The 113,724-nt window shown below is 46.2% G+C and overlaps 1 protein-coding gene across 1 annotated transcript; it reads left to right on the top strand.

Moving 5' to 3' along the window:
* The first annotated feature begins 9,507 nt into the window (after positions 1–9,507).
* MAPK4 (mitogen-activated protein kinase 4) lies at positions 9,508–84,349 on the top strand. The gene is made up of 5 exons (XM_027118858.1): positions 9,508–10,053; positions 74,034–74,178; positions 75,902–76,063; positions 80,631–80,832; positions 83,653–84,349. The coding sequence occupies exons 1-5, from the start codon at positions 9,508–9,510 to the stop codon at positions 84,347–84,349; spliced, it is 1,752 nt and encodes a 583-aa protein (XP_026974659.1).
* The last annotated feature ends 29,375 nt before the right edge of the window (positions 84,350–113,724 follow it).

The following is a 113,724-nucleotide window of genomic DNA, read 5'->3' on the forward strand; positions in this document are numbered from 1 at the left end:
CCGGGAGCCAGGGCGGGGGAGCGGGCGCGCGCCGGGAGCCTGGCCCCCAAAAGGGGAGAGGCCAAAAAAGGGAGGGGCCCGGGGACAAAAAAAAAAAAAAAAAAAAAAACAACGTGTGGGAGAAATGAAAGATGCAGGCTCTGCTTTTGAGAAGCCTAGACCCTGGCTGGGATCTCTGCCCTTTAGAATACAGTCCGGACAAAGCAAGCCCCAAAGAGGCTCACCTTATTTAGCCACTTAAGTCATAACTGTCCTGATTTAGATATTGAAAGAGGCCCACATCTTCTGTGATGCCAGGTTTCCTTCCTTTAAAAAAACAGAAAAGAAAGAAAAATGAGAAGTTCCCCTTTGCGTCTACAAAGGTCAAATGTAGGATTGTCTCAAATCAGAAGGATTTAAACGCTGGCACGCACTCACACCCTCACACACTGGTGATCCGAAAGTCGGACTCCCAGCCTCAAGCCTAGGCAGGTACAGCCCCTGCCCCCGTGCTGTTCCCGTGCGACCAGCACCCGCACCCCACACTCAGGGACCCAGACTGACTGCCCGCCCCCAGCTCTGCGCTGATGTGGGCATCAGAGCTCCAAATGAGGCCTCCGGAATCTCTCTCCGTGCTATTTCAGTATTGTTGGGAGGCTTGGGAAGCCTTTGTTCTCCCTGGCTGGTTACGTAATTTTCAAGAGAAAAAGGCAGAGGAAAAACTGAACTGAATACGCCCAGAGTTTGCTTTTGGGGGAGGCAGTAATCCCAGAGTCTGATGTTCTAGCCGCTCGTTTTTTCCTTCCAGCCCTCTGTAGCTCTCCTCCCATCCCCCCTCAGGGAGATGAGGATAAAACAGGTTCCCCTCCTGTTTCTTACTCGGTGGCACCCCCACCGGCATGTTCTGGAGGAAACCGTATAAGGGAAACAAACCAGGGCCAGTGGCCTCGCTGCCTCAAAGGGACGTTAAGGGAGTTTGCACATCTCAGAGGCGGATGCTCACTGGGGCGCCTGTCACTGGCTCCCTGCTTGAGACATACATATTTTAGGCCAAGAAGTGCTTTGGGCCTGGGTTGGTTACTGTCCTGCCGGCTGCTGTATGAAGGGGATCCCGGGACCTCAGTTGGAGTGGTCCTGGGGGCAAGAGAGGCTCGGGACACTGCAGCCTGAGCTGGCCTCATGGGTGATAACACTGGAAAGAACCATCTGCCCGTGCATGTGGGTTTCCACAAACAGAAGGGGCTTCCAGACTCTGGTACCTTACTGCCCATGAACACCTCCAGCCTGTTTCCCTCCTGGGTCGGGGGAGTGGTACTTCACTTCAAGAGCTGGAAGACCAGGAAGAGTTGTTTCTCCTGATTCCTGGGGGCCCCGATGCTAAAAATCAGAGGTAACACAGTGATCACTGCCTTGGGACTAGCAGTCCTCTCCTTGGTGGGGAAACGCCTCCTGGTCACCTCTCTTCTGGGGCTTGTGTGGCATCGTTGCTTGAGCCCCCCGCTTTATCTCCCACTCACCATGGAGGGGTTCAAAAACTTTCTGATCTGCGCCTCAGGGGGCACATTTTTTAAATTTGTCTTTCCATTTGGGTTATACTTTGTCATAATCCTAATCTTACCGCACAACGTAGCCATTCCTGTGTCCACTGCTATTTATTTCTGGAATCCTCACTGTGTGCCAGACACAGAACTCACCCCCGGGGTTAAGTCAGTGAAAAAAGGGAGGTAAGATTCCCCCACCGCCACCCCCTGCAACAACACTGCTGACTTCCCAAGGTTCTGTCTGGCTCTGGAATCTGATGGGCTCTAAGCCCATCCAGTAAGACCCAGGACCCCATGCCCAAAGCCTCAAGATTTCAGGCCAAGTTTGCATCTTTTCCATCTTGGACGTGTCAAGAGCCGAGGTCTCTGCGTCCCTCCTCTCCGTTAGTTACCTATTGTCTATAATAAATACCTCCGTATTTACTGGCTTAAACAGCATTTGCTGTCACACAGTTTCTGTGAGTCAGGAATCCGGCCACAGCTTTTAGCTGGGTGCCTGTGGTGTAAGGTCTCTCGTGAGCCTTCAGTGGGGCCGTGGCCACCGGAGAGGGCTGAAGTCCTCTCAAGCTCACTTTGGGGAAGATCCGCTTCCTGGCTCACTCATTTAGTGGCCAGCGGGCCTCAGAAGATCCCGTTGCAAGAACTCACCCGGGTCTCCCCTCAGGGCTGCCTCATGACATGGCCACTGGCTTCCCCCAGAGCTATCACCTGGGATGGAAGCCACAGTCTTCTCATAACCTGATCTCAGAAGTGACATCCCATTATTTCCGCCATATTCTGTTCCTTAGAAGTGAGTCAGTAAGTCCACACAGGCTTAGGGGAGGGGATTCCACAGAGCTGAAGCCAGGAGGCGGGGACCATTGGTGGCGGTCTTGGAAGCTGCCTTCCCCCTCCTCCAGGAGGCTTCTCTGACTGATCTTCCTGGGCCTCTTACTGCACTTGCAGTGGAACTATGAAGTTGGTCCCCAAATATTCTTGCACTGTTGCTGTCATTGTTATGTGGTCCTTCTCTCCCTATAGGAATATAAGCTCCTTGAGGTCAGGAGCCATATGTTCTACATCTCTTTATTTCCCACTTAGACCAACCATATACCTAGCAGGTTACTATCAGGTGGACAGTGACAGCTTCAGGTTAAAAGGAAAAAGACAGTAAAAATGTCTTACACAAAAATAGAGCTTGACCATCTCACTTGGCAAGAAAGCTGGAGGCAGGCATTTCCAGGCTTGGCTCCGCGATGTCTACAAGGCCCCATGCTCTTCTGCCAGCTCTGGTGTGCTGGCTTGGTCTCCAAGCTTGTCCCCACATGGTGTGGCACCAACACCACTTCTTCCTACAAGTGCATCTAAGGACAGGGAGTAGGGGAAGAAAACTTTTTCAGTGAGGCCCCTCTAGTGCCTTTAAGGCTTATTGTCCAGAACTGGCTGATATGATCATCTCTAAACCACCCATTGTCAAAGGGGAGTTGGGTTAGCACGATCAACTTAGATTCATGGCCCTCAGCAGGGATGCGTGTGGGAGATGTCATTGCCCTCTAGGATTGTGGCTGTGTGTGAGGCTGTCACAGGAACCAGGGGGCGCTGTTGGCATTTAGTGGCGCAAGGCTGGGGTTGCTAAATTTTTGGCGATACCATACCCTGTACCGTATAGCTCCATGAAACAAATAACTCTTCTGTGCAATTGCCAATACTGCTGGAGACGGCTGCTTTGGACCAGTGGTTCTCAACCAAGGGTAATTTTGTGCCTTCTCCACTGGTGATAGTTTTCACTGTTTAGGGACATTTTGGTTGTCACAGCTGGGGGGGTGCTACAGTGCATCTGGTGGGTAGAAGCCAGGGGTGCTGCTAAACATCCTACAGGGCACAGGACAGCCCTGCAGCTGAGAAGGACCTGGCACAAAATTTCAGTCATTCTGAGGTGAAGCCCTGGTTTAGACCCATCATCTAACCATGAGTCAACCCTGAGTTGGGCTCAGCTGCTCAATGGCTGACCCAGACTTGGTTTCCGTTCCTTTGGAGGAAGTGGGAATGGTTCCTGGGCAGGTGACCAGTGGCAGCTACAGGACCAGCTGGGAGGATGCTCAGCTCAGCTACCCTCTAGGATGGCCAGTCCCTGCAGCCAGGGCCTCTGGCATCTGAGGTTTACAGTTAAAGAAGAGGTCAAGTACTGCTTGGAAAGCAGGGTTATGGCTGTTTGAACTTGGCGGAGGTTTTTTGTTGCTGTTGTTGTTTGGGTTTTTTTGTGTGTTGTGTTTTCTTTTTGGTTTGGTTTAGTTTTCCTTAACTGTTAGTCTCATTTTAACGTTTTATTTCTCAATTTTTCTTTTTATCAAATGGGCTAATTAACTGTGATCTCCACACTGAAGCTAAACACAGGCTGAAAAGGCAGCTGGCTGGCTTGTGCTTTAGTTTGAGAAGAACCACACGGTGTGCATCCCCCAAATTTGTCCTTCACTAGTCCTGGGAAGTCACATTGGGTCTAGATGGTTCTTGGTGGGAATCACCTACTTGGGCTCAGCTAATGGGCTACAGTGATGAGAAGTGTGGGCTTTGGAGTCAGACAGACCCGCGTTTATACCCCAGATTCATCACTGGCTACTTGTGCGACTTTGGGAAAGTCATTTCCCTGTGGGTGCTTCATGGGAGAATGATATCAACCTCATGGGGTTCTTGTGAGACCCAAATAATCAGTCCCTTGGCCCAGAGTGAACCCTCCACGTGTGTAGTTACCCCATCTTCATAGTGTCATCTTCACCAGTTCCCCAGAAAGGCTCTGTTAAGATGCACACGGGGTTTGGGAGCGAGGCCCGTCGACAGCACCATAGAATCGCAGAGCTGGAAGGTAGCTTGTGGAAAGCAGAGAGCTGGGTCCTGAGGCCACAAAACCTACAGATGAGCTGAACTAAGCCTGGGTGGGATCCCAAGCCCAGGGTTCCTCCCGGGGAGGGCAGGCGTGGGATAGTGCCACTGTGAGGGGCAACCGGGGCTGGTGGTAGGGGATTGAGTCCTGGAGAGAGGAGATGGTGCAGAAAGAGCCGGAAAGGGGCCCGGTTACCACACACTTCGGTGCCTCCTTGGGAACAAGCTAGAGGGCATTCCTACACAATCTAGAGTAGGGGTCTAGAGCAACTTACCCCCTGGCCCAATCCAGCCCCCCACCTATTTTTGTAAATAAAGTTTTATTGAAACAGAGCCATGCCATTCATTTGGGTATTGTCTGTGGCTGCTTTTGTGATACAAAGGCAGGGTTGAATAATTGTAACAGAGACTGTCCTACAAAGCCTAAGATTTTTATTCTCTAGCCCTTTATAGAAAAAAAATGGCCAATCTCAGGTCTAGGGACTTCATTCACACAGACTGCAGCAATTAGGATCATGGAACTTCGAGTCAGACAGACTTGACTGATATGAATGGTACTACCTGGAATTGTGCAGTGTACAGCCTGTGCAACTGTAAACATCAGCCCTGCCAGGGAAGGTTTTCCTGCAAGTTTTGGGGTGCTCAGGAGAGGGAAGAAAGCAGTATCTGGGAAATGTCCTCCAGACAAGGCCTCCAATGCTGGAGGCCTTAGTTCCTGCTGAAAGCCACCAGCCTGAGGTTTGGGAGGATCAGAGCAGGCAGAGGAAGTGAGTCTAAATTTACACTCTCCAAAGCCGCTTTGTAAACTAGAGCCCCAGGAATCCCAGAAAGGGACAGTTGGCACACACCACCAATCTCTGCTTTGCCTCCACATGTTAAAAGGCTGGATGCATGAGAGGATAATTAACTGGCCTCAAATAAGAGACTGATGGAAAGTTGGTGAGAAATCAGTGGAGAAAAGAAGCACCATTGCTAGGAGTCCTGGGGTAGAGATTTCTACTCCTGTGTTTTTTACGATGTTCACCATGGAACTGTGGGAGCCTTGCTGCCCTTGGAAGAGTTACATGTGTTCTTCTCGCTGACTGTCATTTGAGCACAGCTGAACCCATGACCTTTCCGCCTCTCAAGGTGAATGCCAGCTCCCTGGTTCCAAATCACACCTGTGATTCAGAGCAGCTGTGAGTCACCACCCCTAAATGGAGAATGACTGTGCTTTGCCCTGAGATGCTGCATCACACCAAGTGCTGCCATACTCACTCCTCTGCCCAGATGGGCACATCCAGATGCCGGATGCGCCCCTCTCCAGGGCCGATGGGCCCACACCTCTTGGTACACCATGCAAGAAAATAGCCCTAATCCGAGACTTCTTAGGTAATTGGCATTTCATAATCAGTCCACCTGTAGGGAAAGGCAAAGCGTTTACGGTAGAAATTATAGAGGAATGTTAGGGGAAAACTTAGAAAATAAGCAGGTTTGAGAAGAGATGAATAACAGTAAACTCAAATGGGAACAGAGAAATGGTCAGATGAAGGCTGCCTTTTCGTGTTGAAATGCTAAGAGAGGCAGCATCTAAGCAGATGATACTGAAGTTCAGAGATATTGGTTTGTCTGAGCAGTTGGGGCTTGCTGTGTGAAGATCCCTGTTGCAATGAACACGTTGCATTGGGGCAGCGATGGAAAGGGGAGGAGGCTGACCATCTAGGGAAGGTAGGCATCACGGTTTCGTAGACATAACAAATGCACCTCAGGTAACTCCAATTCACAGTTATGTTCTAAGCACTACTTTGTGTCCTGGGCTTGAGAAACTCAAAGCCTAGTTGAGAGATGGACATGTATAAAAAGTTAAGGAACAGCCCAGATTAGTATATGGTAAATCAGAGAGGAAGTGAGACTTCATCTGGATTTGGAATGATGGACAGGATTTTAACAAGTGGGGAGGAAGCAGGATATTTCAGGAACCAGAAAGGTGCAAGCAAAGAAGCAGGATGGGAATGAAAAGAGTGTATTTAGAGACCATGAATGAGGATGGTGGATTGGCTGGAATCGAGCCTTCCCAAGGTGACAGGGTTCCTGCTGATAGCATGTTGGGCAGACCACTGAGACACACACACACACACACACACACACACACACACACACACACAGATATTTCCTCCCCCTGTGAGAGGAAGAAGAAAGAGTTTTAAAAATAAAGCCCCTCTTAATTATCCACAGATTATCTGCACTGCAGCTGATGTGGAACAAATCCTGCCTTCAGCTTGCTGGTGATGTCATCTCCCTGCTTAGGTGCTCATTCCTGTCTCTGTTTACAGCCCATGGGGAGCCGGAAAGGGAAGAAGGCTTCAGCATCTCCCCTTATAAAGCAATATATAATTTCCTCTGTTTGCTCTGCCCTTGGGAATCAGGCCAAGTATATGGGTAGAAAGTGAAAGGTGTTCCAGTTTAGTTTCTGTTACCAGACTTGGGTAGCAGGAGTTGGAGGAGGGATGGAACGGGGTCCCAGGTGGCTCTTTTGTTCCCCTAAATTAGGTGTCCAGGTGGACTTCACAGCACAGGCCATAGACAGGCTCAGTGGGTGGTCCCAGCACTGTCTCTAACTGGCTAGGAATCCTCAGAGTGAATGGTGTTCCTTTATCAATTCATCAAATGTTTACTGACCCTGTCTATGCTAGAAGCACTGAGCTGGTGTTCCCTGAGCTTCAGTGCCCTTATCTGTAAAGTGAGAACTCAGACTAGAATCGTAGTCTCTCAGTGGAGTTGCTGGCATTTGGGGGTGGGTGTCAGTTATTCACTGATAGTGATGCTTGGCAGGATGATTGGCAAATCTGGCCCTGCTCATTAAAGGCCTGTAGTGACTCCTCGTCAGAGCAGCTAAGGAAGGCAGGACCACCGCCGGTTGAGGGCCACAGGACTTGTTTGTTACAATTATTTCCCAGCCTTAAGTTCTGATTATTTTGCTGCTGGGCCCGATAAAAACGTGCAGAGTAGAATTGCTGAAGATTGATGAAACATCAGAATATTAGGTACATCTTATTCAAGCATAAGGGAATTTTTAACAATAGCAACAACAGGTAACAACTGTTGAGCAATTACTATGTTCCAGACTCTTGGTAAATTTCTTTCATTAGTAGTCTTTAGAGGGCGTCTGATTATTTACTATTTCAGGTCATCTCTGTCCCCTAATTTGCCCCCTTGGTTTTAGAACATTGAGTTGACTGTTGTTTTGCTTCATTTATCATTTGCAGAGTTCAGATGTGAAAGTAGCCCTACAGGGGACCCTACAGGATTATGGGAATTAAGAAGCAGCCCTGGCTAGATTCAGTCCTTTGCGCAGGATATAGTGTTTGTTCTCTCTGTGTGTGTGGACTTTATAAACTTATAAAACCTGTCACTTCCTTAGAAGCTATGATATTGCCTTTACTTCAGAGGTCTGAATTTACATTGCTAGTTTTGCCATTTTTTTCTCCCCACTTAGGTCCTATGCCTGTAATTTGAGTCAGCAGCCACCAGGGAGCAGTCAGGATATGATTTGACTCATTGCTTTGAAGAGCTAGGTTCCCATTATCAAAAAGAATACAATTCACCATGCCAGCCCTGGTGTCATGCTAAGAAGTCTGTGCCCTGCTTTGCTGTGCAGAAAATCCCTATTCCAGGGGGGCAATAAAATTTCCTTATAATCTGGTATGTATGCTTATGCTGCCTACATGGGCAGCAAGAGATACAAAGTAATTAAATCTCAGTGCATGGCAAATTCTCTCAAAATAGTCAAAGACATTTGCAAAAGAAGGAAGAAAAGGGGTCCAAGTAGAAAAACAAAATTATTGATCCTTTATTTTCTGTCTGCAACTAGTTACTTTTTACTCTCACCCTTCTCAGCTAGTGCTGCTGTGTATGTCTGGAGAGCATAACAAATGATTTTCACAAAGGTCAGAGCTGATCATTGCCACCCACAGTTTGTGCATATTAACCTTCGGGGAGCAGGCATTTACATAAAAGTCATACCAGTTGATGATCTTATCAAATCAATCCATCTTCTCTCCCTTCCAGGGGAGCGCCGCACACAGCAGGCGGTGTGGCTGGGCAGTGCAAAGCCTGGAATCCCCTGAGCAAGCAGTGTTTCAGCTGGCTGGACAGATCAAATAACACTTGGGCTGGTTAACAAAAGACACACAAGTGGGAAGGTGCTGGAAGCTGAAGTGTGGAAATTTACCCAACATTGTTTCTTTGACAGGAAAGGAGACTTGGTCTGAAAGATGCTGCATTCCTGCCAGCCCCTCTGGATCCAGCAGAACACTGTCTCATTCAAGGTAGTATGGATGAGGGGGTGACAGAGGATGCTGCCCACATCTGAAGCCTCCAGAGGATCCTGGCTGGACAGCTGAGCTGCCCTCAGGTCTGGGACTTCAGGTGTAACTTGGTGTAGAGCTCATGAAAGGCGCTTGGATTTCTCCAGCTTTCTTCACCAATGCTCAACAGACTGGTTTGGGTTTCAGAATCTAAGAGGAGCTGGTAGAAAGGAGAGCTGGCAGAGGTATAAAGAAGTCCCTACAAGCCTCTAGAATCCATTGTTGGGATATCTTCATACTGCTCGGGACACAGAGGGCAGCTCCCAAGCTGCTGAAGGCTGTGATACGACTGAGCTTTGGACCATTGAAAGTAAAAGAACACAGCTCAGCAACAGCACCACATTTCAGCAAGAAGGAGCCTCTTTTAACAAAGGATTTAAAGGGGAGAGTTTCTGCATCTCTACTTTGTGGTCCATCATGATGGAGAACTTTACGTTCACATAGATAAAGAGACTGGTTTTTCTTTCCAATATGCTATATTTGAAAGAATCATGAGCCATTCTAAGCTTCCAGGGAGGCTCAGGATACATAGGAGTTGGTGGACAGCCTTCCCAGTACAGGTTAAGGAAACAGTCTGAGCCTCCAACTTCTGCAGCTCAGCGAGTATGGACATATGCCACTCTTGTCTCCAGGGAGCTGGTGGCAGTGACATCACCCGGAGAAGAACCATCCCTCAGCCTTGGGACTTGACAGAATGAGGTGTGCTGGGGAAGCCACGAGCTGGGACTTGGCCTTTCCTGACTGCCCCTTCATCCCATGGTCAGCCCCTGACCACTGAGCCAACGATGGCTGAGAAGGGCGACTGCATCGCCAGCGTCTACGGGTATGACCTTGGCGGGCGCTTCGTTGACTTCCAACCCCTGGGTTTCGGCGTCAACGGGCTGGTGCTGTCGGCCGTGGACAGCAGGGCCCGCCGGAAGGTGGCCGTGAAGAAGATCACCCTAAGCGACACCCGCAGCATGAAGCATGCACTCCGGGAGATCAAGATCATCCGCCGCCTGGACCACGACAACATCGTGAAGGTGTATGAGGTGCTGGGGTCCAAGGGTGCCGACCTGCAGGGCGAGCTGTTCAAGTTCAGCGTGGCCTACATCGTCCAGGAGTACATGGAAACCGACCTGGCGCGCCTGCTGGAGCAGGGCACGCTGACGGAGGAGCATGCCAAGCTCTTCATGTACCAGCTGCTCCGAGGACTCAAGTACATCCACTCCGCCAACGTGCTGCACAGGGACCTGAAGCCCGCCAACATCTTCATCAGCACGGAGGACCTCGTGCTCAAGATTGGGGATTTCGGGTTGGCGAGGATTGTCGATCAGCAGTATTCACACAAGGTATGTCTGTCCAGAATGGCTGATACGGGTGGTGCATGTAATCCTCAAGAACGCTCAGTGTTCAAGAGGGCATTCCTCGCTCCCGTGGAATCAGAGGACTGGGGTCAGTATTTGGGGGAGGCTGGAGGGTGCTAGAAGGATCACGGGGCTGAAGTTGTTGCTGGGGGAGCAGGGAAGTTCTGGTTCTTAGTCTGGTCTGATGGTTCTGGCCACTAGTCATGGCTGTGACCGATGACTCAAGGCCGTACAAGAAGGGTTGGATTCGGTGATACGGCTCTAAACTCTATGGCTTTAAAATTGTGCTGCTGGGGAGTTCCTTGGTGGTTCAGTGGTTAGGATTCCGGGCTTTCACTGCTGTGGCTCGGGTTCAGTCCCTGGTTGGGGAACTGGGATCCCACAAGGCATGCGGCGCAGCCCAAAAAAAAAAACAAAAACGTTGTGCAGCTGGTGAATTGCCTCTAGCACCCTCTTCTTCCTGCCATCCACCTAACCACCTACCCTGCCTCCTTTCTGCTCAGGACTCCCTGGGAGGCTTCCCACCACTGGAATCTTTTGCTCTGGCTCATCTCACCCCCTCCTCCCATCAAAGCTGCCCCACTCTGTGTTCCATTCTCTCTGTCCGTGGACGGAGGCATAAACGGTGAATCTGATCAACTAACTCTCGGTGTACATTATCCAGCTCATGGCTCGGCTCTCCCAGGCCCCTGATGTACTAGCCCCCTAGTGTGACGCTAAAGCCACAGGTGCTGACCCCCCACGGGGTGGGCGGCTAAATGCTGCAGCAGCAGCAGAGATCAGAGCGGACCCAGCCACACCGACCCTTGTTCTCAAGGCCCCAGACCTCTTCTTACCTAATCCACTGTGCCCTTCAGGAACTGGGAGTCCTCTGAAATTCTATTCCCCTTACCTCGGTTCCTGCCACTTTAGGGGAGTCTCTGAGCACCTCAGCCAGGCACCCCTCAACAGAGCTGTGGAGTGGCTGTGCTTTCCAGCCTCCCGCCCAAACTTTTGTATCGTGAATTTTTACTAGAATGAATACATCCCTCAGGAAGTAGGTGCACCGTGAACTGTTACCAGCCAAGGGGCTGGGGTAGGTGACGAGAGGGGAGGGGAGCTCTGCCCTTGAACATGCCTCAGCTTTCTCCCTGAGGCCCCATTCCTCTGCTCTCCCTCGCCACCCTATTTGCCTGCAGCCAGGAGGTCACGGACACCAAGAAACGTGCTGACCTGCCTGGTACGGCTGCAGCGGGGTGGGGGTGGGCGGAGCAGGGCTCCCTGTCCCACCCTGACTGGCTGGAACTTGGGGTCCAGCCCAGATTTCAGGCCTCGAATCAGCCCAGCTGGCTCTAGTTCCCTGGTGCTGCCTTAACCGTGAGCTTGCCCTCTGTCCCCCCTCCTGCAGCCAGGCCATCTGTCAAAACTGACAGCCGACTCTGTAGGAAGGAATGTCCATGGTAAAAAAAAAAAAAAAAAAAAAAATCATGCCCTTCTGTCTTCCTAACTCCCTGTGCTTTGTCTCTTTCTTCTGAGGAACAATGACCCCAAACAACTGAACCAACGGTTTTAATCCAAATCAGTTCTTATTTGGTAAAAGGACCAGAGAATCCATGACACTCTTATTTCTGGGATGCACAAAACCACCTTCTGAATTGGAATAAACCAGTACATTTGGGAGTCATAATAGGACCTTCCTCGACGAAAGGGTCTGATTAAGTGAAGTATTACAGGGAACGTGCGCAGAACAGCACGTGGTAAGCGTTTGGGAAAATCAGGGAAGGTGGTCACTGGGCCGAAGACTGGCTGTGGCAGCAATTCTTAGGACGTGTGTGGTTGTCTGAGAAGGTGATACTGTCTGAGGAGGCAGAGTCGCGGGCTCCCTTCTGACGGCGCTGACTGCGACGTGGACAGTCACCCTCTGCGAGCCTGCGTCTCCCCATCTTTGACAAGGATGATAATATGCTCCCTGCCTGCCCTGCTGGCCTGTGGTTGTGAATCAAAATGGAACATGAAAGCAAAGCCCCTTGTAAAGTAGTAAGGACCCCATCCGTTCATCTAATGAGCGTTTACTGAGTACACAGGGCCCGGGCCCTATGCTGAGAGCCCGGGAGGAGCCCCAGGTTCACGGACCACCGCAGGTGGCTGTGCTCCTGTCACTCAGGGGTGGGGAGCCACCTCTCCATTTGGAACTTTCATTTTCCTGTTGCAGAGGAATTCAGATGCTCTGACTTCCTCTTCGTGTGCTCTCTTCAGTAAAATTAGCCGTGGGAGGTTAAAAAAGAAATCACCGGAGCCAGCTACGATCCCAGTAGGTGTTCACATCAGCGCTGCGTTTGGCAGGTGTCCCGTGCCCCCACCTGCTTCCTCCCCCATATACTTTCTGCTTTTACCTTCCTCCCTGCTCTGCCCCGAGTGATGACGAAAGCTTTATATGTGGTGCCTTTATTTATCTGATGTACATTTAAATCAGTTCTCATTTAATTCTCAAAATGCCGTGAGGCACTTCGGGCAAATGGTCCATTTTAAAACGGAGAGAATTGGCATTCTCAAGATTACTTGGCTGACTGTGGCAGAAGGGACGTGAGAACCTGGCCTTCTTGTTTCCTGATGGATGACCTTTCTGTGTGCTGTCTCCTTCACGAAGGCTTTCTGGGTCTCCAGTTGGAATGAGTCCTTCTTTCCTTTGAATTCCCCACCCCCTAACCTGGATCTTCCAGCGCCCACCATTCTCTGCTCTGTTGTACTGTGTGTGTATCTGCGTCTTCCATGCTCTCCTAGGCCGAGAGCTCCTTAGTTCCTGATGGCCGTGTCATGTTCATCTTGGTTTCCTCCAGGGAGTCTAATCCCGTGCCTGAGACATGGCCCAGTTGATGGTGTTGACTGTCTTGAACTAATGGAAGAACTGTCATTGGCCAGCACATTACAGATAGGAAGCTAGTTGGGCTCATTGATTCCATGTGCTTGGGAGGTTGGACTCTCAGAGAGAGAGCACGGCATTCTTCCAGCCAATGAATTGGTGGGGGTCAGACGTATGCATCTGCTTTTCCTGGTGTGTTTGGAGGACAGTGCCTATATGTGAATGGCTCTAAACTGACCCCTCCTAAAGTTTCATGGATACTGTGCTTGCCTTGAAGAGGATCGTGCTCACCTGGGCTGCAGCTAGTGCCTTTGCGTGGGCCACAGCCCCTTGCCAGGGACGGGCTTTGTGATCCGGCCGGGGGGCTGGACTCGGATGCAGCAGCCGGTGTTCACTCTCCTCATTGTGACCTTCTCACGGGTGGACAGCAAGCCTCCTTCCCTTCCACATCCCCTCATCTGGCACAGGGCCTGGCACAGGGTAGGCGTCCACTGTGTTTGTCTGGTAAACGAGGTGCCGGAGGAAATGGCCTTCTCTAATGAACAGCTGGCAGCACTGGGGCTTTAAGTCACAGTCAGGGAGCATTCTGAGCACGTATTCCCCTACCACACCATCCCAGGGGTGTTGGTCTTTGCAAGGCAGAGGGCAACTGGAGGCCCCGGTTGGCCCACACTGTCAGGAAGATGGCAGTGGGTGGCGACGGGGGTGCTCTGATGGCTCTCACTCAACAGACACGGTATAGAGGCCCCTGGTTTCTCTGTGTGATTAACTGCATGACCTCAGGCAAGTCCTTTTCCTTGGATAGCTTACTCCCAGAATAAGGGATCTATAAGGAGACCTCCCAATCACCTTGTCCATTCCTTCCATTTCACAGATGGTAAAACTGAAGCCTAGGAAGGAGGAGAGACTTGCTCAAGACCACACGAGGAGTGGCTGAGCCAGGAGTACAATGTCCAGTTTTCTCTGAGCTCCTTCTCAATTGTCTTATCTGCCGAGTGGGGTCATCAGTTCCATTCTCCTTATTTCGCAGGATTCTTGTTAGAGTCACATGAAAGCGGGGATGTCAAGGGCTTTCAGATGTACAGGGAGCTAAATCATGAACAGAACCTACTTGCCCAGTAGATGCCATGGTAACACCAGGCAGACACCCACATGTCAGTTTCCCCTCCACTGACTTATGGACCCAGCTCCTGACGTGATGGCCAAAGGGTGAGTCGTGAGGTCCTACCTGATGGCGGCTGCCCTGCCTGTGGTCCTGTCATGAACCCCTTTCTGCCTGCCTCCTGGGCAGGCCTGCTAATTAGTTCCTTGTGTTTGTGTCAAGAAGAGGCAGCTGAAGGATCAGAGCATGTTTTCCATTGAATTTATCCTATTAGGAAGTAGATGATCTCAAAAGAGAAAAAAAATGTAGTTTAAGACTTCACTAAGTCCTGTGTAAATTCTAAGACGTGTCAGGAGCCCCCAGAAGAGGGTGCAGAGGGCTGAGCAGCATGTTGACAGTCTGATTAGCTGTGTGAACGCATCCGTTCAGGAAGGGGCCTGGGAGAGGGAACAACATTTTGGCCTTGCTGGGGCTGCCAGCAGACTTGCCTTTCCTGGGGGCAGTAAGCAGAAAAGCAAGCAAAGGAAAGAAAGCAGGAGTAAGAGGTCCATAAGTATGTTTTGGTGGATCATCTGAGCAAGTCTAAGTTTTCTGCTAGGCTGGCCTGCCTTTGAGCCCTGACCCCTTTCTACTTCAGAACCCTGTCTTCTTACCTCATGGTTCATGATCAGAATGTTCTCACACGCTGCCTCCGTATCATGAAGATTCCTTAGAAATCAACTAGTACGGTGGTCCTCAAAGTGTGGTCCTGGACCAGCAGCACCAGCTTTACCTGGGAACTTGTTAGAGATGCAAATTCTGAGGTCCCACCTCAGACCTACTGAATCGGAAACCCAGGGTGGGGCCCAGCAAGCTGTGGTTTAGCCTCCAGGTGATTCTGAGGCCTGTGAACGTCTAAGCATCACTGACCTGAAGATGTGGAGTAGCTTGTCTGTGGACAGAAAGCGGACGCCCCTGGTGTGTCTGCTGCTGCTTGCGGCCAAGGTTCTCAAACTTGAACACAATGAAACAGGCTAGGAACTCCTCCCAGGTAACACAAGTGTGTGTGAAGTAGGTACCTTAACCAGAAGGGATAGTTAATGGTGGGGATATAAGGCACTGTGACGATGAATCGTGAAGATTGTCTTAGGCAGCATGGCTCTTAGGGCCTCGGTCACATCACTTGGAAACTGCCTGGTCCACCATCCCTTGAGCTTGGCAGAAAGCTGTACAGACCAGGGAACTCCATCAATAGGAGTGTTGGTTCTGTTTAGGTTTTACTTTAACAGGAGTTAGGCAATACGAACGATGATTTTAGAAAACATGCTTTTCATCCTGGTGTAAACTACTTCACTAGATGTTATTTAAAGACAAGACCTTGCTTTCACAGTTCAGTGAGATCGAGTGTTTGATTGAGGGCTCAGCAAATTACTGCAGTTTGGTAAGACTTGTGGTTCAAGGTCCCAAAGGAGGCAAAGAGGTACATGATGGAGTATATATCAGCCAGCTTCCGAGGGCTTTGCACAGAGCTTTGATCAGCTGTGTTTATGCTGGTTCAGTTGTGTTGATCAGCCCCACCTCCTGGCCACTCTGCCTTCCTTTGATGGCTTCTTGTCTATCTCCCTCTGCCTAGGCAGACACACAGAAAGCTCCCCTAGAGCACGGATTCCCTTGAAACTGAACCTAGGAAGAGGAATGCTCATTTCTGTGGCTGAAATAGAGTCTTGGCAGGTGATCAAGAGAATGTTCCTTTGTTATTCTGTGTGCCTGTTTTTTGCATGGTCTCCACCTTGAAGATGCAGGTCCCTAGGTGCTGGAAGGGAGGAAGGGCTTGCCTGAGATCCCAGAACAGGACTGGGGTCCACAGTGCTGGCATTGGGAGAGGCCTAGCCACTCTCGAGAGGCAGGGTTCATGACAAAATGGGCTCATTGAAGGACAACTTGCTGAGGGCCCAGCTAGAAGTTCTTAAGCCACTAAGCATGTTATTCCAAATCAGTGGAGCTGAAAAGATTTATTTAAAAGGCTATGAAATATCCCTTTTTAAAAGGGAAAACTATGACCTAGGGGATTAGAACAGAGGTTGTGCTAGAGAGTCAAGTGTCCCTGAACACTTAAGCCGACTTGGAAAAGCCAATTTTGTTGGCTTTCAGTGCATCCCCCTAGTTCCCACTGCAGCCCTGCCCCCAGGAGCAGGGTCTTCATTCTGTCCCTGGGCCTCCTGGGGTCCTCTTCTACCCACTCCCAGAACGCTACACCCAGGCCTCCCTTCCTGGGAAGCAACCCCACTTAGCTCCAGGGGTGATATTATAAATCATTAATAACTGGCATGGTTCAGGCACCAACCAATTAGAAAGGAAGCTGGCAGAGTCCTAAGGCAGGGTTCTGGAGGTGCCCTGCTTGCCAGAAATTGACCCTTTATTGCTGGATCATAGGGAGGTCTGGGAGTATCTGGGAATGAGACAAAGGTGATGAGCAAGGGAACCAGGGGCTTCAGCAGTAGCTATTTCCCAACCAGTTTGCAGGTATTTCATTATTCTAACAGTTGGCCTAGCTGTACCAGTGCATACCAGTGCCTTCCTCTTCATGTCAAAGCTCACCCTTCCCACGTGCGTGTGGGTCTGGTTCTCCACTGGGGGTGAATGGTGGATTAAATAGTGCAAAGAGATCACTAGCTCCCTCCTTACTGTCAACACAAGCCTACTCACTCACCTACTCACAATTAAAGCTGCCACCTCCTGTGGCAAGCTCCAAAGCTCCCGCAGAATTCAAGAAGCAGAAAGTCAGCCTTCCTGCTAGGATTGCTAAAGGAGGAGCTAGTATTTCACGCAGTACAGGCTTGCTGGGGACAAATTCTTTGTTTATCTAGAAAGTGTCTTTATTTTACTCTCATTTTAAAAGTTTGTTTTCCCGGGATACAAAACTCTGAACCTATGGTATTTTTCTCTTTCAGTACTTAAAAAATGTCATTGCTTCATTTCCTATCCTTATTGTTTCTCAGAAGGTCCCTATTCGTATCATTGTTCCTCTGTATGTAACGTCTTTCTTTCTCTGACTGCTTTCAACATTTTTTCTTGATCTTTAACTTTCAACAGCTTGACTGTGATGTGCACAAGTGTGGTTTTCTTTGTACTCATCCTATTTAGTTAATTCATTGAGCTTCTTGAATCTGCAAATTGATTTTTTCCCCACCATATTGGAGACATTTTCAAAAATTATTTTTTCTGCCCCACTTTCTCTTCTCCTTCTGGGCTCTGATTACTATGTTACTCAGCTTGGTATCATCCCAAAAGATTGTCCAATCTTTTTTCTCTCTTTTTTTCAGAATGGGTAATTTCTATGGTCTGTCTTCAGCTTCATTGACCCTTTCTTCTGCCATCTTTAATTTGCTGTTAAGCTCATTTGGTGAATTTTTCATTTTGGATACTCTACTTTTCCAGAATTTCTATTTGGTTCTTTTTTATAAGTTTCCACTTGTGTGCTGAGATTCCCCATCTTTTCACTCATTGAGACCATATTTTTCTTTAAGTCCTTGAACATATTTATAATAACTGCTTTAAATTCTTGCTAATTTGAACCTCTGGGACATCTCAGGATCTGTTTCCTATTTACTTTTTTTCTCTTGAATTTGGGTCACTTTTTCCTCCACATTTCTAGTAATTTTGGGGTGTTTGTGGACATTACAGTTGATACTCTGAAAGAAACTTGAATGATATTGTCTTCCTTTAATGAGTGTTGAATTTTGTTCTGACAGGGAGTTAATTTACTGATGGTAAATTATGGAATCCTTGATCCTGTTAAGGCTTGGTTTTATGCAGGCCTAGAGGAGATTTTACTCCAGAGCATGATACTTACTCCTATGGTATGACCTTTCTGTTGTCTCACTTGAATGCCTAGAATGTTAACAAGGCATTTTCCCTCTGGCTGGACTGAAACTCCTATGTATCTAATGTTTCTGCAACCTCTACTATCCCTGTTCTGCTATTAGTACCAAAGTAACTACTCTCTGTTAGGCCTCACCCTGTGTATATGCAGACCAGCCCTCATCATATGCAGACCAGCCCTCAGCCAGAGATCTATGGGGGAACCCCCTACAAACTTCTGGGCCCCTACCCTATGAAGCTTCTTCTTCTCCAGTATCCTGCCCCACCGGCTCCAGTGCTTCTGAAGCCCTGGACTCTACCTCCTCAACTCAGTAGGACAAACATGTTCTGCTTTGTTCCACCTCCCTGTGCTATGGTTGGGAAATCTACCCAGGCAGAGTGCCAGGGTGAAGATGAAGCTCACCTTTTGTGTTTGCTTCCCTTCTCTCAGGGATCCTGCACAGCCTATTGCCCAATGACTGAAAACTGCTGTGTATGTTTGTTTAGTTTTATAGTTGCTTTCAACAGGAGGGAAAATCCAGTACTTGTTACTCCATCATGATCAGAAATGGCCAGTGCTAACATTTAATGATGTAATCGTCTGTGTGGCTGAACATCTAATGCTAGCTTGTAAGCACCTTGGAGGAAGTGTTGATGACTTACTTATCTCTGCCTCCCTGTAGCATGCTTAATGAATATTATTAAATGGAATTAAGTGGAGAGTCTGGGAGATAAGTGTTGAATTATGTGCTCCTCCTTCCTTTATACCTAGGAGATGTGCTGGGAAGGAAACTCCTTTCAGATAGCATCTTCAGTCTTGGTGGGAAAGATCCCAATTGCCCTATTCCTGGCTCCAGTCTCTCTACTTGGGAACTCCAAGGTTGTGAATGTCTCAGGAACATGACACTGTCTTATTCTATAGGCAGATATTCCTGTGTTTATACTGAAGACGAAAGGTTAGAAAATTCGATCAAACCCTTTTAAATTTTCTCCTGAAATGTGTTTTTTTTCTTCATCTTTTACTTTGGTAGCCTGTTAAGAAGACAGTACTATAGAAATAGAAGGCTTGAGGGGAGTATCATATTGCTATGTTTATCCTTACTTTCATGGGTAGCTTATAATTCAGTACCACACTTCTGGGAGCTGGGAGAGACCAATCCTTATCTCTAGCCTCATTTGCTGCCACCCCACTCATCTTGTGCTGTGATATCACTGACTTGTCACCATTTGCTGGAAAATGCCATACTTGGTGACAGCTCTAGTCCCACACACTGTTCCTTTGCTCCCACATAAACTCCTACTTATCCCTGCAGACTCCACTTAAAAGCCCCACCTCTGTAAAGCTTCACCAGCTTCCCAGGGGAGAGTTTAATCACACCTTCCTCTGGTTTTCCACAGCAGTCATCTCCACACTATTGTGATTATTTGTTTGAGATCTAATATGTTTATGATTATGCCTCTTCCCCCAATAGATAGTAGGGCCCTTAGGAAAGAGTATGAATCTCATTCAGCTCTGTACTCCTAGCAACAAGCACAGTATCTGACATATACGTGCTCGTTAAATGCTTACTGACTAAATGCCTTTCCACTGAATCAAGCGTGATCCTCAAGAACCTCCCAGGATAAATTATAATTTCTCTTCTTCAGGGCAGTTTTCAAATATCTGAAGTCATCTACCACGTCCCTCTAAATCTCTGGAGCCTAGAACTCCTTTGTCTTTACACAATAATATTTAGGTACTGTTCTAAGTGCTTGAAAGGTGTAGACCTATTTAGTCCTCATAACAACAATGTAATATTAATAATAATAATAAGTGCTGCTGTTCCCATTTTACAGATGAATACACTGAGGCACAGAGAGTAACTTGTCCAAGGTCCCCCAGCTAGTAAATGGCAGAGTTTGATTTCAAAGCCCAATAGAATAGCCACCTAATAGTGGCTTCAGGTCATGCTTTATCCACTGAGCATACTGCCTTGTTGACTATTTAGATGACAGTGTTTCCAGAGGTCACACTATCCTGACTGTCCTTTCACTGACCTCCTCCTACTTATTAGACCCCAGAGGGAGGGTGACATCCCTGCTCCATAAATGACTCACTGCTCATGCTGCTGGTATTTTGAGGGGCAATCATGTCACTCTGTTGGCTCATATTGAGATTGTACCCAACTTACTTCCGTTCAGTTTTGTATTCCCTATTTTACATTCGTATCATTGATTTTTAGTCCTAGTACAAGACTTTACCCTTCTCCCCGACAAGTTTCATCTGCTTGGCTTCAGGCAAATATTCCAACCTGACAAGATCTTTTTGGATCTTTGTTCTATCACATAATCTTATCCCATACAGCTTCACAATTCACAAGCCTATCTTCTATGACTTCACCCATATCACCAGTTTTAAAATGTGTGAAGAGATTCGGTGAAAGGCTTCATCTTATGGCCACCAGACTCCTCCCTCCAGGGTGACACTGACCCTAACCCAGAATTCTTTGGGTTTAGTTGTCCAACCAGTTGTGAATTTACATAATTATACAGTGGTCTGACCCATGTCTCTTCATTGTCCGCAAAGATGTCCTATGAGATTTAGCTAAATGCCTTATTTAGATTCGGGAACATTGTCCATAGAATCCACTCATTCTACCTCAGTACAATTTTAAACTCATCCCAAAGTAAAAAATCCCAGTTCAAGCTGCATGACCAGCTGTGATTCCTAGATACACAGAACTCAGATATTGGCAAACAGTACCTCTTTACTTAGAGAAAACATGATACATCAAAATTTAAACTTAACAAATTTGTGTTGGAGGTGAGGGCGTGGCTAAATAAACTATGTTCACCCACTAAATGGAAAGTTATACAACCATTTTCAATGGTGATTTTGAAGAGTTTACAATAACATAGAAACTCTTTATGTAATACTGATTAGGTTTAAAAAGCAAGATACAGAATTGGATAGCTGGTATGATCATAAGTTTAAAACAAGGAGAAAAGAATGACATATAAAAAATAGACTAGAAGTAAAAACTCCAAAATGCTAATGATTTGACTACACATGGCTTTTCCTTCTTTTTACTTTTCTGTAATTCCAGAAAAAGTACAGCATGGGCATGCATAATTTTATCACAGTAACCTTTTCAGGTAGGAAGTTGGGGAAGTTTGCTGGGTGGGAAGAGTAAGTTTACAAGATGTTTATTGCAGAAAGTGGTAAACTGAGATTATTTGGTCCCTGAGAGAGCAGGGTCCAACACAGTGGCATCTGGCCCAGGAGCCTGTGCATGCTGACCCTCGACTGTATTGTGCCTTGAGGTGCCCATGGTGTTGCATGTGTAGATCTTACCTCCTCACCCAGAGTGGCAGCCCTGCCTTGGCCGCTGTCTCCATGGGACAGGCTCTTCTGGGTGCGCCATGCCCCTGGGAAGCAGGACCACCCTCCTCATAGGTGGGGTGGGCATACACTGACTGCTACCATGGGACCCTGAGCAAGCTATGTAACCTGCCTCTGGCTGGCTCCATCCTCTCATGATACTAGATTCTACTTCAAGGGCTGTGTGAGGAGTAGAGGAGATGATGTGTGTGATGTGTGTGTCAGCCATCTGGGGAGCACTTGGTAAATATTAGCTCTTTTTTTTAACTATGATTATGAATCACCATTGGAGGGAGTTCTGATACCTGAAATTCAACCACTAATGATGCCGAAACCCAGCTTCTGTGCACTGGTGCCGAATCAAATCTCAGAGGCAGAGTTTTGGGTGAAGTAGAAAAGAATAGCTTTATTGCTTTGCCAGGCAAAGGGGGACACAGCAGGCTCATGTCCTCAAAACTGTGTGTCCCAACCTGGGGGGATTTGGTGAGTTTTATAGCAATTGTTCAAGGGTGAGGTTGCTGATAAGGATCAGGTTATGTGCAGGGCCTGCATTCCTTTAATCTGGGATGAACTTGATGAGCTTCTGTGGTTCTCGAGGTTATCAGACTATAACCTTCTCTCTGGAATGAAGAATGCTTCATCAAGTGATTAACATCTTCCATTTGTTGGAAGTTTTAGTTCTGCAGAAGAGCTCAAAGATATTGTTATGTGTATCCCTTGAGGCAGAACCAGGACCCTGCCCCAAGGCTGCACTATTGCTTCTTGACTGCTCCTCCCTTGTCTCTGCATCCCCTCCCTTCCCTGATTAGCAACTGTTTGAACCTGCCCTTTGGAACTCAGGGAAAGTCACAGAGGCTGAAGCCTATTCCTATTCCCTACAAACAAGAAATGGGGTACACAGCCTTCTGTGCCCGGGAGCCCCTCAGGGTCCTGCTCAATTTCACTAACAGTACATTTTATTGAGGCAGTTGACCATGTTTTAGTTTCTCTTCTAAGATACAAACTGAAGGAATGAAGAAGAGGGGGAACAAGTCAGCAAGCCTTTATTTGAATGAACTTATCAAAATGGATGGATTAGGAAGCAGTGTGCTGGGGGAAGTGTGTTTAACCCAAAAGGGGACCAGAATAGGGAGCCTCCTGTCTTAATTTTGACACTTTGGCAATTTAGCCAAAGACTGATTCTACTACTGAGGTTATACGCTAAGAGTGATATTCAAAATACTTAATAATTTCTAAGGTTTGGGACCAACCAATCAGAACTGCCATCGGTGATGACCCATCAGGATGGGTCCTGGCTACCGCTGCACACATCACCCTACAAAGCCTGGAGAGCAGGGCCTGGCCTCTCCAGAGGTGCTCATTTAGGTGTCCGCCAGTGACTCCACATCCATACAGGCAGAGCAGCAACTGAGAGCCAGGCCCTTGTCCCAGAGCTGCCCCACACTTATTCCTGCTTCCTTCTCTCTCGTGCATGATACCATGTTTGCCCTCTGCTCTCCAACACACACCTGGCAGCAGGAAAAGTGAAGCCATTCCTTAGTCTCCCTTCTGGGCCATGCTGGCCCCTCCTGTGTCCCCAGATGACCTGGACAGCAGGTTTCCAGGATGTTGGGGCCTCTAGAGTACGGCCATGAAGATTTTATTGTTGCACCTTCTACACGGAACTACTACCATCTGCAGAAACCATGCATCCTCCTGATGGTAAGCTCAGTTAAGCAGTTGTGATATGCAGGACTTTTCCCATTTTAAACCCCTACCCCAATTATTTTGGAGTTGGAGTCACAGTTCCCTGTGTGGGAGAGCAAACCCAGGAGCCCAGAATGACCGGCCTGGTCTGGCTTCACAGGCGTGAGGAATCACCATGGTGGAAAGAGGTTGTCCATAGATCACATGATGAATGCAGAGGAGTCTGCAGCTGGGAAGACTGAGTTTGTAAGTCTGGTTGTCTTTGGCTTTTTGTGTGAGCTCTGTTCTGTGCTCACCAGCTGCCCTCAACCCTGACCCCAACCAATTCGCATATGCTGGGTGGGTCAGATGCTAATGAGAGTGCGTGAAGAGCCAATGGCTACTCTAGCTGGGGAACCAATATCATGATATCTACCCTGAAAAATTACCTGCAATTCACAATAGTACACCTTGGGGGTACTTTCCCATCAATGATAACTCTGGATCCTCACACCAACCCTCTGAAGGAGGCAGGTCACATTAATTATTGTTCTCACTTGACAGCTGAGGACTAGGGAGCCCCTGGGGTTGAGAGGCTCATCTAAGACCCACTGCTAATAAGCAGCAGGGCTGGACCAGACCTGCCTCCAGGGACCAGGAGCAGCTGATGCCACTGGGCTCAGCTTCAGAACTTGAGAACTCCCCTGCTACCTTCCATGATGAGATGAGGGAAGAGTCACGAAACAGGGGGCACTTGCTTCTGCTTTCTCATGAGGACATGTGGAGAACAGAGCAGTTCTGTGACCTTCCCTGTGCCCCACAGTGGGCAGAGATGGAGCCAGGACAGGAAATGATGATCCCTGTGTCCTTGGCCCTCCTTTCTTCTCTCTATGGGTCCCCACCTTCCCACGTCCCTGCTGCTGTCCCCCAGCACTCCCACACACCCTGTCCCTCCATCTCTCCCCACTGGAAACTTACTGAATCCCAGGACCTGCTTCTTTGGAACACAGGCTCCCACCGAGGGACCCAGAGCTCACTGCCCCAGCATTCAGCCAGCTGGAAAAGGGCTACCAGCTAGCGTATCCCTTTCAGTAGAACACTGGTTTATATTTGCCTTTAAACTCTTTTTTTAAACGATTTTATTGAGATATTCTCAACACACCATACAAGTGTACAAGTGTACAATCCAATGGCTTTTAGTATATTCAGAGTCACGCATCTATCCCCAGAATCAATTTTAAAGCATCCTCATTACCCCAAAAAGAAACCTCACCCACCTGAGTCACCATCCCCCAAAGTCTCCATCCCCCCAATCCTAGGCAACCAAGAAATCTACTTTCTTTCTTTATAGATTTGCCTGTTCTGGACATTTTATATAAATAGAATTGTGCAATATGTGATCCTTTGTGACTGGCTTCTTTTACTTAGTGTTTTCAAGGTCCATCCACGTAGTGGAAGGTTTTAGTACTTCGTTTCTTTTTACTGCCAAATAACATTCCATTGTATGGACATACAACATTTTGCTTACCTATTCCTCAGCTGATGGATATTTGGGTTTCCACTTTGGGGCTATCAGGAATAATGCTGCTATGAACATTCATGCACAAGTTTTTGTGTTTACAGAGGTTTTCATTTCTCTTGGATGTAGACATAGGAGTGGAATTACTGGGTCATATGATATTGTTTGAGGAAATACCAGGATGTTTTCCAAAATGGCAGTACTATTTTGCATTCTCAACAGCAATGTATGAGGGCTCAATTTCTCCAAATTTTCACTCACCCTTGAGATCTTCTATTTGTTTTTATCCTAGCTATCCTAATGGGTGTGAAGTGGCATGTCACTGTGGTTTTGATTTCCATTTCCCTGATGGCTAATGATGGTGAACATCTTTTCATGTGTTTATTGGCCATCTGTACAACTTCTTTGGGGGACTGTCTATTCATATCCTTTGCCCATTTTTAATTGGTTTTTTACAACAGAATTGTATAAGTTCTTTATATATTCTAGATACAAGTCCCTTATCAGATAAATGATTTGCAAAAATTTTTCTTCCATTCTTTGGGCTATCTTTTTACTTTCTTGGTGTTACCCTTTGAAGCACAAATGTGTTTCTTTTTGATATCCAGTTTATATATTTTTTCTTTTCTTGCTATTGCCTTTGGTGTCAAAACTAAGAAACCATTCCCTAATCCAAGGTCATGAAGATTTAACCCACGATTCCTTAAAGTTTTATAGTTTTAGCTCTTACATTTGGGTCTTTGATGCATTTTGAGTTAATTTTTGTATAAGGTATGAGATAGATAGAGGTCCAACTTCTTTCATATGTCTCTCCTTATGTCAGTACTACACTATCTTGATTACTGAAGTTTTGTATAAGTTTTGAAATCAGGAGTGTGAGTCTGACAACATTGTTCTTTTTCAAGGTTGTGTTGGCTATTCAGGTCACAAAAAGGATATAGTCTATAATATGGATGAATCTTGAAAGCATTATGCTAAGTGAAAAGCAGCCAGTCACAAAAGGCCACATATTAATTCCTTTTATATGAAATGTACAGAATAAGCAAATTCATAGAGACAGAAAATAAATTTGGTGCCAGGGGCTAGATGTTGGGAAAAATAGAGTGCGACTTCCAATAAGTATGAGGTTTTATGTTTGGGTGATAAAAATGTTCTTGCATTAGATAGTAATGATGATTGGCAAGGTTGTACAATGTACTAAAAACCACTGGATTCTTAAATAGTGAATCTTATGATATGTCAATTATATCTCAAAAAATTAATAAATAGATAATTTGAACATCACTATATTTCTTAAAGAAATTAAATTTTTAGTTAAAAACCTTCCCACAAAGAAAACTCCAGGCCCAAATAGCTTCATAGGTGAATTCTACCAAATATTTAAGTACCAATTCTACAAACTTCTCTCAAAAAACTGAAGAGAAGGGACTACTTCCCAATTTATTCTAAGCATTACTGTGAAGCAAAACCTGACAAAAAACATGACAAGAAATGAAATATCTCCCATTAACTTAGATGCAAAATTTCTACACAAATCTTTAGCAAATTGAATTTAGCAATATATAAAAAGGAAAATGCACATCAGTCAAGTATGTCTTCTCTCAGGAAGGCAAGTTTGGCTCAATATTTGAAAGTCAATGTTATAACCATTTGGGGAAATGATTTGGCAGCGTCTTTAAAAGTTACACTTACATCTACCATATGATTCAGACGTTCCACTTCTATATATTTACCCAAGAGCAATGAAAACATATGTCCATACAAAGCCTTGTGTGTAAATGTTCATAGCAGCTTTCTTTTCATAGAGAAAAACTAGAAGCTACCCAGATGTTCATCAACATCCATGTGAACAAACTGTGGTATATCCATACAATGTAATTACTACTCAGCAACAACAGGCAATGAACCATTCACAACAGTTTGGATGGATCTCAAAATAATTATGCTGAGCAGAAGAAGCCAGACCAAAATGAATGAATGAAGCAAATACTATAAGACTCCATTTATACAGAATTCTAGAAAAGGTAAGCTAATCTGTAGTGACAGAAAACAGATTAATCGTTGCCTAGGGAATGGAGAGAGATTATAAAGGGACATCAGGAAACTTTTGTGGGTGATGCATATGTTCATTATTTTTCTTGGTGATGGTTTCACAGATATAAGTATATAAACTTATCAAAACTGTACACTTTAAATATGTACAGCTTGTTGTATTTCATTTATACCTCAAAGATGTTTTAAAGTGAAAAATCTTGGGACATCGGCCTAGATGGTGGAATAAAGAACCTGAGCTCACCTCCTCTCACAGACACACCAAAATCGCAACTATCTGCAGAACAACCATTGAAAAAGACCAGAAGCTACCAGAAAAGATCTTCTACAACTAAAGACATAAAGAAGAATCACAACAAGAAGGGTAGGAGGGGCAGACTCCCAATAAAGTGTCATACCCTGGGGTGGGCAACACACAAAATGGAGAATAATTACAATTGCAGAGGTTCTCCCAGAGTAGTGAGAGGTCTGAGCCCCATATTGGGCTTCCCAGCCCAGGGGTCCTGCACCAGGAAGATGAGCCCCCAGAACAATTGGCTCTGAAGGGCCCCAAGGCTTAATTTTGGGAGTCCTAGAGGGCTGGGGGAAATAGAGTCTTCACTCTTAAAAGGGTGCACACAAAATCTCACACTCCGGGACCCAGAGCAGAAGCAGTAATTTTGACAGGTGTCTGGGTCAGACCAACCTGCTGATCTTGGAGAGTCTCCTGGAGCAGCAGGAGGCAACTACAGCTCACCCTGGGGACATAGAAACTGGTGGCATCCATTTGGGGGAGCTCCTTCTACCACGTGGATACTGGTGCTGGCAAGAGCCATTGTGGAATCCTCCTTCTAGCTTGTTAGCTCCAGGACCCAGCCTGCTCTGGGCCAACAGCCCACAGGCTCCAGTGCTGGGATGCCTCAGGCCAAACAACTAACTGGGCAGGGACACAACCCCACCCATCAGCAGACAGCCTGCCTTAGACCCCACCCCCCCCACCCCCCAAGCCCACAGCTGCCTCTGGACACAACCCTGCCTACCAGAGGGCCCAGGACTCAGCTCCACCCACCAGTGGGCAGGCACCAGCCCCAGAATCCCCTGGACCCTGGCCCTGCCTTCCAGAGAGCCTGCTCTAGACTCTGGACCAGCCTCACGCACCAGGGGGCAAACACAAGACACAAGAAAACTACAATCCCACAGCTTAAGGACCCAACCCACGCACAAGCAAGCCAAATCCTGACCTGGGACTGGCTGGACCCTGGCCCTGCACACTTGAAACAGGTCAATACAAGCTTCAGGATACCTCAGACCCTGTACCCAACTGTGTCTGGAACCAGCTCCACCCACCTGTGATCTGACACAAGCTCTGGGACCCCTGGGCCCTGCAATCAGACTGCAGGACCCAGCTCTGCCTGCCAGTAGGCTGGCACTAAGCCCAGGACCTGGCTTCACCTGCCAGTAGATGGACAACAGCCCCAGAGTATTCTGGACCCTGACTCTGCCCACCAGTGAGCCAGCACTAGCGCCAACCCCCCCACACAGGGTTCCACAATCTGCCACCTCATGACTGGGTCCTGCCAACCAGCAGCTGGCAGCCTCTGCACAAGGCAGGGCCTGGCAACCAACTGGACCAGGGACAACCAAGCCTACCACACCACTCACATAGTCAGCCTGCCATAACAGAAGGACCCACGCAGCCTTCATAGGGTAACCAGAGGGGACCGCACTGCTGGGATGCACAGGATATCTCCTATAAAGGCCACTTCTCCAAGGTCAGGAAAGGTAACCACCTGCTGGATACATAAAAATAAACAAACAAAGAAAAATACCCAGCAACCTAGGCAAAATGAGGCAACAGAAGAACATGTTCCAGATTAAGGAACAAGATAAAAAAGCCCAGAAGAATAAGTGAAGTAGAGATACGCAGTCTTCCCAAGGAGGAGTTCAGGGTAGTGATCATAAAGATGATCAAAGAACTTGGGAGAAGAATGGATGCACAGAGCAAGAACTTAGAAGGTTTTTGTTTGTTTATTTGTTTTTACAAAGAATTAGAAAATATAAAGAACAGATAAAGAATATAATAACTGAAATGAAAAATGCACTAGAAGGAATCAATAGTAGACTAAATGATACAGAAGAATGGATGAGTGAGCTGGAAGACAGACTAGTGGAAATCACTGATGCTGAACAGCAAAAAAGAATGAAAAGAAATGAGGACGGTTTGAGAGACCTCTGGGACAACATCAAGTGCACTAATATTCATGTAATAGGTGTCCCAGAAGGAGTAGAGAGAGAAAGAAGCTGAGAACATATTTGAAGACATAATAGCTGAAAACTCCCCTAACCTGGGAAAGAAACAGACATCCAAGTCCAGAAAGGGCAGAGAGTCCCAAACAGAATTAACCCAAAGAGAAACACAAGACCCATTGTAATTAAAATGGCAAAAATTAAAGATAAAGAGAATATTAAAAGCAATGAGGGAAAAGCAACAAATAACATACAAGAGAACTCCCATAAGGCTATCAGCTGACTTTTCTGTAGAAATTCTGCAGGCCAGAAGGGAGTGTCATGATATATTTAAAGTAATGAAAGGGGAAATCCTACAACCAAGAATACTCTACCCAGCAAGGCTCTCATTCAGATTTGGTGAAGGGATCAAAAGCTTTACAGGAAAGCAAATGCTAAAAGAGTTCAACATCAAACCAGCTTTACAAGAAATGTTAAAAGACCTTCTCTAAGAGGGAAAAGAAAAGGCCACAACTAGAAACATGAAAAAATATGAAAGGAAAAATCTCATTGATAAAGGCAAACATACTTTAATGATAGAAGATCAACCACTTATAAAGCTAGTAGGCAGGTGAAAAGACAAAAGTAGTAAAATCATCTATATCCACAATAAGCAGTTAAGGGATACACAAAACAATTAGATGTAAAATATGATATCAAAAACAGTAATCATGAGGGAAGGACAGTACAAATGCAGGGTTGTTAAAATGCATTTGAAATTAAGAGATCAGCAACTTAAAACTATTACATATGTATAGAGATTGCTATATATAAACCTCATGATAACCACAAACCAAAATCTATAGTAGCTTTACACACAAAAAAAGACAAAGGAATCCAAACATAACACTTAAGACAGTCATCAAATCACAAGAGAACAAAAGGAACAAAAAAGACATACAAAAACAATCCCAAAACAATTAACAAAATGGCAATAAGTGCAAACATATCAATCATTACCTTAAATGTAAATGGACTAAATGCTCCATTCAAAAGACATAGAGTGGCTGAATGGATACAAAAACACGACCTGTATATATGCTGCCTATAAGAGATTCACTTCAGATCTAAAGACACAGACTGAAAGTGAGGGGATGGAAAAAGGTATTCCATGCAAATGGAAATAAAAGAAAACTGGGTAGCAATACTTATATCAGATAAAATACAGTAAGTCCCCTACATACAGACCTTCAAGTTGTGAACTTTCAAAGATACAAACATGCCCCTGTATGCCAGCTGTTGCACAGTACTACTGTACATTTCAAGGTACTGTACTGTAGATTAAAAATGTTTTCTTTTTTATGTGTGTTTGTTGTTTATGTATTATTTGTGTAAAAAATATTCTAAACCTATTACAGTACAGTACTATATAGCCTATTTCACAATAGTTGGCTATCTAGGCTAACTTTGCTGGACTTACAAATAAATTGGACTTATGAACATGCACTCAGAATGGAACTCATTCATATGTAGGGGACTTGATGTAGACTTTAAAATAAAGACTGTTACAGGAGACAAAGAAGGACATTACATAATGATCAAGGGATCAATCCAAGAGGATATAACAATTGTAAATATATATGAATCCAACGTAAGAGCACCTAAACACATGAAGAGAATATTAACAGACATAAAGGGAAAATAGACAGTAACACAATAAAAGTAGGGAAATTTAACACCCCACTTACATCAATGGATAGATCATCCAGACAGAGAATCAATACAGAAACACTGGACTTAAATGACACATTAGACCAGATAGACTTAATTGATATTTTTAGAACACTCCATCCAAAAGCAGCAGAATTCACATTCTTTTCAAGTGTACATGGAACATTCTCCAGGATAGATCACATGCTAGGCCACAAAATAAGCCTCGGTAAATTTAAGAAAATTGAAATTATATCTAGCATCTTCTCTGACCACAATACTATGAGACTAGAAATAAACTACGAGGAAGAAAACTGCAAAAAAAACCCCACAAACACATGGAGGCTAAACAATATGCTACTAACCAACCAATGAATCACTGAAGAAATCAAGGAGGATCAAAAAATACCTGGAGACAAATGAAAACAAAAACATAATGATCCAAAATCTGTGGGACACAGCAAAAGCAGTTCTAAACAGGAAGTTTATAGCAACACAAGCTTACCTCAGGAAATGAGAAAAATCTTAACCTAACCCTACACCTAAAGGAACTAGGAAAAGAAGAATAAACTAAACCCAAAGTTAGTAGAAGGAAAGAAATCATAAAGATCAGAGCAGAAATAAATGAAACGAAGTCTACAAAATAATAGGAAAGATCAATGGAACTAAGGGCTGGTTCTTTGAAAAGATAAACAAAATTGATAAAGCTTTAGCTAGACTTATCAAGAAAAAAAAGAGAGGACCCAAATCAATAAAATCAGAAATGAAAAAGGAGAAGTTATAATCAACACCACAGAAATACAAAAGATCATAAGAGACTACTACAAACAACTGTGTGCCAAAAAAATGGATGACCTATAAGAAATGGACAAATTCTTAGAAATGTACAATCTCCCAAGACTGAACCAGGAAGAAATAGAAAATATGAACAGACCAATTACCAGTAATGAAACTGAATCAGTGGGGGGAAAAAAAAAAAAAAAACTCCCAGGAAACAAAAGTCTAGGACCAGATGGCTTCACAGGTGAATTCTACCACACATTTAGAGAAGAATTAACACCTATCCTTCTCAAACTATTCCAGAAATTTGCAGTGGGAGGAATGCCTCCAAACTCATTCTAGAAGACCTGCATCATCCTGATACCAAAATCAGACAAAGATACCACACACAAAAAGGAACATTATAGGGGCTTCCCTGGTGGCGCAGTGCTTGAGAATCTGCCTGCCAATGCAGGGGACACGGGTTCGAGACCTGGTCTGGGAAGATCCCACATGCCACGGAGCAACTAGGCCCATGAGCCACAACTACTGAGACTGCGCATCTGGAGCCTGTGCTCTGCAACAAGAGAGGCTGCAATAGTGAAAGGCCCACGCACCGTGATGAAGAGTGGCTCCCCGCTCGCCGCAACTAGAGAAAGCCCTTGCACAGAAATGAAGACCCAGCACAGCCAAAAATAAAATAAAAATTTAAATAAAAAGGAACATTATAGGCCAATATTACTGATAAGCATAGATGCAAAAATCCTCAACAAAATATTAGCAAACCAAATCCAACAATACATAGAAAGGATCATACACCATGATCAAGTGGGATTTATCTCAGGGGTGCAAGGATTTTTAAATATCAGCAAATCAATCAATGTGATATACCACATTAACAAATTGAACAGTAAAAGCCATATGATCATCTCAATAGATGTAGAAAAAGTTTTGATAAAATTCAACATCCATTTATGATAAAAACTGTCCAGAAAGTGGGTATAGAGGGAACCTACCTCAACATAATAAAGGCCATATATGAAAAACCCACAGCTAACATCATACTTAATAGTGAAAAGCCTAAGTTCAGGAACAAGACAAGGATTACCACTTTCACCACTTTTATTCAACATAGCATTGGAAGCCCTAGCCACAGCAATCAAACAAGAAAAAGAAATAAAAGGAATCCAAGTTGAAAAGGAAGAAGTAAAACTGTCCCTGTTTGCAAATGACATGATACTATACATAGAAAATCCTAAAGATGCCACCAGAAAACTACTAGAGCTCATCAATGAATTCAATCAAGTTGCAGAATACAAAATTAATATACAGAAATCTGTTGCATTTCTATATACTAACAACAAACTATCAGAAGGAGAACTTAAGCAAACAATCCCATTTACCATCACATCAATAAGAATAAAATACCTAGGAGTAAACCTACCTAAGGAGGTAAAAGAACTGTACTCAGAAAGCTGTAAGACACTGATGGAAGAAATTGAAGATAACTCAAACAGATGGAAAGATATACCGCATTCTTGGACTGGAAGAATCAATATTGTTAAAATGACCATACTACCCAAAGCAATCTACAGATTCAGTACAATCCCTATCAAAATACCAATGGCATTTTCCACAGAAATATGACAAATAATTTTAAAATTTGTATGGAAATGCAAAAGCCCATGAATAGCCAAAACAATCTTGAGAAAGAAGAACATAGCTGGAGGTATCATTTGCCCTAGATTCAGACTATACTACAAAGCTACAGTGGTCAAAACATTATGGTATTGGCACAAAAACAGACACATAGATCAATGGAACAGAATAGAGAGCCCAGAAATAGACCCACACGCTTATGGTCAATTAATCTATGACAAAGAAGGCAAGAATATGCAATGGAGAAGAGACAGTCTCTCCAAGAAGCAGTACCAGGAAAACTGGACAGCTACATGCAAAAGAACGAAATTAGAACATTTTCTAACACCATATACAGAAATAAACTCAAAATTATTAAAAACCTGGATGTAAGACCAGAAACTATAAAACTCCTAGAAGAAAACATAGCAAAACACACTTTGACATAAATGTAGCCATATTTTTTTGGATCTGTCTCCTAAGGCAAAGGAAACAGAAGCAAAACTAAACAAATGGGACCTAATTAAACCTAAAAGCTTTTGCACAGCAAAGGAAACCACTGTGAAAAGACAAAATGAAAAGACAACCTACTGAATGGGAGAAAATATTTGCAAATGATATGACCAATAAGGGGTTAAATCCAAAATATATAAACAGCTCATGCAACTCAACATAAAAAAAAAATTTTTTTTTAAATGGGCAGAAGACCTGAATAGAGATTTTTCCAGAGAAGACATACAAATGGCTGACAGACACATGAAAAGATGCTCAACATCATTAATCATCAGAGAAATGCAAATTAAAACCACAGTGAGCTATCACCTCACACCTGTCAGAATGGCTATTATCAAAAAGAACAAAAATGAAAAATGTTGGCGAAGATGTGGAGAAAAGGGAATCCAATACACTGTTGGTGGGAATGTAAATTGGTGCAGTCACTGTGGAAAATGGTATGGAAGCTTCTCAAATAACTAAAGATAGAACTACTGTACGACCCAGCAATCCCACTCCTAACTATATATCTGGAAAAAATGAAAACACTAATTCAAAAAGATACATGCACCCTACTGTTCATAGCAGCATTATTTACAATAGCCAAGATATGGAAGCAACCCAAGTGTCCATCAACAGATGAATGGATAATGCAGATGTGGTATAACTCTGGAATACTACTCAGCCATAAAAAAGAATGAAATTTCACCATTTGCAACAATATGAATAGATTTGGAGAGTATTATGCTAAGTGATATAGGTCAGACAGAGAAAGACAAAAACTGTATGATATCACTTACATGTGGAATCTAAAAAATAAAACAAACTAGTGAATGTAACAAAAAAGAAACAGATTCACCGATATAGAGAACAAACTAGGGGTTACCAGTAGGGGAAAGGGCAAGATGGAGGTAGGGTATTAAGGAGGTACAAATTACTATGTATAAAGTAAACTACAAGGATATAGTATACAGCATAGGGAATATAGCCAATATTTTATAATAACTATAAATGGAGTACGATCTTTAAAAATTGTTAATCACTATGTTGCACACCTGTAACTTATATAATATTGTATATCAACTGTACCTCAATAAAAAGACCCCAAAATTAAAAATATTCAATCAACAAATATTTGAATGATAACCATGGTCAAGGTGCTGGGGATACAAAACCAAAACACAAGACTGTCGACAAGGTTCCTGCCTTCATAGAGTTTATATTTAAGTGGGAAGCTTATGCAAACTAGATGTTTTAGCAGTCCCAGAGTTCACCCACACAACCCTTTCAGCCCCAGATGGAGAAGTTCCCTCCCTTCCAGAAGTGCAGGAGAGTGGGCAGCACAGCTGGATGCAGGGCTGCATGGAGCTGGGGCTCAGCCCCAGAAGAACCATAGTTGGATTTTCTCCTTTCTCTCTGGGGGTCCCCCTTTAGGCATCTGACTCACCATCCACTCTCCCACCCTGACCAGCAGGAAGGGGGTCAGGCATAGTGGTCGCTCTCGTCTGAGAGCAGAGCAGACAGCAGCCCACATGTGCAGATGGAAGGTGCCACGTGAAGAGGGAAGTCAGGTCCGGAGAGCTGGAGAGAGAGACCTCTCTGGTTAATGTTTTCAGTCCTTTGCGGACGTTACCCTCCCCCTAACCTCCATCAAATACCCTTGGAGGAGCCTCACTTTCTGCTTAAACTCCTTTGAGTGGCTTCTGTTATTGTGGCTAAGAAGAGCTCTGACTCCCTTCATTCCTCGGGGTGGCCTCTGTCTTCAGGAGAGCAGGAGACGAGGCGTGGTGGGCAGGACCCTCTGCCCTCAGCAGCACACGGGTGTGGGTTGGATCAGCTCTTTAGAGCAGCTCCCACTGTCCTCAGAGCAGCCACGCGGGAGGGAGGAAGGTCTGTCCTGAGGCGTACAGATGAAGGTAGGCCTGGGTGAGCACCCCACCGGGGCTCTAGAGAGCATCCTCAGGAATGTCCTGGGATGAAGCTGAATAGGATGGAGGCTGCTGCAGGGATAAAGAAGTAGGTTCTTGGCAGGCCTGTCAGGATTGGGGCCAAAGGACCAGGAGTGGGGTGTGGGGTGACCAGCAGGCAGCGCCACATTTGTAGGCTTGGCTCCCAGGAGGCGGTCCCAGCCCGGCTCTTCTCACCTGCCATTCCTCCTTCCCCCTCCCCCCATGCCTTCGGGGTTCCTCTGCCTAGCCTCCTTGCTCAGGACACTCGCAGCGGGCATCCCACACACCATCAGGAATGCACGGGACTAAAGAAGTTGCTCGTTTGGGAACAAAACCCTGGCCTGAGATTCAGTCTGATTTCTAGGCTCCATTCCACTCCCAACTCACCAAGTGACCAGGAGCAAATATCCCTGCCCTGTGCCTTGGTTTCTCCAACTGGGAAAGGGAACAGTGGCTGCACTTCTTCCCTCCTGAGGGCGCAGAAGATCAGAATTTAAAGCAATGTGGAATCTTTTCCAAGACCGGAAGAAAGACCAAGGGGCTGGCGTCAGAGACCTGGGTTCCAGCCCTACCTCCCACGCATTACCTGTGTGACCTTGAGCAAGTCACCCCACCCTGCGGGGCTCAGCCTCCTCTCTGTAAATGAAAGAGAGAGTACACCCGCATCCCGCACGCTGCTGTGGGCAAGACCGGAGATGTGGGCGTGGCACGCATGCGTGCGAGGCACGGTGACCACAGCCCCCCCCCCCCAGGCTAATTATCAAGCCAGTCAAGGACTCACGTCCCAGGGCCTTCCCCTCAGTCCATCGCAAGACAGAGACCCCAGGATTTTAGATGCAAGGCTGTGCGAGATCAAAGCAGCCTTCATCTTTGATCGTCGGGTCTCTGCCCTGCACCTCCGCCTCCGCCAGGAAGGCCATTTCTGTTCACATCACCCTCAGACTGTGCTTGGGAGAAACAGCCAGGTTTAAAGACTCTCATCTTCTCGAGTGGTGCCAGATTATGACCCTCGGCGTGTCCAGCTCCCCTGGAGGGCTCTGTTGTCACAGTGATGTAAGTCTGCTGCCTTCACAGCGCGTCCTGCCGCGGGAGCCAGCATGTCAGCGCTCGATGAGTTTCCTGATGAGCTTGGGGCAGGCGGCTGTTAGCAAAATAGCAATCAACGGGAACGCTCAAGTAACCAGAGCGGCCTGGTTCTCAGGGACACAGAATGTGAGGGCCACGTTAGAGCCTAGATATCAACTCATCTCACTACCCAGAAAGGACCCCCCAGAAAGTGACTTGCCTGATAGTAAAGTCTAGATTTGGCCCTAAGGAGCAAACAAATGACATCAAAATAAATACAAGTCGCATCAAGAATTCCGTTGTTCTTTGGATTTTCACTTCAATTCGGTTCTGAAGTCTGTGGACCAAATGCCAAATGTCTTCCACGTTCTCTATGCTTCTCTCTGGTGCCTGGCACCATAATGAACTAAAATTCAGAAAGTCCCGGAAGCGAAGGAAGTCATTCAGTCACTTCAAAAATTGAATTCTGTTCCCTGGGTGCTATGCACCAAGGCAGGAAATCGAATGGGGACATTTCAGAGATATTTCCAGCCGCAGGGGTTGAAACAAAAAGCCTTTTCTGCTTAACCCTCATTTAGCCAGAACACCAAACCGCCCCCTCAGGAGCACCAGAACTTTGTCTACACCATATTCTTTGCAACATTCTGCTTCCTTCTTGAACAATGGATTTTCTTCTCAGAAGTGGCTCCTGGTTTAAGCAAACCAAACTGCCCAACTCTGTGCTTGTTGGAGAGCTAAATAAGGTGTGTTTGTTCACGTTACAAACCCAAAGTCCATTTTGCAAATGTACTTCCCTTTAAGCTTGTACATATGAAGCAGATGGCGATCTTCCTCCATCCAGCATGGGCCCAAGTTTTCAGGGACACGTCTGCTCTATGCAATGAGACTTTCCTGAAATCTGTCTCTCTTGTTTAGGGGCATAGGTGCCCAGGGCCATCCAAGAAAGGGACACTGCTTTTTTCAGCCCCCCTCTGGCTGATTGGAGGAGAGAGGAACAGAGTCAGGACTGAGGTCACAGATTCAGAGCAGTGAGATCAAGGAAGCAAGCAGGATGGATGTGAAGTCCCTGGCAAATCCACCTTAGACCCTGCCCCCCTAGCCTTCTTCACAAAGCCTGGACAGGGACAGCCCAAAAAGGAGGGGTGCGAGGCCTGAATTAGCCCAGAAGGCTCATGTCTCCCAAGCTATCTCTTCTGCTTCACCTGCCTTGGCTGTTTTAGGTCATTACGTTGGCCTCTGCGGCCAGCCCCTCTGACCTTGCTTCTCTCCAGGGCCTCTTCGTAATAGACGGTAGGAAAGGAAAGTGGTAGCTGTCCCCCTATTTTAAAGTGATAACTGTTCAGGTTGGGCTCTCACATTCCTAACCCATCCCCACTCCTACTTATTCAGATCCAGGTGAGAGTTGATAGGTAAGTTATACTCATTTCCTTTTGGAAGAGCATCTTGCTGCCAACAACAGCGTGACACAGTGAGTTAACCTAGGCTGACATATTTCAGAGCACCCAAATCCCCACAGAGAACAAGGCATTTGGAACAAAAATGTAAGGGCTTTGAACAGAGATTATAAACGACAAAGGGATTCTGCACTCACTGTATAATCATTTAAAAAGCTCTTTTCATCCTAATGAGAAGTCGTCTGTAACTGAGGTGAAGAAAGCAGGTTAAGGTAAAGTATAATAGAATTATTTCATTTTTGGAAAGAAAGTCTATGTGTGTGTGGATGGAGAGAGGAAAGGAAAAAACAGGACTTATGCTAAATTGCGATTCCCTTTAGGGTGTGGGGTACCCTGAGAATCAAGGAATAACTTTAAGGATTATTTCTTTGATGGCTGAAATTTTTTTAAGTGAACCTGTACCACTTTGCAATTAAAAAATAAAATAAAAATCTGTCCTGCAAGACAGCAAAATGAAAACTCCAGAAGAGAGTCTGCCGGGAAGGCAAAGCATCTCCAGGAAGGGCAGAGCACCAGAGAGATACGGAAGGAGCAAGAATTGGACTTAACTCTATAAAGAAAGGATTCATGGTCAGTTGAAATTTAACATTTTCTGCTTTCTGATGGAGGTCTGTGCTACTGAACTGAAATGCTGGGGCACAGTCTGTGTAAGAGCCTACTCTATGTATATATGGCAGGTGTCCCCAATCCCCAGACCGCGGGCCGCAGACCGATAGCGGTCCGGGGCCTGTTAGGAACTGGGCCGCACAGCAGGAGGTGAGTAGCCGGTTAGCGAGGGAAGCTTCATCTGCTGCTTCCCGTCACTCGCATTACTGCCTGAACCAACACCCCCCTCTCCCCGCCTCCGCCCCCCGGTCCGTGGAAAAATTGTCTTCCACGAAACTGGTCCCTGGTGCCAGAAAGGCTGGGGACCGCTGATATCGGGGACTTCCTACATACCCACACGTTGTCATTTAAATGCCCATGTGGCGTTCAAGTAGAAGCACTTTTCCAAAACCAATCATCCTAAAGACAGAGCATTAAAAAAAAAAAAAAAAGCGCCTGGATAATTTCGTTGCAAAATAGGTTTTTATCACTCTCAGGTTTTACTTCAAGGTTTTCAATAGGCTCTTGTCCCATGTACCTTTGCACAGAGAGCACCTCCGACCGTTTAAGAGAGTGAGAGTGTCTAGAGCCAGGACTAGTTTTAGCCAAAACTGCCGAGCTGGTAGAATCTGTATCTCTTAGTCTCCTCTCTCTGCCTCCCTTTGCTCACATTAGAGCTTCCCTCCTCAGTTTCCCATCCCCCATCTCCTTTCCCATCCTTCCTTACATCCACAGGAGCACCACTGGGTGCTTCCTCCTTTTCACAAAACCCCCCATGGGGCTTCCCTGGTGGCACAGTGGTTGAGAGTCCGCCTGCCGATGCAGGGGACACGGGTTCGTGCCCCGGTCCAGGAGGATCCCACATGCCGCCTAGCGGCTGGACCCGTGAGCCACAGCTACTGAGCCTGCGCATCCGGAGCCTCTGCTCCGCAGCGGGAGAGGTCACAACAGTGAGAGGCCCGCATACCGCAAAAAAAAAAAAAAAACCCTCCATGGATCTTAAAAAGGGAAGATGGTATCAATCATTTACACTTTAGTATGAATGTTAAAATATGGCCACAGAGCCAGGAGATGTTTATATTTTAAGTTTTACTCTTTTTCTTTAACATCTTTTTTTTTTTTTTTTTTTTTTTTTGTGTTGCGTGGGCCTTTTTCTTTTTTGTCCTCTCCCGTTGCGGAGCACAGGCTCCGGACGCGCAGGCTCAGCGGCCATGGCTCACGGGCCCAGCCGCTCCGCGGCATGTGGGATCTTCCCAGACCGGGGCACGAACCCGTGTTCCCTGTATCGGCAGGCGGACTCTCAACCACTGCGCCACCAGGGAAGCCCTTTAACATCTTTATTGGAGTATAATTGCTTTACAATGTTTTGTTAGTTTCTGCTGTATAACAAAGTGAATCAGCCATACATACACATATATCCCCATATCTCCTCCCTCTGGCATCTCCCTCTCACCCTCCCCGTCTTACCCTACTGGGTGGACACAAAGCACTGAGCTGATCTCCCTGTGCTATGTGGCTGCTTCCCACTAGCTATCTATTTTACATTTGGTAGTGTATATATGTCGATGCCACTTCGTCCCAAAGAAGATGTGACACATATGTACAATGGAATATTACTCAGCCATAAAAAGAAACGAAATTGAGTTATTTGTAGTGAGGTGGATGGACCTAGAGACTGTCATACAGAGTGAAGTGGGTCAGAGACAGAAGGACAAATACCATATGCTAACACATATATATGGAATCTTAAAAAAAAAAAGGTTCTGAAGAACCTAGGGGCAGGACAGGAATAAAGACACAGACGTAGAGAATGGACTTGAGGACACGGAGAGGGGGAAGGGTAAGCTGGGACAAAGTAAGTTTTACTCTTGACTGTGAAAGGAAAGGTTGAATCCCAGGGAAAGGAATTTTCAGCCATCAGCCAGCAGGCGGAGGCAGCATTTTTCAAGCAACTTCCCTGATGCTCCAGAAATCACACCCCCTGACTGTTGCCTAGGTCTTGGGTCTTCCCACCCAGAGCCTCAGTACAGGGCCTCCCCCAGTCCTGGGGGGCCCCCTCTGCCCTCCAGAGGACATCTTTCGTTGTTCTCCACAGACTGAATGGAGGTTTCTGGCGCAGACCACTCACCTTTTGTAGGAGAGAATCCGGACACCCAGGATGCAGCAGGGCCTGGGATTCACTGTTGAGAGCCCAGGAGAAGGAACTCTGGAGCATAGCAGTCAGGGTTCCAGCCCTGATTCTATTTCTGAAAAATTGTGCGACCTTGAGCAAGCTATCCATCCTCTCTAAGCTCAGTTTTCTTACCTGTAAGAAAGAAATAACAGCATCTGTTTTTCTCAGGTTGTGTTAAGGATGGATAGAGCTAAAGAAGGCAAAGTGCTCGGCACCAGGCCTGGCAGGGAGGGAACCCTCAGGAAATGTGAGTTCTCCTTACTTGGTGGAACAGAGCAGGGCATGTGGGAGGAAAGAAAACCAAAGGCCCAAAGGCAGCCAGAACCTGGGGTCAGAGAACTTGGCACAAAGACACCTGTTTCTGTCAGCGCGGCTTTGACCCGGCAGCCTCCTGTGGGTCCTGCAGTGGGCGAGCGCGCATGAGGGTTGGCTGGTGGCTCCCAAGCCCAGCACAAGTTTTGAGATGATGACTGAGGGCGGCAGTCCCTCCGTCTTGCAGCCTCATTCATCTGAGGCATAGGCAAGACGGAAGCTAAAAGATCTTTAACTGCCGAACAGATGGGGTATAGCCCGTGCACGAGGTTTATTATACATTTTACCTGAGCCTGTTGGCTTTATGCGCAGTTCTCATAAACTTCCTTATCCGGTTGTCAAGTCCACAATGGATAAGAGGCAGCAAGCTAGGGACGAGACAGGCACCCGAAGAGCAGAGAGAAGTGACGGTCGGTAGTCTGACAAGGAAGGAGACAGAAAAAAATAGAAAGACAGACATTAGGATTAACTAAGAGTCACAGCCGTCAGGCTCACGAAAGGAGTTTCTGCCTCTGATTTCTGAGAGCTGCTGTGTGTGACGGCTCAGAATCACGACGTTCAAATTCTTGACCCTGCCGAAGGATGTTCAATCACATTCAGTGTATTTTAAGCAGCCAGTGGTGTGTTTAACTTGAAGGACAATAGAACCTTGGGGGGGGAGGCACTTTCAAGTGTGCAAATTCTTTCCACATATTTGATTATCATTTAATTCCTATGATAATCCTGGGGTAAAGGCAGGGCTCATGCTATCGTCTCCCATTTGACAGATGAGGAAATGAAGGCTTAGCTTGACCAAGAGACTGGTCTAGGCTCACGTGACTTGTGCGTGGTAGAGCTGGGCTTCCCTCCAGGACTTCTGACTTGTGGTCCAATGCTGTTTCCACCACAGATGCTTTCACAGATTGTGTTCCTTGGAGCCCCCAGGGTTCTGCCCAGGGGCTGCTGCAGGGATGCACGGGGTGGCCCCCTTTCAGGGCTGTGACTTCCCACCTCTGATTCAATGAGGAATGCTCAGTATTTGTCTGCAAGAGACTTCAGATGGGGAATATCAAAAGGTCCTGCTGCCTAGAAAAAAAATTGAAGAAAGAGAAAAAACTGTGAAGCTACTGAAAATGTTGCCCTAAATATTTTGGGAACATTTCTATCCAAAACTATTAAAATCGAAAGAACATCATGGGGCTTTGTGCACACAGGGCAAACTTTCTGCTCTCTGGAAATCTCAGCTGGCCAGAATGACTTCCCCCAGGGATGTCCCAGTCCTCTGGGATGCAGGTTCCCTGAGGGCTGCCCCAGGTGGGCTCAGCCACCGACCTTAGATGGAAAGTTCTCAGCTTCCACTCTCTACTTACTCTCCCTCCACCCACCACGCATGTACGCAGGGTCCTCAGGCCACCCAGGGCCATCGATGCCCTCTGCAATCGCTGTCTCATGGGCCAAACAGGTCCCTCCTCTGCAACTCTGGTGTCCTGTTCCCTCAGAGTCCCGCTGGGAGACACCTGGCAAACTCTTCAACGATACTCCACTAACAAAGCTTACCTCACGTGGTGTCCTCTCTCCCCAGCAAAGCACGTAGTAAAGTCCTTAACACCAGCTCATGTCTGTATGTGTCTCCCCAGCTGTGAACATGTAATACTTGTCGAATGAATGACAGGTATCTTTCTGCATTTTAACAAGTGGCCTCTTACGCACCAGAATATCACCCCATGTCATTTATCTGAAGGTGGGAATATCAGGCCCCACGACAGGCCCCCGGGAGAGTTATCTGCTTAGACTGGGCTTCCACGACACCATATTGGTGGCCACTGATTCACCCAGGAAGATCTGGCCCTGCTCGCTTTGTCACTCTGCCCCCACACCACCCTGAGAGGAAGAAAGAGTGTGAGAGTGACAGCCAGAGGTTAGTCATTAACACGTCTCTGCTGCTGCCACCAGCAGACACTTGCTGAATGTCGAAAATCTGCGCTGGGTATCTTAAGAAGGAAATTATACTACTTCTCCTTCACCTGGCCACTCTAAGAAATCAGCCTGAATGGTAAGTGCTTGATAAATAGCAGTGTTGACGATGACTGCTGCTCCCTGCCTGTTGGGAGCCAATGATCCAATGGCAAAGACAGGAGATAGACTAAAATCTTAGCAAATCAGACAAGGTGGCATCTAGTCAGTGTGGAATGAGTGACACAGATGAGATCCTTTGTCGAAAACTTTCCTTTCCCTGCTTCCCTTTCTGGCCCATGTTTCCTCTAAGTTAGAGGTCATTTGGAGCTGAAGGGGTCAAAGAGGACGTCCTGAGGAGGTGGGGCGTGGGGTGAGCCTTGGGGGTTGTCAGGATCTAAATAGGAATGAGGGAAGAGCCATTCCAGGCGAGGGCTACTGCAAGAGCAGAGGCGGTGGGCATCTCATCCACAGCAGAGCGTGACCCCGGCGGGAGAAGCGGGAGAAGCCTGGGAGAGCAGGCAGGGCAGGAAGAACCAGAGCACGCAGGCTGGTGGGTTTAGCGATAACACAACAAGCGAAAGAACTCTTGAAGTCTCTATCAACACAGAGATTGAGAAAGGGAGGGCAGAGGAGCATCTGTTCAGAAGTCGGTGCTTCTCGTATGTTCCCATTGGGCCCTGACAGCAACCTTGGAAAGTATTACCTCTGTTTTGCAGATGAGGAATCTGAGGCTCAGAGGGGTTAAGAAAGCTACTGCGAGTCACCAGCAAGTAAGTTTGCTGGCCCAGGATTTGCACCCAAGCTCACGTTCTCCACACAGATACCCAGCATCTGAGAAATCTTTGTCTGGCGGGGCAGTGCAGGTTGCACTGGATGAGGCCAGAGCCAGGTCCTCCTGCTAAGAAAACCCAAAGATATTTCAGTGCACTGTACCCAAGAGTCAGGGCCCCAGCAGAACAGAAACACCCAAAAGGATTTGTAAGGAATTTGATTTTTGCTATTAACAACAACAAAAAAAAAATCAAAGTAATCATTGTGGGAAGAAAATTAGACCCTTGTCGGACATTGTACTAGTTTGCTAGACCTGCTGTAACAAAGCACCACAAACGGACTGACTTGGACAACAGAAATCTAATGTCTCCCAGTTCTGGAGGCTGGAAGTCCAAGACCAAGGAGACGCCAGGTCTGGTTTCTTCTGAGGGCTGTGAGGGAGAATCTGTCCCGTGCCTCTCCTCTAGCTGCTGGGGGTTTGCCGGCAATCTTTGGCGTTCCTTGGCTTGTGGAAGCGTCACCCTGATGTCTGCCTTCCTCTTCTCCTAGCATGCGTGTCTGTGTCCAAACTTCTCCTTTTTCGAAAGACACCAGCCATACTGGATTAAGACCCACCCCAATGACCTCATCTTAAGTAGTTACATCTGCAATGACCCTATTTCCAAATAAGGTCACATTCTGAGGTACTGGGGGTTAGGACCTCCAGATACGAATTGTGGAGGACACAATTCAGCCTCAAACAGGCTTCCTTACACTTATTCTATAGTTTGTGTGGATTTTATTTGAATGACATACAGGAAAGGAGCACCGAGATAGATCAGTCCTAAGGGCCTCTAAAACTTCTCCTGGCCTTGGGGACCCACCGAGCAGAGGAGTGTGGAGAGAACAGACCATGAGGTCCTGACCACGAGTCGGGATGAGGCTTGGACACTTGAGAGCCAGGAGAACAGCATGAGATAGTGCTCCCTGGCATTGAACCCCAACGTCCAACCACAGGGGCTGCTTGAGGACAGTGTGGGCTTCCCTGGAGAGACACAAGAATCATTCTGCAGAAACTGCAGATTTGAGAAAACAGGACTCGGCCGTACTCACTCAGTGTTGGGCTGCACCCTGCAGGGCTGCAAGCTTTGTATAATAGTTGCCCAGCTTCGAGACCAAAGAAAGAGCCCAGAGACAGCAACAGAGACATCGATCTTACGATGTCTTACGCAAGAGACGGGAATCTTAAAAGTCAGAGACAAAGGGTCCTGGAGCTACATACCATCCTGTGCGGCAGGCAGGACGTGACAGCAACATCGACTGCTTGCGGGAGAAGGAGGCTACTGTTTATAGGGAGAATTGATGTCAGGGCTTATTGGTTACCAGGGGCTAATTAAGCCCTATAATTAAGAGCATTGGATAGTCATGTGAGTGAAGCAGGGCTTAGTCGAGCAGGGGATGTACAGAGAACAAGAGGACAGGCATCTCAAGTGGCCTAACCATATACCCTGAAAGATTATGAGGTTCCAATCCGGGGTCTTTTCTGGATCCAGAGACCTTCCTTCTCAACCGACTTAGGGCCAAAGCAGCCAGCATTAGCAGGTGTGAGTTGTGTGTGTTGCCCATAACACAGCCTGAGAAATCAGGTGCAGGAACAGCCCTTTTTCCCAGCATAACTTGTTTACTTGGAGTGTGAGAACATGTTTAATTAGGGTAATTATCCACATAGACACAGATGATGATGGCGGCGCACACCAGCGCTGGCTGGCAGCAGTGGGGTTGAGGTCCTGGGAACGTGCGGGGAGTCGGCCTGGTATGGGGCCCCTTGCGAGGAGAAACACGATGAGGAGAAGAGGAAGTGGGGTGTGCAAGAAGCAGCGAGGAACTCAGAGTCCTGGTTCTGTATACAGAGCAGTGGTTTCTCAAAGTGCGGCCCCTAGACCCATAGCATCAGCATCACCTGGGAACTTTTTAGCGCAGCCTCTGGCCCTGCTCCAGACTCACTGAATCAGAAACTCCCTGGAGGTGGAGCCAGGGATCTGAGTTTAACAAGCCCTCCAGGTGATTCTCATGCCTGCTTCAGTTTGAGAATTGCTAATGGAGAGCAAAGCTGTTCAAAACAAGACCTGGCTTATCCACAGCTTCGCCACTTAACTAGCTGGGTCGCCTTATCTTTTTCTAAGCCTTACTTTACTTATCTGTAAAATAGGAAGAAAAAAACCTCCTCTACAGGAGTAGCATGTGGACAGCAGAGGTGGGAACTTACCTGCTTTGTTCACTGCTCTGTCCCAGCGCTCAGAAAAAGTAGCTGGAACATAGCAGCTCAGTAGATAGTTGCTGTATTAATGATTTAACAAGACTCTGGTGAAGTATTCATTGAAGTTCTTTATGTAAAGTACTTGGCAGGCATCTAGTAAGGGCTTAGTAATCATGGCTGTTGTTGATAATGGTGATGGGCAGGAGTTCCTCTTCTGCAAAATGAGAGGCTTGATTGAAATGACCTATAACATCTCTTTCAGAGGAAGAGTCAGAAGATCAGATCCACAGCCTCTGAGGGTTCTAACTGTGCACCAAAATATCTAAATGGGGAGGAGAAACGAGGTAGGCTGTCCCTTCATCCACAGAGGGGAATAGAAGGAAGCAGGATGATATTGGTCACCTCTGGCCCTTGGGCCCAACAAGTACAGAGCATTCTCAGCCATCTAGAGAGTTTTCAAGGTCTCCTGAGCAGCTTGGAAGTTTCACTGGCCCAAGTCATTCCTATCAGCTGAGTCTGAGTCCTAAATGCTCAACATGAGGCCCCAGACAACCTGCAGGTACAGGGGTTCACGGGCCCTGCCCAGTGAGCAGTTTCTCAGAGCTGCCTTAAGGGATGGACTTGTGAAGCCTTCTTAACTCAGTTAGAGGAGATCACCCATATTCCTCTGTCACTCTAAAAAGTACTCAACCATAGTAAGACCACACAAATGAGCTCTTAAAAGACAATAATACTCTTTCCCTCCAGGAATCAAAATGACAGCTGATCATGGTTTTCATTCTCCTGAAGGAAGGAAGGAAGAAACCCAGTCAGGGCCTAGGTTATATTATTGGGTCATGCCCCCAAACACTGCTATATGTGGTACATCTTTGATCAACATGAAATAAAATCAAATCGGGCAGGAAGTCGCAGGCTTCAGTGTCAGCCTTCCACAGAGAGGCGAGTGGCCTCTAGGATCAGACTATCCCAACAGCCCTAAAATAGCAAAGAACGTAACCACAGATGCAACAGATTCAAAACTAAGAGAATATTATGAACCCTATGCTCATAAATGTTCATTTATTAAATAAATATATACTTATATTTTTCTAAGGATTTATTCATTTCATATAATTATTTAATAAATAAACATATAATTTTATCAAATTTGACTCAAAAAGAAGTAGAACACCTCAATAATGCAATAATCATTGAAGAAACTTAATCAGTAGTTAAAAATCTCACAACGAAAACCTCAGGCCCTGTAGTTTACAGGCAAGTTCAACCAAACTTAAATAACATATAAGTCTTATCAGCTCTTATAGAGAATAGAAAAAGAGGAAATATTCTGCTACATTAAAAGCTTGCTAACAAAACCAGAAACAAATTAAAGGAGGAAAAAAAAACAAGAGACCACATGATCATCTCAATAGATGCAGAAAAACATTCTGGAAAATTCAATATCTATTCAATATCTGTGAATAATAAAAACTCATACCAGGGCTTCCCTGGTGGCGCAGTGGTTGAGAGTCCGCCTGCCGATGCAGGGGACACAGGTTCGTGCCCCGGTCCGGGAAGATCCCACATGCCGCGGAGCGGCTGGGCCCATGAGCCGTGGCCGCTGAGCCTGCGCGTCCGGAGCCTGTGCTCTGCAACAGGAGAGGCCACAACAGTGAGAGGCCCGCGTACCGTGAAAAAAAAAAAAAAAAATTTCAGTAAAACTCATACCAACTAGGGATAAAAGCATTTCCTAAATGCTTAGATGGTTTTTCCCTAAACCATCTAAAAACTGGTTTCTACCAAAAATCTTCAAAAATGTTATACTTAACAGTGAAATGTTAAAAGCCTTATTTATTTATTTAAGCCTATCAATAATTTTTTTCTCATTTTTTTAACATCTTTATCGGAGTATAATTGCTTTACAATGTTTTGTTAGTTTCTGCTGTATAACAAAGTGAATCAGCTATACATATACATATATCCCCATATCCCCTCCCTCCCTCCCTATCCCACCCCTCTAGGTGGTCACAAAGCACTGAGCTGATTTCCCTGTGCTATGCGGCTGCTTCCCACTAGCTATTTTACATTTGGTAGTGTACATATGTCCATGCCACACTCTCACTTCGTCCCAGCTTACCCTTCCCACTCCTCGTGTCCTCAAGTCCATTCTCTATGTCTGCGTCTTTATTCCTGTCCTGCCCCTAGCTTCTTCAGAACCTTTTTTTTTTTTTTTTAGATTCCACATATATGTGTTAGCATACGGTATTTGTTTTTCTCTTTCTGACTTACTTCACTCTTTATGACAAACTCTGGGTCCATCCACCTCACTACAAATAACTCAATTTTGTTTCTTTTTATAAAAGCCTTTTTTAAAAACAAGGAACATGCTGGGGAATTCCCTGGCGGTCCAGGGGTTAGGACTCGGCACTTTCACTGCCAAGGGCCCAGGTTCAATCCCTGGTCGGGAACTATGATCCCATAAGCCAAACAGTGTGGCCAAAACAAAACAATAAAAAACAAAAATCTAGGAACATGCTAAGATTGCACTAGTCCTGGCAAACAAAATAAGGCAAAACTGTTATTATTCACAGATGATTTGACTGTCTAAATAAAACCTCAATCTACAGCCAAATCAATAGATCTAATAAAAAGACTTTAGTCTTTTTGTTGCTGAATATAAGATCAATATACAAAAGTCAACTTCATTTCTACACACCAGCTGAAAGCAGAAAACATAATTTTAAATAATATACCATTTATAATAGCGATCCAAAAATATTTGGTAATTTGGCAATTCAGTTCTTACCCTTAGTTAGGACAAACTTCACAGGTTAAGGGCACTCCCCGCCACAGGACTGCCCTTACTACAGTCATCAACCACAAACTCAGGGTTTCCCAGGCCACTTGCATATCTGATCAACTGGCTACAAATTTGGGGATTCCCACACCCCCTCACTTGAACAATTCACAAAACTCAAGGAAAACCCTATACTTAAAACTACAGTGTTATTATAAAGGACACAGATCACAACCAACCACAGGATGAGACCCATAGGGCGAGGTCTAGGAGGGGTCCAAACGTGAAGCTCCTTGGTCAGCCTCTTGGCAAACTGACGTGTATCAGCAACCAGGGACACTCACTCAAGCTTCAGTGTCCAGAGTTTTAATTGTGGTTTCATTACTGGGGTGTGGTTGATTGGATCATTGACCACCTGAATGAACTCAATCTCCAGCCCCATAATCCTCTAATCATCTGGTTGGTCTTTTGGTCTAGACCCATCCTGAATATGTCTAGGGGTCCACCATGAATCACAAAGACATTCCTATTACTCAGGAAATTCCAAAGGGTTTCGAGTCTCCCTCCCAGGAACTGGGAATAAAGACCAGCCAAATTCTTTATTATAACCCTTTTATTAGAAGTAAATCTAATAAAAGAATACCTAGTGCCTCTTCACAAACTCCCTCTATAAAGGTGTTGGAATACTATACAGCTATGAAAATGAATGAACTACAGGTTCACACATTAACTGCTGTATGAATTACAGTTTTGAAAACCAAATTCACTGGCAGTGCTTTGTAATAAACAGTGAAAGAAAGATCACCACTCTTTTGCAGAACCAAATTCCAAAAGTGGGCAGGGCCCACCAAGAGGGGTGGTGGAAAATTGGGAAGAAGGCAGACTTTCTCTTTGGGACCCATTCCTACCTCCTCCTGTGCCCCTTACCTTCCACAGCCCCCTACCCCCTCCCTCGACTTGTCCAGGGCTCTTGTATTCTCTTACCTCCCTTAGCTCTCCAAAACTTTCCAGAGGCATTCCTAAGAGTGGAGAATAAAATCCTTGCATATTCTCTTCCAGGCAGCAAGGAATTTACTTTGCTAGCTGTTCCTCTAAAAGTGAAACCAAGGGGTTTGGGCCTTTGGTAAATGGATTTAAGGGAGTGAGGTGGCGAGGGAACATTTTTAGATGGCCAAAAAGTCAGACAGACCTTTTCTGATGGCTAAAAATCATACCAGCTTGTTTGTCTGAGGAGGGAAGGAAACATCCTTCAACCCCCTGTAATCATTCCCTACACCCACATTCCTCCTAGGGCCTCTTCTCAAACTCTCTGGGTGACCAGCTCTCTAGACAGTTTGCCTCGGCCGATAAGATGGGCCCTGCCGTGGTTTACTTCTGAGAAGGTTCCTAGAATGGGTACCTGGTTTCCTATCTTGAAAATCCTGGCAAGATGCCTCCCTGTCCTCCTTGGCCACTGACCCCTTCTTTGGCCTGTTTTACTCCTGGTGGGGGTCAGATTTACCATGGAGCTTGTGACTCAACTCAGGGCTTCTCAGTTGCATGACCACCCCCGCAGCCAAGGCCCTGGGAGGAACCCTAACGATGTATCACGTATCTTTGTAATATTTGCAAATGTAAGATATTTGGGCAGCAATTTGTTAGGAAGTGGTCTATTCCCGTTCTGACTTGCCCTCCCTGACACTTCCCCTTGTGTTGGATGGTGCTGGTGTGACTGGGCATTCAGAGAATCTGATTTAGGGTAGGTTGGGCTAGAGATGCATTTAGTTTGGGTTTAATGGGATATGTTGATATGGTTTGCAGCTACTTCTATATAGAGTTTAGTTAGTGCCAGCATCTCGGTGTAGGAATAACTTCTAGGAATCCCTCTGTGGCCCACCAAATCAACTCATGGAGTGTCATGACAAAGCAGCAGGACCCACCCTACAGCTCATAGTACATGACAGCAACTAGGACATCACGAACAGCCTGGTTGATGAGTATCATTGATTCAAACAGATGTTTAGTCACCACGTAAGAAAACTGGAAATACCCCCAAATCTTACAGCTCATCAACAAAAGAATACCTAATTAGGTTTTTCCCAAATCTGACAATAATCCTGAAAATTTATATGATATACTGGTAACTAGTTTTGAAGGTGAAAGAAACTTCTAGAATATCAACCATACTGAAGAATTGACTGTATTAAAGGAAAGACTGAGTTATCTTTTCAATTATCTTTCAAATACTGAATTAGCTTTAAATTCTGTCTGTAAAAAATTATGATCAGAGGTTATGCAATCCATTCACGTGTTTGCTACCCACAGTCTGCCAAGCAGCTAATTAGTAAAAATGTTATTTTTATGAATGTTGTGATGTTTGTGGTATTTGCCAGCCTTTTATAATTTTTAATTTGCTGCAATTTTCTGATTCAAAAATAAATATTCATTTTCATACTTAATTTTGTGTTCATAATTTCCTATTTTTAAGCAGCCCCCCGAGCCTGGATCCACCGTGGCCCCCTTGCTGTTTCATGGTTCACTTGGTGACTACCCCATCCTCCCTCCCTCACCCAGTGTTGACTTGTCGCTGATTAAATGATTGCAGTTGAACCAGCAAACTCACTGCCCAGAATTGGGTTGTAGGCTCCTTGACGACAGTTCCCTGACTCAGAGCACCACACACAGGGCCAGAAACACCAGAAACACTTAAGAAATGCCTATCAAAATACCTGTCTGAAATGGGACTGGCATTCCCTGGATCAGGTGACCTGGGCAGCCTCTCAGTGCTGGGGCACTTCACCTGGGCCAGGGACCTGCAGTTTTTCTATGAAGAGAAGTGTTTCCACAGAGGGAGGCTGTGGCCCATGTTGGTAATGTGATCCGGGCTGGCTGCCTGGTCACCAAGGAGAGAAGACCCTTCTCAAGGTGAGTGCTGGGCAGGGTTGCTGAGCCTGGACTCACACCCTGACAGAAGCAACATGGCAGAAGGGCTGGAGTTGGTCTCAGGGCCTTTCTGCTGCCTCCTCTCCACCCATGCAGCCTGTGCCCCAGAGAGACGGGTGGAGTGGCCTCGATGCTATTCACCCAGTAACCTGCAATCCCCACATTTCTAGTGGCTTTTGTAACATGCAGCCACCCTGCCTTCAGCCTCATCTTCCTGCAGGCCCTGGAAGGTGCAGCAAGTCCAGTGGTCCCTGACCTCGGATGCTCAGAGATAAGATAAGCGGAGGAGGTGGTGAGTTTCCATCCACACAGAGCACACTCTGCAGGAGCCAGGATGTCAGTAGTCTTTGCCGATGTAATAGAAGACAGTGGACAAACGGGTCAGTATGTTTCCTCTCCCAGGTAAATGCGCTAACAAGGACTTTACCTTGCATTTCCCACAGTGGATCCTGCAGAAGATTGGTCCCCAAGAAGCACCTAGAAAAAACAAATGGTTATGTGGACAAAGAGGTGTGGCAAGTACTGCATCCTTAATCTCTGAGGCTGTAAATAATCTTGTTGGTTGCTGCCCACCTGTCCCAAGGGTGTTTGTATGCACACCTGACCTGCCCCTAGTAGCATCTCTGGGATGTGGACCCATTTAGGGAAAACTGCCTTAAGCAACTGTGGGTAAGACTTTCACCAGGACAGGTAGGTAGTCAAATTCAGCAGTCGCAGGGCTTTTCTGGCACTTTCTATCAAGTTCTGCAGGCAGCAACTTCCTTCCTACATACAGGCTGGACCCTCGTCAGGGGCCTTCCTGCAGCAGGAGCCCTGAATGACCACCACCTCCTTCCCCCAGACCCCTGCCCTTCTCAGGACCCTGGGAGAGAGGGACTTGTAACACCTTTAGGTAAGCATGCTTGAGCCCAAAGCCTGTCCCCTCCCACAGCCATCTGTGTAACGAAGCCACCTGGGGGCTCTAAAATCTGCCCTGCTAAGTTCCACCTGATCCTGAATGAAAACAAGCAAGACAGCAAGGGATCTCTTATTTTTCTTAGTCCCTTGAGTCCATCTTCAATAAAGGTGGTGCTTTATACCCCAGAGCCTTCTGAGAAGGGGGTAGCCCAACAAAGTGCCTTTTATTCTTCTGGACAGTCTCTCCCTGCAAGCTGAACAGGGGAGAATACTAACCCTCTTGTGAGGGGATGATGTATGAGCAGAAATGGGGTAGCTGGTAGAAGAAGAGGAACTTTGGGGACTGAACTGTCTGCTGGGGGACATGATGACCTTGGCACTGTGTCATTGACCTTCTGCCTCAGCTCTGCACCCCCTCCCATCAGGAAGAGTAACAGTGCCCACCTTGTGAGGCTGATAGTCAAATGAAAGAACTCAGAGAAAGGTCAGGTGCTAACGAAGACGTGGTCAGCTCCTGGCAAACATTCATTATTATTGTACGCATCACTCAGTAGTGCTTTGGGATGAGTATTCTCTTTCTTTTTGAGAGTGAATTAGAAGGGATGCACTAAAGCCCTGAGTCTGACCTCCATCTTGGCCCCAGGCAAGAATAACAGCGCCAAGGGCCCAGCTACCAGCATCAAGGTCGGGTCAAACAGAAATCCACAGCCACACCCCACAACTGAGGGAGCCCCTAGATTTCAGGGTGCTGGACTTGAACATGGCAGCTGCCTTTGTCCTGCGATTCAAACATGGTCAACAAACTTCAAAACAGAGAAGCAAGAAGAACTACAATCCTGCAGCCTGTGGAACAAAAACCACATTCACAGAAAGATAGACAAGATGAAAAGGCAGAGGGCTATATACCAGCTGAAGGAACAAGATAAAACCCTAGAAAAACAACTAAATGAAGTGGAGATAGGCAATCTTCCAGAAAAATAATTCAGAATAATGATAGAGAAGATGATCCAGGACCTCGGAAAAAGAATGGAGGCAAAGATTGAGAAGATGAAAGAAATGTTTAACAAAGACCTAGAAGAATTAAAGAGCAAACAAACAGAGATGAACAATACAGTAACTGAAGTGAAAAATACGCTAGAAGGAATCAATAGCAGAATAACTGAGGCAGAAGAACGGATAAGTGACCTGGAAGGCAGAATGGTGGAGTTTACTGCTGTGGAACAGAATAAAGAAAAAAGAATGAAAAGAAATGAAGACGGCCAAGGAGACCTCTGAGACAACATTAAATGCAACAACATTCGCATTATAGGGGTCCCAGAAGGAGAAGAGAGAGAGAAAGGACCCGAGAAAATATTTGAAGAGATTATAGGCAAAAACTTCCCTAACGTGGGAAAGGAAATAGCCGCCCAAGTACAGGAAGCGCAGAGAGCCCCATACAGGATAAACTCAAGGAGACACACACCGAGACACATAGTAATCAAATTGGAAAAAATTAAAGACAAAGAAAAATTATTGAAAGCAACAAGGGAAAAACAACAAATAACATACAAGGGAACTCCCATAAGGTTAACAGCTGATTTCGCAGCAGAAACTCTTCAAGCTAGAAGGGAGTGGCATGACATATTTAAAGTGATGAAAGGGAAGAACCTACAACCCAGATTACTCTACCCAGCAAGGATCCATTCAGATTCGATGGAGAAATCAAAAGCTTTACAGACAAGCAAAAGCTAAGAGAATTCAGCACCACCAAATGAGCTCTATAACAAATGCTAAAGGAACTTCTCTAAGTGTGAAACACAAGAGAAGAAAAGGGCCTACAAAAACAAACCCATAACAATTAAGAAAATGGTCATAGGAACATACATATCGATAATTACCTTAAATGCTAATGGATTAAATACTCCAACCAAAAGACACAGGCTTGCTGAATGGATATAAGAACAAGACCCATATATATACTGTCTACAAGAGACCCACTTCAGACCTAGGGACACATACAGACTGAAAGTGAGGGGATGGAAAAAGATATTCCATGCAAATGGAAAGCAAAAGAAAGCTGGAGTAGCAATACTCATATCAGATAAAATAGACTTTAAAATAAAGCATGTTACAAGAGACAAGAAAGGACACTACATAATGATCAAGGGATCAATCCAAGAAGAAGATATAACAATTATAAATATGTATGCACCCAACATAGGAGCACCTCAATACATAAGGCAACTGCTAACAGCTATAAAAGAGGAAATCGACAGTAACACAATAATAGTGGGGGACTTTAACACCTCACTTACACCAATGGACAGATCATCCAAAATGAATATAAATAAAGAAATAGAAGCTTTAAATGACACAATAGACCAGATAGATTTAATTGATATTTATAGGACATTCAATCCAAAAACAGCAAATTACACTTTCTTCTCAAGTGCACATGGAACATTCTCCAGGATAGATCACATCTTGGGTCACAAATCAAGCCTCAGGAAATTTAAGAAAATTGAAATCATATCAAGCATCTTTTCTGACCACAACGCTATGAGATTAGAAATCAATTACAGGGAAAAAAACGTAAAAAACACAAACACATGGAGCCCAAACAATATGTTACTAAATAACCAAGAGATCACTGAAGAAATAAAAGGGGAAATCAAAAAATACCTAGAGAAAAATGACAATGAAAATACAACGATCAAAAACCTATGGGATGCAGCAAAAGCAGTTCTAAGAGGGAACTTTATAGCAATACAATCCTACCTCAAGAAACAACAAACATCTCAAATAAAAAATCTAACTTTACACCTAAAGGAACTAGAGAAAGAAGAACAAATAAAACCCAAAGTTGGTAGAAGGAAAGAAATCATAAAGATCAGAGCAGAAACAAATGAAATAGAAACAAAGAAAACAATAGCAAAGATCAATAAAACAAAAAGCTGGTTCTTTGAGAAGATAAACAAAATCGATAAACCATTAGCCAGACTCATCAAGGAAAAATAGGGAGAGGACTCAAATCAATAAAATTAGAAATGAAAGAGGAGAAGTTACAACAGACACCGCAGAAATACAAAGCATCCTAAGAGACTACTACAAGCAACTCTATGCCAATAAAATGGACAACCTGGAAGAAATGGACAAATTCTTAGAAAGGTATAAACTTCCAAGACTGAACCAGGAAGAAATAGAAAATATGAACAGACCAATCACAAGCAATGAAATTGAAATTGTGATTTAAAATCTTCCAACAAACAAAAGTCCAGGACCAGATGGCTTCACAGGTGAATTCTCTCAAACGTTTAGAGAAGAGCTAACACCCATCCTTCTCAAACTCTTCCAAAAAATTGCAGAGAAAGGAACACTGCCAAACTCATTCTATGAGGCCACCATCACCCTGATACCAAAACCAGACAAAGATACTACAAAAAAAGGAAATTACAGACAAATATCACTGAGGAATATAGATGCAAAAATCCTCAACAAAGTACTAGAAAACAGAATCCAACAACACATTAAAAGGATCATACACCATGATCAAGTGGGACTTATCCCAGGGATGCAAGGATTCTTCAATATACTCAAATCAATCAATGTGATACACCATATTAACAAATTGAAGAAGAAAAACCATATGATCATCTCAATAGATGCAGAAAAAGCTTTTGACAAAATTCAACACCAATTTATGATCAAAACTCTCCAGAAAGTGGGCATAGAGGGAACCTACCTCAACATAATAAAGGCTATATATGACAAACCCACAGCAAACATCATTCTCAGTGGTGAAAAACTGAAAACATTTCCTCTAAGATGAGGAACAAGACAAGGATGTTCACTATCATCACTATTATTCAACATAGTTTTGGAAGTCCTACCACAGCTATCAGAGAAGAAAAAGAAATAAAAGGAATCAAAATTGGAAAAGAAGTAAAACTGTCACTGTTTGCAGATGACATGATACTATACATAGAGAATCCTAAACATGCCACCAGAAAACTACTAGAGCTAATCAATGAATTTGGTAAAGTAGCAGGATACAAAATTAATGCACAGAAATCTCTTGCATTCCTATACACTAATGATGAAAAATCTGAAAGAGAAATTAAGGAAACACTCACATTTACTATTGCAACAAAAGGAATAAAAATACCCAGGAATAAACCGACCTAGGGAGACAAAAGACCTGAATGCAGAAAACTCTAAGACACTGATGAAAGAAATTAAAGATGATACGAACAGATGGACAGATATACCATGTTCTTGGACTGGAAGAATCAATATTGTGAAAATGACTATACTACCCAAAGCAATCTACAGATTCAATGCAATCCCTATCAAATTACCAATGGCATTTTTTACAGAACTAGAATAAAAAATCTTAAAATTTGTATGGAGACACAAAAGACCCCGAATAGCCAAAGCAATCTTGAGGGAAAAAAAACGGGGCTGGAGGAATCAGACTCCCTGACTTCAGACTATACTACAAAGCTATAGTAATCAAGACAATATGGTACTAGCACAAAAAACAGAAATATAGATCAATGGAACAAGGTAGAAAGCCCAGAGATAAACCCATGCACCTATGGTCAACTAATCTATGACAAAGGAGGCAAGGATATACAATGGAGAAAAGAGAGTCTTTTCAATAAGTGGTGCTGGGAAAACTGGATAGCTACATGTAAAAGAATGAAATTAGAACACTCCCTAACACCATGCACAAAAATAAACTCAAAATGGATTAGGGACCTAAATGTAAGACCGGACACTACAAAACTCTTAGAGGAAAACATAGGAAGAACATTCTTTGACATAAATCACAGCAAGATCTTTTTTGGTCCACCTCCTAGAGTAATGGAAATAAAAACAAAAATAAACAAATGGGACCTAATGAAACTTAAAAGCTTTTTCACAGCAAAGGAAACTATAAACAAGATGAAAAGACAACCCTCAGAGTGGGAGAAAATATTTGCAAACTAATCAACGGACAAAGGATTAATCTCCAAAATATATAAACAACTCATGCAGCTCAATATTAAAAAAACAAACAACTCAATCCAAAAATGGGCAGAAGACCTAAATAGACATTTCTGCAAAGAAGACATACAGATGGCCAAGAAGCACATGAAAACCTGCTCAACATCACTAATTATTAGAGAAATGCAAATCAAAACTACAATGAGGTATCACCTCACACCAGTTAGAATGGGCATCATCAGAAAATCTACAAACAACAAATGCTAGAGAGGGTGTGGAGAAAAAGGAACCCTCTTGCACTGTTGTTGGAAATGTAAATTGATACAGCCACTATGGAGAACAGTATGGAGGTTCCTTAAAAAACTAAAAAATAGAGCTACCATATGACCCAGAAATCCCACTACTGGGCATATACTCAGAGAAAACCATAATTCCAAAAGACACATGCACCCCAGTGTTCATTGCAGCACTATTTACAATAGCCAGGACATGGAAGCAACCTAAATGCCCATCGATGGATAAATGGATAAAGAAGATGTGGTACATATATACAATGGAATACTATTCAGCCATAAAAAGGAACGAAATTGAGTCATTTGTAGAGACGTGGATGGATCTAGAGACTGTCATACAGAGTGAAGTAAGTCAGAAAGAGAAAAACAAATATCGTATATTAACGCATATATGTGGAACCTAGAAAAATGGTAGAGATGAACTGGTTTGCAGGGCAGAAATTGAGACACAGATGTAGAGAACAAACGTATGGACACTAAGGGGGGAAGTGGTGGTGGTGGTGTGATGAAATGGGCGATCGGGATTGACATATATACAGTAATATGTATAAAATGGATAACTAATAAGAACCTGCTGTATAAAAAAATTAAATTAAATTAAAAAAAAAACCAAACAAACAAACTTCAAAACAATCTCCTCTTGACTGGTGGTTTGTGTCTGAAATTCCACCACGGGCATATCAATCATTCCTTTGGCTTAGATTTTTATCCAATTCATTCACCGCATTTAAAGTGAGCATCTACCCTGTACGGCGGAGACAAAACAGCCGGACCCTGCCTTCAGGGCCTCCCCTCCTATGGAGCTGTGATCTGGGGGTGAAGGGGGCCAGGATCATAAAGGCTTACCAGCTAAGCCAGGCAGAGGAGAGGGGCCTGCAAGAATTTCCCCACAGAGAAAATGAAAAAATAAATACTTACCTTACAGGGTTATCAGGAGGTCAGCTGAGCTAATGCTGGCACAATCCCTTGTGCATAATGGGGGCTCAACAAATATTAGTTCCCTCCCACTTCTAAACTGTTCTCATTTATTTATACATGGGGATTAATCAGGGACTGAGAGGAGGGCTTGCTGGGTGAGAGGGGAAGATGAAAGAGCTGCCCCCATTTGGGGACAGGAGTTGGGGACAGAAGGGGAGGCCTTGGGGCTCAGAGATCAACTTCTCCGATGTTCTTCCCCGACATGGCCGCTCCTTTTGATTCACTCTGTTCTCTGCTCACATGTCCCCTTCTCGTAGAGGCCTTCCTGGGCCACCCACTCAATCCATCACTGTATCTCCTTACCCTGCTTTATTTTTTTATTCTTCACAGTCTCTCCTCCAGACATATTATCCATCCATTTGTTCAGCTGTCCTTCCTACCAAAATGTATGCTCCATGACTACAAGGGACTTTGTTTTGTTCCCTGCCAGGGTGGATTCTCAGTGCTGCCAGTTAGTATCTAATTTGGCCTTGGTCAAGTTTTTCATCTCTCTATATGTTTTTCATAGGGTCGCTTTGATGATTAAGTGCACTGATAATAAAGTAGCCCTGGGCACAGTGCCGAGCATATCCTAAATTCTCAATAAATAGCAGCTGTTGTTATTATTGGTTATTTTCCAGTAAGTTTTTACTTCCTGTGGGTCAGATGTCTGGAGACCACTGTGGCTACTCAAGGAATCATCTCGTCTTGAGTGGAGCCAGAAATAGAAGGCTGCAGTAATTGGGGGACTGTGAGAATACTGCTTACCTTTCCAGAGCTGACGAGCTAAGGATCCCTAGGATACCGGTTCTCAAATATGGCTGCACATTGGGGTCATCTGGGGAGTTTTTTAAATGACTGATGCCTGGGGCCTCCCACAGAGATTCTGATGTAATCAGCATGGTGGGTGGCCTGAGAGTTGGGATTTTTCTTAAGTTCCCCAGGTGCCTCTAATGTGTATCTGGTTTGAGAGCTGCTGCTCCAGTGTGCTGCCAAATGTCCCCTTGAAAGTCAGCAAGACAAATGTCTACTTATGGCCTGGTGGTTAATGTATCTTTCTAAAAGGAGCCATTTGCTCACAGACCGGCCCATTAAAAATGAATCACTTTGGCCCAGCAGGGTCCCTCACTTAGAGGTTGCTAGTGACTGTGATGCAGAATCCTAGGACTCTAGCTCCCCACAGAGGAAAGCTTCGAGACCGGCAGCACAAGCAGATGGGGAAACTGAGGCTGAAGCAGCCACACGAAGCCTTCCCTCCGCCCAGCTCTCTAACCAGCCCAGCCCTGGTCCTAGCGAGGACGGTGGGATTAGAGCTGGCGATCCCCGCACATCACCGAACAAACAAAACATTGATCGTGTCTTTGAACCGTAAGGGAATTCAGAGTTGATGACTTGGACCCCAGGAGGATAATGTCCAAAGCTTTTATCTGTGATGGTGAGCTCTAGTTGAATTAGAAGACATTTCAAGAAAGTGCTTGTTAAAAAGAAGCCCAACTCCATTGTTTCCACTCTCCCGCTGTTTAAAAGTAAGGAGAAGTACAGTATGCTGAGTGAAAGAAGCCAGCCACAAAAGGATAGATACTATATAATCCCACTTAGATGAGTAGTCAAATTCATAAAGCCAGGAAGTAGAGTGGTGGTCGCCAGGGGCTTTGGGGGGAGGAGTATGGTAAGCTACTGTTTACTCAGTTTTGCACGTGGTGGTGATGGTTGCACATGTACTTACTACTACTGCATTGTACACCTAAAAACAGTTAAGATGGTGAATTTTATGTGTATTTTACCACGATTAAAAATAAGTTGGTTTTGGGGGCTTCCCTGGTGGCACAGTGGTTGAGAGTCCGCCTGCCGATGCAGGGGACGCGGGTTCGTGCCCCGGTCCGGGACGATCCCACATACCGCGGAGCCTGCACGTCCGGAGCCTGTGCTCCGCACTTGGAGAGGCCACGACAATGAGAGCCCCGCGTACCGCAAAAAAAAAAAAAAAAAGTTGTTTTTTAAAGCAATTCTACTATAATTTTTTTTAATGTAAAACGAAGGGACCGCATGGGGGCTGCAGGCCTATAGGAACTTAACTGGGCTTTTGGTTGATTTCCATGGAAACTGTGGAAGAGATGAATTTCATTGGACAGGATTCCCCACAGCATGGAGTGGGGAAGGGGCAGCCCCGAGAAAGGAGGGCAGCAGATCAGCATTTAAGGGCATCTTAGAAGTTAATGAAAACTCAGTGCAGCTGATTTAACAATACTGTTTCTTCACCGTGTGTATTTTAGCTGCACAAACAGAATGTACCAGGTGACTTACCAATCATTGTGTTGTAATGGTGTGCTTTGAAGATTGTGTGTTCCTTCCCTCAGCCTGAGAGATTCCCTGCTGCATATATGCATGGAAATGCGTTTAGTAGAATGAGTTTAGAGTCAGCAATAAGAAAGGCGATTCCGCCGTGGTGTTATTTCTTTTTTAAAAGGCTTCTAATGTATATGATATGGATATTGGCGCAAATAAAAATTATACCTTCAGGGGCTTCCCTGGTGGCGCAGTGGTTGAGAGTCCACCTGCCGGTGCAGGGGACGCGGGTTCGTGCCCCGGTCCGGGAAGATCCCACATGCTGCGGAGCGGCTGGGCCCGTGAGCCATGGCCGCTGAGCCTGCGCGTCCGGAGCCTGTGCTCTGCAACGGGAGAGGCCACAACAGTGAGAGGCCCGCGTACCGCAAAATAAATAAATAAATAAATAATTTTTAAAAAAGAATGATACCTTCAGAGGAAGGAGGCTGTGGAGAGGGAGGCCATATATTTCTGCCTAAACTGGGCCTCTGGGAGGGTGTTGTTTTTCTAAGTGATCTTCTGATGTGTGTCTGTAACACAAAGAATTAGCCCCTATTACAGGTCAGTCTGCTGCTCAGTTAGAGAAATCTGCCTGGCCTGTGAACAAGGCAAGTCATAGATCCCTCAGGCAGGGCAGGATATTAAAGATCATCCAGGGCTTTGCTCGTCCAAGTTCAGTCCCCTGACCTGCAGCATCGGCATCACCTTGTTGGACTGACGAAATGGAATCTACATGTATTCAGCCCGGATTCCCAAGAATTCGAGTGCATGCCAAGGTCTGAGGAGCTGCGCTCTGGAGGGTGGTGCTGGCGCATCTCCCACGAGCTTGCCCGTTCTGTGCTTGCCCACCTCTGCCTGTCAGGAGCCCAGCCCCCTTTGAACAGCCCGGTGGCTTTCGAGGGCTCTCTTTACTTGAAAAGCAGTAGAGCTGCATATTCACATCAAAGGTGCTACATCGGCACAACCTGGGGTTGAATCCCAGCTGTGCCACTTACAGCCTGTGTGACTGTGGATAGGTTGCTTACCCTCTCTGTGCCTCAGATGCCTCCCTGTCAAATGACTATAATGAGAGACCCTACCTCATGGGGTTGTTGCAAGAATGAAATGAGTTAATCCATATGAAGCATGAGAGCAGTTCGAGAAGCTCAATAAATGTTAGGTATTATCAGCGTATTGCATGGATTTCTGCCTTACGCTTTGGCGCATGTCTGTCCCAAGAGCCTCAGAGAGCAAGCTTAGCTCCTGGTCCGAATGACAGCCTTGCATGTGTCTAGAGGCAGCTTTCATGCCCCCCACAATGTTCTCCAGGCTCAGCGTGCCCTGTCTTTCCCATTCCTTATGTGATGTTCCTTTGGTTTGCACAGCACATCCACCAGGAGCTCTTCTGGGAACTTGCACCTCCACAAAATCACAGCAATCGTGCAACCGCCGCCATTGACCCCCTAAAGCTCAAAGTTTTTACTTCTCCATAGCCTGATTCCTTTCTCCCTTGACCTAGTTTCTTCTAGATCAGACAGGAGTCCATGTGTGCATTCCTACCCACTTACAAGGAAGTGTGGTACCCAGGGGCCTTCCCGAAGCCTTTCTGAGACTGTTAAACCCCTGCTATCTGGAGAGCAGCATCTTTGCTGCCAGCCCAGCTTGCAAGGCTCTCCAGCTTCCAGTGACAGGTGTGCTGAGCCTGCAACTGCCACGAGTGCTCCAAGAACGGCCCTCCCACTAGTCAGAATTAGCAGGAGCCCAATCACAGCCACAGGCCTGCCCAGGGCTTTCCACAGCCTACGCTGAAAGCCCCATCCTACCCACCAACCCTTCCGCCCCACTCGGCATCCCTCCACAGCTCCCTGCATCCTTCCTGGGGTTCTCAAAGTAGGAGGGGCATAAGGGTTCCCTTGGGAGCTCATATGAGATGGAGATTGGAGGACTGTAAGTCAGCTTTGGCCAGTCTGCACATCTCACAAGCACTTCCCCTGATTCTCATACAGGAGGTCCTTGGGGACCGCTGACCTTCAGGATGAAGGTCAGTCTCCTCAGCCCCTCCCCATGTCCCATTTGTCCACATGTACAGATGTCTGTCCTCTGAGCACATTCTAGGTCTCGCTGGCCCCCCAACCTTTACTCACACTGGCTCCCCCTGGCCACCACCCCCTCAGATGTTGCCCAGCACAGCTATCCAAGATGTCCCCAACCATGAAGACCAACTGAAACCACCTTCTTCTCATGAAGTCTTCTCTGACCCACCTCAGGACAAAATACCACCCCTCTGTGCTCTGAGCACGCCTCTGCCTTGCTGCCTACCACTGACTCTATTTAGTATGCGAGGTGGTAGAGGTCCAGCAGCACACAGGCTAGGGTATGGGCTCTGCAGCTGCATGCCCTGGCCCACTTCCCAGCCATGTGAACTTGGACAAGTTGTGTAGAGAGCTTGCATCTAGAATCTGATGGAGGGATTGTTGAATAAATTCAGGTAAAATGCTAACACGCGCCCAGCACAGAGTAAGTCCTACATAAATATTGACCGAGATCCTCTCCTGGTCCTTCCCATCATCTCTGCCTATTGAACGTTTCATCTATTTAACCACATTACATGCTCTTTGAAGCCAGGGATAATCTTATTCATTTCATTTCTGCCACACATGGATGACACATTGGACTCCCAGGACACATGACACAGACCTCTGGTCGGCAAGGTGAGGCTGTCAGAGCCCCGCTCCATCCTGACCTGGAAGCAGGGGCAGCCCTCAACAGCCATTCGGTATGAACGGAGCAGCAACCCTTCCTGCCTGTCCTGCCATCCCCCCACCCTAACGCACGCACAGAGCTATGGCTGACTGCACTCTTATTCTTTTTTCTTTTAATAGATCTTTATTGGAGTATGATTGCTTCACATTACTGTTAGTTTCTGTTGTACAACAAAGTGAATCAGCCATATGCATACACATGTCCCCACATCCCCTCCCTCTTGCGTCTCCCTCCCACCCTCCTGATCCCACCCCTCTAGGTGGTCACAAAGCACCCACCAAAAAAACCTGTGCTATGCGGCTGCTGCCCACTAGCTATCTATTTTACATTTGGTACTGTATATATGTCCATGCCTCTCTCACTTCACCCCAGCTTCCCTCTCCCACCCTGTGTCCTCAAGTCCATTCTCTATGTCTGTATCTTTACTCCTGCACTGCAACTAGGTTCATCAGTACCATTTTTTTTTTTTTTTTTTAGATTCCATATATATGTGTTAGCATACGGTACTTGTTTTTCTCTTTCTGACTTACTTCACTCTGTATGACAGACTCTAGGTCCATCCAGCTCACTATAGATAACTCAGTTTTGTTTCTTTTTATGGCTGAGTCATATTCCATTGTATATCTGTGCCACATCTTCTTTATCCATTCATCTGTTGATGGACACTTTGGTTGCTTCCATGTCCTGGCTATTGTAAATAGAGCTGCAATGAACACTGTGGTACATGACTCTTTTTGAATTATGGTTTTCTCAGGGTATATGCCCAGTAGTGGGAGTGCTGGGTCATATGGTAGTTCTATTTTTAGCTATTTAAGGAAACTCCATACTGTGGTTGTATCAATTTACATTCCCACTAACAGTGCAGGAGGGTTCTCTTTTCACCACACCCTTTCCGGCATTTATTGTTTCTAGATTTTTTGATAATGGCCATTCTGACTGGCATGAGGTGATACCTCATTGTAGTTTTGATTTGCAATTCTCTAATAGTGATGTTGAGCATCTTTTCATGTGCCTCTTGGCCATCCGTATGTCTTCCTTGGTGAAATGTCTATATAGGTCTTCCACCCATTTTTTAACTGGATTGTTTTGTTTTGTTTTTTGATATAGAGCTCCATGAGCTGTTTGTATATTTTGGATATTAATCCTTTGTCTGTTGTTTCATTTGCAAATATTTTCTCCCATTCTGAGGGTTGTCTTTTTGTCTTGTTTATGGTTTCCTTTGCTGTGCAAAAGCTTTTAAGTTTAATTAAGTCCCATTTGTTTATTTTTGGTTTTATTTCCATTACTCTAGGAGGTGGGTCAAAAAAGATCTTGCTGTGGTTTATGTCAAAGAGTGTTTTTCCTATGTTTTCCTCTAAGAGTTTTATAGTGTCTGGTCTTACATTTAAGTCTTTAATCCATTTGGAGTTTATTTTTGTGTATGGTGTTAGGGAGTGTTCTAATTTCATTCTTTTACGTGTAGCTGTCCAGTTTTCCCAGCACCACTCATTGAAGAGGCTGTCTTTTCTCTATTGTATGTTCTTGCCTCCTTTGTTGTAAATTAGGTGCCTGTATGTGTGTGGGTTTATCTCTAGGCATTCTATCCTGTACCATTGATCTATATTTCTGTTTCTGTGCCATACTGTCTTGATTACTGTAGCTTTCTGGTATAGTTTGAAGTCGGGGAGCCCAATTCCTCCAACTCCGTTTTTCTTTCTTAAGATTGCTTTGGCTATTCGGGGTCTTTTGTGTTTCCATATGAATTGTAAAGTTTTTTGTTTTAATTCTGTGAAGAATGCCATTGGTAGTTTGATAGAGACTGCATTGAATCTGTAGATTGCTTTGGGTAGTATAGTCATTTTCACAATATTGATTCTTCCAATCCAAGAATGTGGTATATTTCTCCATCTGTTTATGTCATCTTTGATTTCTTTCATCAGTGTTTTATAGTTTTCTGAGTTCAAGTCTTTCACCTCCTTAGACAAGTTTATTCCTAGGTATTTTATTCTTTTTGTTGCAGTGGTAAATGGAAGTGTTTCCATAATTTCTCTGATTTTTCATTGTTGCTGTATAGGAGTGTCAGAGATTTCTGCTCATTAATTTTGTATCCTGCAACCTTACCAAATTCATTGATTAGTTCTAGTAGTTTTCTGGTGGCATATTTAGGATTCTCTATGTATAGTATCGTGTCATCTGCAAACAGTGACAGTTTTACTTCTTCTTTTCCAATTTGGATTCCTTTTACTTCTTTTTCTTCTCTGATTGCCATGGCTAGGACTTCCAAAACTATGTTGAATAAGAGTGGCAAGAGTGGACATCCTTGTTCCTGATCTTAGTGGAAATGCTCAGTTTTTCACCATTGAATATGTTGCTTGCTGTGGGTTTGTCATATGTGGCCTTTATTATGTTGAGGTAGGTTCCCTCTATGCCCATTTTCTGGAGAGTTTTTTATCATAAATTGGAGTTGAATTTTGTCAAAAGCTTTTTCTGCATCTATTGAGGTGATCATACGGTTTTTATTCCTTAATTTGTTAATGTGGTGAATCACATTGATTGATTTGCGTATACTGAAGAATCCTTGCATCCCTGGGACAAATCCCACTTGATCATGGTGTATGATTCTTTTAATGTGTTGTTGGATTCTGTTTGTTAGTATTTTGTTCAGGAGTTTTGTATCTATGTTCATCAGTGTTATTGGTCTACAATTTTCTGTTTTTGTGATATCATTTTCTGGTTTTGGTATCAGGGTGATGGTGGCTTCATAGAATGAATTTGGGAGTATTTCTCCCTCTGCAACTTTTTGGAAGAGTTTGAGAAGTACCGGTGTTAGCTCTCCTCTAAACGTTTGATAGAATTTGCCTGTGAAGCCAGCTGGTCCTGGACTTTTGTTTGTTGGAAGGTTTTTAATTACGGTTTCAATTTCATTACTTGTGATAGGTCTGTTTATATTTTCGAATTCTCCCTGGTTCAGTCTTGGAAAATTGTACCTTTCCAAGAATTTTTCCATTTCCTTGTGGTTGTCCATTTTATTGGCATATAGTTGTTTGTAGTAGTCTCTTATAATCCTTTGTATTTCTGTACTGTCAGCTGTGATTTCTCCTTTTTCGTTTATAATTTTATTGATTTGCGTCCTCTCCCTTTTTCTGGCTAAGGGTTTATCAATTTTGTTTATCTTCTCAAAGAACCAGCTTTTAGTTTTATTGATCTTTGCTATTGTTTTCTTCTTTTCTATTTCTTTTACTTCTGCTCTGATCTTTATGATTTCTTTCCTTCTCCTGACTTTGGGTTTTCTTTGTTCTTCTTTCTCTAGTTGTTTTAAGTGTAGGGTTAGATTGTTTATTTGAGATTTTTCTTGTTTCTTGAGGTGAGATTGTATTGCTATAAACTTCCCTCTTAGCACTGTTTCTGCTGCACCCCATAGGTTTTGGATTGTCATGTTTTCATTGTCATTTGTTTCTGTGTATTTTTTAATTTCTTCTTTGATTTCTTCAGTGACCTCTTGGTTATTTAGTAGCACACTGTTTAGCCTCCATGTATTTGTGTTTTTTACAGTTTTTTTCCTGTAATTGATTTCCAGTCTCATAGTATTGTGGTCAGAAAAGGTGCTTGATATGACTTCAATTTTCTTAAATTTTACGAGGCTTGATGTGTGACCCAAGATGTGATTTATCCTGGAGAATGTTCCATGTGCACTTGAGAAGAAAATGTATTCTGCCACTTTTGGGTGGAATATTCTATAAATATCAATTAGATCTATCTGGTCTATTTTGTCATTTAAAGCTTGTGTTTCCTTATTTATTTTCTGTTTTGATGATCTGTCCATGGGTGTAACTGGGGGGTTATAGTCCCCTACTATTATTGTGTTACTGTCAATTTCTCCTTTCATGGTTGTTAGCATTTGCCTTATGTATTGAGGTGCTCCTATGTTGGGTGCATAAACATTTATAAATGTTATATCTTCTTCTTGGATTGTTCCTTGATTATTATGTAGTGTCCCTCCTTATCTTTTATAACAGTCTTTATTTTAAAGTCTATTTTATCTGATATGAGTATTGCTACTGCAGCTTTCCTTTGATTTCCAATTGCATGGAATTTCTTTTTCCATCCTTTCACTTTCAGTCTGTATGTAGGTAGGTCTGAAGTGTCTCTTGTAGACAGTGTATATATAGGTCTTGTTTTTGTATCTATTCAGCCAGTCTGTGTCTTTTGGTTGGGGCATATAATCCGTTTACATTCAAGGTTATTATTGATATGTATGTTCCTATTACCATTTTCTTAATGTTTTGGGTTTGTTTTTGTGGGTCTTTTTCTTCTCTTGTGTTTCCCACCTACAGAAGTTTCTTTAGCATTTGTTGTAAAGCTGGTTTTTGTGGTACTGAATTCTCTTAGCTTTTGCTTGTCTGAAAAGCTTTTGATTTTTCCATTGAATCTGAAAGAGATCCTTGCTGGTTAGGGTAATCTTGGTTGTAGGTTTTTCTCTTTCATCACTTTAAGTGTATCCTGCCACTCCCTTCTGGCCTAAAGAGTTTCTGCTGAAAAATCAGCTGATAACCTTATGGGAATGCCTTTGTATGTTGCTTTTTGTTTTTCCCTTGCTGCTTTTAATAATTTTTCTTTGAATTTAATTTTTGTTAGTTTGATTAATATGTGTCTTGGTGTCTTTTTCCTAGGGTTTATCCTGTTTGGGACTCTCTGTGCTTCCTGGACTTGGGTGACTATTTCCTTTCCCATGTTAGGGAAGTTTTCAACTATAATCTCTTCAAATATTTTCTCAGACCCTTTCTTTTTCTCTTCTTCTTCTGGGACTCCTATAATTCGAATGTTGGTGTGTTCAGTGTTGTCCCCGAGGTCTCTGAGATTGTCTTCAATTCATTTTTTCTTCTTTAATCTGTTCCTTGGCAGTTATTTCCACCATTTTGTCTTCCAGCTCACTTATTTGTTCTTCTGCCTCAGTTATTCTGTTATTGATTCCTCCTAGTGTATTTTTCATTTCAGTTATTGTGTTGTTCATCTCTGTTTGTTTGTTCTTTAGTTCTTCTAGATCTTTGTTAAACATTTCTTGTATTTTCTCAATCCATGCCTCCATTCTATTTCCAAGACTCTGGATCATCTTTACTATCATTACTCTTAATTCTTTTTCAGGTAGGTTGCCTATTTCCTCTTCATTTATTTGGTCTTATAGGTATTTACCTTGCTCCTTCATCTGTGACATACTTTTTGCCGTCTCTTTTTTTTTTTTTAATGAGTGAGATTGTGTTCCTGTCTTACTGGTTGTTTGTCCTGAGGCTTCCAACACTGGAGTTTGTAGGCTGTTGTGTGGAGCTGGGTCTTGGTGCTGAGATGAGGACCTCTGTAAGACATCTGTCCAATGAATATTCCCTGGGGTCTGAGGTTCTATGTTAGTCCAGTGGTTTGCACTCGGAGCTCCCACCGGAGGAGCTTTGGCCCGACCCCCGGCTCATGAACCAAGATCCCGCAATCCATGTGGGTGGCAAAAAAAAAAAAAAAAAAAAACAGAGAGAGAACAATAACAAAGTAAAAAATAAAATTAGACTAGGAAACTAACAGGTATGTTAGAAAGAACATAAAGATAAAAATATAGATGAATCAACAACCGGAAGGTACATCAGTACTACAATAGTAAGAAAGAGAAGGAGGAAGAAGGAGAAAAAAGAAAGAAAGAAAGGAAGAAAAAAAAGGTGGGGGGAGGCCTTGGCTGTGGAGGGTGAGGTCTAAGCAAGGGCAAGGTTTGGTGGTGGGCAGGGCCTATGCTCAGGACCCACAGGGCTGAAAAAGGCCCTGGGGGCTGTGGGGAGTGGGGCTTAGGCTCAAGGAACAGAAGGGGCCCAGGCGTGCCCCCCACCGCTGGTCTCAGAGGGAAGGGGACCTCACCTGGGAGCACTTGAGTGGGCAGGGCAAATGCCCTCCTCTCCTCTCCTGCTCCTCCCGTCTGGGAGGGCCCCTCCTGCCTGCCTCTGCTGTTCGCCCCTCGGCCTCCTTCCTATGCCCCCAGGACCCATGCAGCCTGGAGGGGGCTTTGGAGGGGGGGTATCGGCCTGGGAGCTCAGCAGGCTCCCCGGCCCGAGTGGGCCGGGAGATCAACCTCAGCTCCTCTCCCGCTCTTTCATGAGGGTCCCTCCCGCCTGCCTCTCCTGATCTCCCCAGCCTCAGGGGTGCCAATCCTGTCTGGCCTCCACTTCTCCTCCCCCTTCAGTCCCCCCGCGTCCTACCGGTTCACTTGGGGGTTCCTCCCATCTCCTTGGGCGTCAGGGTCCCCACCAGCAGCTGGCAGGCGCCCTAGTTGTGGGGAGACGCTACCTTGGCGTCTCCCCACACCCAGGGCTTTTATTCTTGGGAGAGTGTTGTCCCTATTTAAATTTGCCCTACCTCTGTGAGGTGCCAGTAGGTGCATTAAAGGGTGACGTGGAAAGTTTATGGGATCAAGCTTTCTCCTCCAGCCTTCTGACTCCCAGACCCAAGAGATCAGGCTTGGGCCAGTGGAGGCACAGAGAAGGCAAGCTGAGCAGAGCTGAAGCCCACCCAATACAGGCTCGCCGGAGCAGCGGACAGGTGCCCACCCTTCCAGGGTGAGTTCGATGGAGGCTGCTCCGAATTCCTTGGCAGGCAGCTGGGACTGAGTGTGGTTTCCTTGCTCCTTCAGCAAAGAGAATGCTCAGCTTTAATTCTACCCTCCCTCTGGATCTGTGGGGGGTCCCTAATTACTCTCCTCCTGGGGCAGCTGCTACCAGATTATTTCCAAACACCTTTAAGGCTGTCAAAGTCAGAGCCTCTCACTGGCTGGACATGACTCCAGCACAATGGGCTGGTTGGAGTAATAGCTGAAGAAGTCCAAAGTCCCCATGGTGGGGTCTAGACAGGAAACCGTGTCCACCCCTCCCAGTGGTGCCTCCGGAGTTGCCTTCTCACTGGAAACACCAAGGGACGGGCTGGCAGGACAACTGGGACACTAGGGAAAGGGTGATTCTGGTCTTGCCTCTTACACTCAGGGGGTGACCCGAGGAGTGTCCGCTTCCCGTCTCCCCAGAGTGGTGATGAGACAACACGCCCTGCCTGTGCCCGCTGTCCCACCCACTGGTCAGCCTGCCAATGGGCGAGCCCCGGGAGAGACCATGTCTGATCACTGAAGACAGCTTCCTCTACATCCAAATGGAGCTGAAACTATCTTCACCCTGCAGGCTCCGGCAGGAAAGCCATTTAAGGATCTCTGCTGAGCCAGTACACTCACGGATTTATGGGCCCTTCTGATAAAACTGAGTCTCCACTCCTGGGTATCCTTAAAGATTTTTTTTATTCTAGAAAATTCTGACTTTTGCCCCATCCACTCAACTAAAACTCCTCTGTTGAATTCAGATCACCAGTATTGTGCGGCGGGCCCCAGTGCCTCTCCCACTCAGACACCCAGGGCTCATCTCAGCTGAGGGCAAGACCTCCAGCACCTCCCCGTGTCTGCCCCACAGACCCAGGAATGCAGGCTCCCCTCTGTTCCCATCCCCCACTTCCCCAGGGCTCCCCTTGCTCCAGAGCCTGGCAGAAAAGCCACTGCACCTTCCCAAATCCTCCTCTGTCCTGTGGCTTCTGAAACATATCAGTAAATCCCCTGACTTGAGGGACAAGTAACTTGAGGGAAGAAGCTAGTAGTTGACAAAAATCTGGCAGGTTCTTGGTTTTCATTCAAAGGTAAGGAAGAGCCAGGGGTGAACTTTCTCAGCTGTTATCATGGCCTTGCCCATAATTCTGGCCCTGGGGCACCCTTGCCCAAACATCTTTCTTTTACTTTCAGGGCAGGTGTTTCAGAAGGAAGCTCCCTGTGTCCCACTTCAGCTCCAGACTCTGCAGATAGGCAGGTGTTAATTACAGGGAATTCTGTCCCATAAAAGATTGCTCATTTACACATCAGAGTAAACTCACCTTAAGTCACCTCCCCTCTGGGTACGCTGCTTTAGTCTTTCTCTGACTGGAAAATAAAATTGGACCATTCTTTATTTATAAGTCACCCACCCAGATGTGAGCTTCTACAGTCTGGCTTGTCTCTTTCCTTTCTAGAATCAAACTTAAACTCCTAACAGATTACTCTTCATACAGCAATGTGGATGAGTCCAGATGCATTATGCTAAGGGGAAGAATTCAGACTCAAAAGGCCACACGCTGTGATTCCATTTATATGACGTTCGTTCTGCACAAGCAAAACTAAAGGGATGGAAAACAGTGGTTTCTAGGGAACTGGGGCTCGGGGGTGACCAGAAGGGGGCACGAGGGAATTGTGTGAGCTGATGGAATTGTATGTCTCTTGATTATGATGGTGGTTACATGATTCTACGCTTTGTCAAAACTCATAGAACTATACCCTAAAAAGAGTGAATTTTACTGTTTATAAATTATACTTCAATAAGCCCGACTTAAAAAAAAAATTACTGGGCTTCCCTGGTGGCGCAGTGGTTGAGAGTCCGCCTGCCGAGGCAGGGGACACGGGTTCGTGCCCCGGTCCGGGAAGATTCCCACATGCTGCGGAGCGGCTGGGCCCGTGAGCCATGGCCGCTAAGCCTGCGCGTCCGGAGCCTGTGCTCCACGACGGGAGAGGCCACAACAGTGAGAGGCTGGCGTACCACACACACACAAAAAAAATCACTTACACTTGCCAGTCCTTTCTGGAAGAAGGCAAGGCATAAGGCAAAAGCTGACAACTTTTCTAAACTCCTCATCCACCACTGAAAGTGGGAACTGGATCTCTCCATAAAATCAGGTCTGTTAAAGAAGGGGATCCGTGGTTCCCCCAGAAGGTGCCCCATTTTGAAGGGGCTCAGACCATGTGAGACGTTCCTTACTCATCCCTCCATCTGTGTTCATTGGACATTTCCTAGGAGGCAGACTTGGCAGTAGGCAATGCAGAAATGGCTGAGAAACAAGATACAGCCTCTGCCCATGAGGGGTGAATAGTCTAGTGGTCCTGGGGGTGGGGTGGGTGAAGGTGGAACTGCAGAGAAGTAAAGAAATAGTAACAAGACAGGGATCATGGAGCTCCTGGGAAGGGGCATTCAACCTCATCCCAGGGAACTGGGAAGCTTCTGAGAGGAAGCAGCCTGAGTGTGAGTTAGCCAGGAAGGACAGTGGGTGTGAGGACACCCATCCCTGGCAAGTACACATGCAAAGGCCCAAAGGACAGAGAAGGGGGCATATTTTAAAAATTATAAGGAGCTCATTTTGGAGCATTGAGGCTGGGGAATGGGTACACCTTAGTCTTGTCTTCCTTCCTTCCACCAGTCTGAGGACCTGCTCTAAAGAAATATGTGCCACAGAGGAGAGAAAACTGCTGTAACTCAGGGCTCTCAGGTTTAAAACATAATAAATCTTTGCTCAACAAGTGACGAGATTTCAGATTAATTGATCGAAAGCTCCTGGGTACTTGGGCCTCCTAACGTTTCACCTGCTTTTAACCTAGGTCTGTGATACTTTTTACATCAGCAAAAAGGAAAATTAGATGCTAAATTGGAAATTACAACAGCAAATAACAAAACCGTCCCTAGAATTTCTCACTGGATCCCCCTGGTGCTAATTATCTGACCTTGACCACCAAATAGGTCTATTTTTTCAATTTAGAGAGACCGTTCCATGTAATTCAACAGACATTTCCCAGATTCCACTGTTGGGCCAGCTTTGTGAATTACATAGAGAACAAGCTCCGAATTGCCTGGCTATACTTCCCTATCTGTGCTAAAGCACCTATGCTGTCACTATATCCCGTAGTGAGGGATTCCACGCCAGACCGCACATTGAGCAGTGGCTGAAATCAGCTAGAACATCTATCCCCCCAAAGACACTCTGTAGAACTCCCAGAATCCTCTGGGCCAACCAAAGCTGTGTCCACTCTGCCTTTTAGGGCTGCTTCCAAAAGCCCTTCACCCGCACCCATTACGAAGCTGGCCTCATCCATTCCCAGCAGGGGCTTGGCGTCTGACATCACGGCAGAATTAATTTAATCATCTGCACCAAAGCAACTGGCTTGATTTAAATCTTACAGCTCTTTCTGACATTCAGCCACTGAATAAATCAAATCCCACTGTCTCATCGTTACTCTGTTGATGGTGATAACAAACTCAAGTATGGCTCCTACTTTTCCATCTTCTTACTAGATGAGGGTAGAGTGTTATGCGTCATTACATCAAGATGGGCTGGGAAAGCACTGCTTCTTAAATAGTGTCATCCTGGATCCTTTTCCACAGAAGAGAACGCCAGGGCCTCATAAGATTCCCCCACCAAAGCCTCTGAGCCCCACAACGCTGCCTAAACCCCTCTAACCAGACGATCAATGGGAAAGGATGGAGAGTGAAAGGGGTCCTATCTCCCTGGGAAGGGAAAGGAGGAGAGGCATGTGAGGGGGGGTGTCTACAAATGACTGATTACTGGAAGCCTGGATTTTGTCTTCCAGGGTTACCTGTCAGAAGGGTTGGTAACGAAATGGTACCGCTCACCACGCCTGCTCCTCTCCCCTAACAACTACACCAAAGCCATTGACATGTGGGCCGCTGGCTGCATCCTGGCAGAGATGCTCACGGGGAGGATGCTCTTTGCTGGTAAGCTGCTACCCAGGCACCTTCCTTCTCCTCTGCTGTAGCTCAATAAAAGGGGAAAACAGGGCTTCCCTGGTGGCGCAGTGGTTGAGAGTCTGCCTGCCGATGCAGGGGACACGGGTTCGTGCCCCGGTCCGGGAAGATCCCACATGCCGCGGAGCGGCTGCGCCCGTGAGCCATGGCCGCTGAGTCTGCGCATACGGAGCTTGTGCTCCGCAACGGGAGAGGCCGCAGCGGTGAGAGGCCCGCGTACCGCAAAAAAAAAAAAAAAAAAAGCGCGGGGCGGGGGAAACACATGTTAATCACAGACATGCTAGTCTTTCTCTTTGGCGTCACCTCTGCAGCTTTTATGGTACCTGATTATCAACCATTTCAGGCAAAATACTGGAGAGGCTAAAAAAAAGCCTTTTGAGCACAGAACTTTCAAAATCAATAATCGTGTATATTCGAACATCTTGAGACTGACCCCTGAAAACACCCGTCCTACATTTTCAGCCCCTTCCTCCCCTCTCCCTGCCACTGTGAGAGGTCGGTCTGGAGTGCTCATTTGGAGAGGGGACCCCACAAGTCTCCCAGAGTCTCTGAACTGAGCCTACACGAGCCCACTGCAGGGAGAGGCCAAGGGACTCGTTCAGAGCGGATGCTGATCCGTAGGCACTTTCTGGGTTAGCGCTCACAGCATCCACAAGTGCTTAGTGCCGCACAGGGCATCATGGGGGACACGGAAGAGCCCCGCCCTTGGCTACCAGCTTCTGGAAGACTGGGACCCCATGGGAATCGGTGGTAAGGGGAGGGAGCTCTGTGCAGCTGGGTGAGTCAGGGGCATTTCTTCAGGAAGACGGGGCCTAGTTGGATTTAACCTGGTAGAGGTAAATGGCAAGGCTACTCATGCCAAAAGGGAAAATGGAGGAACTGGAGGTAAGAACAGCCTGGAAGTCAGAGGGGGCAGCAAGGATTCAGACCTGACCCATCCCAGCAGCGTCAAAGCTCTGAAGCAGCATCCGTGATGGCCTAAGCGTAGAAGAGGAGTTGAGTTTCCAAGATGCACAAAGCCTGAAGCTTCTTACGGATGAGGATGGTATTCATGGAGATTACACTCCATTTATGGAGACGACACTCCATAAATAATCATTTGTTGAATGAATGAATAAGTGAATGAGTGCTTGAATGCTCGACTCCATCCTGTCCCACAGACCTGGCACAGTCTGTCTTCCTCCCTCTGCCCAAAGGAGCACAGAGGCAGTGTGCTCATGACACATCCCAAGCTTAATTTGTTCTTCCTGACTTTTTTTCTTCCTAATGGAAATCCAAAAGGTAAGACTCATTCCTAGCCTTAAAATCACTTCCTTCCCCAGCCCAGTAAAGGACATGCACAGAGGCATATGGGAAAGAGCATTTGGAAAGCCTTGGGCCAGGCTGTTCCCATCACTTTAGCGATGGCTGACTCAGGCTATATGAGACTGGTCCATTCCAGAGGCACAGAATGCTAGGGGAACGGATGGGGCCCCAGAGACTACCCCTTCTTTCTACATTTGACCAAGCCCCAGAGATGGCAAGCAACTTGCCCACAGTCACACAGCAAGTTAGTGGCAGAGTGAACTCAGGTTCCCTGGCTCCCAGCCCAGCTCTGGTCCCCCTGCCCCAGGGTCGTAGAGCGGCCCGGGAGCTTCCACACACGCCAGCCACGTGGGCAGCACGCTCAACCATCTGGTGTTTACCTCCCCAGGGGCTCACGAGCTGGAGCAGATGCAGCTCATCCTGGAGACCATCCCTGTGATCCGGGAGGAAGACAAGGACGAGCTGCTCAAGGTGATGCCTTCCTTCGTCAGCAGCGCCTGGGAGGTGAAGAGGCCACTGCGCAAGCTGCTCCCCGAAGTGAACAGCGAAGGTACCAGAGTCCGACGGCCAAGCCAGCACCTGGAGGCAGCACTCTGCTTTCACCCTGGGGGGCTGGGGCAGGCAGTCTCTTCCAAAAGGACCAAACAGAGTCCCTAGACACAGAAGCTGGGGACCCCTGGCAGCGGGCATTTGCCCTCGCTACTTCCAGACTGAGTTCGGCCATCAGGCCACCCTCAGGGCGGTCACAGCTGGTCCTCCACACTCTACCCCTGATTTTGCTTCCTTTTCCTTCTTTCTCACTTGCCTCCCTCCCTCTCTTCCATCTCCCTTTATTTTTCCCTCTGTAAGGCATGGTATGGTTTCATCAGCTTCAAAGCCAGACCCAGGCTCAGTTCCCAGTTCCACCAGTGACTAGCTGTTTGGCCTTGGGCAAGTTTCTTAACTTCTCTGCATCTCAGTTTCCTTAACTGTAAAATGGATGTAATAATACATGACACACAGGGTCACCGTGACAAGTAAGTAAAACAGAATTTGTAAAGCCCTTAGCATAGGATAGTTGCTCCATCATCTGAGATGTTACATTGCCACCAGCCTTCTACCTGCCAGAGGCTCCCTTAGGAAACCCCTATATCAGGTAGGATACGGTCTTGTCAATTGTAAAAGAAACCCAGATTATCAACAGCTTAAATAACATGTATTTCTTATTTAAGAAAAAAGAAGTTAAGTTTATTTCTCTCTTATATAATAATCCAAAGTAGATAGTCTAGGGCCAATGTGGTAGACCTGCTCTACCAGGGCCCAAGCCCCTTCTGTCTTGTATTTCTGCCACCTTAGGGTGTTGCCCTTACCAGCTGGGGGAAGGCGGGGAAGGAGGGCAGTTCCCTTGACTTAACCTCACCTCCATTCGTGTCCTGTTGGCCAGAACTTAGTCACATGGTCCCACCTCGCTGCAGTGAGGCTGGGAAGTGGACACTTACTCCACTGCCACTCTGTGTCCATTACTATGAAAGAGGAGAACAGACATGGGGTACAGCTGTCTCTGCCACGCTCCTCTCCATCAAGAAACCAAGAACTTGGACTAACAATTTCTCTGGCCATGATCCCCATTCAATCTGTCTCAGTTTCCCCATCTTTAAGGGAGGGGGCAATCTGATTCCCCACAAATTAAGACTCAGCCCATCCACATTTACTTTGATTCCTAGGCCTCTGTAGAAATCCCACCATGTGACACAAGGTTCAGAATTCTCAGGAATTCTGGATCAGGGATGTGTCACCCATGTCCCCATCCCCCAAACCACCACACGCACAGCAGTCCCTCGGTGACTTGGCTCTGAGTGTGGTGGGCCTGTCTCGCAGAGATCAGAGACATAAGTGATGGTCTAGCTGGGAAGATGGAGTACACGTCAGAGATGAGCAGATGAAGGAACACATCCTAAGGGGCTAACGAGAGCTCTGGGTATTTGGGGAGGGGAAGAGAGCCACCAAGCACTGAGAGGGATAAAGAACCGGCCTGGAGGACTGGTGAGGGCTCAGATCAGCGGGAAGCTGACTGTAGGAAGTGAAGCTGGATAGGTGAGAAGGGCCAAGAGACTGCAGGGCTCTGAATACCCAGCGGACGTGTACAGACTTGATCCTGTAGCCAAACAGATGTTCACGAAAGCTTCACCCTCCCAATGCGCCAGCTTCAACCACAATTCTCTTGTCTGCCACTGGGCTTGAAAAGTGGCCCCAATCAGCCTGGCCTCAGGGTAATGAGGTATGGCTGAAATGAAACTTCAGTGGGAGAAAGGGTATCACGCGCACCTGTCCCTAAGAGTCAGTTGGTGACTCTCGGTTTGTCCTGGATTGTCCATGTGAGGCCCCGTAGGCCTGGGAAGAGGTGGGAGTCCTCTCTGGCTGTCACCCTCAGAGGCTCGATGGACAGAGTCTGGGCGGACTGTATCCCTCAGCAGCCGAGACAGCCGTCACACCACAGGTTCAGGACAAGGGAGCAGGCCTGAGACCACGCCAGGGCGTTCACTTCTGAGCTCCACTTACAAGAAGAAACTATATCACAAAGGACAGAGCTGATGAGGAAATCTAATAGACAAAACAGGGAAAGGAGTCCTCTGGGTGCAGCAGGGGTGAGGGGTGAGGGGCCCTGCCCACCTGCCTCTTGATCTCCAGAGACGCCCCTGAGAATCCTTCCTGAGGATCCCGGGGGCTCTGAGAAGTCCAGCTGGGAATCCACTGGGGCCACAGAGAGGTGACACAATTGTACAGAAGCCTCATTATATTAGAAGCACTAAAGAAAACATGTGGGAGGTTGAACTTAGAGAAAAGGAGTTGGTGGAGGCGGGGCGGTGTGGTTATGAGTTAAGGTGAAGCCAGTGCTGTAGCCTATAAACCTGAAGTCTCTGCGGCTTACCCGCTAGCTGTGTATTCACTGCTCAACTCAAGTTCAGACAGAGTGGGGGAACCTGGGGGCCGCGCCTGGGATGCTGGCCATGTGACATCTTCAATCGTAACTTTCAAGGCTCCCCCCTACCCGCAGGGCACCAACTTCCGGCCGAAGACAGGCGAAGGGAGAGCAGACACTCCTGCAGGAGGTGTCTATGGGTCTGGCCTGGAAGCGGGGTACACACATCATTTCCAGCCCCTTCCCATTGGCCCCAGTCACACGGCCACACCGAACTGCGGGGGAGGCTAGGAGATGTAGGCCAGTTGTGTGCCAGGAGGACAGGAGGCTTGCGTGGGACATGACTGCTGCCTTGAAACATGATGGGAACAGTCATGGGGAAGAGAGAGCACGCTGACATGGGGGGACCAGAGAGGGCAGAGCGAGGCTCGAGGGCAGGAGTTAAAGGGGCAGATTTAGGTTTGCTATAAGGCAGGATTTTCTAACACTTGGGCTTCCCAGAAGTGTCTGGGCACCTGCTGGAGGACCAGCTGTCAGAGAGAGGTAAGGGGAGATTCTCATCCTTACTAGAGTCAGTGAAGCGGCCTTCGGGGCTGGCATTTTCCAACGTCAGCGTTCGCTGGGTCTTTCTTAATACTGATGATGATGGGGATGATGCCTGCCACCGTTTAGAGCTCCAACTCTCTCACTTCCTTGTCAAAAGGTTCAGGGTGGTAGGCGGGGCCGAGCGAGGGGCTGGGAGCCCAAAGAAGAAAAGACCTGCCCATCCTGGAGCTGGGCAGTGGCAGAGCTGGGCCCTGCACTGCCTGATTCTTCCCAGTCCTGGGAATCTGTGAGGCTGATTCTCTTTCAGGTCTGCAGCCCTGGGCCCAGAAGCATGCCCTGAGCCGCCGAGCACTGGGGAGGGATCAGAGTTACTGCTGCTTAACCGATCTTTCAGTCTAGGATTATGGAACAGAACTGCATCCTCCTGGGAGGCCAGTGACCTTCAGAATCCATCGATTTCTGGAATCACTGATGAATTTTCCCGCAGAGAGGTCCAGGGCTGGTGTGAGGGGCAGAGTAATGGTGCAGGCTGAGGCCCACCCGGGAGCCCCTCAGAGGGCACAGAAGCCTGGCCCTGAGCTCAGCTGCTTTCCTCCTTTTCCATGTGGGCTGCAATCTGATTAGCCAAGCCATGGTTTAAGCGGAGCCTCCAGGGCTGAGAAGGAATACAAACCTCCAGACCGGACTTGCCCTGAGATAACCCGGGGCTGAGCTCACAGGGCAGACAGGTGTCCCTACCCCCCTCAGGACAAAGGGCACCTGTGCGCGGAGGTGACATTCAGCCAGTGCACACCCACAATGCCCTACAGGTGGCTGCCATCTTGATATACCTTCACGCTGGTTGGCAAATAGCCACCGCACAGGGCTCCTGAGTGCCCGTTTCCACGCCCAGGTTCAGCTGCCAGGTCCTCCCCTTGATCTATAGTCACTGAAGCGTTACTGCCTGGCACAGCATGGGGGCTTCAGCCCAGGGGATAAATATTTTGAAGATGGCCTTTATTTGTCAAACCTCCAGGGGCAACATATAGTAGAAAGGGCTCTGGACTTAGGAGCCCTGGGCTGTCAGGCTCTGTCCCACCCGCCTAGCTCCACGGCGACCCTTCTCACTGAGCCTTCTTGCTGCTGGGTCCTCCACCCACTCCAGCAGCACTCAACCCATGACAGATGAGGGTGGGGATGGAGATACTCCAGCTTCCCCTGCCCCCGAAGTGGGACCATCTCTGAGGTGTGTCCCATGCTGTCTCTTGGAGGACCCAGTGGAACGGAGCCCCAGGGGCTCTCAGCAGGAACGGTTCATTGGCACATCCTCTACTGGCTTCTTCCCCATTGCCCTACCGGTGCTTCCTGGCACCACTGCCACATAAACTACCTCCACCCCATTCCTTGTCTCTGGGGAAATCCAGCCCAAGGCAGAGTTCTAGCCCTGGACCTCCTGTAACCTGAGTCACTGTACCCCTCTGGACCTCTATTAACTCATTAGCGAAGTCAGAAAGCAGCGGCTGCTCTGAATTTGTCCCTGGATTTTGGTGAGGATCCTGAGAAAGGAAACATCCGAAAGCCTTTTGACAAATGGAAAAGTACAAACACTAGGGGGTGTCCGTATGCTGAGGAGTCTTATTCTCAGCTTGGCAAGGGCACAAATGACCTTCCTGTCCTGCTCTGCTCTCCACAGCCATCGACTTTCTGGAGAAGATCCTGACCTTTAACCCCATGGATCGCCTGACCGCCGAGATGGGGCTGCAGCATCCCTACATGAGCCCGTACGCTTGCCCCGAGGACGAGCCCACCTCGCAGCACCCCTTCCGCATAGAGGATGAGATTGACGACATCCTGCTGATGGCCGCCAACCAGAGCCAGCTCTCCAACTGGGACAGGTGCGGTTCCAGCCCTGGAGTCTGGAACCCACATTGCCGTCCTCTCATTTCTATTTGCCTCTGATCCTCCATGACCTTTCCTTCCGTCTCCCAAGTTCTACAGCCCATAGGGCGCTTTCCCCAGCTTAGCCTCCTGCCTTTCTCTCCTGTCCCCAGACATTCCTGGTAGATGACCAGCTATGTCCTGCATGCGTGGTCGGGCCCTGCCTTTGTGCAACACCAGTCACCACCAGCTTTCCAACCCACCCCGAGTGTACTGCACACAGGGCTCAATACAATGTCGGGCAAGCATTTAATGAGCCCCCACAGCCAGAGCTCACGTCTAGTAGGCTGGGAATTTGCCCCAGAAAAGCAAAATGCAGCAACGCAAGACAAGAAAACAATGTGACATTTACCACCACACAACACCTTCATGCCGTTCACATCATTTGCACCTCCTGAGATGCCAGTAAAGGGGCACCATTATTATTATCGCTCATTGACGCACGAGGAAGCCACAGCTCAGAGAGGTTAGAGATTGGCATTGTGTCACACACCTAATTCCTGGCCTATGTGGGCCCTCCCCAATCTGCACCCATGTCAGACACTGCCAAGCAATCACAGGACTCTTCCCTGCTAAACTGAGCCGGGCCTCAGAATCCTTCTCAACACAGTGTGCCCGGAAGTCACTACCAATGAATCAGAGTTGGATAGAAGATGCAGTTTTTGACAATCTCCACATAAGCACACAATGATCTCTTAGGTCCCTTCCTGTTCTGATGTTCCTAGATCAGGCACCTAAACATTTGGGCATCACCATCTGCTAATTCTGGAAGGAAGCACTGGGAGCCGCTCGGTTTAGAAATAAAAGTCGAGGGCTTAGAAGCTAGGACTCCGAGGGGGCCTAAGTGGGAGCGCTGCTGTTGCGAGAATGTGACAGCTAGTTACATAAGTGACAGATGAGCAGTTTCTCCTTTCCAGTCATTTGACAGATGATGGATTTCAGATTAAGGAGGCTCCGAGGGAGGGTCAGGGCAACGTTGCTATTTCAGGACAGGTTTGTTGGTTTGTTGTTGTTGATTGTTGTTATCAAGAGTTGCCAGCACATAGAGATTAATGAAGACTCTCTCCTCTGCCGCCCCCGTGCTAGCCCTGCCCTTGACTGTGGTTCCTGCAGCCCCTCGTCCTCCACTCCACAGCACCTGGGGGCACGGAGCATTGGCTATGCAGGGTTTGTCCTCTGCTTTTCATGGCTATGGCATGGCGTTGGTGTCAGGAAGACTGTAGCAGGGTTTCTTTGGCCCCTGCCCATCAACTCTGACCACTTCTAAACCTGGTGCCCCTCTGCTCCCAACCTGTCCCATCACACCTGCATGAGGAAGGCGGGCAACAAAGACAATGACAAACCCCTTCCCACAGGCCCTGCTGCTTCGGGCAAACTGCTTACCTCTGAACGCTAGTGTCCTCATCTGTGAAGCAGGTGGTAGCACACACTCCACAGGGTTGCCTGGAGACTGCAGACACCTTACATCTGGCCCTTGGCATGTAGCAGCCAATGGTGACGGGCTTCACAAGTTCTTCCTCCAAGAAATCCCTGCAATTTCAAGGACCCTCATGGGAGGAGGCAGTGTTCACCTCTAGGAGTGACTCCTATGTTAATGGCATCACTGGGAGGGTGGGGAGAACTGGGACCTTCCTGTGCCTCGCAAACCACAAGGCGTGGACTGCAGCTGCCCGCCTGCCCGGTCACACAGCCAAACCTGCCTGTCCTTGGTTCTTCCTGTGTGAGCCCTAGGCCTCCTGTTCTGGGAGCGGCTGGCTGCTGCCTGAGGCTTCCCCTGGGCTCCCTGCCTCTCCCCGCCCCCTCAATTCTGCATAGAACACCTGGCACAGGGAGGGAGGGCTCAGCCCAAGCTGATGGCCTGCCCACCTGCCCTTCATTTGCTCTTGGCTAGCAGACTTGGCTCTTCAGGGCCGCAGGACAGTTGACGGAGGGCAGAATTCCAAGGATCTCTGGCCTCTCCTGAGGGTGTCTGTAATCTTTCAGTACGCCCTGCCTGCTCAGCATCTACGCAAGGTGCTGCAGGGCCTCCAACCAGATCCACTATGGCAGGGGTTCTTAGCCCTGGCTGGAACTTAGAAACACCTGGGGAGGTTTGACAACCACGCAGATGCTGGGCCCCTCCCTGGACCTCCTGAATCAGCATTGGAGATGCGGGGCAGGCATGGAATTTTATTTTTAATGCCCCCCAACAAGTGATTCTAATCTGAGCCAAGGCTGTGAAGCCCTCATTAGGGCCCTGCTACTCAAAGTGTGGGCCAGGGACCAGCAGAGTCAGCATCACTGGCAGCCTGTTAGAAATGCAGACTCTCAGACCCTGCCTCATCTACTGGATCAGCAACTGCATTTCAACAAGGTGCCCAGGTGATCTGTGTGCACATCAAAGTTTGAGGAGTACCGCACAGGTGCATCCACTAGAAAGTACCATCACATGAGGAGAGGGGTTTTGTTTTGTTCCCTGCTGTGTCTGGTAATGCTCAGAACACCGTCTGGCACATAGGAGGTGCTCAAGAAATATTTGTAGGATATTCAATGAATACAAAAGGATACAAGAGTTAAGCCGGGCAATCAGTCCTTCTGCCTGAGCCCTGGAGGTTCACCGTTACTTTGTCCCATCACCCTCCCACCTTGGGAGGTGAGGGAAGGAGCTGGAGGGACTGGGAAGGAATGGAAAGCCGGCCTGTGGGTGGCAAACAGGGATGGGGGGGGGGGTGTTGGCTCCCTCCACAAAGCCAACCCGGTTGGAAGGGTCCAATCACCATCCTGTCTTACCTTTGCAGGTACCCTGTGAGCCTGTCGTCGGACCTGGAGTGGCGGCCCGACAGGTACCAGGACGCGAGCGAGGTGCAGCTCGACCCGCGCGCGGGCTCGGCGCCGCTGGGGGAGGACGTGCAGGTGGACCCGCGCAAGGACTCGCAGAGCAGCTCGGAGCGCTTCCTGGAGCAGTCGCACTCGTCCATGGAGCGCGCCTTCGAGGCCGACTACGGGCGCTCCTGCGACTACAAGGTGGGGTCGCCGTCCTACCTGGACAAGCTACTGTGGCGCGACAACAAGCCGCACCACTACTCGGAGCCCAAGCTCATCCTGGACCTGTCGCACTGGAAGCAGGCGGCCGGGGCGCCCCCCACCGCCGCGGTGGCGGCGGACGCGGGGCCGCGCGACGAAGAGCCGGCCAGCCTCTTCCTGGAGATCGCGCAGTGGGTCCAGAGCACGCAGGGCGTCCCCGAGCGCGCCAGCCCGCCCCCCGACGGCCCCGAGCGTCGCCTGTCGGCCTCCCCACCCGGCCGTCCGGCCCCCATCGACGGGGGCGCCAGCCCCCAGTTCGACCTGGACGTGTTCATCTCCCGCGCCCTGAAGCTCTGCACCAAGCCCGAGGACCTGCCGGACAGTAAACTGGGCGACCTCAACGGCGCCTGCATATCCGAGCACCCTGGCGATCTCGTGCAGACTGAGGCCTTCTCCAAAGAAAGGTGGTGAGGGCGGCGAAGGGGCGCTCCAGGCCATCCCGAAGGCCACCTCCCTGGCATCTCCACCACCCCTGCCGCCCCTCTCTGCTGCCTTGGGGTTAGCAGAACACAGAAAGGATCCGAGGAGCAAGAGGAATGTCCATTTCTTAAACTGCCTTAATAACTAGCCTTTAACCTCTGGGAGTGGGTTTGAACAGGAGCCGAGATTGGGGGTTGATCACTTTCCCAGTGAGGACGAGGCCCCTGTGCTTTTATAAGTGGCAGTGTACAGGGCAGAAGTATGTCTTAGCAGTCTGCAGGCCCCACCTGGGTGGCTGTGTGCAGTGGAACCTTGCAGGCAGAGTGTTGGAACCACCTGGCCCAACTAGCCTCAGCTGACAGGTGTGGAAGGACAGTGAGGCCCAGAGAAGCAAAGTGACTCTAAGTTCAGGGCCTAGTCAGTGTCAGGGAAAGCCTTGAACCCCAGGCCAGTGTCTGTCCACTAAACAGTGTCTTCCTCTACTGGCGTCACTCCGGCTTTTCGCTCAGAAAACTTGGTTCAAGATGTTTCTTCCCTGTCCATTACCATCTGACCCATTCTACATGCTTTTACTCAGAGCAATGCCCCTTGAACTCTGAAACTGGAAACTGAGCCAGCTTCTTTCCCTTAGTCACCAAGCATCTTTTTTTCTGGCTCCTCAAGTACGTAAATATTCCCATCTGCCTCACCCCTGTAGTATTTGCCTCACCCCGTGTGGTCTGAAATCTTGGTTGCAGACCAGCCCAGTTTGGGCTCTGTGGGTAAAATAACCCATTCTCCCAGGCCTGTGCACACACCTTTTGCAGAACTTCCTATGCACTTTCCTGACACACGCACAGACACAATGACACAGCTCTTGCTCCCGAGGGAATGTCATACGCGGCCGAGTTTGAAGACAGCAATTCCAAGAATCCCTCCAGCCTGCCCCACACCCCAACCCCCATACTCATAGCCCCACTCCAAGCCTACCTTGGGAACTCATGTTCTCGGCATGAATTGCTCATTTGGTGGAGAGCAGTGAGGTGCCTGCCTAGAGCAAATGTGTTAGGAGAGAAGATTTCACACAGGGCCCATCCGACTTCATTAATGCTGCCCTTGATTTTGATTATCCATTTAGCCCCAGCAAAGAGCAGGCCCTGAAAAAATGCATTGGAGAGCAAGAGGCCTTGGGGACAGGGAATCCGGAAGGGTAGGAAGGTATGAAAGGTGGGGTACCAACATTGAGGGCCTTCAGGGGTCAGGCACCAGCATGGGGACCCCACGACAAAAGAAAGGACTGGAGGCCACCATGTCCCTCCTAGCTTAGGCCAGGATGAATTCGGAGCACGCCAAACCAAAGGTGCACTTGTACACAGAGCCTGAGGGGGGATGGTGTGTGGGCACAGCAGGCCCTCTGCAGAAACATGGAGCCCAGTCCCCTGGAAAAGCTCTGCCATTTCCACCACTGGCATTCAGCTTCCCCCAAAGATGCCCACAGGAGCCAGTCTGTAAACAGAGGATTCCTCAGTGTTGAGCTTAGGCTGGGTTCACCCTCACCTCAACAGCACCTTAAATCTAATCAGCTAACTAGGATCTGTGCATTGAAACCTGCAACACGTTAGAAACTGATATTTAAAAACAACCATACTGACCAATTTTTAAATGGAAAATATGTAAATATGAAGTGTCTGGGTTTCTTTTCTTTCTTTTTTGTTTTAAAGAGAAGGAAATGTACACCACTCCTCATGTGCCATTTGTCCTCAAAGGGTGGCTTTACTTTTTTGGTATAGGAGCAAGCTGCTGACCTTGACCAGGAGTTCATATATAATTGTTATTACAGAGGAATTGCTATTACTTACTCATGTTCTTAAAAAATCTATTAAACATTATTAAACTTGATCAGGATGGGCCAAATAAAGCTTCATTGGAACACAGATTCGTTTGTTCATTGACTTACTCTCTCATTCATTTACGCATTATCTGATCCTGTCTTTAACAGCAGATGAGCCATTGGAGCCTGGCTGGCTTCTCCCTGCACCCATGAAGGCCAGCGTTTCGAGAGTTTGCAGTTGCAGGGGAGGCAAGGGGAGAATCTACACAGATTGGTAGAAAGGGAAGACATTCCAGAATCACCTGGGTCAGGCCCAGTGTCCATATAGTAGATTTCAAACCAACTTCTGGAGCCCATTCCAAACCTTCTGACCAAGGATAGTCTGGTCCGATAGCTTCTTCCTAGCTTGGGGCTCTATCAGTAAGGAAAGTCAAATGGGGCACTGGCTTAGTTTCCTTCAGAAGCAAACTCTGAGACAAAGAATCAAGTGCAAATAATTTGGGGGTGGGAGGAATGACCTCAGGAGACACTGAGAGGTGATGGGGAAGTGATGGGGAGGGGAAAGAAGCCAACAAAGGGTGCGTGTCACCACTGTGGGCAAAGCAGCTTTGTTCCGGTGTGGAGCTCCATTAGGCAGAGTGGAAGGAACCTCAGGGCCTTCCCACCCTGCCCAACCTTGACTGATGAACACGCTCCTGGCTGTCACTTCCCCAGCACTTCTGGCCTGTTCTGCACTGCAGCACAGGCTCCAGTGGACAGAGAAAGGCCACAGGCAAAAGGACACAGGTGCTGGCAGGTGGAAATTGGAGTGGCACGCACAGAAAGATGAGGACAAAGGGGATCTCGGTAGAGCACCAACTACACCCACAGGTGTCAACAACGGGATTTAACGTTGAAGAGTGTTCAGGACCCAGACAGAGAACATCTCCTAGTGTTGGCAATACACCCAGGTTTTCTCAACCCTTCCTATCCCGTCCTCCCGGCCTATAACAATTAAAACTGGTCACAGGGCAGGAAGCTGCACTTTCATAAAGCTTCAGCAAGTAGGGGTGAAAGAAGCTGGAGGTACTACCTAAGCTGGGTTGCTACCTAAGCTACCCGTGGCTTTTCCTTTCAACCTCCTAAACATCCCATGCCCAGCATCAGTGTCCCAGCCATTAGTCCCGCTCATCAAACTCTGGGATCAGCAATCCCTGTCACTGTTGAGAAGATGTGGTGTCAAACCAATGGGGGTCTTTGTGTCAGAACCTACTGGCAGGCCTGTGGTGTGAGCGCAGGAGCACTTTTCTTGCCTGTGCATAGGGCCACTTAGATCCCTGAGGCTTGAATTTTGCTTTTTACACTAAGAACTTCACGAAGACCATAAAAAACCCTTCCAGACTTTGACATTCTGAGTTCAAGTTCATTCTGAGTTCAAGTTACTTAGTCTCCACTGATGTCTCTTTCTTGCTCTGCACATTCTTGACTAACAGGAACGTTAACACTCATAGGCCTTGTTACTTGAGCGCCCAGTGGCTAATTCCCATGGGAATGACAATGTGGGATCAGATTGGCCCTCGGAGCACCTACTTCACCCAGTCCCTCTGGTCAATCTTAGTCGACAGGCTTGTTGCAAACAGGCTCTGTTATGGGAAAGAACAAGTTTGTGTCTAAGAGCAAAACCTCCCATCCAACAATTGTTCCACACTCTGTCTGGACCAAAACAAGGCTTACATCTTCTCCACTTTAATTCATGGGCTCAAAACTAAGATAGAGCTTTAAATGACTCAGAAATTCCTTTTCAGAAACAAGGACACTGTGAGCCAGGCTGAGATGCATCAAAATATGGTTGTAGGGGTCCCAATGGCCATCAGAGCTTAGTCACTACCGTCTTGGCTTGGTTCTCAGGAATCCTGGGATGGGAATTCCTGAGTAAATGATTGATGGAGGGGATGCCTGAAGACAAGGGAGAGTATGGGATGCAGATTAGGGATGGGGAAGAACACTCAGCAAGAACATGGTCCAGGCTAAAAACCAGCTTCAGCTCCACCCCACAGAGAGCTCTGGAGCACAAATTGCACCATGGAATTGACCCCACCTTGAGGAAAAGAGGACAGCCTTTTGTGCCTCCATGTCAGCCAGTCCCTGGTTGCAGGCTGTGAGGGTAAGGTGGAGGAGTAGAACCTATTCACCAAAAGCAGCTCTCCTAGGAGCAGCCGTGAGCCATTCAGCAGGCAAACCCACAGCCACTGGGCAATTGGCAGACTCACTGCTGAAGGGGACCTATCTGGGTAGGGTACCACCCACATCACAGAGCACTGCACTAGGCACTATGGGGGATAAAGAGGGAGAAAAGGGGACTGCCCAGCAGACTTTTATGGTTTGAGTGGATAAATGGGGCAACTATATAAAACCTCTGAGGTGCAAATAAGAGACCTTCAAAGTTCCCCACCTGGTGAGCACTCCAAGGCCCAGTTCCAGCCCTTTCATTATAAATTTCCTGCTGTTAACTTTCCCAAAAGCAACCTCTCCACCACTGCCCCCTACCATGGAACTGTCAGCCAAGTGACTGTGTTGGGGGTCCCCAAGACCACCCTCAGGCTTGATAATTCACAGCAAGAAGGACTCACAGGATTCAGAGAAGCTGTTATACTCACGGTTATGGTTTATTACATGAAAGGATACAGATCAGCACAGGGAAAAGGTGCATGAGCTAAATCCAGGAGAAGCCAGGTACAAGATTCCAGGTTTCCCCTCCCAGTGGAGTTGCATGGGGACATGCTTCATTCTCCCAGCAGCAATGTGTGACAACACATGTGAAGTATTATCAACCAGGGAATCTTACCTGAGCCACAGTGTCCAGGGTTTTTACTGGGGATCAGTCATGTAGGACTCTGGACTGATCTATGTTACTCAGTCTCCAGCCCCCCAAGAAGTCAAACTGATACAGCATGGCCCAGAGCCTCAGATATACAAAACATTCTTATCAGGCAGGGTATTCCAAAGGCTCAGAGATTATCTCTCAGGGGCCGGTCAGGGGCCAGTGCTTCTGAAGATAGGCCTTCCTCTGGAATGTACAGTTGATCCTTGAGCAACAGGGGTTTGAACTCCATGGGTCTACTTATATGTGGATTTTTTTCAATAAATGTATACTACTGTACTACCCAATCCACAGTTGGTTGAATCTGCAAATCTGGAAACACTGATAGAGAGCTGACCATAAAGTTATATGTGGATTTTCTACTGTGTAGGGGTCGGTGTCCCTAATCTCCACGTTGTTCAAGGATCAGCTGTACTAGGCCCTGCTGAGTTAACCCTCTACTGCATGGTGACACTGAATATATTTGTGTCTCCTGCAATTCTAAAGTCACACGAGAGTTTGTCTAATGTGAATATTACAGCAAAGCTGAGGCAACACAACTGCTTATAATAGAAATCATATTTGGTAAAATATGCCTACTTATTTTTAAGAATATGCAGCATTATTTAAATATAATAATAGAGGCTTCCCTGGTGGCGCAGTGGTTGAGAGTCCGCCTGCCGATGCAGGGGACACACGTTCGTGTCCCGGTCTGGGAAGATCCCACATGCCGCGGAGCGGCTGGGCCCGTGAGCCATGGCCACTGAGCCTGCGCGTCCGGAGCCTGTGCTCCATAACTGGAAGGGCCACAACAGTGAGAGGCCCGTGTACCGCAAAAAAAAAAAAAAAAATATATATATATATATATATATATATATATATATATATATATATAAAAAATAATAGAAATAGCATGCATGCTGAGGCAGGTGTTAGGCAATCTAACACCTGAGATGCCTTTTCTTATTAAATCACCATCTGCTTATGAAAGCCCCGACTGTCACCAGATTTGCAAGCTAGCTCACTGCTCATTCTGTCAGCGTGGTTATTACCACTGGGGCAATTGTGCCACATGCATGATGTGTTGCTCTGGGAAGCAACCATTTCCAACGATACCAGATCTGCATTGGAACACCGTGCTGCAGCTGCGGAGTTCTGCGGCTGAAGGAGCTCTCTGGCTGTGCAGCTGCCTGAGGGATGACCACGTGAAGCAAGAGGCACAGTTGAGAACTGAGTCAGGCTGAGCCACGGCCAGCTCCAGTCCTCAAGAAGATGGTGCTCGGGGGGCTCTGGAGGTGAGAAGGAAGGGAAAGACCAGACTCTTTACCTACGGGCACCTACCAGGTGTGATTAGAGGGTGTAATGGTTAATTTTATGTGCCAGCCTGATTGGGCCATGGTGGCTGGGTATTTGGTCAAACATTATTCTGGATGTTTCTTTAAGAGTGTTTTGGGATGAAGTTAACATTTACATCAGTGGGCTTTGAGTAAAGCAGACTGCCCTTCATAATATGGTGGGGCCTTATTCAATGAGTTGAAGATCTGAATAGAGAAAAAACTGACCTCCCCGAGCAGGAAGGAAATCTGCCAGCAGACAAGCCTTTGGGCTTAATCTGTAATGGCAGCTATTCGTGGGGTCTCCAGCCTGCTGGGCTACCTTGCAGATTTCAGGTTTGTCAGACTCCAGCCTCCATAATTGTGTGAGCCAATTCTTTAAAGTAAATCTCTCTCTCTCTCTCCACACACACACACACACACACACACACACACACAGACACATCTTATTGGTCCTGTTTCTCTGGAGAGCCCTGAGTAGTGAAGAGGGCAGGGCTTTAAATGTACTATCCATTTTAATCCTCACCACAATTGAGGAGACCGATGTCATTAAACCCATTTTAGAAATGAGGAAACTGAGCCACAGAGAAGTTAAATAACTTATCCAAGGTCAGTATAACATAGGGTTTCAGAAAAGGAATAATAGATCCAGACAGCCCGGGCTGGAATTCTAGCTCCAGCACTCACACGCTGTGTGACCTGGGGCAAGTTACATAACCTTTCTATGACTCCATTTCCTCATCTGTAAAATGGGGATAATAATAATAATAGCTATCTCATAGAATCATTGCAAAGATTAAAGATGTTAAAATATGTAAAGCACTTTGTCTTTGTACAATACAGTGTTATAAGTGTAGAAAGTGCTTTATAAGTGTTTGATTAGTAATTAAGATAAACAAGATAATACCAATAGTAAGTGGTGGATCCAAATTTGTACCTAATAAATAACACTTTCAGTGTTATTTGTTCTCTGGGGTTTTTACATTATATCAAACATGTGGAAAATCCACATCTCCATTAGAAACAAAAGTCAAGAGCAAAACCCCACCATCTGAAGTATTTGCCCAGCCCACAACCTCCCTTCTCTGAGAAGTGTATTCCCGCATTCACAGGGGAGTCCTCTGCATCCACGTTTGTGTTTTGGTGACCTTCCTCCCTCACCTGTCCCACCTCCACCCAGGTGACTGGACCAGGGCACACACCTGACCTGAGTTGGGCCAATCACGTTCCTTCTCCTGGGAATTTAGATTTAAGATGCAGAGACATTTGTCAGTGTTTGCTGTTGCTTGAACTGAGGACAAGCCGACCTCAGAACTGTGAGGTGACCAAGTTCACTGTGTATCTTTAATCACAAAGGGAGAGGAAAAAGCAAGAGGAGAGAGAGACAGAGAGACAAAGAAACTGTCCTAGTGCTGGTCAGGTTTCTCCCAGTTTCAGTGTCTCGTGGGGACCTGACTGCACCTTCTGCCCCTGGTTCCCATCGGTTACCCCATGATCTTAGACTAACACCGCTTTATGTGCAACTCCCTTGACTGGACTCTGGGGGCTGAGAAGAGCCCAAGCCTGTGCTGAACCTCCACACCTGACCTGGATGTGGAGGACCTGTATCCCCCAGCATCCTTTCACACTTTGGCACAGGTCGCTCATCACAGCAGCCTCCTGTGAGCAGTGCTTTGCAGAAAAAGGGAGGAGACTGCGTGGTAGTTCCATGAAGTGAGGGGCTCTGGGAAGGATTTAGATAAAGCCCTCACCTGGGTCAGAATTGTGTGAACCCAACTGTGGGAGAGTAATGAGTGCCAGGTGGCAGGGAAAGATGTGGAAGGACCTCTGGGGCCAATTCCATCTCCTCTAAAATTCTGCCTGAGGCTGCTCTGAACTGAGCAGGGCAGAGGTCAGTCGATGGCAAGAGCAGCTCCCAGCTGCCAGCCCCACCCCCTCATGATTTCCAGCCACTTTCCAATTTGGTAGCCACTCACCACATGTGGCTACTGGACCCTTGAAGTGTGGCTGGTCCGTATTGAGATGTGCCGTAAGTGTCAAATACACACCAGATTTCAAAGATTTACATTCAAAAAAGAATGTAAAATATCTCATTCATAATTATGTTGATTACATATTAAAATCACATTTTTGATATGGTATTAAATAAAATATCAATATGTTAAAACTAACTTCATCTGTGTCCCGTTATTTTTTTTAATATGACTGGCTAATACAAAAGTTTTAAATTACGTATGTGCCCCACCTTTTACTTCTATTGGATAGCACTCTCTGACACTCTCATTGGGAACAAACTTCAAAAGATCAAGGACACCAAGCTGTTGGTATAATTAAACTTCTATCAAAATCTGTGAGCATGAGAGTTTATCCAGCCAACAAACGTCCTCTGACCATAGGAAGGAAAAGAGCCACAGCTGAGTTTTACCAAATGGAACTCATTAAATTAATTACATTACCACTGGACAGCTCATTCAATGCCCTCAAGGAGTTTTAATAAAATCAGCAGGGTCAGGGCAGAAAGAGACCATCTACTGAATCTTACCCTAGAGATAAGGTTGTAGGTTCAGGGAGAGCTGGCTGACCAGAGTAAGGTCATAGAGCAAGATGGTGGCTTCTGGCTCATAATCTAATTCTCTTCCTTCTACAGCATGATGCCTTATCTTGGGGCTTGAAGCATTCACTGTGGTTGGCTATCCAGAAGTAATTTCCAACACCCTTTCCTCTTGCCTACGTCCCTAGAGGCTGAAAAACTTTGCTTTTCCAACCTTCCTGGAAGCATTCTACAGCCATGTGACCCAGTTCTCGTCAATGAGGTATAAAGGGATGTTTCCTGAGGATCTTCCCAATACATATGAGAAGAAAACCTTTTACCTCTGCTTCCTGCTTTTGAATTTGGAAGCAGTGCTGGAACTGCAGCAGCCATCTTAAGATCATGAGGCAACAAAGCCAAAGAACAGAACAAAAGTTAAACAGACTGTGGGGGTGAAAAAAGAGGGATAGAAAGAGCCCAAGTTCATAATGATGTCATTAAGTTACTGAATCAGCCCTAGAACTGCCTACTTTCAGACTGTTTGTTAAGAAAACAATAAATATCCTTGTGATTAAGCCATTAGTCTTCAGTTACAAGTTTTCTTTAACTTGCAGCTGAAAGCATCCCAGTGAATACTTATTTGAAGGTCCCTAATTCCTCCACTATCTTATTCTGCTTCATTCCTGTCACTGTTACAGTCCGGGCTCCTGCAGCTTGGTAGACTCTTGGCTGACCCCAGGGGCATATATCTGCTCAGGGTTATGCCTTTTATTGCAAAGAACCTGGCTTTTCCTAGAACATACGTGCAAAAGTTCCCAACCAAAATGAGTGTTTGGGCTCTCTTGTAGATGCAGCCAAATGTTGCTCTCATCCCCTCCTGCCACCCAGGGAAACCTTCTTGCATTATTTATTGTGTATTTAACCTAGAGTTCTCTAGCCATCCTGTTTCTCCAGCCTATTTCCCGAGATGTTTACTGGACACCTAGCTCCTCTCAGAAATAGCCACAGTCCCCGATTTACAAGTCCTCCTCCCTGGCTTTCATATCTGCTCCTATCTCCCACCTTTGTACTTCCTGGGAGAAGATAGACATCTATCCAGAGAAGTGCCCATCTGCAAGCCCCATTCCCTCATGACTTCCAGCCACTGTCCAATTCAGTAGCCACTGGTCACACGAGGCTACTGAGCCCTTGAAATGTAGCCGGTCCTAGTTGAGAGGTGCTGTAAGTGTCAAATACACACCAGATTTCAAAGATTTAGTACCCCCTGCAAAAGACTGTAGAATATCTCATTCATAATTATTTATATTGATTACATATTAAAATTATAACATTTTTGAAATCATATTAAATAAGATATAGTAAAACTAACTTCACCTGTCTCTTTTTACTTCTTTCAATGTGGCTGGCTAATACAAAAGTTTAAAATTATATAAGTGCCCCGCATTGTACTTCTGTTGGACAGTACAGTTCTAGAATTCTATGGACTGACTATGGCCTTAATTCTTCTACAATAATATTTCATTTCAGTGAGGTCTCCATCTTCTTAAACTAAAAGAGTGACCCCAGAATTCCAGGCCTCAAGCAGTCTATGTGGAACAGGTCTCTTTCAAATCAAATCAGATCATAAAAGTGTTGGCCTCTTGTCTTAAAGATGGTTTGCAGACCCACTTAAACAGCCCTAAACAAACAAAAAAACAAAGTGTTTATTACACAGATACAATAGTGTCTCTTGAAATCTGAAGGCCAGAAGCAGAATGGAGCCTCATGAGGAACTTAAACAGAAGCCCTGGAGAAGCCAAGAATCAAAGTTCTTCTCTTCACCTCCCTTTGCAAAGGGTTTTATTATCTCATCTCCTGGCCCACCCAACCACTTTCATTTCACTTGGAGCCCTGAACCTGAACGTCCTTCTGCTTTTTCTGAGTTTAGCAAAATCAATCACTGAAGTCACCAGAACAGCGTGGAGGATCAAGATGACCCGCTTACCAGATTACAGGTAATTTATTTTACCTCCAGTGGCGCCAGAGACTGCATTTTACATTTGGATCCCGTCACGCTGAGCTGTGATTTATTTATTAGACTTGACAATGAGATGAGTCTGCCTGGTGCGCACAGAGGAAATTTCAGTCTGAATCAGAAGGAGCTGTGCCAAGGATGGACACTGATTTAATGGTGGGTGTGCCTCCTCGCCATCAGGGAGCTTGTAAAATTAGGTCACAAGGGAGGGAACTCGTTAAGATAACTCATTATTACAAAGATCTGCATATGTGGAGGACTGTATAAACAAAACTTCATCCCTTAAAACCCTAATGGGACCTGGTCAGATAAAAAAAGCAGTCAACGGCTTCCCTGGTGGCGCAGTGGTTGAGAGTCCGCCTGCCGATGCAGGGGACACGGGTTTGTGCCCCGGTCCGGGAAGATCCCACATGCGGCGGAGCGGCTGGGCCCGTGAGCCATGGCCGCTGAGCCTGCGCGTCCGGAGCCTGTGCTCCGCAACGGGAGAGGCCACAACAGTGAGAGGCCCACGTACCTCACACACAAAAAAAAGACACGCGACTGTTGGAGAGGAAAAACTTCTCCTCCCCCCTCTTATGTTCTTAATCTGGGGTCTGTGAATTCAACTGACAAAAGACAGATTAACAAGACGAAAAGGCTTATTTGTGTACACGTGAAAGCCAACAAAAGAAGTAACTGGCTTGTTAAGTACAGTGGACCCTTGAACAGCACAGGTTTGAACTGTGAGGGTCCATTTATTCATGGATTTTTTTCAATAGTGATACTACAGTACTACTCGGTCCAGGGTTGGTTGAATCCACAGGTGCAGACGGACCTCTGATGCGGGGGTCCAAATTATACACAGATTAACCCCTGCATTGCTCAAGGGTCAACTGTAGGTGAAGTTAGAGGATTATATACCTCTAGTAGGGGAAAGGTAGGGGAAGGAAAAGTCTTTTATGGGCTTTTGGAAAAAAATAAATGAGTTTTTAGGAGAGCAATCAAGAGATAAAACTTGTGATAGTGTTTGTACAAGTATGAATAAACTTTCCATCTCCTTCAGGGCCTCAAAACTCCCCTAGAGGAGAGATTTGATGTGGATTTCATTCGCATTCTCCCTTCTGGGGGGTAGATCTGCCCTGTAGAAGAAATTTACGGCAGCCTTATTTCCCAGAGTTTGTTGCTTTAATCAGATGGGGAAAGCAGCCCCAAGGAGGTTTCTTTCTGTATCTTTTGATTCTCAGTTGTCTTCAGCTCAAAATGATCTTTATGCTAAAGTGGCATATTTTGGGGGTGGCGTATTCTGGTCTCCTTCACAACTGAGAGGGGACAGGTTTCAGCGACCGCCCCAGGATGAAGCAGCCGCACGGAGCCGTCGCGCTAGGTTTCCATCAAAGGCACCTTGCCCTCACCTGCCCAGAGCATCCTTCATCTTCCTGTCACTCCCCCGCCCCCCGCATGGCTCCCAGCTCCCTTTGGCTGGATGTGGAGGACCAGTGGGGTGCGAGGAAGAAACAGTGACCACTGTCAAAGGAACCATAGCTTCTACCTTTACTGCTGTTTTGTTCCTAACCAGCCTGGGAAGTAGTGGTTAGGGGTAGTTAGCTATAAAGGAATGTTAAGCAATTTTAATTAGGGCTTTGAAATGCGAACCCCACATACTGAGCAGAGGGGTTAGCAGTTCCAAACAGTGGGAGGAGGTGCATTATTTTTAGATATCTCAAGAAGCTAAGAATTTGCTGGAAAATACCCACAGAACCAGGGTCAAACGTGAGGGGCAGGGGTCGGGGGGTGTTAAGGAGAGGACCAATCCTCAGGTCAGGGCCAGAAGATGGCCTTCGCTATGCTGAGGAAGATGTGAAAGCGTAAGTGGGGAATCTGGCTGAGACAGAGAGGGGCCTTGGGCGGCGTTTGTGAAATCCAAGCAGCTGGGTCAGGGAAGCAGGGCTCTGGGTGTGAGATGTAGGGCTAGACTATAGAGCCCAGGTTTAAACCTGGCACGGCTGGTCCAGACAGAGGGGAGGAGAGTGGATTCCCTCTCCAGTGAGGTGGACTGTGGGAAAGCAGAAATGTAAAGAAGGCTTGGGGCACATGCATGTATAGTAGTGAGAAGACCTCAGGGCCAGGAGATAGGAGTTTGGGTCCCTCGCCTGCCCACCTGTATCATGGCGAGTGTGGACCATGCCTTGTGTCCGTTGCACAAGATGATGGGTCCAGAAATGGGCCCTCTTATGAAGTCCTGCACATACGTGTGGTGGGAAAGATTACTTCACAAGACAGAGCTAAGGTGGACACACACCTGGATGGGTGGTTCTAGGGCCTCAAGAGGTTTCCTCTGGGCAAGTCTCCACAGCAACAAGAGCCTCAGGCAGGACAGGACAAAGTTAACACTGAACACGCTGAAGACGTCTGATGAAGCACTTTTATGGTGCTTAGAGCTGAGATGCAGCATGAACAAAACCAATCCACTCCTCCCCTAAAGGACCTGGCAGCCGGGTGAAGGGAGTTGGAAATTGATCCACCATGACTGCTTCTAGGCTTCGAGCATCTCCACTCTGACTCAGGGGAAGTCCCAAGCCAGCTCTTTACTTGGGGACTCTGGTGCCTTCCATCTGCCACTCCTGGGAAGCTGCGCACCCAAAATTGGATCAAATGCCTGGTGATGGAATTACTAGGAAGTGCAAGGAGGACTGGGGGTGTTGGGAGGGGGAGAAGTGAGGGCAGCAGGCTGGGGGTGGGGGGAACTGCCGAGGAAAAACCATCCAGCAGCTGCTGCAAAGATCTGGAGAAGAGGAAAATGAGATCTGACCCGCCTGAGCGAAGACAAAGGAACAGGCAGGACCAACCCCCTGTCCAGGCTCTACCGACCACCTGCTCCAGGAGGGAGGGGCGGCGGGAGGTCCCACAGGCCTGCAAAACCGACCAGATTTGCTTCTGGGCCGAGTTCACTGGGTCCCTTCCTTTCCCACCTCCCCAAATGCTTCGACTCAGCTGAATTCTGAATTTGCCAGCCTCGTAGGTAGGGTCTGTAGGATACGACTCCAAAATAGGCCCAAACACAAAAAAGCACCCCCCATTCCTGGGATGGGGGAGGAAGTTCCACCGTTAGAGACCCCTTTTCTCCTTTGGGGAGGAGGCTTTGAGATGCCTGTCACCTGACAAAAGGCCCATATAGGGCCCTCGGAAACCAACAGATTTCATGCCTTGTCGGCACTTCACGTTACTGAGTTTATCTTAAAGGAAGGGAGATACCCTGCATGGGTCTTGTCAGAAGGGCCCAAGGGAAGGAGATAAGATGCCCCCGAGACTGGCGGAGAGAGAGAGAAGGCAAGGAGGTGAGCTTACCCTGAGATTAAAGGAGTGGGAGACGGAGGGAGGCAACAAGAGGTGATGGAAAGAGACACAGAGCAGAAGGGAGTGGGGAGGGGTGCCAGAGAGAGAGAGAGACAGAGAGAGACTCCTGTCTGAATAATGACATCATGTTTTCCACTTACCTCATCTGGCATCCGTGACCCAGGGGCTTGTTTTCATATGAATGAGAATGTCTCTCAGTTTGTTTTTTGTGTACTTACCCTCAAGAGCTATTTGTTCTAATCAGTGTCTCTAACAGCACACTCCCCAGCAGCTCCCCTAATTCACAACCTGCCCTTCTGGAGGCCAAGGACAGACATCTATTTCGACATATGCGAAACACACCCACCAAGTGGGAAAACTAGAGGACACGAGAAAGACGTGGAATGAGCCTTTCCTGCCCTTGGAATGAGGCCCCTGCAAGAGGAGTCTGACCGATCCCCTCTAACTCCCAGCTGGTGGGTCCCTGCTCTTCTCTGCACTATTCGGCCAGGAATGTTCACTCCGCATCCAAGAGCCTGACCTACAGACCCGGCACCTGGAGCCAAACTTCCATCAGAATCAGGCAAGAAATGAAATGAGCAGGAACCGGCTGCATTGAGTAGAAAGAGATGCTGAGTTGACAAAGCCTGAGCGCTCTCGCAGCCACAGTTTGAATTTGATCCTCGGGCCTCATTGTTCCAACCGACATGGACAATAAGAAAGGAGGACATCTGGAGGCCGAGACAATGGGTGATTCAGCAAGTGTCCATCTGAAACTTCACCTGTCCCTCAGCCCAGGTCAGGCCTCTCCCGCCACCGTGCCTCTACTTCCTGAGGTGCAAAACCTCAGGGCAATTTAAAATCACTTCAATTATTCCCTCAATGAACAAATACAGAGTGAGGACCTACTATATATCCCGGCGACTGGGGCTGAGACCTGGGAAAACAGATAAATACTACAGACCTTCAACTAAAAGCACATGTGCTTCCCTATTGAGAAGCCTTCTGAACTTGCAGAGGGGGCTTCCGCTAGGAGCCCCACACAGCCCAGGAGGGAGGCAGGAAAGTTCTAGATAAGAACTCCGAGGGAGGGGCCTTCAGCGCTCTGTCCACGCCTTCATAACTGGTCCATGGCTGGACTGGGCTATGGAATTGAGCGTCCAAGGTTGGAGGCCCAGATGGCCCAGAGGTTTGGAGGTAGACTATGATGGAGGTCTTGGGGGGAAAGTGGGTGCTATAGGCTGGACATTTGTGTCCCTCAAAATTCATGTTGAAATTTTAACCCCCTAGGAGATGGGGAATTTGGGAGGTGATTAGTTCATGAGAGTGGAGCCATGAATGGGTTCAGTTCTCTTATAAGAGAGGCTTGAGAAAGCTCCCTTGCCCCTCCTGCCATGTAAAGTTACAGTGAGAAGAGGCCATCTATGAGGAAGTGGGTTCTCACCAGACACCAAATCTGCTGGCACCTTGACCTTGGACTTCCATCTTGCTCATTGGAACCTGTGCCCTTGGAGAACTGAGCTTCCACATTTGAAATTCCACTACCCTAAGACGGCATCCCAGAGAGACCACACGTGTGAGCTCTGTGTGGCAGCCCCTGCCCAGCCCATCCTTCAGAGAGACACCTGCTACATGAGCAAAGAAGCCTTCCAACGACTCCAGAGTCTAACCATTCAAGTCTTCCCAGACCCTGAAGAGCAGAGGAAGCCCTGTCCTCTATGCCTGTCTATATTGCTGGCCCACAGGATCTGTGATATAACACGGTCATTGTTTTACACCCCGAGGTATCGGCATAGTTGTTTTGCAGCAATGAATCAGTCACAACAAAGACTTGAGCTGAGGACACTGGGCCAGCCCCAGGTGCTGAGGACGACTCTCCAGTGCACGGCAGGAGAAAGTGGCTTGAGCTCCAGTCATCCCAGCACCAGGAGAGACCTGCGGGGAACTTAGATGCTCTGGTACCAGGAAAGGTGAGGCTATGGGGAGGGAAGGACAGCTCGTAGGACTCTCGGACTTCCTGGCAGTGGCGAAGTTAGCACTCCCTAGGCAGGTGAGTCTCCTGGATGTGCTCTACACCCCGCTCCTCTGGCCTTTCCATGGGTCTTGGAAGCACCCAACTCCCAGTATTAAATCCTTTTCCACGGACGAGAGCCAGAGTGGCTTCTGATACCTGCAACTGAATCGCGCTGGGGCAGAGTCCATGCACCCTGCTTAGACTACCAAGCAAACGTGATTCCTATCCATTTCAGAGACTGCATCCCAGCCTTTTCATTGACTCTCTGAGCTACCCAGAATCCTTCCAGTAAGTTCCCTTTACTTTGCCAAAATTGCTTTCTGTTGTTTGCAACCAAAGAACCCCAACTAAAACACCATTTAAGCTGCAAATTAAATGGATATGTTATATTTATCCCACTTTTCAGATGAACAGTATAGGAAAGAATGATGATTTCCATAGGAGTGGAAGATGTAATTATGAATTTTTTTTTAGTCTTTAGGAGTGGCTTTTTTTTTTTACAGAAAAGAACACTCAGGAGCTCCTTTGGTATTTAAAGTTAATATTCAAATCACTCAAAGTCCTGGTTCTCCTTAAGTTTTTAAGTGCAATTTAGAAATAAGTTCTATTTATAAATCTTTCAAATTTCCACAAAAATGTTTAAGGAGACTTTTATAATTTAATTAAATTCCTTTAACTATTTTTAACTATATGGATAAATCCAGCATACTCAATTTCCTTTTTAAAGTTAGTCAGTGGCTGGCAAACCGAACAACTTTTCCAAGTACTTAAGTAATTCTTAGAAATCTAATAAAGTTTATCAATATGATGGTTAAGTTCTTCTAAATGTTCTGATGTTGTTTATAGACTACACGTCTTTTGCGCTTTTCAGCTTAAAATCAGAATTAATTGTTCAGTACCCTAATAGGCCAAATTCTCCAAATCCTTCTGGATAACTCTTGTGTCCCACCTCACATCCTTTGCACTAGTCACTGCTGCGGCCCCTAGCTTTGCACAGACGAGGCCTGACAGCATCTCCCATCCTCAGTCTCTCTTGCTTTTCACCCTTGTCTTGCTTCTCAGACCCAAGGCCAAGGACCCCTTGGGAACCACTCTGCATTCATACATGCACAGACCCAGAAGTGTAAGGGATTTGATGTCATGTAGGGGAAATCCAGCGGGAGAAAGAAGCCAGTGCTTCTCTCCATGTTCTCCTCTACTGTTCCCCGGGCAGACAATTCTATGGTACATTCCACAAGGCTCCTCAGAGGTACTTGAAAGATGCAGCCTCAGCGACCCACAGCGATGACCAACTCAATCATGCACCCAGTTTTATTGTTTTCTTCCTATTCCCTGGGATTCCTTATCAAAACAAATTACCTGCCCAAACGCCATCATCATAGCAGCTCTGCTTCCTAGGGGTGATGCAGGCTAAGACAAATACCAGTACACACATATAATTCCCAGATTTCACACAGTAGTGATACCATGGGTTTGTTTTGCCTCATAATCTCTGTTCTCAATTCTAAATCATCCCCAGGTTTAAAGACCCACTGGAACTGCCATAACAAAGTCCCACAAATTGGATGCCTTAAAACGATTGAAATGTATTCTCTCATAGTTCTGGAGGCTGGAAGTCTGAAATCCAGGTGGCAGCAGGGCTCTCCTCCCTCTGAGACTCGGGGTAGAATCCTTCCTCACCTCTCCCAGGCTCTGGTGGCAGCTAGCAATCCTTAGAGTCCTTCAGCTTGCAGCTTCTACGGTCTGCCTTTACCCGGCATTCTCACCGTGTTTCTTCACATCGTCTTCCCTCTGTGTGTGTCTGTGTCCAAATTTCCCCTTTTTATAAGGATACCACTCACTGGATTAGGGCCCACCCTAACGACCTTATCTTAACTTGGATAAATCTGCAAAGACCCTATTCCCTAATAAGATCACATTCTGAGATACTGGAAATTAGGACTTCAATTTATCTTTCTTGGAGGACGCAATTCAATTCATAAAAACACTAAGGGAACAATTAAGTTATTCTAATCAATTTAGTGGATTTCCAAGCAAACTTTGAGGTTACCTTTCAGCTGACCATTTCTAATATTGACCAGAGATTCTGGCAGGATGTGAGAACAGAAACTGTGGTTCTCCAGGGTGAGGAGACACAGAAACATCTTGCACAGTCACCAGGCCAGTGAGAATCCAAGGCCATGCCTTCTGAACGGAATTATGGAAACAGAGGTCATATCCTACACATTTTTTCATTCAGCTTTGGCTGGAAAATGGAGAAGGAGGCAGAATCTCTAAGACTCAGCCATTGTTAAAGAAGATGCCTGAGAAAATGAGAGATTGTTGATACAGGTGCTCTGCAAACGTAAGTCCTGGGGTAGCCATTAAATCTTATTAGGTAGAAAAGGAAATGGTAGTGAATATTTACACACCTGTGAACAGATAACATAAGCTAATGCTATGCACATTCTGTATCTTGTCATCACAGTTGAAATCCTGTCTAGTTTGCTAAAAAGTACAAAGAGCTTTGTTGTAGTATTAAAAGTTTTATTCTTACAGTTCCAAGGATTTTTGACTTATAATCTTAAGACTAATAGGTTTGTTTTGTGTAACTACATTTGAAAGGATGTTTATTGTAGAAAATGGTGTTTGTTCACTTGGAGTTATAAGCTGCACTTGTCGTAGGAAGTTGATTTTTCCCAACAATCTTGGTGACAAATTAATTCACTATGACAGCACTTGTCTGGCTCAAATGAACTCAACTCATAGAAAAGGACTGAATCAGTTTTCTTAACATTAGGCACATAGCTAAAGGGACATTTTTACTTGCAATATGCATTTATTAGTAAAGTGGTTCTAACGGATTAACCTTAACCACCGTTTGACAGGGTGATCCTACTGATTAAGTTGCTTGAATTCATTACACCTTACCTCATTAAATCTTAATGATTGTGTACCTAAATCACTGGCAGCCACTTGATGGGATTTCACTATCTATTTACTTATTTCTCCTGTGAATTCTTTTCATAGTCTCCCTACAACCCATGAATCCATTTGAATCCATCAAAATGACATTTGATTGGATTCTGCAGATCGCTCTGACTCTATGTAGCTTAACAGTCGTAACTTCCAAGGTCATACAAATGACAGGAGAGAGGTCAACTTCTCAAAGAACTATTATCAGATGGGCACCCACTTTCACTGTTGCCATACGGAATTTCCAGGTGAAAAGACGGAAATGGAGGAGAGAGAGACAACCAGAAAATATCTAATATAGTTCAGCCCTTGGCTACCTGACTTCCATTTATGTCTTTCCTCTTGTAAGTACACTTTCCAAAACCTCAGGCCCTATGCTGTATGCTCAGTCCCTCCCCGAGAGAGTATCTAAAGGTTGAGCTAGTTGCTTCATCCACCTCCAAACGGAGGATCGCTGAGATATGACCAATCCCCTAGCAGGCCTTGATGGAGCAAATCAGTGACCAAAGGCTAAAGAAGAAGCAGTCTATCCCATCAGGCCCAAAATCCAGCTATGAAGAGAAAAGGATAACTGCAATACGAACTCCCACTTGGAAAAAGAAAGGTAAACCACACACCGGGGTCCCTAGAATAGGAATAGCGAGGACTCCCTATGCTGGTGGCAGTCCAGTGGCTGCCCAGAGTCCTGCTCCCTGAAGGGGAAGCTTGTCTTCCACAGTCACTTCTCAGGTGGCCATTGGAAAGAACGTCCTTTCTGAGGATCCTACAGGTTTGGCAGCCCTTGCTTTGTGAGCAACTTAAGAATTGACCCAGTGATTGTCTGCCAGCTCTGGAATTTCTTTGACAATAAAGCTTCCTTAAAAATTTAATAGAATTCCAGTCTATTTCTAGTCAGTCCCACATGCTAGTAACTCAAAACCAGAGTTCTTGGCTAGTTTTAATGTTATGGTCTAGAATTGGGCCTGGGATTGGCTTTGAAGTTCTCTCCACCCCCTTGGTCCTCAGTTTAACAGAATCTCACTTTTGTAAGTCAAACCTGTGAGCTGGGGTGACCGGGCTAGGAAATCATGATTCTTCCCTCCAGGCTGCATCTCAGCTACACCTCCACAATATAAGAGATTTTACCCTTTGTCTGTTGGAGGGCTGTTAACAGGAATTGCTTACTTGAGGTCTATGTGTATAGTTAGCGTATTTAAGTCCCTATTTTAGAAAGAGAAATATAAAATCAGTTGCATGGGTCTCTTTAAAATAGGATAAGCTTTTCATTATTTAAAAAAAAAAAACAAAACTATGAAACAAATCATTTGGACCAGAAAGTACTGTGTTATTTATGTCATCAATCCCTTCTGGAAAAAGGAGTTAGAAGATAGAGAGAATATTTACAACCCAGGTAACTAAAAGCAAAAACAATTTGCTTGCAGGCTTCCCTGGTGGCGCAGTGGTTGAGAGTCCGCCTGCCGCTGCAGGGGACACGGGCTCGTGCCCTGGTCTGGGAGGGTCCCGCGTGCCTACCACAAAAAAAATTTGCTTGCTAATCAGATTGATACAAGGTCTCAAGAAAGACAGTTTAATTATGTTCAGTTCAAATGACACACATTTCTTTTGTTTTTTCTGAAATTCAAAACAGAAAATAAGAACTCTTGCTGGCAAATTATTTCATTCCAGAATCATTGTTTACCCATCTGAAACATAAATCTAATATTTGTATCAATGTCAAGATTTGTAAAACACAATTTAGATAATTGTGGAGAATCAAAATATGGCTCATGCAAGGGATAATTTATTAGTTTTCTACTGCTGTGTGATCTTGGACAAGCAGTTTATCTACCTAAAAGCAATGAATCTCTCCTAACCTCAGTTTACTTATGTATAAAATGGGCTAATTAGACTCATACATGGATTAGGATGTTTTCAACTGAGGGTAAATGAAGATCAATTAAAAGTAACAACAATGAGAGATTTCTTTTCTTACGAGAAAGGGGGCAATTTCAGGGTTAATCTTACCCTTCAAAATCTTCAAAGATGGGATTTTAAAAATTCTGTTCACTTTGGGGAGTTTGGTCTTGTGTTCAGCCTTATTACGGTTGCAAGATGGATACTTCCAAAGTGGCGGTATCATTCTGCATTCCCATCAGCAATAAATGAGAATTCCTGCTGCTCCACATCCTTACCAGCATTTGGTGTGGTCAGTGTGTTGGCTTTTAGCCATTCTAGTAAGTGTGTATTGGTATCCCATTGTTTTAATTTGCAATCCCCTAATGATGTATGACTTGGTGATTGAAACCTGGGATTTCTGAAACTATGATTTCTGAAACTATGACGACAAGGTCAATGGAATATCAGTGGAAGTGGGCAGATATGGTAGGGTAGGGGAAAAATACTAGACTAGAAGAGGCTTCAGACCTGAAAGATCAGGTCATAAATAGAATTGTCTACATGGACACAGACATCACAGTATCTTAGACAAAGGCTTGGAGGGGAGCACATGGAGAATGAAAAGAGAGCATCAATGATAGTGACTAAGAAGAGTGACAAGGAATAGGAAAATAGAAGGGAAGCACCTTATTCTCAAATAGTCCGGGGGGCTTAAAAGCAAAGGGAATGAAATAGAAATGAGAGTCTAGAAACCATACATCTATGATCAACTGATTTTCAACAAGGGCGCCAAACCTTTCAATGGGGAAAAAATAGTGTCTTCACCAAATGGTGCTGGGACAACTGGATAGCCACATGCAAAAGAATAAAGTTGACCCTTGGACCCTTACCTCATAACAAATTAAAAAATTAACTCAAAAGGGGTCAAAGCCCTGAATATAAGAAATAAAATTATTAAACTCTCAAAAGAAAACATAGGAGTTAATATTTTTGTTACCTTAAATTTAGCAATGGTTTCTTAGATATGACACCAAAAGCACAGGCAACTAAATTAATTAATTAATTAAATGTCATCAAAATTAAAAACTTTTGCACATCAAAGGACACTATCAAGAAAGTGAAGACAACCCATAGACTAGGAGAAACATTTGCAAAGCAAATATCTGATAAGGTTCTAGTATCTAGAATATATAAAGAACTTTTAAAATTCAACCACAAAGACACAAAAAAATCCGATTTTTTTTAAGTGGGCAAAGGATTTGATAGACAATTCTCTAAAGAAGATATACAAGTGGCCAACACACACATGAAAATATGCTTAACATCATTAGTTATTAGAGAAATGTAAATGAAAACCACAATAACATATCACTTCATACCCACTAGGAAAGATATAATAACAATAACAACAATAATAACATGAAATAAAATGTTGGTGAAGATGTGGCAAAGTTGGAACTCTCATACATTGTTGGTGGGAATGCAAAATGTTGCAGCCACTGTGGAAAACAGTTGGCTGTTCCTCAAAAAGTTAAACATGGAATTACCATAGGACTCAGCAATTCCACCCCTAGGTATATACCCCAAAGAATTGAAAGCGGGGACTCAGATACTTATACACCAATGTCCATAGCAGCATGATTCACAATAGCCAAAAGGTGAAAACAACCTAAATATTCATCAGCAGATGAATGATAAACCAATTGTGGTATGTCCACACAATGGAATATCATCTGGCCGTGAAAAGGAGTGAAGTACTGATGCAGGCTTGTCAAGAGTCTAGCTAAGCTACTCCTGAGTATTGTTGCCTCAGCAAACATTTCGTTTGGCCAAGTTGCTTATAGGGACCTTAAACTGCCACTATCCCCTCATGCAAGCACATGCCCTAGATGGCATCCACGGAGTTACAAGCATATGTAAGTTCCTGATATGTTTCCCCAACAGCCCTTGTGATCAAGAGCCTCCCCACTGCCCAGCACTTGTGTTCCTTAGGCGTCCCTTAGGAGAGACCCCCTGCGGAGCTTACCAAAACCCTACTCTTTTGTTATGAATTGACCAATCTGGCCCTGAGCAAGGCACCCCAAAACACTCCACCCATGTATATATCTGAAGGGAATTAAAACATTAATTCTAAAAGATACTTGAACCCCAATGTTCATAACAACATTATTTACAATACCCAAGATACAGAAGCACCTAAGTGTCCATCAACAGATGAATGAATAAAGAAGATGTGATGTGGTGTAGATATATACAATGGACTATTACTCAGCCATAAAAAATAATGAAATTCTGCCATTTGTAACAACATAGATGGATCTAGAGGGTATTATACTTAGTCAAATAAGTCAGACAGAGAAATATACTTAGTCAAATAAGTCAGACAGAGAAAGGTAAACACCATATATTATCACTTATATGTAGAATCTGAAAAATGAAACAGATGAATGAACACAACAAAACAGAAACAGACTCACAGATATAAAGAACAAACTAGTGGTTACCAGTGGGGAGAGAGGAGCGGGGAAGGGCAAGGTATGGTAGGGTATTAACAGGTACGAACTGCATTTATAAAATAAATAAGGATATCTTGTACAACACAAGGACTATGGCCAATATTTTATAATAACTTTAAATGCAGTATAATCTCTAAAAATATTGAATCATTGTGTTCTACACCTGAAACTAATATAATATTGTAAATCAACTATACTTCAATTAAAATAAAATTTTAAAAAAAAGAATTCAGGAAAGATGACATGGAATAATAAAACCCTTCTATGGCAAAACAAAAACAAAACAAAAAAAACACTCCATCCATGGAGCCTAATAAAGGTATGTGCCCCAGGTCTTGTCTCTCTCTATCTGCCCCTGCCTTGACCCTCCCACATGGCCCCTTGAGGTATGCCATGCACTTCCGCCAGGACCTGTGGGTAATGAACGTCTCTATTTCAATTTCTCTTGTGGTCTGTTGAACTAGGGGACTCACCAGCACCCTGTGCTCCACTTAACAAATGTTCATTTCACAAAGTCATAACAACACTAAACATGGATGAACCTTAAAAACACTACACTAAGCAAAGGAAGCCAGATACAAAGGACCATATATTGTATCAATACAATTCCATTTACATATAAGAAATATCCAGAAAGTAGATTAGTGGTTGCCAAGGATTGGGTTGGAGGGGGGAATGGATAAGAAATAGGAGTGACTGTTTAAAGGGTATAGCATTTTCCTTTGCGGTAATGAAAAAGTTCTGGAACTGTATAGTGGTGATGATTGCATAACATCGTGACTATACTAAATGCCACTGAATTGCACACTTAAAGTGATTTAAATGGTGAGTTTTATGTTATATGAATATGACCACCAAAAAAAAAAAAGCAAAACAAAACAAAAAACATATGGAAAAGGAGTTGGCACGGAGTGAGGGGGAGTTAGCCAGCCGCGGGAAACAGGGAGAGGTGCTTCCCTTGGGGCAACCCAGGCCAAGGGGAGCCGCAGGGCAGGGACATCTCAAAAGCCCAGACGTGCACCTGCAGTTTCCACATAACAGCCTAAGGTGACCCTTAGGCATTTGCCAACTAAGCACATGAAAGACTTCAACAAATTCCTATTGAAGGGCTGGAGACAGAATGAAAGAAACTTCCTGCCTTTGCGGTGAAGAATGATACTTTCCCCTCCCCACTTCACCTGCAGCAGAAGAACATATCCTTTCTCCCCTGAGAATTCTGAGTGTGCCCTGGAAATCCTAAATCATCGTCACGCAGTCACCACCACCTGAAGCATGCCTCTTAGAAGGTGAAAGGCAGGGCGTTGTCGCCCTCCTCTGGTCACTGAGCAGCTTTGGTTTTCTCCCTCTGAGAAAACCACCGGGAAGGTGGTTACTACCCGCTGGCTGAGGCACCAGAGGTTCCCCCCTCACTCTGTGCGTGCATTCTGGGGTCTTGAGATGTTCAGGAAGCTTGAGGGACTGGGGTTGTGAAGGCAGCACAGCCTTTGCTGTCCCCTCACCCCTTCACATGCACACTAACACACACACACTGGTGTCCTGCACCTTCCACCTTCCCATGCGCAGGCTCCTGGGTCCCAGCCTGTCCTCCTCTTCCATCTGACCCTGCAGACACCCACATCCCTCTGCTCGCTGCTCAGAAGACAGGTTCACGCCTTCCTCCACGTTCACAGCTAATCCCTACTGAGAACCTGGAGAAATTACAAAGATATAATGCCTCTTACTTGTAGTGCCAGACTTCTCCTTTGTGGGGTGATAAATTGGGGATGACCCCAGCTCCCATTCCTAGGGAGGGAACTGTCCTACACTCTCTCCTTCAATCTGCCCAGACACAGTGAGGGCCATTGGGATTGCTCACCAAGAAGACTCTTCTTCCCAGGCCAGTGATGAAGATCAGACTGGCAAACAGGTGTCCCCTTTGTCTCAGGTGGTCTCATTTCATCTCTGAAGACCTAACGGGGGGCTGCCCAGACCACAAGAACTTCTGCCCTGGACCTTTTATGTAGATAAAGAGCTGCCCGCTCAGGGTAACAGGAGAGATCACGACAAGCTTGCCCGCCCAAAGATACAGCCTTTACTAGCTGACCACTTTACTTTGACATATTCATAAACCATCAGAAACATACTCAATCTCACAACTGATAAGAGAAACGCAACATAAAATTGCAGTGAGATGCTATTTTTTACTACCAGATTGGCAGAGATCAAAGAGTCTGATAAGGAAATTCCCTGGTGGTCCAGTGGTTAGGACTCAGCACTTTCACTGTTATGGCCCAGATTCAATCCGTGGTCAGGGAACTAAGATCCTGCAAGCCGCACAGCCCACCAAAAAAAAAAAAGTTTGATAATTTACCAAGTTGGCAAAGCCAGGCCGTTTCCTATTCACTGCACATGGGAGTGAAAATTAGTGCAGCCTCTACAAAGAACAACTTGGCAATATCTGTCAAAATTTTAAATGCACAGATGCTTTCACTCAACAATTCAACTTTCACATATCATCAAGTATATATCCTTCTACATGGATGAAATGATAAGGATGTTTATTGCAATACAGCTCCTAATAACAAAAATGGGGAAATCTTCGATGCTTAGTAGGAGAGGGGTTAAATAAATCATAATACAACCACACAATGGAGCACTACGAGTTTATTTTTTTACATTCACAACACATCTTAATTCAGACCAGCCATATTTAAAGTAATCAATAGTCATTTGTGGCTGGTGGCTACCATACTGGACTGTGTATACTAGAAGCCCAGGACACAATGCAAACATCCCTGAGGAGGATACTACCGCACAATCACTGTTCATGTGTCATAATCCAACAGCTCTGTCTCCTTGGAGGTCAGAGGGAACAGGGCTCTTATGAAATAGGATATGGAATTATTGATTATCGATTGTAGTAGAGAAAAGTCAAGGCCAGACTAAGAAGTGTAGGTTCACCTGGGGCTGTTGCCACCCGCCGCTGGGCAGGGGTCCCACACTAGAAGTTCTCCACCTGGATCCATGGTCTGAGATAGCAGGCCAAGGGGCTGTAAGAGGGTAATTACACCCAGGGCTGAGGGCCCCTGGCGACAACTTTCAGAAGAGGAAGTGAGAAGGGGTGTCACGGGGCCATACAGAGAAATGAGGAGGGCCTCACGCCTCCATCCCCATCCAGCTAGGCTGCCTCAGCTGACAACATTGTTAGCGGTCATCCACTCAGAGCACCTCCCTTCCCAGGAACATTCCATGCAGCTGAAATGAATACATTAGCTCATATCAGCACCACGTAGGCAGAATCCCACAGGCAGCACTTCCAAATGGGGTCCCAGGGAAAGAGAAGCAGTTCTTAATATAGAAGGCATTCTTCAAGAGATCAAGTGGGCGCCAAGGTCCTGGATGGTCTCTAAGGGCCCTGAATGTAATGAATGGATCAGAGAAGGGATTTATCCCTAGAGCTCAAAAGTAGGTTGTCAAATCCTAAGTGCCTCAGAAGAAAAAATTGAGAAGACAAAATGGGAGCCCGGCTAGACTGGGCTATTTGTTGCGGTGGGTGGAGGTGTTTTTAGAGCAGCTGCACTGAGTTTTCCAGCACTCTTTGTGATACAGGTTCCTTAATAAGTGGAGTATGCTTGGAAGAGTTTTTCTCTCTGCAGTTACCCAAACATACCTTGTACACACACACACACACACACACACACACACACACACACACACACACATTCATGCCCCACCGATTTTTGGAATTAATACCAAAGAAATAGGTTTAAATTTGGCAAGAAATGACAGTCTGATGGCAGGAGGAGGTGTACAGCGATCCTAATTGACTATGCTTGCCTTCCTGGCAGATTCTGTGTGGTTAGTTCAACTTGTGCTGTTAAGTAGCCCTAGAAAGGCCAGGGCAGCGTGAGGAACTCGGAGTTCTTCAGGCAACCTTCAAACCTGCCATAACAGGCAGGGCTACAATGAATAACCCAGCGGAGGAGTAGGAAGCCCAAACTGAATACTAAGCATTCACTCCCTGAGCTGACCTCAAGCGGAAGGGCTGTGCTCAAAAGAACAAGGAAAAGTGCCTGATGGGCCCCCGAGGGCAGCTCTGTTCGTAGTGGGGAGGGAAGAGTTGAGTTTTGAGGCCAGAAACGATTTCTACCTTCCACCCAACAGACCCAGCAGGCAAATCCCATCCTAGTCAGACCCCCACTTCCGGTGAGCCCCCTATGTTGTCTTGTCCACCACCCCTTCATGCAAGGACATCACATAGCACAGAAACTGCATTTATTCAGCCCAGGGGAGCCAGGGGAGGGCCAGAAAGAGGAGACTGGAGGGATGAACCAAAGAAGAGGCAAAGGGGGATGCCAGTTTGTTTTTTTATTTTGAATGGTTGTTTCACGCCCACGCACGGAAAACAAATGCCGGCTGCCTTTAATTGTTTGAGAGATCACCACTCACTGCTGTTATTAAAGAACGTTATAAATGAAAAAAGCCCCAAAGCTCAGTCCCCTGCCGTGGACTGTGGGTCATTTGCCACACCACGGGCTCCAGCTCTAGAAACACCTAGAAGCGTGAAGGGTAAGATTTGGATCCCCCTTAGAAAAGGTATAACACCACGTCCCCCCTTCTGACACCTCCCCATGCTACAGTCTGAGAAGTGCCTTCCCAGGAGCCAGCTGGGGACAGCCTTACATTAATGTTGGGGAAACCGGAAGTTACGGGCTTTGATTTCTCAGGCAGACTTCACTTATTGACATGTAAATTTAAATCATATTTAATAAAAAGCCTTGTGAAATCCAAAATGCGAGGCCAGCCATTACTTTTCTTGGGAAAGGTAGAGAGAGGAGGTTAATCAATAGTTAGGTCCAGAAATAAACCAAGTAGGGCAAAGGTCTTTTAAGTTTATAGACATACCTCAGAGTTATTGCAGGTCCAGACCATTGCAATAAAGCAACTATTGCAATAAAGTGAGTCACATGAATTTTCTGGTTTCCCAGTACATATGAATGTTTCCACTATACTGTAGTCTATTAAGTGTGTAATAGCATTGTGTCGGAAAAAGCAACGCACATACCTTAATTTTAAAATATGTTCCTGCTGAAAAATGCTAACCATCACCTGAAGCTTCAGTGGGTCATAATCTTTTTGCTGGTGGAAAGTCTGGCCTTGATGTTGATGACAGCTGACTGATGGAGGTGGTGGTTGCTAAAGGTTGGGGCAGCTGTGGCAATTCCTTAAAATAAGATGTATTGAGTTTGCCACACCGACTGACTCTTCCTGCCATGAACTATTTCTCTTAGCATGCAATGCTGCTTAAAAGCATTTTACCCACAGTGGAACGTCTTTAAAATTAGAGCCAATCCTCTCAACCTTTGCCACTGCTTTATCAACTAAGTTCATGGAATATTCTAAATCCTTTGTTGCCATTTCGACAATCTTCACAGCATCTTCACCAGGAGTAGCTTCCATCTCAAGAAACCTCTCTATTTGTTCATCCAGAAGAAGCAACTCCACCTCCACTAAAGTTTTATCATGAGATGGCAGCCATTCAGTCACATCTTCAGGCTCCACTTCTAATTCTAGCTCCCTTGCTGTTTCTACCACATCTGCAGTTACTTCCTCCACTGAAGTCTTAAAACCCTCAAAGTCATCTGTGAGGGTTGGAATCAATTTCTTCCAAACTCTTATTAATGTTCTTAGTGGCATCTAGAATGGTGAATCCTTTCCAGAAAGTTTTCAATTTACTCTGCCCTGATCCATCAGAGGAATCACTATCTATGGCAGCTATAGCCTTATGAAATGTGTTTCTTTTTTTTTTTTTGCAGTACGCAGGCCTCTCACTGTTGTGGCCTCTCCCGTTGCGGAGCACAGGCTCCGGACGCGCAGGCCCAGCGGCCATGGCTCACGGGCCCAGCCGCTCTGCTGCATGTGGGGTCCTCCCAGATCGGGGCACGAACCCGTGTCCCCTGCATCGGCAGGCGGACTCTCAACCACTGCGCCACCAGGGAAGCCCCTGAAATGTGTTTCTTAAAGAATAAGACTTGAAAGTCAAAATCACTCCTTGATCCATGGGCTGCAGAACGGGTGTTTTGTTACCAGGCATGAAAACAATATTAATTTCATTGTACATGGAGCAGCAGAGCTCTTGGGTGACCAGGTGCATTGTCAATGAGCAGTACAACTTTGAAAGGAATCTT

This window comes from Aethalodelphis obliquidens, unplaced genomic scaffold (assembly GCF_003676395.1).
Source record: "Aethalodelphis obliquidens isolate GAN/ISIS:26980383/991018 unplaced genomic scaffold, ASM367639v1 scaffold19, whole genome shotgun sequence".
In the NCBI taxonomy this organism is placed as follows: Eukaryota; Metazoa; Chordata; class Mammalia; order Artiodactyla; family Delphinidae; genus Aethalodelphis; species Aethalodelphis obliquidens.

Bases quoted from the DNA above. Each gene is read 5' to 3' on its own strand.
- MAPK4 (XM_027118858.1), top strand. From the start codon at position 9,508: ATGGCTGAGAAGGGCGACTGCATCGCCAGCGTCTACGGGTATGACCTT. The intron at 10,054-74,033 runs GTATGTCTGTCC...TTTGTCTTCCAG, and splicing joins ATCAGCAGTATTCACACAAG to GGTTACCTGTCAGAAGGGTT. The intron at 80,833-83,652 runs GTGCGGTTCCAG...TTACCTTTGCAG, and splicing joins CAGCTCTCCAACTGGGACAG to GTACCCTGTGAGCCTGTCGT.